Source organism: Python bivittatus, unplaced genomic scaffold (assembly GCF_059951505.1).
Source record: "Python bivittatus isolate LINGU-HERP-01145 unplaced genomic scaffold, Pbiv_v1 ctg000070_np1212, whole genome shotgun sequence".
In the NCBI taxonomy this organism is placed as follows: Eukaryota; Metazoa; Chordata; class Lepidosauria; order Squamata; family Pythonidae; genus Python; species Python bivittatus.
This window is the reverse complement of record NW_028277034.1, coordinates 20137525-20259420: the sequence shown is the minus strand read 5'-3', so window position 1 is coordinate 20259420 and position 121896 is coordinate 20137525. Positions and strand designations below refer to the sequence as shown.

Below are 121896 nucleotides of genomic sequence, written 5' to 3'. Positions count from 1 at the left end.
AGCAACAGTTTCCAATTCTTCTACAAACTTGCCAGTGATAACCCTAATTCTGTCCATCTATGTTTTCTCTTCTCTTTTCTCTTTTCTGCTTCCCTCAATGTTTTTTCTAGTCCATCATCCATGCATATCATACACCAAAATATGTGACTTCTGATCATCACCTTAAGGGAACAGTCATTTTTTATTTCTTCCACGAATGATTAACTGGATTTCCTTGCAGTCTTTGGTAATCCTATTATTCCTAGGAATTAGATAATCTCCAAACCCTTATTCAAAGGCATCTATCTTTTATCTTACTCTTTCTCAGTGTGCAGCTTTCCCAGCCTTACCTTATCACTAGATCATGATTGTTTTAACTTCTGTTGTCATAGAAATATCTTTCATGATCTCATCTAAATATGTCATTTTCTTCTTCCCTAAAATTAATCTCCTCTTTACTTCTCCAGCATGCTGTATTAAGTCCAAGAAAATAAAACAATCTACAGCTTTCAGTTCTTTGCTGTCAACTGTAAATTCACTAAGTATGTTGGCTGACACTACCTTTGTCTTTTTAATATTAAACATTATCCAGATAGTTCACTTTCCATTTTTTATTCTGCTAATTAGCATTTCTAAGGTAATAAAGTAGTGTTGTCAGTATATTTCAAACCTTTAGGTTTTAATTCCAGCTGTTACCTCTTCCCATTCTTTCATTCTTATATTTGCTGCACAAGTTAAATAAGTATGGGAATATGCATCCTGCTGTCACTTCCTACCAGGAGCTCACAGTCCCACTGCCATTGTTCAGGATCACCAGAGATACTGAGCCCTCCCACTACATCAAGATGATAATCTCTGGGAGAGACACACATCCACCTGGTTAGCTTCATTATGATTTATTGAATTAATTCAGTTTTCTTAGTCTGCACAATGCTTTGAACCATATGCATATCACATGGGCAAGAACACAGTCTAAAATATGTTGGTTCTTACACTGAAACTATACAAGCATCATGAATATATATTTCCTTCAACACTGGATCATGATGGCAATGTTTTCAAAATCAGATAACTGGACACATGGACAATGTTCATTAAATGGTTCCTTCTGAATTTTTGCAGATGAGAGTGTCAAGTTTGCTTCATTCCTTCAGAGACAAGTCTGGGATATGACCCTGAAAGAAAGTGGAAGTTTCATGAAAGTAGAAGTTTCATCAGAATTTGGAATTTGAGGAAGCCAGACAGAATGAGTATTGACACTTTTGATCTTTACTGTTGGAAAAGACTCCTGAGAAGACCACAGACAGCCAAGAAAACTAGTAAATGGATCATTGAAGAAATCAACCCAGAGTTCTCACTTGAGGCACAAATGACCATGTTCAGATCACCCTGCTTCAGACACATTATGCAAAAACCTAGCTCCCTAGAGAAGGCTGTAAGGCTGGGAAAGATGGAAAGAAAGAGAAGAGGACCATCAACAGTAGGGTGGATGGACTCAGTTACAGTGGTCATGGGTGCATTGTTGGAAGACTTGAAGGGCCAGATTAAGGCCAGATTGTCATGGAGAAAATCTACCTATGTGGTCACTACTGTCGACACTGGCTTGATGGCACATAATTAATAAAAGTTTTCAGGTGACTTACATGTGCATAACTATAGAGCTTTCTCACCATGACTCTAAAGTGATTGGTCACTGTCTGATTTCAGAAACTTCTTTCAACTTCCCAATTTCTTGGTAGCCTCTCACCAAGAATTAACCAGGTGCAGTCCTGTTTTAGCTCAGTAGATGAGTCAAGACAGTTTCGGCGCTGCTAAGTAGATTACAGTTATTTAAAAATATCCCACCCAGTCTGCTGCTGCTGCTACTACCGCCATCCACTGCAGATAAATAGTTCTCTATCTCGTGAAGCTGTTTATAAAATCTCACCCGCACCTTGTCTTCTGGGGAAAAAAAAAACATGCAGCCTTAACTTATTTCCCGTGAAACGCCGTCCTAGGTGAAGCTGAATAGTGCAGTACGTCCTAGGAAAGCCACTTTCTGCTTATTTCCTTGCGATTTGGAAGCATCTCTATAAGCATCTCTATCATTCACTGAGTCTATAACCATATCTCTTCGGGCTGTTCCAAGGGAATAGAAAAAGAGCGCATGTGATGGGGAAGACCCGGATGTTGTTACTTTGGTTACAGCTCCGCGGAAAGGAGGCTGTGCCACGCGTAGCGGTCTCCTAGAAGGGCCCCACTTGGGAGGGAGCGAGCAGGACGATAGAGTTGAGACTTGATGCTCAACTTCCGTCCACTCAGTTCCGATCGCTGCCAGAGTTGTGGACGTGAGAGGGTAAGGGCGGAGGCGACCGGCCTAAGAGGAGTTTTCTCAAGATTTCTTTTGCGCTCCCGGCGGAGTGGCAGGAAAGAAGTGGGTGAGCGACGGTGAGGGAGGGTGAAGGCGGGCCAGTTAGCAACAGTCTCTGGTCTTCGCCGGGGATGGGAGCTGGAAAGAAGCGGGGGTCGGGAGGAAGCCGAGGCGGAGGGCGGCTCGTGTTCCGCCGGAGCCGCCGCTAAGAAGTTTTTCCGTGTCTTCGTCGCTCGTGGAGACGGCCCAAGGCTTGCGGTCGAGGGATGATGTGGTTTCGGGAGGGGGGAGGTTATGCCATTCTTCCGGCAGGGCTCCGAACTGACTAGCTGTAAGGTTCCCGAAAGGTAACTGCTCATCACGGACGGCTTTTTTTTTCGCATGAAGACGCACTGAAGGAAAAAGGATTGGCTCATTTTACAAACAGTTGCTTCTCACTTTTTTTTTTTTTAAACCGGGAACTTCGCCAGGAGAAAGAGGCAATCCTGTTACACACCCGGATTCATAATCTACCTTGAAGCAGGTGGGGCAGTATTGATGGAGAAACAGCAGGAAGTACTCTGTTGACCAAAAGATCTGAGCTTGCTTGTGAAATGCCCTGAATGGTTTTCCGTCTCCTTCCTGTTTGCTTTGCCTTTCCGTTGCTTGGCGTGTAGGCATTTTGGTCAAACATTTGAGAGTGAAATTGATTGGTATTTTGCAATTATTTTCTGGTGAGAAATTCTTCATTTGTTCTTGCTTCTCAGACTGACTCCATTGCTGTTAAATGCATGGGTTATATTACTAAACTGCTGGGTTATATTTTTGGAACAGTAATATTTTGTTCCACAAGGTCATTTTCAGCTGAAGCCTATAACTAATTATTGGATGGAATTTGAAGTTTGAATAACTGTACAGTTGTCGTAACATTAAATGTGAAGCTTCACTAAGGTGGTATGTCTTTGACTGCATTCTTATTGAGTAAAGCTGATTACTGTTGGTGATGTGTGTGCTGTAGTCATCTAAGTTGTTATAGGGTAGTTGACAGTAGCTTTTGTTGTAAAGTGCAAAAAGTGGCAGTTGCTTAGGAACAGAATATGCTGTAATCTTGCACCCAGTCATATTTCTTTGATTTTGAACATCTATTGTGTTATAGTGTTAATATCAGCACCATGTGGAAAGTAGAAAGCACCTAAGTCATATTCTTGTATAGTTTAATTACAGTTTCACAATATGTCTGAATAGGGTTCTAGCTTTGAAATGTGCATTCTCCCTCTTTTCTGCAGCATAGTAATACCATGATTTAATGGACCTTTTGTGAGAGGGGGTCTCTGTTAGATCCAAATGTCAATTAAATCTGAATTCATATCACTTGAATTAATATGTTATCTGCATAATTACAGTATGGAAAGGCATTATTTGAAGTAAAATCTCAATTTAACACTAAATGGGGGTGAACTTCAAATGATAAATTTCTCTGTTCTGTCCAGAGCCTGTTAAACTAAGGTCAGTTAAAGTCAGGATTTAATGTACTTAAGTATTTTTAAAAGAAGTTTTGCATCAGTAACAGCTTGGAAATTAAATCTGACACTGTTTTTGAAATATATGTTATGTGCTGATTAGACTTACAACTAAGTTTGTTTGAATCTTAATAAAATTTAACTTCTGAATAGGAATGCATAAAACTGCAGCCTCATTTGTATAAGGGAAGATGTATATCACCTTCTCTAAAGAAAATTGTAATATGACTTATATCCTTATAAAGGTATAAGGAAAAACTGAAGCAAACTACTGTAAAGAGAAAGTAGGTAGATGTTATATATCTTTTTTGAAAAAATTACTAAGTCTTTGAGTGGGTGGGACTGTTGTATGCTTCATGTTACATATAAGATAAGTAAGAAGGAGATCCCATATTTTTGTAAGTCACTGGATATAAATCCAAGTAGACTACATATATAGAGAAAGCGGCTGGATTGTGTAGTGGTTAGAGCACCACCCTTAGGATGTGGGAGACCGTGGTTCAAATCCCAGCTGATACTTACCTTACCAGTAGGGATATGCAGCCAACACCTGAAGCTGGAATGTCACTGCTACCACCTCCATTACAGAGCACAGCAGCTGATATGAAGAATAAGATCGTGGATAAACTAGCTATAGTCAACCCTCGAGACCAATTACCAAGTCTCAGTGGAGAAGTATCATCAGATAATATGCTAGAAGATGCCAATAGACCCCTCACAACAATCCCTATTACTACCATAACTCATACCAAATGAACTGGTATACCCTACAGCCACTGTAATACTGAAGATGCTTGGCTACACAATCAAGAAGAACAGCAATACATACCCTGTCCTGGAAAATGAAGTTGGAGGCTAAGATCAAGGCAACTCAGAGATAAGTTAGTCAGCTGGTGGAACTACAGAAGAGTGTGGAGATTAAGGATAAGACTCGGCTACTGAAAAAAATACAAGGGCCTCACTCCATCTGAAGCCCTAGAGACTGCTAAACTAAGGCTCGCAGCACTGGCTACCAGGCAAAGGAGAAACACTAGTGAAGCAGAAGCCAAGAAGATAAATGCCCTATTCTCCAAAGAAACATCCAAGATGTATTCCCAACTACAGTGCAGCCACACAGTAACAGCAGAGCCACCGACAGCAGAAACTGAACAATACTGGAAGAACATATGGGAGAAAGAGAAGACACATAACAGCAGTGCAAAGTGCCTGCAGGATCTGAGAGCAGACCACAGCAATCTCCCAGAACAGGAACCAGTCACCATTACAGTAACAGACATCCAACAGCAGGTCAAGAACATGAAGAACTGGACAACACCTGGCCCAGACATGATCCACACCTACTGGCTAAAGAAACTAACAGCAGTGCATGAATACCTAGCAGCACAGGTGAACCAGCTGCTAGTTCCCAGCCCAGCCCAGACTGGCTAACACAAGGAAGGACAATGCTGATTATGAAAGAACAGCACCGTCCAACTACCGGCCAATAACGTGCCTCCCCACAACATAGAAAGTCCTATCAAGCATCATAGCTACCAAGGTACAGGACCATATGGGCCACTACATGAGCATAGCTCAGGTGGCTCAAAACACCAGTTACTCATAGATAGTTGCCCGAGACTCAAGGTCTAGACATACCAATCTGAGCACAGCCTGGATTGACTACAGGAAAGCCTATGGCTCAATGCCACACACATGGATCTGTGAGTGCCTGGTGCTATACAAAGTCAACAAGACACTAAGGACCTTACTCAAGAACTCAGTGGGAGCGTGGAAGACAACACTGGAAGTCAACTGAAGACAGTTCGCACAAGTGGCTATCAAGTGCGGCATATACCAAGATGATGCACTGTCCCAGCTGCTGTTCTGCATAGGTTTGAACCCCTTTGGTCATATAATCATAAAGACTAGATACGGATATGAATTCAAGAGTGGAACTACCATCAACCACCTCACATCAGGTGACATCAAGCTGTATGCTACCTCACATCAAGCCACCTGACATTAAGCTATATGCTAAGAGTGAATGAGACATCAACTTGCTGAACTGCCTGACACGGATCTACAGTGAGGACATTGGGATGTCATTCGGACTGGAGAAGCATGGCCGGATGGTAGTAAAGAGAGGGAAGATAGTTAGGACTGATGGGGTGGAACTATCATTGGGCCACATCGCAAACATACAGATCAGCTACAAGTACCTTGGTATCCCACAGACACATGGGAACTACAGTGACGGGGCAAGGAAGACAGCAACATCCAAGTACCACCAAAGGATAAGGCAGGTCCTGAAGAGCCAGTTCACTGGGAAGAACAAGATCCATGCCATCAACACATATGCCCTCCCAGTAATCAGATACGTTGCTGTTATAGTGAGCTGGCCGAAGGACATGGAGGCTGCCATTGTGAAGACCTGGGAGCTCCTCACAATGTATGGAGGTTTCCACCCAAAGATGAGCTGCTGAGAGAATGCCTGAGGCAACAGCAAACAAGGGAGGAAATTCAAGCAGAGAAAGTGCCATGGCAAGATAAGAACCTGCATGAGATGTACCATTGACCAATAACTAGGGTGGCTGTCACTGGGAAATCCTACCAGTGGCTGGAAAGGGCTGGACTAAAAGACAGCATTGAGGCACTGATCATAGCAGCACAAGAACAGGCACTAAGCATCAGGTCCATAGAAGCAGGGGTCCACCTGCTAGCAGGTACCCAAGGTGCAGACTCTGCAGAGAGGCTTCAGAGACAGTCCAACACATTGGGGCAGGGTATAAGATCCAGGCAGGAACAGCATACACTAAGAGGCACAACCAAGTACTGGCATTGGGTACAGGAACATCTGCACAGTGTATGGACTAGACTCCCCCAAGTCCAGATGGGAGATTCCACAGAAGGTCATGGAGAATAACAGGACTAAGATCCTGTGGGACTTCCAGATCCAGATGGACAGGCAGGTACTGTTCAGTCAACCAGATATCATGGTAGTAGACAAGGACCACAAGTCATAGATGTAGCAGTGCCAAGTGACAGCAACATCAGGAAGGAGGAGTATGTGAAGTTGGAGAAATACCAGGGCTGAAGGAGGAACTAGAGAGGATGTGGAAAGTAAAGACCAAAGTGGTCCCAGTGGTGGTAGGAGCAATTGAGGCTGTGACTCCTCAGCTGGGAGAGTGGCTGCAAGAGATCCCAGGAACAACATCACTGCTCTCTGTCCAGAAGAGTGCAGTGCTAGGAACAGCTAAGATAATGTGCAGAACCCTCAAACTCCCAGGCCTCTGGTAGAGGACCCAAGATTGAGGAAGACACGTACCACCCATAGAGGTGAGAGGGAATTTTTATTTTTTTTAGTCTAGTTGGATTTGTATCCAGTGATGCTCTAAGTATTGCAGTATGTCTTGTGGTAAGGAAACAGCATGAGAACATCCTATAGGAAGTAATGCTAGGTAAGTGCTTTATTTCAAAAAAGTGCCATCAACATTTCTGAATGAAATTGCGTAAAACTGTTATTTCATTAGGCTGATTGTACTTCTTTAATGCCTTAAACTGATATAATATGGCTGTAACATTCACACTGTATGTATGCTTTGAATGGAGACTTAAAATGACTTCTTGAGCTGTCATCTGCTGAACTGTCATCATGGCCCAACTGATACAGTATATACAGTAGATATATGTATCTACTGTAACTTCTTATTTAAAGAAGTTACAGTAATTATTATCTACAGAGACTGATTGCTACATCCTATCATAAGATGCAGTTTTATCACAATTTCAAAGAGGCATATACATTGCTTATCCTGGGTATTTACCTATATACACGCATTCACTATTTTTCATTCAATTAAAAAAATTACAGCAGTTTACTATTACATACAGTAACAGTCAATAAAAAAGAGAGTATGCTCAACAATTATTAGTGACGGCTGATTGTGAAGTGTTCCATGGGCATGTTCAGGCAAATAAATAAGGCTTTAACTGTCAGTACATACAACACTAATCTTAGCAAGAAAACAGTATGCAGTACCAGATGCGTCTCTGTAGTAGAACAATATAATGTTGGTTTTTAGTGTTTGTTATATGACTTATTGTTAATCATTTCTATGAATCTTCGCATGCATAGAATTATAAAAAACCCACAAATTTCCTAGGTTATAACATTAACACAGTTTTACTTAACATCCTATTTTAAGATGTACAGAAGTTATTTATACTTACTTACCCATTAATTTGACTATTGCCATGTTTCCTATTGTAATGTACATGCTGAGTTCATTCACACTATGCAGAGCCAGATTTTTTTTAAAAAACTGTTGGTAAGGGTATCAGTGGCCTTGTTTAAATGTAGTAAGTGACTGTATTGTTATGGTCCTTTACCAACCAAAGTAAAAAAAAATATGGCATCAACAGAGCATAGATGTCAGCCCTATCCACTAGACCAGACTAAGAAACAGACACTATGCAGATTTAAACTACTTTTATTAGAACAGCTATAGTAACAGAATCTTGCAAGTCTGAATGTGCTACCTTTCCTCCCTCTTTTATCTTCATGAGAATTTGGAGGAGGTAGGCTGTCCGAACCATTTTCACAGATTACAGTACTTTTTTGACCTGGGTTCAGATTTTGTGAACAACAAGATCTGATTGTTGTCTTGGTAGCAGATCTTCCTTTTGTCCTTCAAGGTCATCCATTTTATCCACTATAATAGACCAGAAATAAAATGTTAAGCAATTTTAAACTAAACTCAAAAATACAGCTAGCATTCTTTTAATGACCATTGATGAACTTATACAGCAATTGTATAGAACATGGTGACAGTCAGAAACCACATCTTATTGATAAAATGGAAGTAAACATATTGTGTTTACTTGCCTTCATCTGCTCTGTTTCATCCATAATCGCTGCAACGATCAATATAAGACAATAATAGAAAAACTGCAACCCACAGGCCTCATGTAGCTCACCAGTTCCCTTTTGCAGTCTCCCAAATGAGTAGGGCTGAAAAGTCTGTTTATAGCACCAATTTCACCTTTAAAAATCTATCCCCCCCCCCCCAGCTTAATTCTGGATCCTGATTCTACCCACTTTGGAATATGAACCTTGACATGCTACCAAAGGTTATAGTTCTTGTTCATTTTTGCTGGAAGCCATAAGAAAGTTAAATTATGGTCTAGCATTATGTGTGAATGAAGCCAGGTGTTTCCTGTTTATGAAGTTGGGGCGTTTGTTTAATATTGGGTTCTTAATTAACATTGGGAATATCATTTTAATATGCAATAACTCCTGTAGCAAAGGCCTTAGAAATATAAGTCTTATACAAATGTAATACATGTGGATGAGTGGTAAATTATCTTTAAAACATCCCCATAGAGTTTTCTGATAAAAAAAAATATATATCAAAGAGAAATGTTGTGTGCATGTTGTATTCTGCTCTCCCAAGAAGTAATTATGAAGGATACACACATGCAGTGTCTTGTAGAAATTAGGATATAAAACATCTCTCTTTTGAACCACTGGAAGGAGAGTGACTAGAGGATGCAATGTTTTTTGAAATTTCATCTTTTTTTAATGTGCTGCTAATATTAACTTCCTTTTTGGTGGGTAGGTTTATAAATAAGGTAGCAAAATATAATTCAGTTCACCACTTTTTATGTATAGCATTATATCTTGCTTACTTGATAACATGCCCTGTGATGGAAATACTCTGAAATATAAATAAATTCTATTTATTCTATAAATAATGCAAATAAATCCTAATTTACTTGTAGCGCTTACAGTATTACTCTTTTTCTGTACACCTTAAGAATCCAAAACAATTTGGCTTTCTGTTTCTTACCTCTGTGCTCTATAAGTGTTTTAAAGTCATGGTATTTATTTTAAATTTTTCTGTAAATGTGTGTTGAATGGTTCAACAAATGCAATCTTCCATATTCTCTGTTTCAGGTTGTAGGAAGTGATTAAGTAGAAATATCAGTTGCAGAGAAGTTTCAGCTAGGAAAGAGTGATGTTCCTCTGCTTAATTTTGTGACTATAGATCTTAGTTTTCACTTCATCCAAAGTAGTAAAAAGGATTGCTTAAGGTTTGTAGTTTCTTACTCTGAAAGGTGATTGTAAAGATACTAAATTGATATAGTTGCATCTATATTAGTATAAATGGCTATTTTAAAGATGGATATAAAGAGGTCAACATAAAACATTTTTATATGACCTCAAGTGCATGCACTATAATAAAAGTGTTGGCTAAAGTATTATAGGGTCTCTTAACTCAATTCCTGAATACTGTTCTTCAGCTGGCAATTTAATTTTTAAAATGTGATAGAAATATATTTTGAAATTAGAACAGAGCAGTTTGTGATCCTTAAAATATTTGTTCTAACTAATCCAGCCTAAAATAGAGCCTTACAGTGGTACTCGGGAATTGTATAAGATGGAATTCCATGAGAGGAGGAGGAACATACTATTTTTTTTTCTTTTCTGTTCTTTTGAAATTTCATTCTCTTCTAATAATCAGCAAGTTAATTAAAGCCTACATGTAGGCCTACATACAACTGAAAGAATTTAATTAAATTGCTAAATATCAGCATAAGTAAAGTTTGGGGATTTTCTGAAGCTTTTCTGTATTGTGTAGAGAAAAATGTAAACTTCTTAATGAGCATGTCTTGATCTAAATTCTCTCCCCAATTTATCTCAGTGGTAAGATACTGTAAATCAGTACGCCACAATCTGTCCTAAGTTGGAGTTAAAGTTTGGGAACTCACAGCCAGAGAGGCACATAAAAAATAGTTATTAAGTCCACCTAGGAGTCAAAAGCCAATCCACTCCATATCATAGGCAAAGTTCCAGGGGAAAAGATGAGAAATGGCAGACTCCCAGTCATTGAAGAGTTAATATATCAGTGTGATGCATCAGGAAACCAGGGTTTAATATTTAGATAGCTAATTACACAGGCTTATAAGCAATGGATCCTAGTCTCAGCAGTGAGTTTTATAAAGAACTTGAAATTATTCTGTATTATTTGATGCTGCTCATCAGTCCTACTCTGGGCACAAAGTCATTTAGACATGGGGCTACTTTTGACTAGATATTAATTTCCAGTTGCTCTCTCTTATAAGTCAGCTCTGTGTCAGCTCCCTTTCTGAAATTCACTCATTGCTAGCACCTCTCACATGGGTTGAGTGATTGCATAGGTGAGTCTAAATCAGAGTCTTCCAGATCTAGTGTGGAGTGATTCTGGCTTAGATCATGAGTTTGGACCTTGCTCAGCTGGCACAGGAGGATTGTCTGAGGAATCATTTTCAGGTGATACTATGATAGGAACTGTCAACAAGGTCAGGCCAGCTGAGGACCATTGGGAGTTGCAGTCAAACACACCTGGAGAATGCCCAGTTCAGGAAGACTGTAAGCTTTTATGACTCATTTTGGGCAATTTCTTTTTGCAACTGGCACTACTATGGTTGGACTCCCAAAATTGCCTTTTTGGGTTTCATTTATTGTTTAATATTATAATTTAAAGCTAAATGAACTGTAGCTGTTAGACTGGGAATAATATACTGTATGCTTTTGAGGGGCAGTATACATTGCTGTGTGCAGTACATAAAGTTGAATGTATAGCACACATTATTTTGGAAGGAATGCTTAAAAAGGATTTTTAGAATTAACAGCAATCATGGAAAAAATCATGAAATACTAGATTATCTGAAGCAGAACATTTCCAGCTCTTGGTATAATCTTGTATTTCTTATATGTCAAAATGACTAAACAAATACAAGTAGAACTTGCATTTTGGGGGCTTTTTTCCCAGTCAAATCAAACACAATGGGACTGCTATAAACAACTTTCTCTACTTCCTTCTCCCCCTCCCTTGATTGTTATGGATAGTGGTTTAAATGAAGTAGGGACAATATCTAAAAAGATTTCCTCTGTCCAGTTCACAAATATTCTCCTTCCTCTTCAGTCCCCTCAGGTATAACCCATCCAAGAGCTGTTAATTGGTGGAATGTATAATGCATTATTATTATTACTATTTTATTATTATTATTGTTAGATTTTTATCCCGCCTTTTTTATATATAACTCAAGGCAGCAAACATACTTAATACTCCTGCCTCCTATTTTCCCTACAACAACAGCCCTGTGAGGTGGGTTGGGCTGAGAGAGAGCAACTGAAAAAGTCACCCAGTGGCTTTCATGCCTAAGGAAGGCCTAGAACTCACAGTCTCCTGGTTTCTAGGCCAGCACCTTAACCACTACACCAAACTGACATATATTATATTATATTATATTATATTATATTATATTATATTATATTATATTATATTATATTATATTATATTATATTATATTATATATACTTATCCATTACATATACATATATATTATAAAAGAAGACATAAGCTCTTGAAGGACCTTCATTAAAATACATTTAGTTACTTTTTAAAAAATAATCCATGCTCAACTTGTTTCATTTTCAGGTATGTCAGAACACAGCAAGAGTTCCACAACGGTTGATGAACCTCACCAGGCTCCAGAAGAAATCCAGTCTGAGGTGATTGGGTGATACATGTAGTGATAGCTATTCAGAAATCAACCAATCCATTAACAGGCTCAGACTGGAAAAACACATTGAAATCAATCTCTATTTTTTATTATATGGATAGCAATCCAAAAACAGTTACAGGTAGTCCTCACTATCTGACCACAATTGGGACTGGAACTTCGATCACTAAACGATGTGCTTGTTAGGTGAAACATCATGTGACCACATCACTTAGCAACTGTAATCCCGGCAGTCCCAGTTGCTGTCGTTAAGTGAATGCTCCGGTTGTTAGGTAAGGCAACTTCCTGCCAGCTTCCCACAGTCAAGTCAGTGGGGAAGCTGGCAGGAAGTTGTAAGCCCCAGGTGCTGCCAAGTGGGGGAGAGAACGAGGGGATGTGTGGGTTGGGTGTGCAAGAGAGGTCCTCGCATACCCAACCTGCATCGCGCCCCCACGCACCTGATCCTTCCATGTGCCCACTCCCTCCCTCCCCTACCCACTCCCTCCCCCATTCTGTTTCTGAAAATTCTGCTTGGATTTTTAGCACAAAGATTTTTCAAGCAGCCCCGAAAGCCCCATATGAAGCAGTTACAGGCTGCCTGAAAAACCTTCATGCCAAAAATCCACAATGAGGGAGGGAACAGGTGGGGGAGGGAACGAGGGAGTGCATGGGAGGGTCGGGTTGGGTGCATAGGGGTCTGGAGCAGGTCGGGTGTGTGAGGGCCTCCCTCGCGCATCCGAACCACGCAGCCCATCTCTCCCTCCTCCATCCTCCATGGCTGAAAATTCTGCTTGGATTTTTGGCACGAACATTTTTCAGGGCTGCCTGAAAATGCCCTGTGCCAAAATCAGGCAGCCCTCAGGGACGAGAGGGAGTCCTCTCAGCATGCGGCAGCAGCTTGCGACCTTTCCTGCCAGCTACTTTCCCTGTAGGTGGCAGGGAAGATTGCAAATGGCGATCAAATGATCATGGGGTGCTTGGCAACCAGTCATAAGGGCCCAGATCGCCGTAACTTTGGGTCAGGTCATAAGTCCCTTTGTTCAGCGCCATTGTAACTTTGAACAGTTGCTAAGCAAATGGATAGCGAAGACTATCTGTAACCGAAAATATTCCTTGATGTTGCACTGTCTTGTTAAACAGGGCATGTTGTCAACACAACAGTAATGGGGTTTTTAGAACTATTCCAGGCAGTCTTTCTTATCCTATATTTGTGGGAGACAGTGTTGGTATTACCTGACAGGTTTGCAGAATGGGTGTATATTGATCCAGATTGTTTCAATGCTTAGCAATGAACTTATTTGTACTTGGTAAATTTGTCCGTTCTCCCATTTTGACAGGATTTGAATGCTAGTTACTTGGAAAAATGTATTATATATAATAGTGTATGGCTGGACTGCTTGCTTTGTTGGGTGAATTCTCATGAGGTGATTGTTTGGCTCTTCTCACTCCATATTTGAGGAATAGTTATTGTTCTTGTTTATGTAGAAGGGTCAGCTTCCCTTATTTTGAAGAATAGCTTATTTGGTCTCTGTGTAGCTTCTTGCAAAGTAGCCTACTAAGATGTACGGAAAAGATTAAATTCTGCTACAGTGTTAAAGAACAGTAAAACATCATTCAAATCAAGTGACAAAAATATTTCAAATTATACAACATTGTTACTGTACCAGTTGTGTTCATTGTGTATAAATGTAAGGATGGGGTCTGTTTGATTGTGGTATTATGGAAGTCTTTTGTAGTTGGTCCATCTAGGCTTAAATGTATAGCATTTAGAACGTTCTGAGATTCTCTTTTAAACATTATTTGAAAAACTTGTAAATAAAATCTTCAGGCTGAATCAGACTTTAGTATTATTTGGTGGTGTTACTGACCTTTGAATTTAAGAAAGCAAGAAATATACTTTTTAATAAACAAGGTCAATAAATGCTGAAAACCATGGCTAGTTAAATTGGGACTGGTTAATACAAACTGAAAATTTTTGTTGTTTCTGGTATTACATTTGTGATACTGTACATTGATGTACATTTTATTTAGTAAATACTTATTGAATTCAAGCGTTATAATACATTAGAGGACATGGAAATTATGTTATGTACTATAAACCTCTATGAAATCATTTTAATATAAAGCTGGATCCCCCCAGCCCCCAACTTGTGTTCTAGGAATATGCCTGTGCTGCAGTCATTATTCTTAGTGCCTGCTAGACTTGATTTCCTGCCTGATTTTTAAAACATATTTTAAATTAAAAATTAGAATTTGCTAGGAAGTAAATTATCAACTTCCAGCAAAATTTTAATTTCTGAAAAAATGCTTGGGGAGCTAAATTGATTCCATAAGATTTCCAGAGAAATAGAATGATGGGCAGCTACAATCCAGTGCTTTGATATGTTATAATTGTTGGGTTCCCTGTGACAGCCATGTGAGTGAATAAGCTGCATCAGACCCCCAGATGATTGGGATCCCTTGAATTAAAATACATCATCATCATAATTTTAATTGCACCTTAGAAAAATTAACATTTACAAACAGTGATAGAATAATATACAGTGTTCCATTGGACCCAATGCCAGTGGAAGGTAGCCCTGACTGAGATGGGAAGTAAGAGGAGATAGAAATACATACAGTGGTGCTTAAAAGTTTGTTAACCCTTTTGAATTTTCAATATTTCTGTGTAAATAAGTCCTAAAACGTGATCTGTTCTCCACACAAGTCCTAAAATTAGATAAAGAGAACCCAATTAAACAAATGAGTCAAAAATATTATACTTGCTCATTTATTTATTAAGGAAAATGTTCCAAAGCTACATATTTGTGGCTTAGGGATTCCACAGAGCCATCCTCACATGGGCATAAATGCTGCTGAAGTTTTTATATCATGGAGGGTAGTGCATCCAGCCTGGCCAAGGTGAAGGCCCCACAAAATTTCAGAATTAAAATTAAGGAGAGATAAGATGATGGCACATGCCTATTTTAGGAAGATGACTCCTGGCATTTTCAAACCCTAAAGGACAGAGGCTGGTTTCTGTTCAGATTGTATAATGTTTCACCTAACCAACTGTACAAGTAAGCCCACTAGTCTCCCAGCAGATGGCTTTCAGAGGCAGTCATGCTCCCATCAAGGCTAAAAGCCATTAATTCCCAAGACTTCAGTGAATTGGTCCAGCTCTTTTTTGAAGCCAGCCAAGCAAGTAACTAGCACCACATTCATGGTAGCAAATTCCAAAGTTTAATTATGTGTTTTGTAAAAAAAATAAAACACTTTTATCTGTCCTGATTCTTCCAGAATTCAATTTCATGGGGGGGTGCCTGGTTCCCAAAGTATTTTAGGAAGGGGAAAATAGCTTCCACTTTATCCATGCGGTACATAATTTTATACACCTCAATCATGTCCCCTTTCACTTGTCTCCTTTCTAGGATAAAAAGCCCCAAATGTCTCAATCTTTCCTCATAGGGAAGCTGCTCCAGCCCCTTCATCATCTTAGTCGCCCTTCTTTAGCTCCACTATATCCTTTTTGAAGTGTGGCGACCAGAACTGCACACAATATTCCAAATGCAGTTGCACCACTGATTTATATAAGGCCATTATGGTATAGTCATCTCTATTTTCAATACCATTTCTTATTATCCCTAGCATGCTGTTGGCCCTTTTTACAGCAGACACCCATCTCTTTCCTCATCAGTCACTGCTAGTTCTGATCCCATTAATTTGTATGAGTTTTTAGGGGTTTTTGACACCAATATACAACACTTTACACTTGTTCACACTGAATGACATCTTCCATGTCGATGCCCACTCCTAATGTGCAGCCCCTTTGGAGCTCTTTCTCGTCCCTTAAGCAGTAGTTATAGGAGAGGTATACAAGTAAATGAAAAAAGCTGAAGACACCAAGTTTGATAGATTTCTTTTAAATACAGACTAAATGAAAATACAGAATCTATATATCTTGTACTTCTAAACCAAGATAATTTATTTTATTTTATTTATTTATATTTCAAATTTGGACACCGCCCATCTCACAAGGAAGTACTTCAGGTTCTTCTCTACAAGAGGACAGAGAGATTGGAACTTAGAGATAGGTCTTCTCAGTGACTCTGCTGTCCATCAGGGGATCAAACTATTTATTTTTAGGAAGACCGTGAAGATTATTCTGTTTCACTAAACATTTGCAGTTTGAGTAAGAGGTAATTGGCTGCCTTACAGTGGCTGTGGTTTTATTTCTTAATTTCTGATTTAATGTTTGTATTTATTTTATTCAGTAAAGTCTTTAAGATTTTTGGGTTTGGAGTTTTATGTACTGTTTTAATTGTTTTATTGATTGTGAACTGTCTTGTGATTGGGGTGGATATAAATATTATAATAAATTAATTATAAAACATGTTTCCATTATTGTAGAAATAATATTCCACATGTCCCACAATATTATATCCATAGTAAAGTTTAATTGTTTCATATAAGATATAACTTTTTATATAAAAGTAACACCTTTGGGCACATGAGCCACATGTTTGAAAAAAATGCCTGACTTACCACATTCCTTCCAACATTATAGTGGTAATATGGAATAAATGGATAGGTGGAAAAAGCGACCAAAAGACTAACTTTAATGCACAGTCCTATAACATTTGAAAGCTTTTAATTGGTTGACAGTTCCAAATTCCTTCTCTGGGACACTGTAATAAACTCTGTGGTCCAACTTGCTGTTTAATTTTAGTGTGAGTACCATGATTGCTAAAGCCATGTAAACAGCCTAGAATGTCTACAATAGAAAGATGTATTACAAAATAATACTATGGGGAACTCTGAAGCCAAGGCAGATTGTAGTCTTCTAGTACTATCTATGGAAGATACACATACAGTACTGAGGCTCCAAGGCGAAATGTATCCTCTGCAAAGACTTGAGTGTGGCCCAGAAGGTTTTACCTAATTACAATATTTAAGGTGATAGAAGAGGGAAATTATTAAATACAGAGGGAATAAGCTCATAAACTATAATAGGTATGGTCCCACTAAGTTGTTTGAATACAGATTCTGATATGCCTCTCAGCCTGAAAAACTTTATCTTTGCTTTGGGTCTTATAATCCTATTAACCTGAATTGTTTCCATTGGAACACTACAACTATATATGTAATTAAAAATGCTGAGTGTTCAAGGGCTTCCACATGAGGGCACTCTGGGACCATTTAAATTGTTTTCAATTCAGTGTTCATATCAGTTTTAGCTAGTTTTAAACCATTATATATAATACAACATATAATATTGTTTGTGTTACATAAATTGTATAGCAATCTAGAACCAGCTTTCTTGGAGAATGGCCTAGACATTGAAAAATAAAGAAAGAAGTATGAATAATAGTAGTAATAATAATTGCAAATATGAACTGCAAAACTCTTATGTATTTTTAAAAATTAAATAAGTAGCTTAATTTCATTAATAAATTCAAGGGCATCTTCAATTATTATAAAGGGTATCAATTGAATATTTCTGACTTGGAGAGAGAGAGAGACATTAAACCCGCACAATCTTTGTCATTAGCCACTTGTCTAGAGCAAATAATTTCTCCTGGCCAAGTAGTTTTCCAGACTATTTCTGCAGATTATCCTGTGATACATTCTATTTATCACTAAAAAAACTTTTTTTCTTTTACAACAGATTGGACAAGCACATAGTTTTTTACTAAAGCATATTTCCCCTATAATATTAGTCTGGCATTGAACTATTTCAAAAGGTATTTGTGGAGAATTCTAGCAAAACAGGAGGAAAGTATTCTACACTTCCATAATATATTCCATAATAGTATATTTATTTATTGTTTTAATGTGTTGTGAGCCACCCAGAGTCCCCCATTGGGGGGAGATGGGTGGGGGACAAATTTAATTAATAAAATAAATAAATATTCAACAGCATTGTATTTATAACCAAGTGTTCATATCTTTTAATATATTTAAATGGAACATGTGTGTTTTTTAAAAGAAAAGGTCTAGAAAGTTGGAGCCCAGAGCTTCACTTGCATAAAAGGAATAGCTCCAGAATTCTACAGGTATTGCAAAAGAAATAAATAATGCTGAATAGAATAGGCTCAAAAGATAGTGACGGGTATCTAAAGATGTGATCAAAGCTGCTTACAATAAGGTATTTCATCCCATTCTTGGGGATCTCTGTTCTTATGTGGCACTTTTAAGAATTAGGTGCAGCTGCTATTAGCTTCAAGACCAAGGGGTTGGAAACTCCCACAAACTTCATTAGCATATATAACCAGATAGCAATCTCAAATCTATAGTAGCTGCATTAGGGATTATCATATTTCAGAGGGAAAAAATATAACAATTTGATCCTGTAGGTTTTAAAAATTCCAAGTTAAGGCATGGAATGTATGTAGAGGTCTCCATACAGGTAAAATGAGCTGGGAATTCTGGGAATTCTAAACCAAACATCTGGAAATCATCTGGATTGTGAAGTTGGATGGTACCACGGGCATCAGCTAGTTCAACCCTCTGTAATGTGCAGGAAAATCAATTACAGATAGTCCTTGTTTAGCAACCACAATTGGAACCAGCAACTTGGTCATTAAGCAAACAGTCACTAAGTGAAAAATCAAGTGACTGCGACAGTGCTTACGATTTTACTTGAGCTTTGCTTTGCTTTACAGAGCCAGAAGGATACAACCCAAACAGCCAAGTGAGCCCAAATGGCAAGGAGGGTTTCCTGAACTTGACTCATGAGGAAGCTGGGTAAAAGGGCAAATCTTATAGCCCTTTTTTCCCACTTCCTTGCCCTTTGGAATGCTCACCCCAGCGCTGGATAATTAGCAAAAAGGGAATTAGTGTACACATTTACATTCATTAGAGAGGAAGGGATTACAAGAGAGTAAGCAGACACACAGTGGGGAATACACATTGAAAGGAATGTGCTAGCACCAGCTGTTCACCTAGTGGGCTTGGGGCTGTGAGCCGCCAGCTGCTTAGGAGGCAAAAGAAAGCCTTTAGTGTGAAACTGATTAGGGTCTTGTCAATTTCAGATAGCAGGGAGGGTTCTAATCAACTAATTAAGGTCATAGAGCTGAGCTTGTTAACTTGCCTCAGCAACATATGTTAAGTAAAGGAAGAAATGATTTGCCAAGAAATGATTTGATTGATTATGTATAATCAAGTTGGCATCATCTCTTAGTGACCACATAGACAGGCTTTCTCCAGGAGATCTGTCCTTAACCTGGAACCCGAAGTCTTCCAATGATGCATTCATCATTGCTGTAATCGAGTTCATCAGCCTTGCTTCTAGTTATTTTCTTCATCCTTCAGAGTCCAGCTTTCGCCTTCATAGAATGGCACAGGGAAAACCATTGCCTGCACAATTCTAATTTTTGTAGATATAGACCCATAATGACATCTTAATTTTTTTCCGAGGCCTTCATTGCTATCCTACCAAGTGCTAAGCTGTGACATATTTCTTCAGTGCTGGTTCCTTAATGTTGATAGTCTTAAAAGAGAGAAGCAGTAAACAAATGCATTGAAAAGTCTGTTATGAAAGAATTTAAAAACCAGGATACACAAACACTAAGTACCTGTAACTATCCAAGAAACAAAAGAAGCAATTTTAAAAAATCAGACGTGCAAAAGCATCAGGTCCAGGTGGGCTGATAGCTCAGTATTATAAAGAATTTGAGGAGAAGCTCAATATTATAAAGAATTTGAGGAGGAACTATTGGAACCACTGACAAACACAAGAAATGAAATTAAAAAGACAAATGCAATACTACCAACATGGGAAGAGGCATGTAAAGCTTTGATTTACAAAACAGGGAATAACCCGGAGAAACCAGTCATACAAACCAATATCTTTGTTGAATGTAGATTATAAAATTTTTGGAACAATACTAACTGAATGCCTAAAGAAATATATCCCAGATATAATACGCAACAACCAAACAGGTTACAGGTAACCTCAGTTAACTACCATAATTGGTACTGGTAATTCCAGTTCCAGCTGCAGTCATTAAGCAGATCACATGCGGTTGTTAAGCATGGCATCACATAACCACGACTTGCAACTTCTTGCTGGCTTCCCCATTGACTTTGCTTTTCAGAAGCTGGCAGTGGAGGTCGCAAATGGCAATCACGGGACTGATACTATAACCATCCCAACTGCACGCTGGTTGCCAAGTGCCCGAATCGCAATCACATGAGAGCAGGGATGCTGTGATGGCCACAACTTCAAGAATCAGCATAAGACTCCCCGTTCAGCACCATCGTAACTTTGAATGGTCACTGAATGAATGGTTGCCAAGCAAGGACTACCTTTATATTCCAAAAGGAAACATCAAGGATAATAACAGGTTTATAATTAATATAACAGAACATATTAAACAAAAAAGACAGAAGCAGTATACCACTTACCTATTGTCATTAGTTTGCTTTTCTTTATATTTAATCTTGGTCCCATTTTTTTTTCACTGTGCTCCTTGATTTTCTGTCAGTCCCATTAGGTCATCTTCCTTACTCTGTACATTTTCATTACTTGCAGATTATTTGCATTTTCAACTATCAGAGTAGTGTCATCAGCATAGAGTAGATTATTGATGTTTTTTCCTCCAATTTTAAAACCTTGCTCATCTTCTAATCCAGTCTCCTCAATATATATTCAGCATATAGATTGGACAAATAAGAAGAAAATATGTAGCTGTTTACTGGTATAGGCTTTCACAGTAGGGATCAATCAAGCAGTTATGAGTTTCGGGCTGAATGGCTGTTGTCTAAATGGCCAAACTAGACCATGGCCATTCAGTCCAAAAGCTCATCGCTGCTTGAGTATGCAGTCTTGTCTCATTCTTTTGCCAACCTGGAATCAATCTATTTTGCCATGTTCTGTCCAGCCTGTAGCTTCCTGACCTATGTATAGGTTTTTTTGAGGACAGAGAGGTGTTCTGGGATTCTCATTTTCATAAGGATATTCCACAGCTTGGTCAACATAATTGAAAGCCTTTCTGTAATCAATGAAGGACATATTGACCTTTTTTTTTTTTTTTTGTATTCTTTGACTTTCTCAATTATCTAGTGTGCATCAGCAATATTGTCTCTTGTTCCTTAGCCTTTTCTAAAACCATCTTGAACATCCAATATCTATCTTTTCATCTATGGGTCTAATCTCCATTGGAGGATACTAAGTATTATTTTGCTAGCATGTGAAATTAAAGATATTGTATGATAGTTTGCACATTCTGTTAAGTTACTTTCTTTGGCATTGATTTGTAGACTGACCTCTTCTAATCAGTTGGCCGGACTCTCATTCTCCAGATTTGCTAGCATAGTTTGGTTAGAACCTTGACTGATTCTTCTGTTGGTTGCCGTATTTCTGTAGCCTTTAGTAATTATTGTTTGTGAGCTGCCCAGATGCTCTAAGATGGGGGGGGGGATACAAATCTAATAAATAAATAAATAATGACTGGAGTGTTCATCTAACTTCATCTTCTGGAACTATAGGTTCCCATAAGTAGAGAATATCTTCTAAGGCGGGGTTCCTAAACTTTTTACCATCACACCTCCCTTTAGTGTAACTGTAATGTATATATCTCCCCTAAAAATCCAAACACCAAAATGAATGCAAATGAACAATGAAAACAATACAACGAAATTTTGGGAAACATGGATTTATTATAATAATGTATTAAAAGGTTCTTCACACCTCCCCTGGACCGTGTCTGCACTTCTCCAAGAGAGGTACACTTCACAGTTTGGGAAACTCTCTTCTAAGGTATCTTGAATGTTAACATATCTACTGTATAGAATTTCAATACACTCCTTCCATCTTCATTTCATCTTACTTGAATCCATTACCTTCTGTCCATTGATGTCCTTTAGAATACCAATTTGAAATTGAAAACTCTTCCTGAGTTCAGCAGTCTTCTGGAAAGCTTTCCTGTTTCCATATTCAGTGTCTTTACAGATGTTGTTATACTATTTTTTCTCTTCTAACTGCTCTCTAAAATTCTTTGTTAAAATCCTTCCTGAGATTTTTATCTTTCTTGGTTTTGGTTTCTCTTCTCTTCTTGGCAATTATCACAATTTGTTCTGATATTCAATTTGCTTTCTTCTATTTCTTAGTCTTTTGCAATCTCTTTTCATATTCATCCTTAACAACTTTGATTTCATTCCGTAGTTCCTCTAGTTCCCTATCAGTGAATTTCAGGACTTCAGAGTGATTCCTGATGGGGTCCTTCAAAATGTTGTGTACTGTATACATTTAAGATCATATAGTAGAAACTAGTTGGTTTTTTTCTGCTTTAGCTTGACTTGGAACTTGCACATGATTAGTTGATGATGTATTCCACAATCAGCCCCTGGCCATGTCTTTGCTGATATAGCAGTTTTTCTACTTCCTTGTATCAATATTATTGTCAGTTTGATTTCTGTGTACTTCATCTGGTTATGTCAGTGTATGTAGGCGTCATTTTGGTTGCTTGAATAATACATTAGCAATGAAGAAATAATTGAATTGGCTTCATTTCTGTTTCCTAGGCCATACAATCCAGCTACATTTTCCTCCCTACTATTTCCAACTTTGGCATTCCAGTCTCCAATCACAAGGACCACTTCTTGATTGCATGGTCTGTTGATTTCAGATTGAACTTGACCACAAAACTTATCAACCTCCTCTTCTCTATCAGTTGTTGGAGCATATACTAAAGAGTTGTGTGCACAATCTAGTTCATATTATTGGTCATTGACTGCATTGTGGCCAAGTATTATCTTGCTATATTCTGCCTGACTATGAAAACAATGCTGTTTCATTTTTGTTGTTCATGTCCTGAGTAGTAAACTGTATGAACTTCTGCCTGAAGGTGACTAATTCCATTCTGATTCAATTCACTGCTTAAGATGTCACTGTATAATTGATACTTTTCAACTGTGTTGAGTGTTCTCATGTTCATGCTTCTACAGTAATGTTACTTCTTCCCACTATAATTCTGTCTTTGCAGTTTCAGATTTTCTTATCCTGCATGGCAGCTAAACATCCCAAAGGCTTTAGTCTAGCTGTGTCGGATTACTAATAAGCCATTGTTAACTCCTAAAGAATGACTCTTCCTCAGTAGCATGTTAAGTACCATCCAACAGAGAGGCCAGTCATCTGGCACTATATTGTCAGTTACTTTAACTCATCTATGTATGTAATTTCCTTGGTAAAATACAGGAATGGTTTACCACTGCTTTCTCCCATTCAGTATCAAATGATGATGATGATGTCTAGTACAGATGCCTGCTTGCTTTAGCTGCATACCTAGGATGACTTTCATGCCTTGGGTGATCCTGCTGGGATCACAAGAGTATATACTCTTGGTGTATACTCCCAGAATTCTTCACTCATACCAGTGAACATCATCACAAACACAGTGAGGCAACATTCATAGTAAACATTATTTGTTTAAAACTGAGAAGCTGTAGCCCTCCTGATGTTTCTAATACACATTTTTTAGCAGCACCAGTCAGAACAGCTAATGATGAGGGAGGCTGGTAGTTGGGTTCATTACAGGCATCCTAAGGTTCACATGAGATACAAGAGAACTGTAGTGATTGTCTTTTAGTCCTCTATAAGTTTCAAGGGAGAAATTGGGCAATACAGTTTCATGTGCCATTGAGACTGTCTATTTTGCATGATCAGATATGATTATTAGCATTAATACTTATACATGGAGTGATTCACTTACATTCTTTCAGCATCATTTATTCATAATTACTGTGCTAGAACTGTAATTTTATATTGTGATTAAATGACAGAAGTCATTCTATGTATGCTAGCAGTTACTTTACTGTATACTGTTGTGGTGGGGAAGCTGGACAATGGATGCATAGTTGTCTATTTAGATTCCAGATGCATAGTTGTCTATTTGGATTCCAGTAATATAGTAACAGAGAGCCAATGTGGTGTAGTGGTTAAGGCACCCAGCTAGAAAACGGAAGACTGGGAGATCTAGTCCCACCTTAGGCATGAAGCCAGCTAGGTGGCCCTGGGCTAGTCACTCTCTCTCAGCCCTAGGAAGAAGCAATGGGAAACCACTTCTGAAAAACCTTGCCAAAAAACCAGCAAGGACTAGTCCAGGCAGTAACCAGGAGTCAACACTGACTCAGAGGTACAAAAACAAAACAGTAATAGCGTATGTTTCATAAAACCATTACATAAGGGTTTGAAGATACCCCTAGGACATAGCAAGATTTCCTCCACATCTGCCCCACCTGCCAGGAAAAAGCTTATGTCCAAAAGCTGAATATTGATTATGTTTAGGGAAAGCTAATGCACTTTTTTCATATTGTAGGAGTGCTCAATGGCTCAGGAGTCCCCCAAAACTTCAGCAGCAGAGATTTCTGTGACAAGCAATGGAGAACTGGAAGATACGCATGAGCACAACTATAACAGGGTATGAATCTATAAATATCCCCTGAATTGCTTGGCAATAATCCAATTTTAGTAATGCTCAAGCAACTCAAGATATGGAGAACATGTATCATGTTAGCCCAGATTTTGCTGATGAGAGAAGCCTTATTCATTAAGAATGAATATTTTATTTCTAGAATTATAAATAAGCTTAACAGCAAGAATGAACTGAATTAAAACCGGACGATCTTTGATTATTTGATCATTCATATTCTGTTTTGAAAATGGAGGGCTTAAAAAGGAGCTTCACTGTAGCAGAGTGAGTGGAATTAAAAGTAAAACCGATGAAGATAAAATTGAAGTGAGGGAAATACTGTAAAGAGTATTTTAGAGATTTGCATTTGTAATATGTAAAAGAGTGGGACTGAAATGAATGTTATAAATGTTAAAGTTCAAGGAAGAAAATGATGAAAGGGAAGTAATGCTGTAAGAATGTTGAAAAATGATAATGTTGCAAGTTAGATGATATAACTGGAACAATATTAAAATATGGATATGGTATATTTATGGGCTGTGCAGCTTACTTAACATGCATATAAAGACTGTACCTGTACCTAATGATTGGAAAAATGTTGTTTCCTATGCAAAGGGAAACATAGCAAGAGTAAGTGCAAAACTACAAAAATATTACATGTTAAGTATACCTGAAAATACATTTAGCAAAAGCAAGTCTAAAATTTTCAATTCTGCATCCCTAGATGTGGCCCTCACTAGCTGGATTTTTACAGAGAGCATGGCCCAGGCTGAAAAGTTGTCATGAAGGGACAAAGAGATCATTTTATACAGTGATACCTCGGGATACGAACGCCTCTGCTTGCGAATTTTTCGGGTTACGACCAGCTCTGGCCCCAAAATTTTACCTCGGTTTGCGAACTCCGCCTCGGGGTACGAGCCATTTTCCGCCCGTGCCACGTGGTCCGCGGCCATTTTCTGCCCGTGCCACGTGGTCCGCGGCCATTTTTCCGCCCGTGCCACGTGGTCCGCGGCTGTTTTTCCGGCCCTGCCGCGTGGTCCGCGGCCGTTTTCGCGCCGCGCCGGGCTGTTTTCGCGCCGCGCCGGGCCGGGCCGTTTTCGCACCGCGCCGGGCCGTTTTCGCGCCGCGCCGGGCCGTTTTCACGCCGCGCCGCGCTGCACCCGGCCATTTTCGCGCCGCACCACGCCGCGCCCGGCCGCTTTCCATGTGGTCCGTGGACGCCAGAACGGATTAACGGTAATTACATTGAACCTTATGGGAAATTGCCTCGGGTTGCGACCAAATTCGGGCGGAGGGCGGAACGGATTAACCGGATTTACATTGAACCCTATGGGGAAATTTGCCTCGGGGTGCGACCAAATTCAGAGGGCGGAACGGATTAACCGGATTTACATTGAACCCTATGGGGAAATTTCCTTCGGGTTACGACCAACTCGGGATACGCCCAGAGTCACGGAACGGATTAAGTTCGTATCCCGAGGTACCACTGTACTTTACTGTCATGTACAAACCACTAATAATTAATGCTGTCTCGCAGACAGACAGTGATGCAGCAGATGTCCTGCTAGTAATTATTTGTGTTAAAGTGTAACATTCACGCAGTTACTGCGGGCCTCCCACGAGTGAGGGGAAAGAAGACACCAAACTGATTCTCCTTCGAGGGGGGTGAGAGCGCCCAGACCGGAGTCTGGAAACCTCTTTTATTGAGTACATCAGAGGGCTGGGTTAAGCATATATACGTCACACTACCTAATACAAGCCCATGACTATATATGGTAATACATGAAGCGCAAGGGATCATGTGCTTCGATTGAGCACGTGACAAGCTGCGGGGGCTTGCCTCCTGAAATTTGAGGCTTTTCCCCAGGTTGTTGCTGGTACTTTCCATGCTAGCTTCCTTGTTAGTGTACGACTGATTTTACTAGTCTGCACTAACAGAAATGCCTAGCATGTGATGGGGTGTTATAATGCAACATTAAAGAAGAGGTAGGAAGATAGATAGATAGATAGATAGATAGATAGATAGATAGATAGATAGATAGATAGATAGATAGATAGATAGATAGATAGAATTAAGAGAAAGTACAGCTTCAGCAATATATACTATGTTTGAATATTGTCAGCTCTGCACTTTGAAAAGTGGCCATTTAACTAGTTTAAAATGAAATAAATATAAGACTGGCAAGTGTTTCATGCCAACCAGAGCTTGAGAAAAAAATTGTGAAACTATATCTCTGTTCTAATTTTTGGAAGCAATCAAATGCATAGTGAAGGCAGACTTTTGGCATACTTTCATGTCTATTATGGTCATTAACATTGTGGCTTTGAAACTAAAGCTGACAGTCTTTCTGAATCTAAAGCTGACTGAATCTTGTAAGTGATTAAAGCTTAATCCCTGATTATTGTTCATTACTGTAAAACTTTGGCACTTTGTATGAATAAGAAAATGTTTTGTAATTGCCAGAACATGGGTGTGGAAGGGGTTGAGAGAGAATCTGGGATATGTGTTTGTAGAAATCCCCCAGACAGCACAGAGCATTAGCTTAAATTAAAGTAATACAAAGTTCCAGGAAAGTAAAAGGGTACATTGTTGTGCCCAAACGTTAGTTTTCTAAAAAAAAATCTAATACCAGCCACACCGGTATCAGTAGTGAATACCAATAGAAAAGAATATATGTAGCTCAGAGTTGAACTGTTGAGTCCTTGGTGTTCTCTGAATGTGGTTGTTTTCTTGCAGACATTTTGTTACCCGACTAGGTAGCATCTTCAGTGCACTGAAGATGTTACCTAGTTGGGTAACAAAACATCTGCAAGAAAACAACCAAGCTCAGAGAACACCAAGGATTCCACAGTGGTAAAGATATGTGGCGGAGACACCATAATTCAACCCTAAGTAAACTTTGTTAATGTTCATAAAGTTCATAATGTTAATGTTCATAATTCTATCTAAATAATTACAATTTCTTGACTATGCAACTACACCTGCATATACTATTTGTCCATAACTATTTAGGGTTTTAGAGAAATTCCAAAAGATATCTGCGCATGCCAGATACTGGCAATTTATTATATAGATCTTTGATCTGTAATGTTTCTGTCTGCAGCCTGCATGAAATGCTATAATATGGCAGGATTTCAGTTATTTATCCAAGCAAGTAGATTATCAAAGCCTGGTTTTGCAAACCTGCTTCAAACCAGTATGTCATATTCTGCTGACCTACCAATTGCAAATGATTTATCCGTCATTCAATTTTTTAAATAACTGTTTTAGCTTGATGACTGGATTAAGTATTGTTTCTATTACATTTTATATTAAGTAAACAAATGTAGACTTGCTTCAGTCTTTGCTCCTTCCTCTTATATATGGAGATTTCCTATTTTTGATCCTTGTTTGTCTCTTGCTAATCCTTTTCTCCAAATCTATAGCATGATCTTTGTCTGCTGGCGATTGTATCCATTCAATATTTCATTGAATGGATGAAATGGCAAATTATGGCTTGTGGCAAATAATGCATGCCTATAGGAAGTTAGAAACATGAAGTGGAAGAAACCTGAAACCATGAGGCTCCTAAGAGGTTAATAGCAATCTATGGCATGAATTTAAATCTTTCTATAATCACATTTATATCTACTATATAGATGCTTAATATTTATTTGTCAGTTTGCCAGAACAGGGTAAAGTGGGTGAAACTGAAAAGGCAACTTTCTGGCTTACTTTTGAATAGTGTCCAAATAGGAACTTCAGATTTAATTTGCTCAGTTAATTGTCATCAACTCTGGCTGTTAGCCCCCAACTCTTATGAGGTCAACCACGGGGAGTACTGATAGTGTGGAGACCATGAGCTTTAGACCAGCGCATTGAAACGTAGAGTAGAATTCAGTGTGGCATGAAAAAAGTCTGCTCACACAGTTGTTTTGCATTTCTCTCCTTATAGCACTTCCTTGCCAATGCTTCTCTGAACAGGGCAGATTTTATAGGCTTTATGAGAAATAGGGATGAGGGAAAGTTGCCCCCCACCAGTTTTGCTGATGGAGAAGTTTCATCAACAAAAATAGTGCCTAGATTCTGTATAAAGATGGCCAGTTTACTACTCAAATACTTATTTTCAGATTGTTAAAAACTGACTCTCAGTATATTTTAAATGGTCTAAGAAAACTTCTGTAAAAAATCAGATATCCGTATCAACATTCAACATAAGTTTGTATTCAGTTTTTGATCCAAAGACTTATTCTAAAAGCTTAACATGTTTATCTAAGTTGCCACAGTTGTTTGATTAAACCATTGGATAATAGAAGTTTGATCCACAAATATAAGGACATCTGTGATATAATGTCAGGCTTTACACAGCAGATCACAACTCTTCAGACAGTTAACCCTGTATCAGAAACTTGCTTCCTAGCAGAAGGCTTAGTGGTACGAGATAGCTAGATTAGTTTCTTTGTTGGAGATAAGAATGAAGACTTATATACACAGAAGATCTGCTTACTGTGCTACATAGCACTCAAAGCTTCAGTCTTGAAAAATGCATTCTACAGTTTGGAATCCATTGGCGCTTCAGGGTTTAAACTCTATAATTTTTCCTCCTGCTTTTCCAAGTGGATACTTGGCTGTTCTCTTCAAAGTCATGGGAGGTATCTAGGCTATGTAAACATAACAGGTCTCTCAGACTTGGAAACTGTTGTAATGGAGCATTGTGTTGTCATCAAAACAGAATGCTATGACAGCATAAAATAGATTCCAAACTGCAGAACACATTTTTCAAGATGACCTGGAAAGACTGCTGTTATGCCTAAATGTTCCCTTATTTGGGATTTTTACATGGATATTCCTTTCTATTCAAACATTTCTAAGGAGTTGAAGCGTTCTCTGCCAGCTGGACTTGGCTTGTCAGAAACCCAGATCACATCTCATGGATTTGACAGTACCAAAGAGGGGACTATTGAAGTTGGACCTTTTCAAGGTAACAGAATTCAATGTTTATTATTGGTAAAAATATGTATAGGATAGAATAGGAAGCATTCTGTAGCCTTCATTTTAAAACTATGATTTCAGCAGTAGAATGTACATGCTGGCAATCATTGGTGACAAACAGTGGTTGAGAATCCAATTGGTATGCACAAAATGGCTCCCTATGTGATGCAGTTACCATATGGAGGATATAATAGATTGCCTTTTGTCTAAAGTAGTCCTAAATTCAAATTCTCATTCACTTCAAGATTTGCTTCAGTTTCACCAATATTTTGTGCATTAAAAATACACTGATTAAATGAAGATGTATGTTCATGGTATATGTCCCATTTCCAGGTCCCTCATCATTTCCCATGCCACCTGTTATATCGCCTAGCAGTGCAGCAGCTAGCAGACTGGCTGGACAAGGGAGTGATTTAGTTATTCCCAAAGGTATTCAGAGGTCTAAGCAGTTAATGATTTTGCTGATACAGTACTAACTCCCACGTTTGCCTACACTTACTTGACTTGTGATTTATTGCTATGGCTAAGTGTAATGCTGCCTTTTTATGCTGCTTTGGCTTGGCAAATAATTACATTTTCCTTTCTGCATACTGTCTTCCTTCAGTATTAAGCATGCTCACATAAGCATTCATTAAAATGAACTGTGGGAAATGTTCATTAGGATGAAATTATGTGTTAAATTTTATTGTCATAATGTTACTAAATAGTGATTGTGTTGAGAAATCCATTGTAATGGAAATATAATTTTAAAATCTATGACCTACATGAGAATTTGTGCAAGTGTTTGTACCTTTATTTATTAAAAGTCATTTGCTTGGTTGCCCTATATTCATTTTGACATTTCAAGTATGATGAAATTCCTATAATGTACTCATGATCAGCATTGCAAAGGAATATCTGAAAATAATTTATTTAAATTTAAAGGTCTTATATTTTACAGTTTAAAAGTTATTAGAATGGTGAACATCTGTTAATTTATATGATTTAAATAGGGCTTAAATGTTAATTACAATTTATACTGCCTTCCAACACTTTATTTACTAACATATTAATCAATAACAGAATGTTTCTGAGCATTTTAAGAAGATCATACTAAAACCATTAAAAATGCATTATAAGATGAATTAAAATAGATTCTATAAGATAAAACTACTGGAAGAGTTACGACTTGTATACTTTAGAAATACTAAAATATTACAGTTTGAAAAGGCTAGGAAAATAAAAAGAATTTCCTGGGGGTGTGCAAACATGTTCTGGAGCCCAAATGTCAACACCAAGGAAATTCCGTATTGTAGGCGCAGGCTTAACTTTATTTCATAAGCATATTTGGAAAAGCATCTTCTAGGTTTTAAGTAAAAGTTGAAGGAAACATTTTTAAACTAATTTGATTCCAAGCAACATTTGGATTAAAGAAGAATACTAGCATTTTAAATTGGATCGGGAAATGGACTAGAAACCAATCCAAATGGCAAAGTAATGATGTATTATTATCACATTGGCAGGTGTCAAGTTAAAAGTAACCCAGGTGTGAGTACTATAGTTAGGTTATCTCTGTCCCTATATCATCCTAAACAAACAAAAGGGCCTACAGACAGCTACCAAGGTAACCTGTGCTTTCTGTGGCTGCTGGATCTAACATTGTCTCCAGATGTCCCTGAATTAGAATCTTCCATATGTTCTGGACTTGTATTTCTCAAAAGGCCCTAATCATTAGAGTAAATAGTCAATGCTGATGGGAATTATAGTCCAAAGCATCTAGAGGCCACCAATTTGGGAAATGCTGCTTTAGATGGAATTCATGCACCCCCAAAACAGGCTATATATCCATTACCTGAACAGATGAATCATCTATTGTCAATCTGGATCATTGGTGTTTTTGTGTCTATTATGCCTAAACACTTTTTCAGAGCACCCAGTGTCTTTCTAATGAGATTAAAAAAGGGAGGTGGCTAGGTTCCCTTCACATATTGATGACATTTCAGCCAGCAGTTTTATGTAGATGTTAAATAACACTGAGGATTAAAATACGCTATTTTGGAATCCACAACATACTGCCAAAAACAGAGCAATAATACCTTAGCAATGCATTGGACTCAGTCATTACATAAGAGTACAGTAGAGCCACTATGTTACTGTATTACAATACCCAAATTTCATTTCACTGTTTGAAGCTTTTTCTGTAAATTTGTAATGATACTGAATTCTAAAATGAAGAAACTTTCTCTACCTACAGTTTGCTATCATTATTTGAATTAAATATAATATTCCCAATTTTACTTGCACTTTTTCACTGACTTCTGTGAATAGCTGGATTACATTGCTATCTTTTGATTTTGAGGATGATGGAAAAAATTAAGGGGTATTAAGCTGTAAAAAAGTAGGAATCTGGTACAGTGGAACACTGTGTGGAAAACTCAGTTATTCTGATATATAGTTATCTTTTAATGTTTTCTAATAGAATAAATCATAGCATAGATTTTCTCTCTTGCATAACAATGTCTTTATAGCAGTCACTGGAGTCACTTTAGAACAGGGATAGGAAATCTCCAGTTTATTGCGATTTACCTTCTCAATTCACACCTGAAAGAGTTGAGCTTTAAAAAGAGGCCTTCCTTTTCTAAAGGCTTTTAAAGTGATAAATTGCTGTTTAGATAAATCTCAGGGGAGATTATACCTGAGGAAGGAGGTGTTAATCTGCAATCCCACCTAAAAATGATGCCTCATTGGCATCAGTGGAAGACTTGAGTGCATGTTGGGAAGGAGCAAGGTTGCTGTATCCACTTGTAGGTTGGCTTTTGCTTCTTTGCCAAAGGTGGGCACACCTGACATGTAACTTGGGATGAAAATGTTCCCCATCCATGTGTATGTCACATATGTCTTACTGAACATAAAAACACTGATAAGGAACAATTGTATCATCTGCAAAAATATGATCAGCAAAACTTGGAGACCTGAACTGAAGTCAAGTACTGGTTCCCAGCATGCATTCCAGAATGTTTTGATAAATGATTACTTCATATGTTGTTGGATTTATATATTATGCTCAACCATTGCTTGTTTTAAGCATGCTCTTTTGAAATGGTAACAGTAGTTGGATTCATACCATACAAAGGCATCAACCGTGATTTACAAATCACTGTGACTGAATTCACACAATACAATAAATCATATTCAAACTAGCCACATTATGTTTAATATATGGTATGAACCAAAGAAATAATTGTACAGTTAGGTATGCTTATTGTATTGAAAGGCATCTATAAAGTATGAACTTTCTTAATTCTTCTTGAAATTGTGAATTGATAAAGAAGAAGGATGGGATTGGAGGTGTCTATTTCATTGAGAGTGTGAAGCAGTAATCAAGTACAAGTTGCACTTCCTATTCTTTATCTTTCCTATGCTTTACTAATGAATGAAATCATTCTCCCTGCTGATATTTTTTATGGGAAAATGTTAAGTACACGAGGTTAGAAGGCACCCAGAATACTTACTGTCAACTTCAGAACTCTGAAATATGAATTGAGTGGGATTGCTGCTAATTTAATGAACATAGCTTTGGATTCATAGTTGCTGTTTACAGACCTGAAAGGGATTGGCCTGTCAGTTCTGGTGAAACATGGGCATATGATGAAAATAGAATAGATGATGTGCGTTTCTCCACATTTCTAGAAGAGCTATTTATATTTAATATTTAATTGTTCAGTGAAAAACTATCACATAATGCAAAATGTGAGAATCTTGCAGAGTATGTTGAAGTTGCTTAATTCTAAATTACCCATAGCTGCAATTTAAATGCAAGCAATCTTATTTTTCAGGCTTTACCACAATCAGATTATTGTGTTACTTTCTTTAATATGATGCTGAAAATAAAGTTGTAGACTTGTGCCTAAAGGCCATTTCAGCTGTCTCTTTAATACATTTACCTGAGCTCTAAATACACTTTGATACACTTACCTGTGGTTTCTACATAGGCAATCCAAGCGTGCAGCAGAAAAGTGGACCAGTTATTCTAGCAGAGGAAGTAAAGAATCCAGCTATGGAAAAACTGGAGCTTGTAAGAAGATGGAGCTTAAACACGTACAAGGTTTGTACTGGGTGTGTTGCAGTAGCCAAATGATTCAGGCAAGTTTCACATGCCAAGAAATTTGTCATTTTATCAGAACATGAAGGCTACAAGGCTGATATACCATTAAAAAAAATAATCTCCCTCTGTTACAGTAATTTATTGGGAAGAGACTTTTGGAGCAGTGGTATTTAATAAGGAACATACATTTGTTTTCTGGTTTATTTTTCTAAGATTATTTTTAAGCCTGTGTTAATTTCTTTGGATTCAAATGAGACATTGAGATATTTAAAACAAAAACAAAAACTGAGCCACCATAGATAAATGAGTTAAAGCAAGACATGAAGTCATTCAAAATATTCACCTGACAGTCCCTGAATTGCTGAAACTTGTATCATTGCTCATACTTTTAATATATTCACTATAACATAGCAAGTGCCATTGTTGCGTATGTGGTGGGGCAAAAAAGTATTTAGTCAGCCACCAATTGTGCAAGTTCTCCCACTTAAAAAGATGAGAGAGGCCTGTAATTTTCATCATAGGTATACCTCAACTATGAGAGACAAAATGAGAAAAAAAATCCAGAAAATCACACTGTCTGATTTTTAAAGAATTTATTTGCAAATCATGGTGGAAAATAAGTATTTGGTCACCTACAAACAAGCAAGATGTCTGGCTCTCACAGACCTGTAACTACTTCTTTAAGAGGCTCCTCTGTCCTCCACTCGTTACCTGTAGTAATGGCACCTGTTTGACCTTGTTATCAGTATAAAAGACACCTGTCCACAACCTCAAACAGTCACACTTCAAACTCTACTATGGCCAAGACCAAAAAGCTGTCAAAGGACACCAGAAACAAAATTGTAGACCTGCACCAGGCTGGGAAGACTGAATCTGCAATAGGCAAGCAGCTTGGTGTGAAGAAATCAACTGTGGGAGCAATAATTAGAAAATGGAAGACATACAAGACCACTGATAATCTCCCTTGATCTGGGGCTCCATGCAAGATCTCACCCTGTGGGGTCAAAATGATCACAAGAATGGTGAGCAAAAATCCCAGAACCACACGGGGGGACCTAGTGAATGACCTGCAGAGAGCTGGGACCAAAGTAACAAAGGCTACCATCAGTAACACACTATGCTGCCAGGGACTCAAATCCTGCAGTGCCAGATGTGTCCCCCTGCTTAAGCTAGTACGTGTCCAGGCCCGTCTGAAGTTTGCTAGAGAGCATTTGGATGATCCAGAAGAGGATTGGGAGAATGTCATATGGTCAGATGAAACCAAAGTAGAATGTTTTGGTCTAAACTCAACTTGTTGTGTTTGGAGGAGAGAGAATGCTGAGTTGCATCCAAAGAACACCATACCTACTGTGAAGCATGGGGGTGGAAACATCATGCTTTGGGGCTGTTTTTCTGCAAAGGGACCAGGATGACTGATCTGTGTAAAGGAAAGAATGAATGGGGCCATGTATCGTGAGATTTTGAGTGAACACCTCCTTCCATCAGCAAGGACATTGAAGATGAAACATGGCTGGGTCTTTCAGCATGACAATGATCCCAAACACACCGCCCGGGCAATGAAGGAGTGGCTTCATAAGAAGCATTTCAAGGTCCTGGAGTGGCTTAGCCAGTCTCCAGATCTCAACCCCATGGAAAACCTTTGGAGGGAGTTGAAAGTCCATGTTGCCCAGCGACAGCCCCAAAACATCACTGCTCTAGAGGAGATCTGCATGGAGGAATGGGCCAAAGTACCAGCAACAGTGTGTGAAAACCTTGTGAAGACTTACAGAAAACGTTTGACCTCTGTCATTGCCAACAAAGGATATATAACAAAGTATTGAGATGAATGTATTGTCGAAGGCTTTCACGGCCGGCATATGATGGCTGGTGTGGGTCTTCCGGGCTGTGTGGCAGTGGTCTTGAAGTTTTGTTTCCTAACGAAAACGAAAAAAACGAAAACGAAAAAAACTCTATATTATTTTTTCCTTCTTTCCTTTCCTTTTTTTTTCCTCACCAGATAGCTCTTTTTTATATATAACAGGTTAGGTTCCTTTTTAAAAGCATGTTGTCTTTTATTCAATAGTAATATAGTTCATGTACTTATACTGCTGTTTAATAAAATAACTGAGTTTATTAAACATGTTGTTATATTTTTAAAGAGCAGTACAATTCAATTTTTAAAAATCCATATGTACCTTCCTTCTACACATTAGCATATTGTGGAGGACTATCTGCATGATTTAGTATAATTTTGCTGCCCATTTTTAATAAGAAATGGGGTGGTAGAAAACCATAGTCACTCAGGTGAGGATATTTATTTGTAACCTGTCTGTCCACTGCTTGACATACTTTGCTTTAATAAGTAAACACAAAATTAAAGGATTTCTGCTTCTCAAAAAACAAATTGCAAACAGTCAGTACATTTGTTGTGCTTTACAACTTGGATTACAGGTAGTCCCCAGTTTAAGAATGAGTTCCATTCCCAAGGTCTGTCCTTAAGTCAAATTTGTATGTAAACCAGAACAGTATTATTGTATAATACTATATAAGTAGTATTGTGTAATGAACTGGAATCATTGTGTATTTAACTCAAATTTTGCTACAATAGCCTCTGTCCTTAACTATGGGTCATCTGTTACCTGGGCGTTCTTAGCTCAGGGACTGCTTGTATTGATCAATTAGTCAACTCAGTTATAGATTCTTTACTTAAATCCACCCAGAAGACAGACTTAACACTAAAGTCATATAAGTTCCATTTTAGAGGATAAGATAATGTTTTAATGAGTGTTTTCTGTCTTAAAAATCTCCGTAGCAGCAATAACCCAAAATTACCTTTTAGTCAGACAACTTTTAGTCAAACAAATAGGCATATTTGTTTTTTGTAGACTGAATCAATTTAAATTGTCCCAATATATCTAGAAGATACTTTGGATAAATTGGTGCAAGGGAAACATGTTTTGCATGTTCCATATCCTTAGTGGCATACTGTCCACTGGTTTAATAACTACTGTTGCTATATTCAACTACCACTGTAAAGGTTTGCCTTTTTGTATACAGTAGGCAGCCCTGTTGCAATAACAGCTGTAATGTCTCTGATCTTCTGCTCAAAATTCAGTTTAGATCAAAGCTGGAATTACTATGGTAATGCATTCAAGATATCCAAAGGGCCACCTACAGCCATACAAACTAACCCAACTTTTGAAATGTATTACTGTTTCTTAGTTTGTCAATTAGATCTTTATATATTGTGTACCATTAAACATCAGCAACGAATGACATAGAAGTGTTGTTTTTAGAAGGCATTTGTAATAAGTTCCAAATATAATTCTGCAGAGGATGAACCTTTCAAAAGTTTAATGCTAGGTGGTTCAAAAAGGATCTCTCTGAACAGTGGGAAGATCTCCCACTAAACTAAGCTGATTAGTTGTAATGCCCTCCTGCCCCCAAATTGGGAGCAGTTTGAAACCAAGATTCAACAGTTCTTCCCAATGCATGGTCAGTAATGGAGTGACTGAATGATGCTATACGTCCTAGAGAAATAGGTAACTCTTTTATCCAGTGCTTACGACTACATATTTTACTGTCAAATACAGTTGCCAGACAGATATATTGATGTTGAAACCAGACATAGCCTATCTGTTCCATATTGGAAATATCCATATTTATGGCCTGCAGCATAATATTTTAGTGACCAAAGAATTATATGCATTTTTTTAAAATAAACCACAGACAGGATTCTTCCTGTTTGTCTGTCCATCCATCCTATCTATATTTTCTTTTTGTTCAAGACCTTTCATACAGGAGCTTGGTCACACAAAAACTTGTACTTTATCTTCATGTCCTGTCCCTTAGCTATCACTGTCTTTAGGAAAGCGTATACTGTAGAATCACCATGTTAAAAAAAAACTTGGAAAATTAATTCAGTACCTCTTTCTTTCTATAGTATCTGATGTCTAGTTTCTTTACTCTAAGTGTTATCATGCAGATTATTTTCTCTCTCAAGTTTTCTCAGATAGATCATTATTCTATTAGTGAATACTTACAATTCCAACTTATTTGCATTTTTAAAATCAGTCGTGGATTTTTTTTCTTTTTTTACTGCAGCTGGACTTGGCAAATGAGAATAGCTTTCTGGGGGACTTGAATCTATGTGAAGCATATACCTGGAGCCTTAGTAGGGGAGGACTAATTAAAAAGGGTGATAGACTTCTTGCCTTTGCATAAAGTTATTAAGATGAGAGCAACATTCAAAAGCCTTGAAATGCTTGTTGCAGAGGAATGAAATGCAAGCACAGATCCTCCATCAGCATTAAAAGGAACACTGAATTTCCTTTTCAGTTCAGGCATGATTGCACTTTTTAATAAAGTTAATTCTTTCCCCAGCTCACTTTGTATAGAAAGCTGCCTCACTAATTTGTAACTCAAAAAGGCAAGGGAGAAGGAATGGCTTCACAGATTATATGCCCTGCACTGTATGGTTTTATAGCCCAATTTTTCATCTCATCTCATTAATAAATTAAAGCCTTTACTTTAGAAGGACTCTTTTCTACAATTCATATTGTAGAAAATATGAAATATTTAAAATACTCTAAACAGAATAAAAGAAGCCATAATAAAGCTTTGTGTTTTCATTACTAGAAGGTTTTATCAGTACCCTGTTCAGCTGATTTTCAACACGGCTCTTTTTTCTGATAGTAGATTAATTTACTGTTTAGAATAATTAGAATTCAGGAAGGTATATGGGAATTTTAAAAAGCAAATGTAATATTTTCAGAATAATTTTAGAATTCTGTGACATGAATGATATTAGTTTAAATGATGCATGTAAATTGTATGTATGAGAATCCCAAAAATTTAAACTTCTCTCTTAAATTTTACAGTGTACTCGTCAAATAATCTCAGAGAAGCTGGGCCGTGGATCACGAACTGTAGACCTTGAGTTAGAAGCTCAGATAGAAATATTGAGAGATAACAAGAAGAAGTATGAGAATGTCCTGAAACTGGCACAAACTCTGTCAACTCAACTCTTCCAGATGGTGCATACTCAAAGACAGCTTGGAGATGCTTTTGCAGATTTAAGTTTGAAATCATTAGAACTCCATGTAAGATTTCATTTGTGTTAACTATCTTTACCCTCTGCTGAAAATGTCTACATTTGTGTTTAACCCAACTTATAAAGCTGTTGGCTAATAATTGATAGCTTAATTGAAATAAATCCAATACTACATGCCTTCCATGTTGAGTACTAATGCTACCTAATACTGCTAATTTCAATTTTTGCACAAGTTATTATAGGGCTGAAGATGGTTATTTTAAGAAGTTGACTTCACCTTTTTGTAAAGGTAGTCTGTACTTCATGAATGTTATACCCAGGAAAAACAAAACAAGCCATTCATGCTGTATTGAAATCAAAGAGCATGTGCTATGCTGCCCCAAAAGTACTGAGAGAATGAAGGACATAGTTGCAATGAGAGAAACTTACTGCAGATCAGTAAGCTAACTGGATTGGTTGTTTTCATACTGAGGATTAAAATATCTTGATTACTGTTATAATTCCAGTACAGTTTAATAAAGAAAAATTAAGTGTTCAAAAATTATATGTTAACAGGAGGAATTTGGATACAACGCAGATACTCAGAAGCTTCTTGCTAAAAATGGTGAAACTCTGCTTGGTGCAATTAATTTTTTTATAGCTAGTGTGAATACTTTGGTAAATAAAACTATTGAAGATACCTTACTGACAGTGAAGCAGTATGAAAGTGCCAGGTAATGTTTTGTATATTACTGTCTATTTTAATTTAAGTAGTTATTTATTGAACATTGAATTTAGTTCATATTGCAACATAGCATTCGATCAGAGTTTAGACATACCCTAAAGTAGTCCTGTTAAAATCAATAAAAATTTAGTAACTCATGAACAATATAGGTACAGCTGATTTCAAAAGTTTTCATTTTATTTGTTTGCTGCTTCAATCACAAAGTGACTGTAGAGAGCTTACACAATAAGATCGAAACGTCAAGTAAAAGTACTAAAAATAATAAAACATTAAGGTAGTGACAGCTTTGCAACAGAGTATAGTCCTTGGTCATTACAAGGTTTCATACCTGTGATATAAACCTTAGTTTGTTTGTTTATTAGATTTATGTCCAAACTTTTGCAACAAAAGCTCAAAGCAAGATATATAGTACTCCCTTCTCCTCCTATTTTTCCTCACAACCACCCCTGTAGGGTAGGCTGGGCCGAGAGAGAGTGAGTGATCCAAAGTCACCCAGTGAACTGCCATGGGTGAGGGTGGACTAGAACTTGGGTCTTCCCACTTCTAGCCCAACACCTTAACCACTATTCCATACTAGCTCTCTAATTAAATGTTGTAGTTCTGTGATTATTTGTGCAGATCATATTAATTCTTTTATTCCCAGGGTTGAATATGATGCTTACCGTACAGATCTAGAAGAACTGAATCTTGGCCCTCGTGATGCTAACACTTTGCCGAAGATAGAGCAATCACAACAACTATTCCAAGTACATAAAGAGAAATATGACAAAATGCGCAATGATGTATCAGTCAAATTGAAATTTTTGGAGGAAAATAAGGTAAGGAACTGTTTTAAATTTCTGGAGAGGTCAATTAATTTTCACTGTTTAAATCTGAATAATATAACATGGGAAATATAACCCTAACCTTTGAGTTCACTGGGTCTGTTTCCGCTACAAATACATTCTATTTTCATATGGACCTGCTGCACATAAATATTACTAAGTAGTTGATTGATTGATTATCTTCCATCAAGTCATTTTCAATTCCTAGTGACCACATAGATGGGTTTTTCTCCATGACAGTCTGTCCCCAACCTTGTCTTTCAGGTCTTCCAACTCTGTACTCATTGCCACTGTAATTGAGTCCACCCACCTTACTGCTGGTCATTCTCTTCTACTCTTTCATTCCACCTTTCTCAGCTTTAGAGCCTTCTCTAGGAAGCTAGGTCTTCACATAATGTGTCTGAAGTAGGATAATTTGAGCCTGGTGTGGTTTGATTTGTTCAATGATTCATTTGTTTGTTTTCTTGGCTGTCCACAGTATTCTCAGGAGTCTTCCAAACACCAGCGTTCAAAAGCATCAATACTTAATTTTGTTCCATAGTTTTGAATAATTAAGTTTGATAGATTTGTGGATTTTTTTGCATTTAATTGTTAAATAAAGCAACCAATTCTTCTCGGTTACTGCTAGATGTGATTTTTTTTCCCAAATCAAGATCTAAAAACTCATGGGTCTATTGAAATAAGAGCCTGTTTTTCTTACCTTATGCTTCCCTCAGAGATTTTCTTCCTTCAAAGAACCAAAAAGACATGTATGTCCTGTTTTGCCTGCAAGTCTACAGGAAATGCTATTTGTGTGTTAAGCTTTGGTGATGCAGGAAAGGAAGTCTATCCAAATTCACACCTTTCCCAAATGTCTTGCTTTGACTTGTGATAAGGGCTCATTAGCAGCCTATGTGTGTATAACACACTAATACTGGAGCCTTGACCGATCTGTTGAAGGAATTTTATCAGTTTCTTTCCTCACAATCATAAAGGAGCTTTTGAACCGTATTGTGTTGGTCATCTCATTGAAACTCGCAACTAGGTTACTGTTAACTGGGTAAGGCTAAATGTAATATAGATTTATTTAGGGTTTTTTCCCTCCCTTTCTGGTACTTAACTTTTCCCGGTCCTGAATATTAAGCCTTATTTTATGTTAAGGGGGTCTCCCATCTTTGTGCTAAACCAGCTGGTTCATACTGCAGACTTAGAAAATGAGGCACTGGAATTCATAGGGTTATTTCCTTATCCAGATCTGTACTGAATTTCATTTCGTTATTATGTTATATTAATTATACCATGGGTAAATTGGTGGTAACTACTAACATAAATTAATGAAGGATGCCTCAGAATAGTCTACCTGACAGCCTAGTATACTCTTCCATGTCTAGGTTGATTCTTCTAGAAAATTATCCAATTTTGACTCATGATTTAAATGCTAAATTTGAGAATCTTGATTATTCATATTGGGCTATGTGTGTACCAAATTTCAGTTTCCCTGGTGGTTCGAGTTCCTTACACAAGTTTTTGAGAGTACTGTGGGAGAAATTATATAAATAACCAGTTTTTAGATGTTGACAGGCATTACAGGCAGGAATAAACTTAGACAAGCTCACAAGAAATCCAATTCAGCTAGGTAATAATTGGAAGCATAGCTGAAGAATTTCAGCACCTACTAAGAATAAGGCCTTTATGTAGTTCTTTATTCAAAACTTCTTGCATATTTTTCTCCTTTCTACCCTATTTGACAAACTACTTGGCCCTCTCTTTTGGGCAAGCTAGCATGTTTCTATCTGTTTCTGCAGCTGTCAGATTTGTTATCAAGCTGTTTTTCGCTGTCAGAAATGTAGATCATATGCACATACTACAATAATTGTTATATTCCTCAAAGGGAAGGAGTTGGTTAATGTGATCCAGTAAATAAATATGAATATTAATGCTTTATCTTTGAAAGTATCTATAAAATGTGACAATGCTGCCATGTAGTGTGTGTAAAAATGAATTGAGCTTCACCCTAAAATATTCCACCTGCTAGCTCACTTCCAGTTCCAGGGTGCATATATTTATATAATTGCAGTGCCTAACCAGCTCTCTTAGTCAGGAGGCATTGCCAGTCCTGTGATTGGAATACCGCTATGAGCTGCTATTGTTTCCTGTCCCTTGTTTGTTCCAGAAATGCCACTTGGATGACTCTTTTCAAAGGAATGCTGAATGACCACTGATAAAACTGAGTTGGGCCCTGAAAGTCTTTTTAATCAAGCAATTTAATTAGAAACCTCAAACTAACCATGTTTTGTGGTATATAATTTGAGTATAATGTGTGTGTATTTTTTTTAATATGTTGAATCCATCTTTAGTGATTGCTTGGAAAAGGACTCTACGGAAGTAATAGGACCTCCCTGATTCAGTTGAAAAGCAGGAGCAAAATCAGTAAAAACTTAGTTCTAATTCTTGGTCTAATTTGGAATGGAACCTAATACTTTCTGCAAGCAAAGTATTCATCTTGGTATCACTTTGTTACCTGTAACAGTTTCTGAACTATGACTAGAAAATTGGGCCTTTAAGGGGCAGAAGGTGTTTCAGAAAGCCCAGCAGATTTGCAAATGAAGTCATGTTAGCTTTAGCTGTAACTCCACATAACATTGTACATATTGCTGATTCCATGAACTTAAATATACCACAAGTGGCTGGATAGAATATTTTACCATATATTGGGGAAGCACCTAACTGTTACATGTATTAACATTCTAAGATGGTTAGGATTTGGAGAAGGGTGTTGATGCATTTGATATACCATTGTTCTGAGTAATTAGAAAACAGAATCCACTTCTCACGTTGAATAAATGAGTTGACTATGTAATTTCTTGTAGAATTAAATGATAAAGGTTGATGGATACAGTAAGAATCTTGCCTATGAACAAGTTGAAAATAAAAGCCTTTAGTGGAAGAAAACATTTTGCCATTGGGAAGCAAGATCATAAAACATGAAGTTATACTATGGAAATTCAGATTTGAATTTTGGAGAAAAAGGGATTGCACATAAAAAAGAAAAACCAACGTAAGAAAAAAAGAATTAAGCAAAAATCTTTCCACTGAATGGTACCTTGTAATAATCAAAGAAGATTTTCTTTTGTAATAGTATTCAAGCTTATGGTTTTCTCATACATAGGTACGAATGCATACATGCGCACGCACATATACACACAGCCTTTTGTTTGAATTACGAGGTAGTATAATCTAAGGGAACAATGTAAGAGGGACCTGTGAGTACGTCCATTAAGCTGAAATAGCTAAATAGAATAGGAAACTTTCATTGGCAGATTGGATGCCATGAAAATGATTTCAGGTATAATTTGAAGCAAAAGGAAAAAACATTGGAACAAGTTGAATTGATTCAATTTTGTGCTGTGCTATTATTTTATGTCCTGTTTGTCTAGATTGTTAATAGTAACGTTCATCTTTCATCACCGATTAGCTAATATTGTGGAGGCACCAGTTTTTTAACTGCCTGGAATGTAACTTTATCAAATTCCTGTGAGCTTTTTACATGTGCTTCTTTTTTCCATGATGTTTTGTAGGTATGTAGAAGTATTGCCAGAACTATTATGGGATGTGTCTTAATTGCATAATGCATTATAACTGCATGCATATGTCTAATTCATAAAACTGGATTTTAAAATCCTGTTCAGTCAGTAAAACATAGTGGTGTCTAGGTTTGCTGTCTGATTATTGTAATTGCAAATTACTTTAAGTATGGCCATCCCACGTATTTCACACACAAATCTGCTTTCCCAGTCTGTAGTTATAAGCATCCAACAGACAAGGAATAGCAAAAATTGTAGAAGTAGTAGTTATGGATTATAAACACTTTCTTATTTATTTGATTTATGACCACCTCACTCCAGAAGCTCTTTTCCACATTTAGTCTTCTTGTGATATGTTGCAACATTTCTGTAATACTTCTGACTTACACAGTTGAAGGTACGCTGACTAAAATCTTGTAATCTAAGCTATTGCAAAGATTTAGGATGTGTAACTATATTGTAACATTTTAATTTGAGGTTGGCTAGAGAGGATAGAACAGTTTACAGCTTGTCCATCAGAATAGTCGTGGAATGTCCTGAAAAAGCATATTTGTTTCAAACTCAGCTCAAAGGCAATAACTGTTTTTAAGATTTCAAACAAAGACTAAAAATAGTCAATAAGTCCAGGGCTGTGTTGAGAGTGGGTTTTAAAAAGGTTCAACTAAACAGTTGAAAGAATATTTTCTAAGAGGCTTGATCTTGGATTTGAAAACAGATTTGAAATAATAAAAATGTTACTCATCATTTTTTGATCTGTGGGGAAGTTGGCAATGTCTGGATTGAGCTAGCTTGGCTGACGTGAAGATTTCCCTTGTGTTATGCTAGCAGGGTGGAGGCTTGCAGTCAGGCATTTTCAGGTACCTGCATTTCTCTGGGAAATTCTTCTCAGTATGATTTATTAGAGGTTGCACATACTCTTCCTTAGCTCAGTCAACTACAAAAATATAACAATAACAATTACGCCTCTTGTTCTTCATGGTTACATAAGCTTCCTTTTTTTTTCCAATAAAAGAAGTGGAGTTTTTTGACCCAAGATGTTAGATAATGATAATGTGAAAAATTCCAAGTGCACATGAATGGAGGATTGGCATGTACAGTGGGGCAAAAAAGTATTTAGTCAGCCACCAATTGTGCAAGTTCTCCCACTTAAAAAGATGAGAGAGGCCTGTAATTTTCATCATAGGTATACCTCAACTATGAGAGACAAAATGGGGGGGAAAATCCAGAAAATCACATTGTCTGATTTTTAAAGAATTTATTTGCAAATCATGGTGGAAAATAAGTATTTGGTCACCTACAAACAAGCAAGATGTCTGGCTCTCACAGACCTGTAACTACTTCTTTAAGAGGCTCCTCTGTCCTCCACTCGTTACCTGTAGTAATGGCACCTGTTTGACCTTGTTATCAGTATAAAAGACACCCGTCCACAACCTCAAACAGTCACACTCCAAACTCTACTATGGCCAAGACCAAAGAGCTGTTGAAGAACACCAGAAACAAAATTGTAGACCTGCACCAGGCTGGGAAGACTGAATCTGCAATAGGCAAGCAGCTTGGTATGAAGAAATCAACTGTGGGAGCAATAATTAGAAAATGGAAGACATACAAGACCACTGATAATCTCCCTCGATCTGGGGCTCCACGCAAGATCTCACCCCGTGGGGTCAAAATGATCACAAGAACGGTGAGCAAAAATCCCAGAACCACATGGGGGACCTAGTGAATGACCTGCAGAGAGCTGGGACCAAAGTAACCAAGGCTACCATCAGTAACACACTATGCCTCCAGGGACTCAAATTCTGCAGTGCCAGATGTGTCCCCCTGCTTAAGCCAGTACATGTCTGGGCCCGTCTGAAGTTTGTTAGAGAGCATTTGGATGATCCAGAAGAGGATTGGGAGAATGTCAGATGAAACCAAAGTAGAATGTTTTGGTCTAAACTCAACTTGTTGTGTTTGGAGGAGAGAGAATGCTGAGTTGCATCCAAAGAACACCATACCTACTGTGAAGCATGGGGGTGGAAACATCATGCTTTGGGGCTGTTTTTCTGCAAAGGGACCAGGATGACTGATCCATGTAAAGGAAAGAATGAATGGGGCCATGTATCGTGAGATTTTGAGTGAACACCTCCTTCCATCAGCAAGGGCACTGAAGATGAAATGAGGCTGGGTCTTTCAGCATGACAATGATCCCAAACGCACCACCCGAGCAACGAAGGAGTGGCTTCATAAGAAGCATTTCAAGGTCCTGGAGTGGCCTAGCCAGTCTCCAGATCTCAACCCCATGGAAAACCTTTGGAGGGAGTTGAAAGTCCGTGTTGCCCAGCGACAGCCCCAAAACATCACTGCTCTAGAGGAGATCTGCATGGAGGAATGGGCCAAAATACCAGCAACAGTGTGTGAAAACCTTGTGAAGACTTACAGAAAACGTTTGACCTCTGTCATTGCCAACAAAGGATATATAACAAAGTATTGAGATGAACTTTTGATATTGACCAAATACTTATTTTCCACCATGATTTGCAAATAAATTCTTTAAAAATCAGACAATGTGATTTTCTGGATTTTTTCCCCATTTTGTCTCTCATAGTTGAGGTATACCTATGATGAAAATTACAGGCCTCTCTCATCTTTTTAAGTGGGAGAACTTGCACAATTGGTGGCTGACTAAATACTTTTTTGCCCCACTGTATTACCTCTGTATCAGTATCTATCTCTAAAGAGGACAGATCTAATACCACACATGTAAGAGGGCCGTATCATTTATTATTCTTTGTTATTTTTTTCTTAAAAGACAGTTACAAAATGAGATCGTCAGATAGTATGGCATAAAATTAAAATATAGTTAGTGTTAAATTTTTTATATAATGTGTGGTTGGAAGTTATAGTATGGCATTGGTTAAAGCTGAATGTAGGTTCATAATTTGATGACTTGATTATGGATAAGAAGGCTGACCTGGCATGTATTACTGAAACCTGGCTGGGGCCAGGGGTAGGGGTCCTCTTTCTGAGATGTGCCCAGCTGAGTTTTGGGTGTGGCATCAGCCAAGACTCCAGGGTAAGGGGATAGGGTGGCAGTGGTCATCCAAGATACTTGGGAGGCATCCAGGGGCACTGCCCCACAGATGCAAATACAGAGTTCCCCAGGCTTATGGTCTTGGGGGAATTCAATTTGCCTTTTCTGCAGGTGGGGTCTGAGGTGGCTTGAGAGTTCATAGCCACCATGACAGCCATGGGCCTGTCCCAGGTCATCCAGGGCCTGATATATAGTAGTCATACGCCTGACCTGGTTTTTTGTCAGAGCAGTGGCAAGGTGTTCTGAATTTGGGGGAGATTTTGGTTTCTCCCCGGTCATAGTCAGATCACTCCCTAGTGAGCTTCCAGTTCCTGGTGTCATCTCCCACCACGAGGAGGCTGGACCTATTAGATCAGTCCACCCCAGGTGACTAATGGACCCGGCTGGGATCTAGAGGGAGCTTGGGGTTGTTCTGGAAGTTCTGCTGCACAGTACAATTGAAGCTCTGGTGGCCACCTGGAATGAGAAGACAGCTGAGGCTTTGGATCAAATTGTGCCTGAGTGGCGTCTCCACACCCATGGATCCCAGAACACTTCTCTATTGCCTCAAAAGGGAATTAGCAAGATGATTAAGGAATATGCACCCAACCGATATAAAGATAATTAGAGTAGTAAACATATTCATTTTGCAAAGATTTTTGTAACCTGTCTTCCTTTTTCCCTTTCAGTAAATCTGGTTAATAAGACACCAGAGAATCTAGCTTTTTTGTTGTTAGGAGCTACAACATCTGTTAGGTAAAAAGCTAAGCCTTTCAAAAAGAAAAAGCTCACATTATGGCTTAACACAATATAGGAACTCAGCCAGTAACTAGCCAAGAGTTAACTAGTAAGCTTCATGACCAAGTGGGGATTTGAGTCCAGGTTTCTTTAGTATTACTCAGATATTCAAATTACAATATCATACTGGCTCTCAGCTATTATAGACACTCAGGATCTCCTTTCTTCCCACTATACATATTTTTCTCTTTATTATCTTCTTTATTTTCTGTTAGCTGAATTAAAACTTGTTCAGATTTTAATAATGACCAGTGTTGAAGTAATTGGTACAAGTTCATTATTTACAAATAATCCTTACATATCTCTATCCAACTGATAAGCTTAAGCCAATATGTTCTTTAATTGATTGCTGGTTGCTCACAATTAAATTCAACAATAAAATACAATAATATCCTTATCAGAAAACAAAATAGACAAACAGATGCAACTGATAAAAACAGACACCTGATCAGTGTATCTGTTGGATAAAATAATCATCTACCTAAACAGTCTTTATGACATGTTGATGAGCAACCCTATCTCTTGGAGCAAAGAGCAAACAAAACAATGGGCTTATTTATGCGTGGTGGTAAAATGTAACACGGATTATTACAAATGAGCAAGATTGCACCTATGGTTTCTTCTGCAAGCCAGTGTCCCTATCTGTGAACAGCCATGTCTGATATTTGTTTAGAGTAACATGTAAAGGTCTCAGACAGGCTCTGGAGAGGGGAATGTCAAAAAAGTCTTGACGACAGCAATGCACTCAAAGCCCTGTCCCTTTTTAATGTGTGTTGCGTTGCACATTAAAAGGGGGCAGGCTTTAATTGTGCAATCACAGCTACCATCTTGAGTTTTTTAGAATGAAACTATAGTTGCTTTAGGGCTTCTCTGTCCTGTTCTTGTCAGAACAAGCTAGAATTCTTGTTTCGCGTAGCCCTCCAAATAAAGCTATGATCTATGTCATTCATAGTTCATTTGGTGCATCCACTCACAGGAAGAGCCTGTGGGCAGGTTCTGCTCCTCTGTCACTAAGCCAAATTATGTTTAGCAGGTCATGTGAGTACAGTCAGTCAGGTGCAACTACACAGGTAGGGTTCTATTTATCATACAGAGCCTCTTCATTTAATTTGGTTGATGATATTAATGGTAGTTGAAGTTTGCTTCTGTTGGTGATTTTTGTTTAAATCTAATCTTTTCACTTTAGAGAATGTTTGTCAAAAAGTATTCATTATCCCTTGAGTGTCAACTTTCAATATTCCATTACATATATTTTCATCTTCAACTTGATCTTTCTTGACAGGTGAAAGTACTGCACAATCAACTTGTTCTGTTCCACAATGCCGTTGCAGCCTATTTTGCAGGGAATCAAAAACAGCTTGAACAGACCCTTAAACTATTCCATATCAAATTGAAAACACCTGGAGTAGATGCTCCTTCCTGGCTTGAAGATCAGTAATTGAACCAGGCACAGGGATCCATTGTTCAGCCCAGGATCATCTATATCCGGGGAGAATCAAGAAGCTTTTCTATAAGAAGGACTGTTTGTAGTGATACTTGCACAAGCAGCTTTAATCCCTCCCCCCACCACCACCAATAATGAATACTATAGTAATTTGGCAGGGTGGATGGATGTAACCAAATTAATTTGTCATTTCAGAATCAAAATGTTTTGTATTTAAGGGTGGATGGTTTTCTGTAGTAGGGAAATATAGATTTGCACTGACAAAAATATTTGTGATCTTTGGTAACTAGTAGGTGAGAAATTTTCCAAAGGAGATGCTCATGATTTGTATCAATATCTGATATTTTATATAAATGTATTAAACCTCTACAGATTCTTTTTCATGTAACTGTGTTCAAAAAGTATTTTTTTAAAAAATTAAGGCCTTCAAACAGCTTCATCCACAAAATCAGTGACTCACTGACAATGTGGAATTGCAACAAATATCATTTTTTTTACACTTGGATCTTTCCATTGTATCCCTAAAAAACACTAGATGTGGAGTTTCCATTTTGACCTGAATACATTTTTTATCATTATAAAGGAGCCACCTTAAGGAAGGAGTCTTAGTTGTACTACTTCAATGTTTAACTTTGTATGAAATCATACCTTACTTGTCTTAAATTCAAAAGTGCCTTTTGAAATACTCTTTCTACTCTTCTACACAAAGTATAATATCTTTAAAACCCTTTCTGGATTTATGACTTTTTAGAGAGACTAAGGCCAGTCTAGGTTGTATGCTTCTGTTTGACTCACAGACCATGTCAGACTGTGACAGAGTCTGTTTTTTAATCAGTAGCTGTTAAAAGTACAAGTTTGTTACCTTATCATAGCAGTTCATAATTAACTGTTTTGGAGCATCATTGTTTGCACACTTTCTACTGCTTTTTCTGTTTATATAAATGAAGTACTTAAAGTAACTTATCTCAGCTTAAATGAATTGTATAATTATGTATTATATGTTGAAACAGATTCAGTTGCTTCTTTAAATGGTTTTGTTTCAGTCTTAAAGTAAAATGTTTATCAAGTATACCTTAAATCATTCCTCATTGCATTCTTGTCCATATGTTTTTGTTGCTGGGTACTCTCTTGAAGTAAAGTTGGTTGCTGTTCCTCAGAGTGTATTTCATTATTAGCACTTATTCATACTAACAGAATAAGCCCAATAACATCTACAAGTAATGTCCATCTAGGGGTCTTGCCTAAAATAAATGAAAATGGTGTTGCAGTCTTTTCCATTTATTTCACTGGAGTTTGCATTTAAAATCTGTTTGTTTCTTGTAACTAGCAATTAAATGCTTTTATTTTCATTAACCCTAAGGAATAAGGTGTCTTGTGCTCTTTCTGTGGTTTTAGTAACTATAATAAAAGAAGGAAACCTCCCATCACTTATTCTCCAAGTATAAGGCAGACTTGAACATTTCTCTCAATGCACTGAATTCCACCACTATTTTGGTGCAAGCTTCCTGTTTCTATCAGAAGTACGCTAATCGACCATACACTTTAGCTAAGGGAAACTTTTTGTGCCTATGTCAAAGACTGAGAGTAGATCAGACCCAGCTTGAATAAAATATGTGGTCATTCAAAGATGGTTAAGACCTTTGATTTTTTTTAAAAAGAAACTTGAAAGCTTGTAACTTCATTATAGTGGCTACGTGTCTTAGAAAGCTAGAGTCATGAAGGTTTATAAGGCTACTTTTAATTTTGTTAGAAACATTTGCTTCTATATAGAAAATAAATACTGCAATCTCACTTTTGAAAAACTGATCATTGTGACCTGAAGAGTTGCACAACAAAATGGCCTAACTTAGTAAAGTAAAATCATAAATATCCTCATAATTAATTAACTGTTATAATGATCATCATTGTGGAAGAAGGCAAACCATTTCTATATTTTCATCAAGACAGTTATCGACATTTCTAAGTAGCCATCGGGAGTCAAGCTAGTTCTAAGGAGGCTATATTTATTTTTATGAAATTCTGTGCTTAGTTTTATATCTTCATCTAGATTCAGTTGTACTGAATTTAATGCAATTTTTTAAATCCTGAAAAACTTTAGATTTGTAAAAACATCATCACCCTGAATTGCCAAGGAAACAGTTGGAGGTAGGTTTTCAAGTCATCTCATATGCTCTATACCTTGTTACATTTGCATATTATAATGATATTTCAAATGTAGATATTTTTATAGTCATGAATCTTTGATTTATATTCAAAGCAATTTAGGTCCTGGCTATAGATTACAAATAATAGTGCAGGATTCTTTGTTCATTACAAATTTTCATATATTTTGTGTTGTGCTTATGATTAGCGTTCCATAGCAATGAGCACAGGTACTTTAACTGAGTCTGTTTTACTAAAAATATTCCTTACTCCTTTGACTTTATCTTTGTAAGGTAGCTTGAAATTATTGTGTTTTTAATATTAGGGGGTTTTTTAATAGTAAAACCACTTACAGTGAATACTTTGTAAATGCTTTCGGTTCTAATGTCACAGAAATAAAATGTTTGAGCCAAAACAATTATTTAGCAACTCCAAGCATTAAAGTATATGCTTAATGTGAAATCCTATTGTTTATGTGAAACATAATAGATATGTAGGAATTAAGCATATTTCACATGATCTTTTGGAGTAAGTTGTTAACTTATTGCTGCTATTATGTAAATAAGCAGATGGTGAACTTCCGAAAGTACACCTTCAGAAACAATGAACAACTTAAAGACTGGCTGAACTAAGTTCCGTATTATAGCCAAAATGATGTAAAACCTTCAATTGCCCATACAACATCCATGGCAGTGACATGTTTTGTTACTACTGATGTTAATGAGAGTTTGTTATTAGTCCAAAGAAAATAAGCCTTCGTGTATATTGGGGGGCAGGGGGAAGGGTTAGAACTTGGATGTTGTTTGGATGCTAAGATGTTCCAAATGGACAGAAAGAGAATGATTCTAGCTAAACATGTATCTTCCACATTCTGAAATATAATAAAACCTCAAACAGCTATAAAAGTTAAAAGTTTACTCTGGATTTCTTTCTTGGTTTTTCTGAATATTTATACTGATAGTAAATACTTCTGTTTGCTTCTGACAAAAGATTTGCAGTAGGTAAAAAGAAACTGATTTCTTAATGACCAACTCAGATATTTTTTTATAATGTCTGTTTCATGTGTCTCTAGCTATACAGTATTTGGTTTCATTCAGATTCCTATAGATGGACTACTTGCTGCTCTGTGTTCTATGAATTTTAGAATTTAGTTGTGTTGCATGCACATTCTACAGCAACGGTAAGTATATTTTTAACCTTTTATTTGATATTAGTGATAGATATTTCAACACCTAAGTTTCTGAAATACAGTGAGATTTATTTAATTTTGGGTTTTACTCATATTGTACTCATTCACATATCAATAACAATTTTTCTTTATAAAAGAATTATAAAATGTCACTGAGGACAAATTATTTCATCCTTCATACATTTGGAATAGTAAAAATGTATGGCCTCATTATAATGATGATAGAATTCCAGTGATGCATCTTGCATGTTCTGGATTCTGCAGTCCCACATAGCTTGCCCATGGCCATCATTGTCTTGTTTGGAGATTATTTTACAGCAATAACTTCTGCCTGCCTTTTACCAGAGAAACAAATGTAATTGCTGTTTTAATTAGCTGGGTGGAAGTCACCGTGACATCAAAACCTTAAACCCAGGATAAACAACAGAGTGCCTGGGAGCCTCAGTCTGAGCCAGACTGCCTCCCTTGGGGCTTCTCGCCCCACTTGACTTTTTACAGATTCTTTTGATTAAAAATAATAAGCTGGAATGTTGCAAAACAAAATACTAGCCTCTAGCATCCTATGTATGTCCAGAAATTCCTTTGAGCCATGAAGCAGTATAGGTAGCTTATAAGGACAGTTTAATGATGTCACAGATAAAATTCTAAAATAAAGGAAAAATGGGAAGTGAATCAGCACAGTAACATGGAGACAGAATTGGGGGGTATGTTGAGTAGGTAAAGGAAAAAGTCTGAAAATGGTATAGAAGAATAAATGGTTGCAAACATGATTTGACACAGGCCCCACTGGTATGGTAAGGAGTATCCCTGGAGATGAGTTTGTCTTCTGGTAAATTGGTGTTGAATAATTTGCTAAACTCACTTGAATGGCCTTTTTAAGAATAGACAAGACTCCCATAGTACCCAACTTGTGAATGCACTCATTGCAAATTCTTAAAATTTCAGATATGATGCTAGTCAAGATGGTTATCTGCCGCTGCCTTAAACCAGTGGGCATCATTTGTGAGCCACATAGGCACATCGGGAGGAAACAACCAGTGGTGACCAATGGCTGCTTAGTCCAGCTGAATGTGATTTCTAAGGATTCCATTTACACACCAGGGGTAACCAGTATCAATTGGTCAAATAAATATGTTTATTTGGAGCACAAAAACAGGAAATGGTTGGGTCATTAGATAACCAAAAAATGGGACACTTCATAGTGAGGATATGGAGATTACAGAGAATCTGAATTCATTGCATATGTAATCTGTCTTTACAAAAGATACCACAGATACATAAGCCTGAATGGAACAATTCAATCAAATTGAAATAACAAGAATATACATTTTAGGACATCTTGAGAGACTATACATAACAACCTGATCCTGAAAAGTTTTTAAAGCACCCAAATGTGAATTTGTTGACCTATCAAAAATATGTAACTTGGCATTCAATTCAGGCTCAGTGCCAAAGAATTGGAAGGCATCCAATGTGACACATTTTTTTTAAAGGGATCTAGCTGGAGACGACTGTGTTAATAATGTAATAGTTGGATTTTCAAATACCTTTGTCAGAGTACCTTATTAAAGACTTGGTTATCTTAGTGGCCATAGGAATTAAAACATCTGTCATTTTATGGACTGCAGATAGTTAAAAAAACAGAAAGCAAAGAATAAGAATAAATAGACAATTTTTTCAGGACAAGGAGTAAGAAGTGAGTCTCCCTTAAGGATCTGTGGTTGGACTACTGGACTTCAAATTGTTTATCAATGATCTTGACTTAGTGATAAGCAATGAACTGGCCAAGTTTGCAGATGAAATTAAGCAATTCAGGTTGGTAAACAAACAGGATTTGAAGAACTCCAGAAGGATCTATTTAGATTGAATGTCAACCAATGACCGACATAATTCACTCTAAATGCAAAGTATACAATTGAATCAAAATCATTACCTTCATATTAACACTGATGGGGTCTGAATGTCACTAACCAAGAAAAATATAGTGGTGTCATAATGGATAGTACAAGTATGTTAGCTTGGTTTTTGACAGCTTTGAATTAGATTGAATAAATTAATAGAGGACAGGTCTATCAAGGGCTATTGATCTTTAAGATTCACTGTTACTTAAAGGTTGGGACAGTGTGCCTCCAAGTACCAGTTGCAGAAGCCAAGGGTGGGAGGAGGGCATGGCTCTGCCTCTTCTTGCAAGTACCTGAGAGGCATTTGGTTGGCCTCAGGGGGAAACTAAATGCTAGACTATGATGGGTCTTAGTCTGGATCCAGCAGGGCTGCTGTTATATGCAGAAGTATATCTTTCTATCTAGGGAAAGAAATTAAAAATGGATATCTATATCCTCTTGTTCACAAAAGAGTTATGCTAATTTCCCAGTAATAGTTCTGAGTTTAAGTCATAGCTTTACGTTTATATTGGCAGTACAGTAATTTTGAAACATCACAGTCCCTTTAAATAAAATAGTTGTTTCAGTGCTCTGACTGGAATACACATGTAGACTTTTAGATCAGGAGCAAAAAAATATTCCATGGCTCACCTGGAATAGCCTCCTGCTGAGAAACAGCACAAGGAGTCCCTCCATACCTAACAAAATGTTGATCTTTCTCATTTGGTTTTCAACTGCTGCTATGAAGTGGGTTTCAGCTTTCCCTGTAGCCTTCTCTGACCCCTCCGATACTCTGAGGTTTGTCAACAACTGTTAAGCTTTTGTGACTTGTAGCTTAGCCATTGAGTCGTCTTATCATTCTCGCAACATTATTAATCATTGACACTTACCAAATTCAAACACTGCATTAACTCAAAATAATAAACATTTATTCTCAGAATTAAATCTTTGTTTTAATATGTTCTTTTTATTAAGGAAAGAAGGAAAAAAATTCTCAATTCCAGCTCTATTCCTGGTGACTACTTGGACACATCAGTACAGTTTTCTTGAGTTTAGAAGTGGTTTGCCTGTCTTCTTCCAGTAAATTTTTCAACTTCACACTTTAACCCAAAGCCCCAAAGGACTCTGGGGCAAAGGGTTTCCACAGGGGCAGTCAAAAAGTCAAGATGGCAGGTGCAACTACATGATCAAAGCCTCATCCCTTTTTAAAGAGGGTCGTTGCATGTACGTGAAAGGGGGCAGGGCTTTGATCCTGTCCTCCATCTTGAGTTTTTTGATCATGCTGTGGATACCCATGCCTGACTTCCATCCATGTGCTAACCAGGTCTGACCCTATTTAACTTTTGAGCCCAAACAAGATTGAGATACTGCTATGGGCTAACAATTAATTAGGATTATTATAAATAACAAGACCAGATACATTCAATCATACAATAATTGAAAAATAGCATATCGTAAGAAAAATCCTATAAGTTACTTCATTATAATATATACATTTATCTATGGCCTAACATTTTCCAATTCATAATCTGCATATTTAAATAAGTTAGCTGATACCACAGTTCGTGTGTGTGTGTGTGTGTGTGTGTGTGTGTGTAGTTAACCCAGCCAGTGAGTATAATGAGGCTTATACCAACAGAACCAGGTATTAGAAAGCAGCTTTATTGTACTTTTTTTTCAATTGGAATAGAAATTACTGTAAAAACATGATATATGGCTTCCGCCATATTTCTATGATACAATGCTGCTTCAGGCTTCACTTAACTATTGCAGTGGTCCTGGGAACCTCTGAATTCTTACAAAGTTCCATGTACAAAATAATTTCCCCAGGTCAGTGTTACTATGCCATTTGCAACAAGTGCAGATACCAGCTCTTTTCTTGCCAGTGGATTGTATGTGCTCCACTGTTGATCATGCATGAGTTGCTTTGTGTGAGATGGGTGGCTATATAAATGTGACAAATAAATAAATAAATAAATAAATAAATAAGCTAAAAGCTTCATAGATTCAATACTTATCTATTACTTTGTATGTGGAACAGATTGGAAGGGATGTAAAAGAATGGTGCATGAGCTGGTTTGAATCACAGGGTTGACTAGAGCAGTTAGAATTAAACTAAGAGGGAAATGGTAACTATACCTGAACTCTCAGCAGACGGCCCAAACTAGGTGAGAGTAGCCATCTTTGACTCTTGGTGAGATAGGGGATTTGTCTATCCCAGCGTGTGAAGTCTAGCCCTGGCAGATTGAGTGGAGGAGGCTGATCAATGGTCCAATGGTCAAGAAAGCAGGCCCAGCAGGCGTTGTGGAGCGCTAAGAGCACGACAAGACACTTAGACATCCTGGTAATCCGCTGCAGCAGGAGAGATCTCCAGCCATAACAGTTCTCTGTGCCACTGGATTAAGGTCTCTCATGCTGAGAGAGTGGGACTGCCCCTGCACAACAGCTGTTCCACTTAAAACTTCGTCATGCACAGGTTTCTGTTGTGCAATTCATCTTCATCTACAACTCATCTGCAAATCATCTCAGTCCAAACCTAATTTATTGAGTCCTGCAGCAGTGAGGGAGTGGCAAAGCAACAGGTGGAGATGACCACTGGCAGTTGACACAAACCTGCACATGGTTGGCCCTTGGACCAGTGGTCATTCATCTCAGTACCTGGGGCAGCAGAGATGTCCAGCAGCATCCAGGGCAACTGGACAGCCCTTCTAGGATAGCATTGTGCATCCTCACATGTGGGAAGGGGTTAGAAAAGTTACCCTAAACATTACCTGCCCCACAACATCTAGCTAACCACAGCTGGCAAATCATCCCCTTAGCAGTCAAGCATCAAAAAAAACCAAAAAAAAACTCATTTTCAGAGCCTGGAACGTCAGCACCTTGCTGGATAGGGACAAGGTGTCAAGGCCTGAAAGACAAACAGTACTCATAGCAGCCATTATAGCATTGACACTGCTGCACTCAGTGAGACTAGGCTGGCAGACGAGGGTTCATTGCAGCGAGTGGATATACATTTTTTTGGAAAGGGAAACCACAGACTGACAACAAGACTCATGGGGTAAGTTTTGCAATCAAAACTGCTTTGCTGAAAAACATCTCTACTCTACCCACTGTAATAAATGAACACATTATGAAGTTCCACTGTCCTCTCAGCAAGTCCCAGTATATCACCATTGTCAGCGCTTATACACCAACTCTCATGAGTCCAAGCAAAGACAAGGTTTCTATGGGGACTTGGACCAGATTATTTGAACAACTCCTGCCAGTGACAAACTCGTCATTCTAGGCGACTTTGGTGCTAGGGTGGGAAAAGACAGCAACAACTGAGTCCTTGTGAGACATGGGGTGGAAAAACTAAATAGCAATGGCCTATTGCTATTGCCTTCTGAGCAAATGTGCCAAACACAACCTGTGCATCACTAACATGATGTTCAGACTTGCAAACAAGTACAAAACAACCTGGATGCATCCCAGGTCCAAACACTGGCACCTACTTGACTATGTCATAGTACATCAGTGCGACCTTAAAGTTGTCTCCATCACTGGAGCCATGTGAGGTACTAAGTGCTGGACAGATCCCAGCCTCAACCTGCGCATAGCCCCTTTACATCATAAGCAACCAAGGACTGTCAGAAAGTCATTCAACATCAGCAGACTGCAAGATTCAGGCCAAGTCCAATATTTCCAAGATGTACTTAATGAAAAACTTTCCAGCAATTTACCGCTTGTAGGAACCTGTTCTGAAAAGCTGATGTAGTTTAAAGATGTCATCATGCAGACTGCAACAACTGTACTCAGACTGAAAACCCAGGTGCATCAAGACTGGTTTGATGAAAACCATGAGACCATTTCGGCAGCCCTCCAAACCAAGAACAAGGCCTATGCAGACTGGTAGAATGATCCATCATCTGTTTCAAAGAAAGATAAGTTTAAGCACCTGCAGTCCAAAGTACAGATGAACTGCGAGAAATGCAGGATAAGTAGTGGCAAAGAAAGGCTGAGCAGGTGGAACGCTATGCAGACATGCATGCCACCAGAGAGTTCTTCAGTGCCATAAAGTCAGTTTATGGCCCTTCTAAATCAGGATGTTCCCCCTGCTGTCATCTGATGGGTTGAGCCTGATCAAAGACCAGGAAGGACTGAAAAACCACTGCGCTGAACACTTTTCCAACCTACTCAATAGGCTGTCCACAGTTGATCATGATGTCTTACAACAGATTCCTCAGCTGCCAGTCTTGGATGCCTCCCTCTACTGATGAGATCAAGAAAGCAATCTTGTAGATGAACTCAAAGCAACAGGACAGGATTACATTCCTGCTGAGGTCTACAAAGCACTAGACCCAAACACCTTACAGGCATTCCAAGGCATCTTGGAAGATATTTGGTCCACAGAGGAGATGCCTGACGACTTCCGCAATGCCTTCATTGTGGCTCTCTACAAAAATAAGGGAAGCAAATCAGACTGTGGAAACTACAGGGCTATCTCACTGCTGTCCATTGTAGGCAAGGTCTTTGCCTGCATTCTCCTGAACAGACTTGTCACTGTCTGGGAAAGGAACCTCCCAGAGGCGCAATGTGTCTTTCAGCCAGAATGGAGTACAGCGGACATGATATTTGCTGTGAGGCAAGTCCAGGAGAAGTGCATCAAGCAGAACAAGCCTCTTTACTCTGTCTTCATTGACCTGACAAAGGCATTTGACACTGTAAACAGGGAGGCTCTCTGGATCATCCTGAGACATTATGGATGCCTGAGAAAATTTGTGAAGTTGATTCAGCTACTCCAACAGAATGACAGGACGGTAGTACATCAGCTGCATTTGCCATTTCCTATGGGGTAAAACAGGGTTGTGCACTAGCCCCAGTTTTGTTCAATCTGTTCTTTGCATGTTGTCATGTGCTGTCCAGGGTCTGAAGGAGGAAGTGTATATCAGGTACCGATTGGACAGCTCTCTCTTTGACCTTCATCACTTGAACACACAGATGAAACACCTCCATACAGTCATCCAAGAAACCCTCTCTGCTGATGACTATGTGTTCCTGGTGCACAAAGACAGTGATCTACAGATGATGCAGAACAAATTCTCAGGCACTGCTATTCTCTTTGGCCTATCAGCCTGAACAAGACTGAAGTACTTTACCAGCCGGTGCCAAGTACCAACTCTGTAGAACCAAAAATCACTTTTAACAACACACAGCTAACAAGTGTAAACAGCTTCAATACTTGGGAAGCATCATCTCGAGTGAAGGCTCTTTGGACAAAGAAATTCACTCCAGGATCAGCAAGGTCAGCCACGTACTAGGGTGGCTGCATACTGGAGTGCTCAATCAATACAACATCCATATCTCCACAATGCTGAAAGTCTACAGAGCTGTGGTTATCCCTTCTCTCCTATATGGATGTGAGTCCTGGACTCTGTACCAAAGGCACATCAAACAACAGGAGAAATTTCATATGCGCGCTTTCCACTGCATCCTCAGCATTCGTTGGCAAGACTCTGTCTCTGGAGGTTTGGATCATGCGGAGTCCACCAGCATTGAGTCCCTGATTATCAGAGCCCAGATGTGGGTGGGACACGTCACCAGAATGGATGACCACCATATGCCTCGCCAGTTGCTCTATAGTGTACTGGAGTCTGGGAAGAGACCTCGAGGACGACCATGCAAGCGCTACAAAGACACTGTGAAAGAAACCCTATGCCACTATGACATCCAGCCAAGGGAACTAGAAGCTGCAGCTGCTGACAGAACCTGCTGGTGAGCCCTGTGCTATGAAGCTTCCACCGGCTTTGAAGACAGGTGCTACCAAAAACTGATAGAAAATCGTGAGCAGCATCACAGAATAACATCCATGGTTATTGTAACAATGGACTTCCAGTACCCCCATTTTGCTGGACTCTGTGCTTCCAGACTGGGACTTCAGAGCCTGGAGGACTACCATATACCTGAACTTCGCAATAAAGTCCAGTTTGGCTTATCTCAAAAAGCTATACAAGAACAAACTTAATTAGGACCTGGATGAGAGACTATCAAGAAATCTCAAGGCTGTAAGCTAGACTGGGAATTTGAAAAAAAAAGTATCCTGAAGACAATGGCTAGCCACCTTTGTATCGTTGCCAAGAAAATAGCATAGACATGTCTGTGAAGTCACTTGAAGTCAAGCTTAATTCAAAGGAGACTTTGCCTTAACAAAATGCAAAAATTAACTGCTATTAACTGTGATATTTTTTTCTACATCCTATATAAAATATACTTTTTCTTTCTGACCGGGAAAAAAATATATCTATATTGGAAACAGTAGTGTTTGCCGATTGCTAATTGCTAGGAAATATTTTATATTTTTGATTTTTACATTTTACAGAAGAAAAATCCAATTTCATAGAATCATAGGGCTGGAATGGACCTTAGACTTCATCTAGTTCAGCCTCCTGCTCAGTGCAAAATCTACTAGGGCAGGGTTCCTCAACCTTGGCAACTTTACGCTGGGGAATTTTGGGAGTTGAAGTCCACCCGTCTTAAAGTTGCCAAGGTTGAGGAACCCTGTACTAGGGCATCCCTGACGGATAACCAGCCAGCCTCTGAAGACCCCTTGTGAAAGAGAACTCACCACTTCACATGGCAGCCTGTTCCACTAGTTGACAGCTCACGCCATCAGAAGTTCTTGAAGTCTAGCCTAAACCTACTTCCTTATAGTTTTAGCTCATTGCTTTTGGCCTTGACCTCTGGAATAACAGAGGATAAATCCACTCCTGCTTCTATGCATCAGCCTTTCAGATATTTGAAAATTGCTACCTTATACATTTGATAGATAAATAAATAAATATCTCCATCATCTCTTCTGTAGGCTAAAGATACCCTGATTCCTTAACCATTCTTCACAGGACTTGATTTCCAGGCCTCACCATTCTGGTAATCCTCCTCTGAATTTGTTCACTGTCTTTTCTTTTGAACCACATTAAACAGTATTGACAAAGGGGGGACTAACCAGGACAAAGTAGAGAGGAACAATTACTTCCTGTAATCTCGACTATGTGCTCCTGCTAACGGACTACAAGATAGCATTTGTCATCTTAGCAGCTACCTCATACTGCTGTTCCTTTTCACATGGATTTCTGCCATCCCATTGTATTTTTCATTTTTCCTATCCAGACATTGAACTTTACATTTCTCCCTGTTAAATTCCATCCTATTAATTTCAGCCCACTACTCAAGTTATCTAGGTCTTTTTGAAGCTTCTCTTCCCCCTTTAAAATATTAGCCAGATATCCCTACCTTGTGTCACCTGCATACTTGATAAATATCCCCTCAACTTTCTCATCAAAGTCACTAATAAAAATGTTGAACCATACAGGGACCAAGGCAGAGCCCTGTTGCACTCTACTCAATACTCCTTCCAAGCTGAAGTGAAACCATTAAACACACTGTTTGGTTTCAGTCATTAAGAATTGTGAGTCCATCCAACAGTAGTTCATCTAGGCCAAATTTTACCATTTTATTAAGAAGAATGTCCTGATTTTTATTTTATTTATAGGCTTTGCTGAGGACTATGTATACTATGTCTCCATCCTTCCCTGATCTACTAAACTAGTAACTTTATCGAAGAATATAGATTAATTAGCATGATTTATTTGCAAGAAACCCATGCTGATTTCCGTTAATTGTAGCATGCATATCAAAGTACTCACAAACATGTTGCTTAATAATCTTTTCAAGAATTTTGCTCAATACAGATATCAATCTGATAGTTCTGTTGCTTCTTGGGTGGTCCTCCTTCAATTCTTGAAGCTAGAGATATTTGTTCTTTATTCTTCTGGAACACTGCCAGTCCTACAGGAGATCCCAAAGATTTCTGAGAGTGATTCTACTAACAGTTCAATATTTTAGGATGTAATATGTGGCTCTGGAGACTTGAATTTGCTTAAATTAGCCAAGTTCTTTCTTACCCTCTCCTTTTCTTTCCTAAGTTATAGTTCTCTCTTCTTCCTAATGGTTGAATGTGTCAGTGAGAAAAGACACAAAATAGCAGTTAAGAAGTTCTACCCTCTCACTACCTTTGCCTTTTAACGGATGTATACTTTATTTGCCTAAGAGTTACAGAAAGAAAACTGTTTTACAGTTTTTCATATTTCTTACAAGCCTCAGTTCATTCCAAGTTTTAGTCTTTCTGACACAATTTCTACATTTTTTGGAACGTACCTTGCATTCTTTGGTTATGTGATGCTTGTTCCATTACACACACACACATATATATACACACACACATATACATGCGCACACACCTTTTTTTCTTCACCATTTTAGAGAGAAAATATATATCCATGATGACCTTTTTAGATTTCTGCATAAATATCCATGATGGCCTTTTTAGATTTCTCCCATTTTCTTTGCATAAATTGTTAACTGTCCTTTTAGTATCATGTTTTCTAGGACTTCCCATCCTTCATAGACATTTTTCTCCTTCAGGATTTCAAGCCACTGTATCCATCCTACCATCCCTGGGAGTTCAACAAAATATTCTGAGATTCAGTGCTCTGATCTAATTCTTTTCAGTTCCCCCTCTTCTCACATCAAGCCTTTATTACAGCCATAAGGCAAGCAGTCAGATATAGATGAAACAGATAAAAATGAAAAAAATGAGAGGCTAAAAAGAAAATTAATTAATACAACTTTTCAGATGCAAAGACAGGCACATGGCGCATATAGAAACAGAGTTTGGCAATCCAGAAAGATATATCTGAACAACAGAAAGGAGAGGTGGCAAACAGAAAACATGTTCTCTGCCAGGGAATTTCTTCAGGATAGGATGGATAAAAGTCATCCAAGATTCCTTGCAGGGAAAACAAAGAAAGAACATATGGCTCAAAGACACAACTGAGCCATTTCCACAGGATGTATACTGTACATTGATGTAGGGGTATATTTTTATTACAACCCAACAGAGTGACAGAAGGCATTGCAATCAGTCTGGCTAAAATGCAGGTCCAGCAACAATTCAGGACTCTGATAGAGAAGTAGGAAGCTGGCACATACCCTTCTCAAAAGGCCCCACATGCTATGAGGCTGGGAACTGGACTTAGAAAGATTTGAAGTCAGTGTCCCAAACACATTGCTTGAGGATCCTTGTGGTATTCTCATAGCCTAAAGGGCAAAAGCTCTACAACTAGAGTCTTAGGGAGTAAAGTTTGCCAATAACTTTTGTCCCCTCGATATCATGACGTCAAGAAAATAGAATCCCTTGTTCTTTCTTCTACTCTCTGACAAATGATGTTGCTTGAGAGGGCAAGAATTTGTTAGTCCTCTGATTCTTGGTAGAGTTAGATCACCAGCAAATGTCAGGATTTTATATTTGGATTTTATTTAAAACATACATTGCCCTTAAAGAAAGATTCCAGGGTGAATCACAATAATCCAAGAGCTAAAAATGTACCATTAGTTGCTTTCCAGAAGCTAGATTTGTACAAACAAAACTAGTTTAAGATAGCATGTTGTGCAAACCAAGAAAATTGGTTTAATTCATCAAACTATGATTGTTAAACATGGTTAATTATGCTATGCAACCTGGGTATGGTAATGCATTGTGTACATACTTGCATTATGTCATGGGTTGGGTGCATCTTTTTAATTGAAATACTGAGCAATGGTGAGGATGCTTGGAGTTGTAATTCAAACAAATCTTCCTGGGGATCATCTTTGGGAAGGTTGATAACAGTCAGTCAATTTTATCCAGCCACCCTGGATTCTGAAACTTCATTGAATTTCAAGATTTTTCAAAAATGGCAGATGTGAGACTAAAATTATTCAACAGAAAAATCCCCTCTGGTTGTATTCAAATGTTATATTCAATCATAGGTTGCTTAATAAATCACAGCTGGCTGGCTTTGTACAGTCACAATGGTTGGGTTCATACAACACAAAAACCAAAAACACATTATAACTTAGCCTTAACAGCAGCCATTGTTTCAATGGTACTAAACCTGTCTCCAAAGAATCGTTTACAGTACTATTTTCCTTAACCAGACCTCCATTCTAACTGCCTTAATTGGCCATGGGCAGTAAAGATTAAGTGACAGCTTATAAGGGTACTTATTAAACACACAAATAGCCTTGTTTGCTAGTAAGCTCCATCTGAAGGAAGAAAGGATGTTTCACTGTTAATAAAGGTAATATTTACAAGCTTCCATATCAGAATAATAATACCCCTGGTTCTCACACACTACAAGCTTTCAGAATTCCATTCCCAAAATTCTCCTTCCAAGCAGATATTAAGTAAGGCCAAGTCTCACATGAAGCCAATGAAATAAAAAAAAGAAAGAAAGGAGATCAAGTTGCAACAAAGCACCAATTCTTAGTGGAAAGAATGGCTGGAAATGGCAAGGAGACAAACATCAGCCAGGAACAGAACTTGTGAATCAGTCTGCTTTAGGTCAACCATCTACAGTGTATTTGGAAAGTATTCAGACCCCCTTCACTTTTTTCAATTTTGTTATGTTGCAGCCTGATACTACAATCATGCAAATTCATTTTTTTTCTCATTAATCTACACTCAGTACCCCATAATAACAAAGTGAAAACAGAATTTTAGAAATGTCTGTAAATTTATTAAAAAGAAAAAACTGAAATATCACATGTACTTAAGTATTCAGACCCTTCACTCAGTACTTTGTTGAAGCACCTTTGGCAGCAATTACAGCCTCAAGTCTTTTTCAGTATGACAAGACAAGCTTTGCACACCTGGATTGGGGGATTTTCTGCCATTCTTCTTTGCAAATCCTCTCAAGCTCAATCAGGTTGGATGGAGACCGTCAGTGGACGGCCATTTTCAGATCTCTCCAGAGATGTTCAATAGGGTTCAAGTCAGGGCTCTGGCTGGGCCGCTCTAGGACATTCAGAGTTGTCCCTAAGCCATTCCTATGTTGTCTTGGCTGTGTGCTTAGGATCGTTGTCATGTTGGAAGGTGAACCTTCGGCCCAGTCTGAGGTCCTGAGTGCTGTGGAACAGGTTTTCATTGAGGATATCTCTGTCTTTTGCTCCATTCAGCTTCCCCTCAACCCTGACCAGTCTCCCAGTCCCTGCTGCTGAAAAACACCCCCACAGCATGATGCTGCCACCACCATGCTTCACTGTTGGGATGGTATCGGGCAGTTGATGAGTGATGAGTGTCCTGCAGACATAATGTTTAGAACTGAGGCCAGACAGTTCAATTTTGGTTTCATCAGACCAGAGAATCTTGTTCCTCACAGTCTGAGCATTCTTCAGGTGCTTTTTGCAAACTCCAAGTGGGTTTTGCACTGAGGAGAGGCTTCTGTCTAGCCACTCTGCCATAAAGCCCAGTTAGGTAGAGGGCTGCAGTGACGGTTGTCCTTCTAGAATTTTGTCTCATCTTCACAGGATCCCTGGAGCTCAGTCAGAGTGACCATCGGGTTCTTGGTCACCTCTCTTACTATGGCTCTTCTTTCCTGATTGCTCAGTTTGGCCGGGCAACCAGCTCTTGGAAGAGTCCTGGTTGTGCCAAACTTCTTCCATTTGAGAAATATGGAGGCCACTGTGCTCTTGGGAACCTTCAGTGCAGCAGAAATTTTTTTGTAGCCTTCCCCAGATTTGTGCCTTGCAATAATCCTGTCTCTGAGCTCTGCAGGCGGTTCCTTTGACCTCATGGCTTTTGCTCTGATACAGTATGCATTGTCAGCTGTGAGGCCTTCTATAGAGCAGTGTGTGCCTTTCCAAACCATGTCCAATCAATTTAATTTACCACAGGTGGACTCCAATCAAGATGTAGAAACAGCTCAGCAACAATCAAGGGAAATGGGAGGCACCTGAGCTAAATTTCAAGTATTGTTGCAAAGGGTCTGAATACTTAAGTACATGCGATAGTTCAGTTTTTCCTTTTTAATAAATTTACAGACATTTTTAAAATTCTGTTTTCACCGTGCCATTATGGGGTTCTGAGTGTAGATTAATGAGAAAAAAAGTGAATTTGAACGATTATAGTGTCAGGCTGCAACATAACAAAATTGAAAAAAGTGAAGGGGTCTGAATACTTTCTGAATGCACTGTATGTACACTCATAGACTGGTTATAATAGAAAATTCTTCCCCTATATGGGGTTGGCCTCTGACTCTCAAGATTATCTAATTATTCCTTCTTACAAGAATAGCCCGTATGTTTCAAAGGCATTTCTTTTATGGATCTATAAGGACGGTTGAGTAAAAAGTGTGGAATGTCAGGAATGTATCTTAATTAGAATTTAAATTGTTGCTCAACTGCCTTACAAGTAGGTATCAAAAGACATAATTAATCTTCACATTATGCAATTTTTAACCCATTCTGTTTGTTTACTTTTGGGAAAGCAAGCATTCCTCCCCTTCACATCCAAATGCTTACCATTTGAATTTTTTGCCTCTCTTGTTTTTTCTAGTCACTTTTTTAACAGGGCAAATGCCAACTTCCCCCAACTTGGCGCTCTTCCTAGATGTTGGACAACTCCCATAATATCACAACAACTAGCTAGGAAGTTGGAAGTCGAAAGCCAACCCTGCTGGAGGGTAGAATAAACCCCCTCTTTTCTGATAAAAGTATTCCTTGTCCTTGGTTTCAAGAATTATATTTTTGAAGTACTGACATACCCATTAAGGAAAATTCAGCAGCAGCAATAGCTTCAATTCTGTCTTACATGCACAAGCTAGCAGAATGGATTCTGACACTACAAATATGTAAACTGGATGGGGGATTTCTTTCATTCACACCCAAACTGAGTCTGACTAGGTGCAAAACTGTTTATTATATTTGGTCCCTCAGCACCACAAGCTTCAATCCAGTATTGCCAGGTGAGCTTTACTGCCCTCTATGTGATATAGTCCATGTTTGCATAATTCTTAGTGGGTTATGTAATCATAGCCATTGTGACCTGGTAACCATTGTCTGTGGCTGGCTTAGCATTATGAACACAACCACAGAATGTTGAGCTAGATAAGATAGAATATTTCTGACATCCCAGATTGTGTTGTCTTGATTCAAATAACTCCCCAACAAAGTACTATATGGATGGAGAGTTTGATCTGCTCTTACAGTGGTTTCGTATATTGCATTACGTTGCCCTAAACCAGCGTATCTCAACCCTGGCAACTTTAAGCTGTATGGACTTCAACTCCCAGAATGCTAGAGCCAGCATGCTGGCTGGGGAATTCTGGGAGCTGAAGTCCATACAGCTTAAAGTTGCCAAGGTTGAGAAACACTGCACTAAACCATAATGTAATACATTTAGATTTGTCTTAGTGTAATATGTGATCCCATCCATTATGAATAGTTGAGCAAGCCATTATTTTAACTGACCAGCAACTGGATTCACATATCACACTGAGGCAGTCTTTTCACCCTTAATAGCCATTATTTATTGAATTAACCTGGTTCTGTATAGCTTACTGAATCACAGACCATTTAGGTTTAGTATTAAGCCAGCCTGTGGCAAAATCAAACCGCACTATACCTTGGCATACTATGAAAATCCGGCTTATTATCTATGTTTGCATTACGCCATGACCCACTAACCAGACAGCTGTGTTTCAGTCTAGCATGTTGTGCAAATCCAGAATCTTTTAATATTAACTTCAGGGGGTCACAGGAGACTTGTTTTCCCACAGAGACTTGATCTTTGTGCGCTATGTATTTTGTATCCCCCACCCCTTAGAAATGGTTTAGCTGGATGTCCCCAAAAGGGGTTTGAGGGCATCAGATTGCCTTAGAGTCTTTGAGGTTCCAAGCCTACTGTTTGCCCCAGGTCCTCTGAGGACTTTAAAGATCTAAGGACAAGCTGTTCAAGGAGTCCCTTCTGTTCTTCTCACTTTATCCAACGGCATTTGCATCTTATTCTCCACTGATTTTTTTTTTCTTCACTGAAATCAGTGGCCCAGGAACTGGGGGTGGGGATGAAAATCCAAGATATTCAAGAAACTCCTAGGCATTTAAGTCTTACTGCCTTGAATGGGGAAAAAAATCGATTCATCTGTTCACTTAAAATATCGAACTACAATTGGGACGGGGGACCCCTCCATGTCCGCCAGAATCCAGTTTGCTCTTTTTCTTTCGCATATCACAGGACCAACAGGTAAGAGGAGGGAGGGAGGGAGGAACGGAGGGTGTGCATAACGCGAAGAAATGAACCTTCCTCGCTTGGCTCTGGGGCTTTGTGCTACAATTGCCCAAGGGCGGGTGCGCGGGCAGGCGGGCAGGTGCAGTACAATTCTCTGCACGTCTACTCGACGGGCAGCTCTCTGGGGTTGAATGGGATTACTCCCAAAGCGTCAGCTGCGGCGGTGGCTGCTAGGAAAAGGTGCTGCCCGCGAGCCGTGTGTGCTTCTGAGCCTCTGAGTTTCGCGATTCGTGGCCCCAAGAGCGGAGTCGAACCGAGGGGCCGGGAGGAACCTGTAAAAGACACCCACAAAGCGCGAAGGAGCGCGATGATTTCTTTGCCTTTCCGCCTTAATTGGTACTTGGAAAGCAGGCTGCTGGTGCTACCTGAAACAGCCCCGCCTAACGCTGCGCTTGCGCAGCGTCTCCTCCTCGTCCGGCTTAATCCTGGCAGCAAAAGAGGCGGCGGCGGCGGCCGGAGGCTTGGGGAGTCAGCCTGATCGGCGTCCGGACGCTGCGGGTTCGCTGGTGGAGCCCCGGGGTGGCAGGCAGGCAGGTAGGTCGGCCAAGGTTTGCTCCTGGTTTTCTAGACTCGGAATCAGCCTTTTCCAGCTCAGAGTGTTGGAGGTGCAACTCCCGTTGTCTCTGGACTACAGTTCCCACCAAGCACAGATGGAGCGGCTGTTGTCAGGGAGTCGTCCTCCAGTACGTCGGAGGTCTGAGTCACATGGGCTGATATGCGGAGATCAACGAAGGCTTTAGACGTCCCTTTCCTTCCTAGTGCCCTGTAACTGCGAGCCCACGGGGTCCTCCGGGCCGCGTCTCCTTTCCGTTTGCTTGGGGCGAAGGAGGCTGCTCAGAAGGGTCCACGAGCTGGGTTTCTCGGCATCTGGACGTCCCTCTTTCTCCTCTCGCTTTGCCTGACGTCCCTTCCAGTAAAAGAAACGTCGCGCCCCAGCTTGGTGCCCTTCCTACGTGTTGGACTGCAATTCCCATCATCCGAGCCAGCGGCTGCGTTCATTGGGAATTAGAGAGGTGATGGTGGCCATAGTGTCGGGAGCACCGTGTTGGGGAAAGCTGAACTATCTTGGAGGTGGAGGGGATCGAAGTGGGATTCGGAAGGAAGAAAGCGGTTGTGTGTTTCTTTCGAATGAAAAGGGGTAGGATAACTGGCTTCTGTTAGACTTCTTTTCCCACGATCAAATTGAGATTCCCGCCAGTCCGGTATCTTTTAGTTCCAGCACAGTTGCCTCTGTAATTATATTGAGCCGGGAGTGGTTTGCTGAAAATCGCCTTTTCGTCCACCTCTCCTTCAAATGCGGGCTGCTTTCTCCCTCCCTCCCTCCCTCTCTCCATAGAACATTTTCAGTCAGGCGTTCACGCCGTAAGCTCGTGTGGCGGCACGTTGGAGGCTAGTCCACTTCTCTCATGCTCGTTTTCTTCTTCGGTGTATCGGCCTCAGATAGACTTGAATTCCTGCAGGAGTTCTAGACCTCGAGTTTTGCCGAAGCGGCAGTTTATGGCTCCCGTGGGTCCCCCACGAACTTGGGCTGTGCTGCCTGGGAGTGATGGAAGGTGGAGTCTGGTGCTTTGCTGGGTTCTTCTCCTTTCCCCTCTGAGTAGAGAGGGGGTAAAAGGGGAGGAAGGAAGAAGCTCCTTCATTCTCTCCTTTCCTCCTCACGCACTCTTAGGAGGAACGGGAGGAAGCGCGGAGACCTGGACTGCTGGCTGAAGCTGAAAGCCGGGCCTAGTCATTCTCTTTCTTGCTCCTGGGAACTAACAGCGGGGGTGGCGGGAGGTAAGAAAGGGTGCGCGCGAAAGAGCTTGAGGTGGGAGCCGCTGGTACTCCTGGGGAGTCGGCCGCCGCCGCCCCTGCGGCCGCGTGCGTTTCCCCGGGACCGCGAGTGGGAACGGGGAATGCCATCTCTGATTACAAAGACTGGAGGCCACCTTGGAGCGGAAGGAGCAATAGCCTTCCCGCCGTCGCCACCACGGCCACCACTCCCGGGAGGTGTCGCAAGTTGCCCGAAGGAGCGCTGAGGACTTTCAGTGGAGACGGCGAGAGGAAGGCCAGGGCCCCTGTGGCAGCAGCCAGCAAGCGAGGCGCGGCCATGGAAACAATGGGCTTTCTTGGTCCGGTGGCGGCTCGCGGGAGGGAAGCGTTGCCGGGGGGACCGGGGAGGGAGAGACGGGGACCCTTGCACTTCGCTCGCTGTTCCCACCTTAGGAAGAAGCAGGCAGGGCAGGTGGGAGGCAGGAAGGGGGGGGGCTGCGTTTGCTTGGAACAGGAGTGGTTGGAAAATGTCTCTTGCCGGGGGTACCGTCTCCTGTGGCGGGGAGAGACCGCGTATCACCACCTCCATCTCTGGGGCGGTTGCTGCCGCTGCAATCGCCAGGCGGGTAGCTTTGGCGACAGCATCTGCCTCTCCCAGCGGGGAAAGGACGATCTTTGCTGCAGCCCACAGCACCTCGCCCTTACTGTATCTAAGGGACGGCTGCCTCTGGTCTCGCTTCAACTCTGCCTGCTAGCGAGCTTGTTATTTTTAATTAGTCTCCTCCCCCGTTTTTAGATTTTGTCCAGAAACAAAGCAAGCAGCATAATAGCATAATAATAAATAATTGGATGAAAATGCCAAATCCAGTCTGAACATCTGGCTGACTGCATGACCAACGATAATAGCAGCAGCTAGCGCCTAGGAGAGTAATAGAAGTACTAATAGAAGGGCATTTCACCTTTTTGTCACCACTGATCTGAGATGTGTGTAATGTACAGGAAATTTCTTCCCACAGAATCACACAGACCTTCAATATAAGGCACCTACTTAGTCTCTTAAGTTTCTAATTTTGGATATTATTCTTGTTAATCAAAAGGAAACTGAGACAAACTTAGGTTAAGTTCTTTTTTAAATGATCAGCTTGCTGTAACATGGGGACAGCCCCCTCTTGGGTGGTCTCCTAAGGACAAGGCAGTTTTATTATTCCAAATTTACATGTGCCTACTCCCACACTTTTGAAAGCTTAGAATGCAGACCTCTTAAGCTTGGAAAATGCAGACTGAAAACAAATGGTTGTTTTCCTAATAAGTAAAGAGTTTAAGGCTTTTAGAATACCTTAAAACTGCATATAAGCTGTTAGTAGGGCATTAGGTTTAATTGTTAAGACGTATTGTGTATGCTTGGTTTGATTTATAAAAAGAGTGTTCAGTGAGAACTTTTTCATGTTCTCATGAAATGTTATAAAGGTTATTCCAGATACTAACATTTCTCCTGCCTGAATGCCTTAGCACTGCTGTCCCCATCAGGCACTAATGGTCCATAATTTAAATCCATCCATAAAGGAAGATGAATGACTTGGCTTCTGTCCAGTGCTGACCATTCATTGGTTGGGACAAGAGAGTGCAGCTCTATAAAATTTATAGTTGTAAGATATGTGCCCTTATGGCTATGAAGTTGTAGTACAAAAAACAATAGAGGGTGCTTGTTCTACTCTCCCTGCATTACTTTATTTTCAGTTGTTATGTTAGGTGGAGCAAAAATACTATTTGGCAGGAAACCCAGTATTGTGATCTAAGTCCTGGAGAAGTCGGAAGTCATGGATTGGGCCCAGGGAGGAATATTGTGATTGCAAAGGAGAAGCAGTTAACTGCCATATTGTGTGTTCTGCATTAAAGGGGAAGCCATTTCTGTAGAAATAATTTAGGACTGTTACCTAATAAATACATAAGGACTGTGTTCTTTGTGTCCCAAATACAATAAACTCATGTCCGCTCTTTGAGGGGAAAAACAAAACAGTGCTTCAGATGCCTTCCACACTCCAGAATTTGCTGCTGTAGTATTTGTGGTTAGTTGCTCAATCCCCCCTTTTTGTGGGGGAATTACTGTGTGTATATTAAAACACTGACATGCTGACACCTGAGGATTGTGGTGAAAGCTTATAGCATATGAAAGCTAGCAGCATCACTGTTCTGATATGGAAGCTTGTCTTACAATGTGAATGCCAGTTGATTACATTTTTTAATTCATTGTGATGATATCTCTGTATATTTCATACTTCAGCTTATTTTATTATCTTGGATGTGAGTGCGGATTGCTTAGAAATTTACTGTTTTTAGGTGTGACTGGATTTTTATGGTGTTAATTGTAAGTTATTTCCATTTTTACAAATTTTAAATAGTTAAACTATACCAACTATCGTTTATATTTAGAAATATGTCAGTTTGTCTGTGGTTCCCTGGTGGTGTTATTGTTGGAGAAAACAGGTGCATTTGCAGTTCAGCAACTCCTTGCAGTGGTGTTTGCTTCAGAAACTTCTGATTTTCTTTCTTCATCTTTCTGTTGGATTCACATTTTCTCAGAGGAAGCTGTGGGATTAGAAGTGGCTTGCTCTGTTTGTACTTCTGGTATACATTTAAAGAGGGGTCTTCTGTACCTCTCAGTTTCTCTCTAGAACAGTATCCTGACACATCAGCCTTTTTATGCAAAGCAGTTCTCAGTGTCAGTTTGTGCACAACACAGGTGTGTAGCTGATTTATACCATGGGGCTGTGAGAGTATGCCTTAGGCATACACATTTACTCATTCACACCCTTTCTTGTGAATCAGGGTCCATCGCCAGCTCAGTGCCACACCCTGTCCCCCGTGTAACTTGAACACCAGGGTTGTGTGGGAACCGGCCCTAAGACCTCTTCAGATTAAAACTCCAGTTTCCTTCAGACTAGTTGTTCAGGATGCAATCCCACATCCAGCAAAGTGTGTGGCAATAGCCTCCAGTTTTATTCTTGCACTAGGTTATAAGCTGGAAACATCTGCTGAAACAAATTGAGCAATAGCTTTTTAGACACTCATGTGATATGTCTTGTCTTTCTTAATAAGCAGGGACTGTGTGTGAATATGCCTGAAGGTGAGCTCTTGGTCAGAAGACAGCATCCAAATAAACTCATTTAATTTCTTCCCCAGTTGTTGGGTTTCCATCCAATGCCAAGGTGAAGTGTACACCCTTGCTTAAAGCAGAGGCAATAAGAAGGGAGTAGATAGCTGGAGCGGGGGGTGGGGGGCTACAATGAACAACACAAATCTTTTTCCCAGATAAAGAAACTTGCCCAAAATAAAATTGACCTGAATTGAACTACATTCCAAATAAAATACTGGAATCCTACTGATCTGATGGTATTGAAACTATTTGATTTCTTAGTTTTACTGCTAAATTGGTATCTTATTCTTTAAAATGGATAACTAAAGCCTCAAATTTCTATGTGAGAGGCAGTGGTATTCATCTCCCAAATTTTTATCTAAGTGTATCATTTAAAAAAAAAGTGTAATTTTGCTTGAAATTTGTACCATGTGAAATACGAAGCTGGGATCTAAAGCTGGGAACTTTAAACAAAGTTCAGTAATATTGGTATTTAGTGCCAATGTTTGGGTATTACATTCCATTGGTTGGAATTCTATAAGTGGCATGCTAATAATCAGTCTATTTAATTCTGACTAATTATCAATAGTAGCCTTGAAAGTGCATGTCAAATTAAGCTATACTTTCTAATTTACTCCTCTTTTGATGGCCATGCAACTTCTGGGAAAGAGGAGAAAACCACTCCTGGAAAATTGTCATTTATTTGAGCAGGCATCTGGTTAATCATTTTGGAAACCGAATGCTGGCTTAAATAGGCTTTGGGTCTGATGCACTATGGTTCTTAATTCAGCATAAAGGGTAATGTGGCACACTGCTGAATTCCTGTAAGTCATGGAGCCTCTGTGATTTACTACCAGTTTTGGAACATGTTTCTTGGTGCAGAAGGTGAAAGCCAGATACGTACGTTTGCACCTGGGATCTTTCTGAAATATTTTGATTCTGCAGTTAATATACTTCTACAAAGAAAAAATGGTGATGGTGACAAAGTATTCTCCTGTCAATTGTGCTTCTTTCCAATAACAGTTAAGATCCCATGGTGTGGTTTTCCTCCTTTGCATCATACCTTTTCTTATCTCTTAGATGGGGAGGTGTGTTATTCTAGGTGGTGTCTTTGGCTCTGTCTACCTTCTTTTATTCTGTGCTTAATTTTTCCCAGCTTCTCTAATGTAATTTCTGTATGCAGCTTTCCCAAACTGGGGACCTCCCGTTGTGCTGGACTATGGCTCCTATTACCTCAAGCAGCATGGCTGTTGCTGGCTCAGTTATGAGATTGATAGGCCTGCACATCCTGAGAGCATCAACTTGGGACAAGGTTGCTATAGGCACCGAGTGCTATTGACTTCAGCAGAATCTATTCACCATTCTATTAATTGCTCCTCATTTCATTTAAAACAGGACAACTTGCATGTATAAAATGAAGTTACTAATGTTCATTTCTCTTGCTTCACCACTTCTTGAAGTGATGCTGCTAAAAAGACTGTTTCATATCTCTTCTTTTCCTTATATATCTACTCACTGTCCACATCAGGGTAATGCAAGAATGTATTAATCACTTCCTTTTGGGTCACTCATTACCTGCTTTCTTAACTGATGGGTAGAAGAGAGACCAGCTTGTAGCATTCATGTTTACCTTGGATGTAAGTGGCAATTTGGGATTACTGAGCTTTTGTGAATGTTATGCATGTGTATGATGCATTTAGAATTGTCACTTCCTAAGAAACATCTTCAGTGTTTAAAAACTGGTTGGTCCAGTGCACAAGAACTTCACATATTCAGTGTTTCATTTTGTAAGAAAATACATTCCAAATTAGATGTATTATTCTGAGCGCACATTTATTGTTTCCTGAATAAGCAATCTAGTGTCAAACATACTTCTTGTTTTCAAAAAAGGCTTGTGATTAATTCAGAAGCCAGCTGGATCATTAAAACCCAGTTAAATTATGTAAATATTACATTGTAAATTATATTCTGGAATTGGCTTTTCTTTTGCTGTTAATTTATTTTATTTTTATTTATTTATTTTCAAATTTGTATGCCGCCCATCTCCCCCAATGGGTGACTCTGGGCGGCTCAGATTGCCAAGATATTTCATTGATTGATACAAATCTGGAAGTTCACCTACATGTTTGTTTTTTTTTGCAGAGGAAAGTAGTTCTATGGCAACTACAGAAATGTTTTGAGATTTCAGTATGGATTGTAGGCATAGAAAATAACTAGAAGAGGGAAGGTGGGCAATATCAACTTGATATTTTATTGGCTTCTTAATTCTTTATAGTACTGAAAACCATTTTGTTTATTATAAGAGTAAATACTGATTTTTAAATTGCTTAATAACATCAGTCCATAATAAATGTCAGTCTGCCACACTTTGGATAATAGCTTCTTTTGTCTGCAAGGTATTTAACTTTAAACATTTCCATTTTTAATAACCATATTTGAAAGCCTAACAGTCTTTTGCGCTCCTTTAACAAAGGGCTATATTGTTCTGATAATGCAGTTTAGCAGTAGTGTTATTTTCTCTGTCAGAATCTGTCACTGACTTTATCTCCCTTTCTGTGTTGCATGGTTTAGTCAAGTCTCTGCAGTTTTTTGTTCAGCACAATATGAATTTAATTGTAAGCTTTACACCTTCTTAGTCATTATAACATATTCCATATTTCATTATGTCTTGGAATTCAATGTTGGCTTTAATACCATAGGATAAGGTTTTTACCTGTATTTTGTTACTTCCATGTCATCTTCCACTTGATTCTTAACTTAGAACAAGTCTCTTTTTTTAAAGAAATATTTTCCTCCACCCTATGTTATGAGCTGCCTAGAGTTGTGTTTTAAGATGGGCAGCCATACAAATCTTTTAAATGAATGAATGAATGAATGAATGAATGTTGGATTTCAAGCTCCATAATCGTTCAGGCAGCATAGATTTGAAGAAAGCTACTATATCATGCCTACTTTTACATAAAGTTTTCCTTCAGTACACAAAATAAATAGTGAAACTTGGAGAGGGGAGGGACTATAGAAAGAAAAAAACTGCTGTGATAATCTCAGTATTGATAGAAAAAGGGATATGTATCAAAGAGTGTATAATGCAGCATTGTAGGTTAATGTAATAACAACATTCAAGTAGTAGAAGTAATTTGACTGATAATTTTATCTGTAGTTAATGTGAATTGTTTTGTTCTTACCTCAGTACCTGCCGGTAATGAAGTTAGAGGCCAATAAAGAACCAATGATTGAATAAAAGGGTTAATGAGAGAGAACACTATTGTTTTTCTTCAATTAGGACAAAATGTGTCTCTCTTAGCTGTGATTAATGCTTAAATTATAAAATGTGTTTCTCTAAATCTTTAACAGAAGTGTATCTTGAAGCCTTGGCGACTACAGTGTTGTGGTGTGCATGTGAATTATGGTGTCCATAATTCTGTAGGTGTCACAACATATGCTTTGGTGTAGCAAGAAAAAACTCAGCTGTATCAAATGTATAAATCCTTACTTCACTCACATCTCAGAGAAATCATAAAATTTATTAGACTTTATGGAGTGGAGTACTGAAACTGATCGAAGTTCCTAGATGCCTCGTTCAAAGGTTGGGTGAAATCCCTGTCTTATAATTTGATCCTTTGCCATGAGTCTTCAATCCTAAACTCTCAATTTCTTTGTCTTTTTTTTTTTTTTGCCAGATAATCTGTTGTGTGTTTTTAAGTGTGGCTGGTCAGTGTATTCCAAACATACCCAAAACCTTTACTTTTCTTCCATAATCAGGGCTGACACTGCATACGCATATTTAAAAAACAGCAAATTCTGGGATACCATTGTTTACATTATTTTAGATGGGAGGGAAGGCTGATTAAACGGCAAAATGTTCTTAACAACTGCATTATTTATTAATTGTTTATTTATGTAGCATTTTACTTTCCTTTGTATATATCTTTTCCTAAATCATTTTCTGTGCACTATTTTAAAAGTTTGTAATCTTTGTGTTTTATTATCTTGTTTACAAACAACCCTGTGATTAAGATCTGCCTGTTATAAGATCTTTTTCCATTAATAATTTAAACCCAGCTAGGTTTTGCTGCAAGCACTTTTAAAAGAAACATTTGTTCAGTTAGAGTGAATTTGTGCTTTTTAGCCTAGATTTTGAAAACTGAATTTCAACAAATGATACCTAAAATAGTTGCTGCCTATGTTGTATTTACTTACTGGATAATAATAAAAGTGCAATTACACAGTGGTTGTTATAGCTTTTAAAACACCTATTATCCCAGTATGAGATAATCTGGACATACTGGTTTGCCTATGTAAATACTTAGCTTTGCACATCTGTGTACTTATGCATCTTCTCCTTTGCATTTAATTGTTTGTTTATTGTTTTTACAATACCAACCCAAGTATTCCAACCTAAGATATTTAGCTGTACTGCAGCAGAAAAAGAATGATATTCCAATATATTTGGATAAACAAATTTAATTTACATTTTCAAATCCTGACATATAAATGGGTAAATTAATCGGGATGCTCTGAGACTTGCTGTAAAACTAAATTTTGAGAGTTTGAGGCATTTATCAGTAATTTAAAAATTGCTTCAACTGTGATACTTGATTTTCACGTTCCACAAAAGTTGATAATTCAGTAAAAGTTCCTATTAATTTCAGTGACTACAGTCTGGTATTGCAAATATACACAGAAGAAATGTTTAAGATAATTTTTCTATTCCACACAAGTATCAGTCTGAAAAGATACATAATGACTGAATGTACACATCACAATAAACCATGATCTGGTTCATTTGGTTTGGTTTTATGTGATACATGAATCAAATTGGTTGTGGTTTATATTAAAATTAATAAAGGCATTTTATTAATCATGGTTTGTTAAATATGTGGTCTAGATTAAAATCAGTGTATTGGGTTTGCACAGCATGCCTATTAATACTACTAATAATAAGCATGCTATGTGGACCCAATACAGTAAATTGATTTTAATCTAGATTGCTCAAATTTAATTTTTCTATTCTGATACAAGATATAAACATTTCCTATCAAAGAACAGGTAGTGAATTAACTTGGCAAACATAGGGAATATATTGATGGTATACATGGAAAATTGCTCAAGAGCAAACACAGTTCAAATAAGGTTGGCACAAAAGTCAAAGTATACCAGAATTATAAAAAAAATATGGCTTGCTGTGAATGCACTGTTTGGTTCCATGCAGATAGAAGTAAGACTTATGTGTTGTACCTTTTCAAACATAAAAGTTTTTTTTTTTAAGACTTAAGTCTCAGTCTTGTTAAGAGAACAAGGAACAAATAGAATTCCTGTTTCACACATAACACTGAGCCAACAATGGTTGAAACCATGAAGGGTTGCTTACCCATTCAAGTGACAGAATGTTGGTTCACAATAAGCCAAAATTATTTATAAATTTAGATTAACGTGATGTACCAATGTAGTTTTTGTCACTAAGCTCCTATAGCAAACTTGAGAAGCATCTGAGTGAATTTCAATTGTGTACGCTCCCCAGAGCCACGTGAATGTGAGATGGGCGGCTATATAAATTCGATGAATTGAACTGAATTGAATTGAATTGAATGGTGATCGATTATGTGCCATCAAGTCATTTTCAACTCCTAGTGCCCACACAGATTTTCTCCATAACAATCGATTGGATTGGATTGGATTGAAGGGTAGGGATTAAAAATAGTACAAGGTAAAAGTAAAGCATGTGTTGCTACTGTACTACTAACACCTACTGCTTTAATGATAATAACAGTGTTAATCTGCAGTAGTCAGATCAGGATACCAAACCAAAATCATGATGCAGCCAAAATAAGATTGTAAGTATTGGTGTAATTGATTTGTGCAGAAACCTAGGGTAGTGCAAATGTTTTACATTGGCTCAATTTAATTCTTTTCCACACTGCAGCCTTCATTCACTTACCTCCCATGTGTAAACGAAGCTGGCTTAAGAAATCCTTTTCTGGATTTCAACCCCCTTCCTCCAGTTTGGTCACAGTGATAGCCTGATGTTCTGCCTGGACCATGGTTAACCCTGCCTCTTTTTCTTTCCTTCCCATGCTAGCAAAGTATATGCCAATTGCTCTCCCTTCTGCAGGCATATATTTGGAGACCTGGTGAAAAAAAAAACATTAACAGTTTTGCTGTTCTCCCTGCCCCCTTGGTCTTGAAGGGGAAACATTGCAGAATTCTTGCTGATTTCAAACAGTAACTAAAATACATTTTTCATCTTTCTTCTGCTGAAGCTGTTAAAAACAAACAAAAATAGCCAAAATTTCACTGTTCCACTACTGAATCTGGAACAAAATATGAAAAAAAAAATAAAGACCCATCCTTTCATGGCAGGCAGCCAAGCAGCCCAGGACAAAAAGGTCATTGAAGGCAGAGAGTGGGGACTAAGGGAGTTGCCTGCCAGAGCACACACCAGCCACCTGGAGTGGAGGAGTTGTGTAAGATGGAATGCAGTACAGCAAGAGACTGGCCTGCTTGCACTAGCAGAGAAGAAAACCACTGCTTTTAATGCAGAGCAAGACTGCTCAGCTGGAGATGCATTCTGGGATGCTTTGGGATGGGCTAAGGATGACATCATCCATTCCTGCCCTAATAAAATGGCAAGTGGCCTGTCCTCATACTGGAGCAAGCAGGAAGTGTGGATCACCCTTAAGGTTATTCTTAGGTTGCCATTAAATTAGGGTTAGAGCCAAGTTCAGTTTTAAATATAAATATATGGGGTTAGGTTTAGGGTTAGGATATATAGAGTCAAAATATATAATGTATATGCTAAAAATATTGTAAGCCTACTCAACATGGAGTATGGTTAATATACAGTATGTCCTTGTAAAACCTGTGCTTGCACTGTCTGTCTGTCTGTCTAGTATTTGAAACTTAAAGTGAATAGCTTAAATGTCTTGGCACTTTAACTTTTTGCACAATAAACCCATATAATTATTTAATGCTATTTCATTTAAGGTACCAATGTCCCATGTACATCAAGTTATGGATGAGCTTTGGGCATGATTATAAACAATGGCTTCTGACTTGTTTACAAAGCTCACTTAGGTTGTCTGTTGCACTGCAAGAGGTATAAGGTGGAGTTAGTAATTGGCATGTCTTGGTGGTTTAATTTGAATACAGCCTACAAATTGGTGCTTCAGCCATACCTTTTCTCATATCTACAAAAAAAAAAAAAAATTGACCTAGTCTTCTTGTTTTTCTGTTATATGTCATTACAGATTTCAGCAGTGAACACGGGTCTCTTGAATTTCACTGACTGATGGTAGACCAACAGTTTGATGAGCAAGTCATACGTTGGTCAGCTGTTAAATATTATATGCACCTCCACGGAAGTAAGTCTGTCTCTCCACGGAGAGAGATTGTAAAATGCATGTTATGAATTGTGTCTCCTTGGTCAATGATAAAGAAAATGGAGCAATTTCAGCTGAAGCTGGATTAATGATTGGAGATACCAACGAACCAGAAGAGCAACCACCCCCACCGCCCCCTCCACCATGTCTGTCCATAGAAGCTGGATTTCCTTCATCAGCAGGAGTGCCACCCCCACCACCCCCTCCTCCTCCCATAATAAGCAGATCGTCAGTATCACAATTGCTAAATGGACATGGTCACCTGAGCAAGAAGAAACGAATACGTAGTTTCTTTTGGAAAACGATCCCCGAAGAACAAGTCCGTGGTAAAAACAATATCTGGACTATTGGTGCTAAGCAGAACTACCAAATTGACACAAAGACAATTGAGGAATTCTTTGGCCAGCAAGAAGAAGCTGCACCTCTAGAATCCAGAAGCAGATCTTTAAGAAGGTCATTTAAAGATTCCAAACAAGAGGTAAGCATGAACACGGAAATAAGCAGTTCTTGACTTTTTATTAAAGGCAGTCAATTTGCTAGATGTTAGTGGGTAATGCCTGCCCTCCATGCCTTCTAGATGTGCAGGGCTGCCATTCTCATCCTTCAGCTAGCCACTATTCCTGCTAGCTAGCAATGATCGGGGTTGTTGTACAACATAGCTGGAGGGCACACATTTGTGCAAGCCTAGTTTAATTACTTGTGCTCATTTACTTTGCTCCCTCTTTTGTACTGTAATCTCTCTCTGATGGAGAAGAAAATCACCTAAATGTAATATATGCCAAGAAACAGCAATAATCACACATAGTATTAAAGTTTAGGCAGTGAAGTAAAATTATTTGATTTGTGTAACTTAATATTGTCTTAAATGTGCTCTTGAAAACATACAGAATGAAGAAGACTTTGTAGAACATATAGAAAAATGTTGACTTCTCCAACATTTTTTAATTGAGTTGAATCTTCTATGTAAGAATATGTCACCCTTTTTTCAAATTATCAGATATGATTGCCTTCATATATGATTAATACAAAGTGCACTGTCATCGCAAATTTTAGAGTGGTAATCAATTTGCACATCCTTACCGTAACCAGGTATTTGAAAAAAGCATGCCTTGCGTTTACTAGAATTACACTCCCTATAATTTTTTTAGGACTATATTTAAAGGATTTTGCTGAACAAAATATTTACAAATTTGAAGGTTTCTTTCATTTAAAAAGGCAAGCTTCTAGTCCTCATTCATGCAGAGAGACTGCTTTATGGGTGCTTAATGTCTCAAATTGGGATTGCCAGACCTTGTGCTAGTCTGCTATCAGAGTTTCAGTATTGGCTTACCCAAAGTTTTTTTTACCTCTGCAAGGTAAAGAAAGAGTCTTGTCCTTGAGCTGACTGCTGCTGCATCTCAGAAATGCAGAGTGATGTGATCAAGTCAAAATGTGGACTTCTCTAGCGGTAGGCTTGGACTGAGATGCCAGAAAGCAAACTCTTCCTCCAACAACATTTCCAAGCTGATGTGTGGGGTGGGGGGGAGGGCGGGGGGGCAGGGCCTGAGATGCTTCTGGATCGTTTCTCTTTTCTAGTTTCCTTTATTAAAAGACTGTCCAGCAGAGCTTTCTGTAGCCTGAATTCCAGCATGGCCCATATACAAGCTAACCACACAATTCCATCTCTCCTTTCTAGCTCTGACTTGGAAATAGTAGGTATAGATTCATTGTTGCTCCATCCTTGTGCCAGCAAGTGTAGAATTAAAATAAATCCCAAACACTAGGATGTGCAAGACAAGTATAATGTTAAAATATAAAGCTTGCTAGTTCTTTCTTGTCATTTTCATGGGAGCTGTAAAAGATTTTAGAACATCTAATATGTTTACGCTGTGCCTTTTTAAGCTTTCACTTCTTTTTCAACACAATAATAATGCTTACATTTACCCTCTGACTTACAGAACATTGCGAATGTTTTCCTAGGATTTGCGTCTTCAGGAGAATATTATCATGTGGTTTGGGAAAAGTATCCAAGATAGTGTGCAAGTTCAATTAAAAAAAAAAATGGTATGGGTTCTTAGAAAAGACAAGTTTAAGCATTTATCAATAAATGAGAAGAAAGCTTCTAACTCTAGAAGTAATTTTTAAAAAAGTATTGGGAAGTAGTGATTGATATTATATAGCAATTATTTACTATTAGATGGCAAAGGAATTGATACGGTTTAAACTCATACTTTGATTAAGACTGAAAGAGAGGAGAAAAGAACTAATGTATAAGTATACTGACATGTGTAACTGTAGATATGTGTACATTGGCATTGTTCAAACTTTTGACCACTATTGAGAGGCCGATATCTAAGAGCTTTTCATTGAGTTTAGCAAATACCATCAAAGCACTTTATTCTGAATTAGGTGTATAAACGTCACATGGTGTTATTTTAGTTGACTGTGTTGGCTAGGAATTATAGGAGTTGACATTCAATGTATTTGGAAAGCGTCAGATAGGAAAACTGTATTATTCCATAGAATGTGGCCTGATATGTTATACTGATATTTCAATTATAATGTAAGAACTAAGCTATAAAAATTATTCTGTCTAAATAAAATCCATGCCAGTGAAAAATCTGCTGTTAAGAATTGGTAGATATATGGCAGAAGATGATCCATAGCAGAGATTCTAGTTCATGCCCGGCACTATGTCTCTGGATGGAATTATTGTGGTTTGTAAGCCATGCTTTATGCTTAGTGTGTTGTACTAACTCAGCCAGTTATAGGTTATTCAAAAAACATAGTTAAACTATGGCTTACTATGATCGGTGAACTAGCCTGTTTCTGAAATATTTAACCACGTGTAGGCTAAAAGAGAAGACAGATATGTATTTCAGTAGGGCTTTCTAAAGTATTCATATTATACGTCAGCACTGTTGAAGTCTGAGAAAAGAACGCTGGTTGGCTGTGGCTAGTCACAATCCTTCTTCCTTCTTCCCATTCCCTAGAAAACTTTTCATTAAGAGATCACATTAGAAGCTCTAGTGATACTTTCAAATTCCTAGCTAAGAGTATTCACATATGAAAAATCTAGAACTTTACAAAGGAGGAAACAACCTCCCAATAGGAAGAAATAAATAAAAATATTACTTCTGATTTATATAAGCTTTATTAAGAATAAGGTTTTTTAAAATGTGCCTTTATCCAATGTTTATCCATTGCCCTATATTTAATGATTAGTGAAGATATTGTCTAAATGAAGGTTCCAAAGAGTTTAATCAGTTGAATACAATATGAGTTGGGTTTGTGCAGAGGAATAAAACTTACCCTAATGAAGGTGCAGTCAGAGTAGCTATGAACTCTTACAGTATTCTATTAAAAGTGCAGAGCATCACAAAGTATCTTCACCAGAGCTTGCCTCATTCAGAAAGGAAGCTTAACCCTCTGTAAAGCTTCAGGGTGGCAGGCACAGTTGCTGTGAGAAGGCAGGAAATCATACCCGAACTTGGATCTAGTTCAGTGTATGGCTGAAAAAGATTACACTCAGATTTTGCTACCTGGAGGAATACATGCTTATATTCTGGAACTAAAAGTGTGAGTTATTATGATAAAATGTATGAAGTGGGAATCTGTTTACAGAGCTATATATTTGATTCCAAACTTTTTTTCAGAATTCATATTCTGCATTTAGAGAAGAATGCTGTTGTGACTGTTTAGCTGTTTTGACTTCTCTTCTAATGTGTGGAATAGAATTGTCCTTCCCTTCCCTGTCTGACTTTCTGAAGAATCTATTTATTTATTTATTTATTTAAAAAGATATGGCTGCTCATTTTATGAAACACAGTTCTGGGTGGCTCACAACAATAATGAAAACCAAAGAAACAGTAAAATCAAAAAGCTGGCATCTTAACCAATCCATCAAACAGTGTACTTCCCAGACTCCAACCACACCCTATCCCAACAGCTGAGGTAAAAGCCAGCCCTTTATGGATTTCCAGAAGGCTGAAAGGGTGGGGACCCACCATATTCCAGGGGGAAGGGTATTCCGCAGGGTAGGGGCTCCTACAGAAAAGACACACTTCCTAGGTCCCACTAGATGTCAGTGTTTAAGGGAAGGGAACCTATATGACCTGGTATGGAGTGAGCAGGAAGAGGCGGTCCTGCAAATAACATGGCCCCACCTTGAATTACACATGGAAAGGAACTGGAAATGCACAGCAAAAGCAGTGTGATATGGGCAAACTGAGGGAAGCCCAAACTCTGCTTGCCACTGCATTCTGGACCGATTATAACTTCCAGATGGTCTTCAAGGGTAGTCCCATGTAGAGCACTTTGCAATACTGCAACCAGGAAGTGACCAAGGCTTGAGTGACCATGAGCAAGGCCTTCTGGTCCATGAATGGGCCCAATTGGTGCATAAGATGTATCTGAGCAAAGCCGCTCCCCCTCCCCCCAGCCATGTCTGCCACCTGATCCTCCAGCAGGAGCCACAAGTGCAGGAGGGTCACCATATTGTGTACCAGCTCTGCCTGGGTAAGCCAAAACCCAAAGTCACTGTGTCTTGCTTGGGTTGAGTCAGAGCTGGTTCCTCCACATCCAGACCTTTACATCCTCCAGACACTGGGTAGGCACCAAAACAGCATTCCTGCTCAGCCATGGGTGGCGAAGTATAACTGGATATCATCAGCATATTGATGATACTGCACTCCTTGCTGTTGAATGACCTCACCCAGCAGTTTCATGTACATGTTAAACAGGAGTGGTGAAAGACCTGTGACCTAAGGCATTCCGCATTGCAGGGTCCTAGGACTAGACCTCTCTCCCACCCACCAACACCAACTGGAACCAGCTGCAGAGGAAAGAGGACAACCACTGCAAAACAGTGTCTCCCAGGCCCTGAAACTAATCCAGAAAGATGCTATGGTCAATGGTATCAAAAGCTGCCAGAGATCCAGGAAGCCCAGAATGGTTGCACCACTTCCGTCTCAAGCCTTCCAGAGGTTCTCCAAAAGAGCAACCAATGCTGTCTCCATACTTCAACCCAGACTGAACCCAGACTGAAAAGGGTCAAATTAATCCCCTTCATCCAGGGCTCTCTGTAGCTGAGAGCCAACCACTCTCTCAACAACTTTTCCTTGGAGACTGGACGAAAGTAATCCAACACTGTTGGGTTGAAGGATGGTCTCTCAAGAAGTGGCACCCTATTGCCTTCTTCAAAGCATGTGGTACCATATCCTCCCTCAAAGAAGAATTAACCACTGCTTGGACCCAACCACATAACAACTCCCAGGAGGTCTTGACCAACTGGGGGGCAGAGGTCCAGGATGCAGATGACCAAGCTCACAGCCGGAAGGATCCTATCTACTTCCTTAGGATTAACTAGCTCAAACTTCTCTCAGATAACTGAAGATGGTTATCGGAATGTAAGGTGATTGCAAGACACTGAGGAAATATGGCACTTGGTAAATCAAAAGAGATCAGTAGAGGCAGTCCCAATTAAAAAAAAAATTGGAAGAGTGTAGCATTCAGAAGTGAGATAGAGATAGATCCTTGAGTTTGGCTTCAAAAATACATGAAAAGTGTAGTGGAAAACATAACTTGAGTTTTCAGGCAGTGCATTTTCTCTGCCAGAAATCAGAAAAGGGTTGGATGGATTAGTCTGCAGATTAAGTAAAGTTAAATTCTACTTTATAGTTTCAAAGAAATGACTTTACTATTTTCTTTGTTTGATATCATTTTATTTTGGTTCATTGTGTATGGCTTTTATTTAGAAGATACGAGATGTTTTAAAAACTGTTTCTGGACTTAAAATCATAGTTGTCAAGAATGCTAAACAGGATTTCAGAGTGATAAAATGTGACATCTATGTGTAAAAAGACAGATTATAATTGCTATGTATTTTATAAAGTAACTTTACAGGTTTTAACTTTTGTCCTTGCTTGTCTCATTCTTTTCTATGCTCCTTTAGGTTGGGTGCTTAGTGATTCCCAAGTTTTGCCGTATAATACTGGCAGTGCTTTAAAGGGAATATTTGATGGTAGACTGCTTGTGGATAAACAAAATAGTTACAATCCCCATTAGTGCAAGTCTGGTAAATATAATGGCTGTAGAACAAATGGATCCCTTTCCCCTCCCCATGTAAGCCTGTTGCAACTTTTTTCTGATCAGACTATAGATGTTTATTTGCTAAAGAGAAGATGTGCTTTAAACTGGTACACACCTAAGTGTGTGTGTGAGAATGAGAAACGAGAGATATTATGTGGTTGTTTTCTGCTAACTTTAATGTTGGCACTGAGTAGTGATTATTTCTACTTTTTAAATATAGGGATCTGGTATTTTAATGGAATACGATTACCATTTTAATGGAAAAGTTCTAAGTGCTGGTGAAAGGAACCCTTTACACACACTGCATCCTTATGTCATTCTTAATCTCAGAATACTAATTAGCCCATGGCCAGGTACTAAGAGAGTCCATCTAAAACATATAGAGTCTGACATATTAATTTCTGTTTTGAAATTCTTATTTTCTAAAGCAGCCTGCCTTGAGTTGTTACCTCAGGCACAGACTCATAAGGTTAAGCAGGTAGATAAAAATGAGGCAATTGCCCTATTTTCTATTTACAACTTATATGGAATTGCATGTATAGGGACACAGAAATATGCTACATATCTATATTTACTGTGTGTGTAAACACACACACAGATTTGACACTATATTTCAATAAGTGGGAAATAATTAGATCAAATAACCGTTCAAGTACAAAGTGGCAGACATCATTTCATAAAACAAGCATTTTGTGTATAGAAATAATTGTATAGAAAGCAATTAAAATGTCCTAAAATTGCTTTTTATCAGGGTTGTCAACATGGTGCCCACTGCAGCCATTGCCCTGATGGATACTTTCCTTGGTTTTTGTCAGGCTTTGTGTATTTTTATTTATTTAGGTTCTTTTAATTTTTTTTAAAGGAAAGCTAGCAAGCTGCAGACAAAGGGCCAGCCCCAAACATAATGCAATTCCGAGAATATGTATGGGTTCCAGAGGCATTCTTAGAGAGTAAAAATGTTGGGGATAGCAGCCCAGCGCTCTTAGAACTGTGCCATCTCTCCAGAAAAAAGGCCACATTAAGTGGCAATAGTGGAGAACATACTGGAAGACTAGAGCAGGGGGTGGAAAAGTGTGTTTCCATTGTGACAGGCATTTTATGAGGGAGCCCCCCAAATTCCAAATATGCCTGCAAGTCCAAAAGAGTTTGGAACTCCTGGTCTAGTATGTGGACTAGTATCTTGCTTCACAAGTTCCTAATATAAGGATAGAAAGTGGAAATCTTCATTCGCCAACTAAGACATGAAAGGAGGCCCTGTGAAAATATCAACAGCAGAGTTGTTTAATTGCAGAAAAGCTTGAATCCTGAGAAATAGAGCATAAGCTATTCGTGGAAAGGCATGATGCCATTGTGTGTCTCAACATTTGATTATGAATTTAAATATGGCAAAAATTTAAACCATTTAGGAAGAACGAAGTGGTTGGTGAGCAATCAAAACACAACTTTCGCTCGTGGTGATGGAAGAAGTAAAGCTTTTTTTCCCCTGAGTGTGGGCCAAATAGATATTGTGGGCCAAATAGATACCTCTAGGCAAGAGTTGGGGAATGAACTGAGGGGGCAAACATGTCTGGAGGGTGCATTCCTGTGATGGGAGGAGACACATCTCAGAGTAGGCAGGGAGACCCCACTATGAATGCACATGTTCCAGTGTGCTTTCCTACCCAAAGATGTATACATCACATTCTCACAAACTCTCACATAAATATTGCAGCTAGGTTATTGCAGTGCAAGGAGGGATTTTCAAGAATGGATTAATAGCTGATGGGAGAGCTAGCTTCCTCATCCCCTAGCAGCAGCTGTCCTAAGAAATGTCCCCATATACATTCTAGGATGGGGCTTTTAGGGAAACTATATTAAAGCCTTGAAGAATTCTTCTCTCTGCTCAGCCTTTTGAATGCAGATAAGGCTTACTTTCATCTTAGGAGTGAACTTTTTATCTGGAAGCAAAGGGTCAGGGCCTGGGCAAAGGGGAGGGGAGGGAGCCTTGGAAAGAAGGGAAGGAGCCTGCCAAAATTGCTGGGAGGTAAAGCTTTTGTGCTGTATTCACAAATGAAGGTTCTCTGTCTCATTTGCCTGCAGTAGGAAAATTATAAACAAAAGAAGCAGGTTAGGCACACAGTAGAATTAGTGTTGGATAAGGAATGGTCTGAGACCAATCAAATCCTGAGTCAGTACTGAGCTAAAGGCTGCTGCTGGGAGGCAAGGGAACCTGAAAGAAGGAAGGTGACTTATGCCTAGTCTCTAGGGTAGCTCTTGGTTTTATTTCAGAAGCAAACCAAACCAGACACCAAAAGATTTGTTGCTTTTGAGGTTTTGTTCAGAATGGAGCAAGAAAGAGGAATCAATATATTAATCTTAGAAATATAAGAAAACTTTGGAGGTTTTTGGCTACTTAATACTAAAAGGCTTAAAGTCTTCAGATATACCCTACCTTCTCATGACTCCATAGGCATGTCCATGCAGTTTTCTTGGCAACCATACAGAAGTGGTTTGCCTTTTGGGATGTGGTTTGACTTCCAGACTACCCTATTATCCTGCTACTTCCTAGTAGTCTTCCATTCAAATTAACCAGTGATGACCCTGTTTAGCTTTTTGAAATCAGCCAGGGATAGCTAAATGCTGCCATCTAACTGGACACTAAAAATAAAGATGCTCTTGGGCTAGACTCAACTCCTGGTGACTAGATGGACATATCTGTGCTCGGTGTGTGTCTGTTTTAAGTAATGGCATAGAAGTGGTTTGGTAGTCATCTTCTGGAATGTTTTTCAACTTCCAGCTACTGCCCTGGAGTTCTCTGAAGGTCTCGTCAAGTGTTAACTAGGTCCAACTCTGTTTAGCTCTAAGCACAGGTCAAGCCTGTTCTGTCACCTGCTGAGATGCTAAAGAATTAAGCAAATATGACACCAATAGACACCATGAGTAATGCCCAGATGATATACAAATCAGCATCAGGATTCAGATACATTCCTGCCAAAACACTGGGTTGGCCAATGTATAAGTATCCTTGTGGGTTAGTTGGTTGGGTAGCAACTTGATAATTCTCTGGAAAAAAACTGATTTTAAATAATATGTGGGAGAAGCATAAGTTTCTTTCGTTTAACTACCAGACAAACTTTATAAGATTTGATTGCATTTTGTAGAATTAAATGGATTCTTGACCCAGTGTATCCAGGTCATGCTGGTGAAAAATACAAGGCACAGTTAGCATAGCACAGAGAACCAGCATGTCAGTTTGAGTGCTTCTGTAAAGTCTTAGGGAATATGTGCTAGAACTGTCTTCAGTACAGTTATTTTTCTTATAGTTTCAGTTCTTTTTATCTTTCATAACATGTGAAGTCGTATTTAGTCTGAGATTGTGTGTATTAGATAAAATGAACTATTAATTAGTGTAACTGTAAAAAGTCCTGTTTTGTCAGGGTGTAAACAAAATATATTGTTAATGATTAGAAGAAAAAAGAGGACTTGCCTGACACTGAAAAATGTTCCTTCTAAATGCCTGGTGATCCTTCCTCAGAAAGGTCTTCCATAGCCACATACCACTATTGAAGTGTTATCACTCCATCCACTCATGCATCTGTTTATTCTTGACGGAGATATGTTAATCATCATTATGAAGATGTAATGGGGTTTAAAGAGACCCTTTAAAGTGTATTATTGTACTGTTAAGACAGGTCTGTTTAAAGTTCATTGGGTGGAGGAAGAGGAAGAAAAAGGAAGAAATGAATTAGGCATTTTCTTGGTTAAAAGTAATATTGTATTTTATGTACAATACTTATAGAACACACAATAACTTTCCAGAATGTTTTATAATAAGTTAAGTCTACCAGGCAGTGTAAGTAATTTGTGGCACTTGGACTACATGTCGCTTTCAGCCTAATATCAACTAGCTTTCAGTCATAATTATTTAGATTTCTGGGCTGAGGTGTATCTTTTTTTTCCCTTATCTTGCTACTTAGGAGAAAGAAAAGGGGTCAGAAACAGAACAAGAGATTGATTGGTTGATTGATTATGTGCCATGAAGTCATAATCAACTCTTAGCAACTACATAGATAGATTTTCTCCATGACAGTCTGTCCCTAACCTGGTCTTTCAGGTTTTCTAATGGTGCACCCATCACCACTGTTACAGAGTCCATCCACCTTGTTGCTGTCTTCATCTTCTCTTTCCTTCCACCTTTCCCTGGATTAGAAGCATTAGAGCCTTCTCCAGAGACAGAAGGGGGGGGGGGGAAGCAAGTCAAAAAGAGGAGGGAAAAAGTATATCAGAGAATGGTAGCCCCACCGTTACATCTGGCATTTACTGTAGCCAATCCTTTCTTCAGCCACACTCACTACATAGCTCCCAACAGATTTCTCTGGAGGAATTGCAGTTCTAGGCAGGAGAAGGATTTTTAATTAAAAATAACACAATGTAGGGGCTAGGTGAGCCTGGCTGGTGTGGGCTCATAATGATATCACAACAAAATGACTCCTAGCATCCACCTATTTTTCCTCACTATACAGCTAGGGCAGACTGTGAAATACTGGCACAGTATTATTGTACCTGCTTGTACCAGTTGGCAGCCTAACCTGTTTTCACCAACAGAAGTTTCAGAATTGTTCTTATTATAGCGATATGACAGTGGCAATTTTGTCCATATTTCTATCTCAGCAGAACTATATTAGTTGTGTATAATAATGATTTTTTTCCAAAATCTTTGTGGATATTAACTCATTATTTTGGGAAGTATATTTACCTTTTCTTAAGATAATTAGAATTATCCTTGTCTTTGCTATGCAGTATAATTTTACTCTACCAGAAGAATGACTTAAAATAACCCAGCGTGATTACTTTGTTCTGTTTGGATAATATCTTTTGCTGCCTTTTGCAGATTAATATTTTGGATGCCAAAAGAAGTATGAATATTGGGATTTTTCTCAAGCAGTTTAAAAAGTAAGTTATTCTCCTATTATTGCAATTGTTAGACATGGTGATAACATGATGTCAAGAAAAGAGATATATTCAGCCATAAGTAGCATAGTTACAAACTTAATTTAGCTTGAAAACATATTCAAGGTATTTGACAATTAGGCTTGTTAACAATCTTACTTTATACTTGGCTTAGCCTTAAATTTCAATTTTAAACACTAATTTTAAAATTTTAGGTAATATATAAAATTACAGTGTTAGATGCAATTTTAGTTAAAGATAAGTTGCTGCCTTTTAAATTATATCTTATTTTTCTTAAAGCTTGCTTTCTATAATATGAAAATGTCATGAAAGTAAGTATAATGCCTTGATATTAATGTCTTTTTAAGAAACAGAGTTGTGTTTATTTCAGAGGAATTTGCTCAGAGGTAGCTGTATCCTTATTTGTGTACTGCTATTGAAAATTGCTTTGGAACAGCACATATTTTAAAAGAGATTCAGCCTTCCCCAGCCTGGTGCATCCAGTTGTGCTGGGTTTCTTCTGATAATTCCTAGCCAGCATTAGCCATACTGGCTGAGAGTTATAAAAATTGAAGCCCTAGGTAACTGGAAGGGAGGATGTTGATAAAAGCTGTTCTAAGCTACAGAAAGTGTGTATTCCTAAACTAAAATGTATTTTTATTTTATTGTTTCATTAAGATCACTTGACTGTATAATTGAAGATCTTCACATTGGAAAAACTGACCTCTATAGTTCTGAGACCCTGCGTGAACTTCTTAAGTTATTGCCAGAAACTGAGGAGGTAAGAATAGGATTGTCTGGCAATTTTTATATGTTAATGTTGCTCTTGAAAACCACTTGGAAACTTCAACTGGTCCAGAATGCAGCAGCATAGGGAGTGATGGTGTGCCCATGTGAGACCTCTGCTTCACAAGCTGCACTGATTGCCAGTCTGCTTCCAGGTGCAATTCAAGGTGCTGGTCACTACCTATAAAGCCCTAGGCTAGGTTATTTTTGGGACTGCCTATCTCCCATGGTTTCTGCCCAGCTGGTACATGCTAGCAGAGTTGGTATGCTCCAGATTCCTATGACTAAACAGTCAGGAACCAGGAAACGTGCCTTCACTGTCACAGCACCTGCCCTCTGGATTGAGGTTTCCCCTGAGATCCATGTGACTCCCACCCTGTTGGTATTCCATAAGACTTTGAAGACCTGGTTGTTCTCCCAGGCCTTGGGGTGAAACAGATGGGGCCCCTTGTTGGATGCATTTTTGTTTTTATTGTTTAGTATATTGTGAGTTGCCTAGAGTTGGTTTGGAGTTGGGCAGCACCTAAATGGCATGAAGTAAATAAATAAGTACATCCACAGTTCTATTTCTGGGAAAGGAAGAAAAACTCAGACAAATTTATAGCATAGAAATAAAAAGAAAATGTACCAGTCATGATATGTTAGTCTTGTGTAACTAGTTTCATGCTTAGGTTCAAGATTTGCTGATTAATGTCACAAATCTTGATAACAGTGTCAAAATTTGAACAAATATTATTTATGAGACTTTTATTGCTAGGTATAAATATTTGCTCTTATGGAGCTCTTAGGAATGAATACTTCTTTCCTTCTTATTGTGTTCTTCATTTGATTTGACCATTTTTGAAAACATATTAAGTATTTAATCCTGCTTAGGAGATTGGCTATGTGAGTGACAAAATCAAATGCAGGTGAGAGACTGTATCTGAGAAAAACAAGGAATCGGTTAGGCCCATTTTAGGCCAAGAAAGCCTGCTTAAAGTATGGAAGGAGTTTCAGTTATAGAAATGGAACGGCTGTTCTGAGCATAAGAAAAAACATGAGAATAAAATATCATAGACCTGTCAAGAAATGATCTTTAAAAAAAAGATGTAACAAAGTTATAAATAATGTACATAACTATAGTAAGGGACAGCCAACAGTCCTCAAGGTCATGAACAGTAGCTCCAAAACAGATATGAATGGAATCTTTGAGATGCAGAGAAACGATAAAGCAGTATAACAGCCTTTCTTGTAAATGGGGTAAGAAGGAAGGGGTAGAACTGGAAATATTGCTAAGGAAGCATGCTTTGAGGAATGAAGAGAAGTAAGTTTCGCCATGGTGGTTTCATTAGAATTCTCTGTGTGTGTGTGCTTAATTTTTATGAAGAAAGGAAAGTTGAGACTTCCATATTTAATTTGAGATGCAATAGGAAGAAACACTCAGAAAGAAATATCAGCCAAAGTATTGTAAAAATAAAAACAAAAGATACATCTGAAGGGAGTATAAAATACTAAGGTAGATGGACGACTATACATTAGAATGGATAGAAATTATGTAACATTTTGGACTTTTCTTCTGTGCTTTTAGACTGGTATTTTAAAAGTTAAACTCTAATAAGTGTGGAGGGTACTGGATTGGGTAAAAGGTAGTTTGAGAAGTCGGATTGCTAAATCTGTTTTACCATCAAATGAAACTAATATGGGAAGGGGAAAAAGAAAGCCAGTGTGCAAAGAGCAAGGAAGAGAGAAAAGTTCAATTTAGCAAGACTGCAAGTAAATATGTATGATGTCATTAATGTTTTCCTTTTAACTCAACATTAACATGCTTCAACTTGAACATATTATTGCAGAAACATTAGAAATATTAAAGTATTCACACAGATACGTCCCTTCAACAACACTTTGCTTTGACACAAACTAGGTTTTTTTAGTGAAAAATTGAGCAAAGTAGAAACTGGCATGTTAATAATCAAGCTAAGGCTGCTATTAAGACTCCATATAGGATAAGGTAATTTTTAAATGTCTCAGACTCCAAAGGGGAAAACAAACCCCTGTGTTAACAATTAACTGTATGGTTGTTGTACTCAGTTCATACTTCTCTGCAAGTTATAGCCTGCGATACAAGGTGCATATAAAGCAGTTTGATTATATTGTTTTAGATTAAAATTTGTAGTTTTTAAATACGATAAGATTACAGAAAACAGCTGGCACAGGGCTTGAGTTTTTTATATAGCACCTTGCTCCTTGCCATAAATCTACAATAGCAGCTTCAAATTTTGCCAAAGTGTATTCATAAGATACAGTAGATGATTCTAGGAAAAGGACAGTCTCATCTTTGATTTGACCCAGTATTCCGCAGGCAATTGGAATGCCTTGAAAGTATAGTATATAGTAAAATATTAAAAAATTTTCCCTCTCCCCGTTTCAGGCTCAGGGTGGTGGCAAGGTCTTGGCTACCCTTTAAAGCACAGAAAGGTGGAGATAAGGGCAGGAAAGGTTGTTAAAAAGTGGCCAGGCAGTTCCCATGGTGATTACATTTGTGTACTCTTATTTATGCAGAATACTTAATTAACAGATTCGTTTATTTAGAGTAAGTCAATGTATTGCATAGTTTACAGCTTAAAACCTTGAAATATTTGCTATGTTTAAGTAGAAAGTTTGATTCTCTTGTCTCAAGTATCTGTTCTGCACAGCATCTGCTCAAGTAACAAAGCCTCTTTCATTAGTGACCTGTGAGGTTGGGAGTTGGGCACTTAATGACTCTTCATCTCCCAGTGGTTTTAAAAAGTGCTGAAATTGGCATGCAAGAAGGCTGGAAATGTTTAGAATCAAATACAATGGCTTTGTTCACACACCGCGCTAAGTGATGTCATGCACTGCTTCAATGAGGTTGTTAAATAAGCTAGAATCAGGCTTGCAGATGAGGAAAGTAGTTCTGGCTTGTTTGGCCAATTCCTTGTTTGTCCCCCACCCTTTTTTATAGCTGTCTTATATCTCTGTGGATTGATTAGAAGTTTGTTTGGGTGCAAAATCAAACTAGAATGAGCCAGGAAATCACAAATAAGTTATACACCCCACTTCACACATTGTACTAAGTCACATTTGCAATAAATATGCCTCTTACCTATGGTTATGATGTTTGAAGCTGGCTATTGGATTTACTCAACAAACCATGATGAAAATAAACCTTGGTTTACCTGATATGTGAATTCAACCATATCAGTTGAGTATGCTGAACTCCCACAATTCTTCAGTCAGTAATGAAGAATATTAAATTGTAGTATAATACAGGGTATTCGTGAAGCAAAGAAGTTAGAGTATATTGTGCTGAATGGCAGAACATAGACATTCTTTGAGTGTGACATAATCCTGTATTATTTAAGTAAGGCCCTTAATACAGGTTGTGGATTGTTTCATGATTCCCCCCTCCCTTTAGACTACTGTCTATCTTCCTGGCTGGTCTATCTAATGTTTCAGCATACTTCCTGTGCTAAACAACATATAACAATAAAAGCTAGGAAAGAGTAGCACTACACCTTTCCGATTTCAGAAAGTAAAGAGACAAAAATGCCTGTTTGAAACTCATCAAATTCTACCTTGCATGTCTTTTCATATCTTTAACGATGAGCACGATATATTCCAAAGACCTAACTTACTTATTACATGTGTAATATGATTGCTACTGTGGCTGGTTCTAATGCCATATCACTTATATGACAGTAGATGCTACATCAATATCAATAGCTTAAAATGAAGTGCAAAATAGTTTTGTGATCTAGGCAACATCTTTGAAAAGCTTCAGTGTTTTGCTGAAGTTTTATAAACCAAATATGGATGTGGCTTGAAACATAAAACATAAAAAGGAAAGGAAGCACTGATGCAAGATTGTTGCAGCTTTAAAAATATTTAATAAATAATATTTAAAAATATTAGGTACATGCCTTTTTGGAGCAATAATTTTAAGTATCAACAATTAAGTATGGGTTCTGTATAGTATTATTATTAATTATTATTAATTATTTAAATTTATTGGCCGCCTATCTCCAGTGGACTCTCAACTGTGCACAAAACTGCAAGAGACATAAAAACAGCTGAAAATATTAAATCAATAGACAGCCTGAACTAACACGCTCTAGTAACAAAATCCACAAAACAAAACAAGGGCCATTAAACAAATAACAAAAGGTAACTAATGCCTCTGAACCTGTGCAAAATGCTTTTGCCTGACTGCAGCATGGTCACACTGGGGTAACCCTCTCTTTTCCTTGTAACATATCCAGGTTCTAACAGCTTCAGAAATCATTATTAGGAGTACAGAACATGTATGGTGAATCTGGCTGGTGTAACAGAATCTGAAGAAGAATGAAAGTTGATAGTATTTTGTTTTATACCTGCACATCACTCCTGTTCTGGAGCCACGTACAGTGGTGAAAAAAGTTTGTGAACCTTTTGGAAGTATCCATAATCCCTCAGCATTGTGACTACAATATGACCAGAGCTTTATCTAAGCCCAATTAACAGATAAAGAGATTCTAATTAAACAAATAATACTCAGACAGTATACTGTGTCATGTCTTCATTGAACACATTGATACATTTACTGTCTTTGTTGAAAGAAGTATGTGAAGCCCTAGAATAATTAGTTCTCTTAAGGCAGTAAAGTTGAATTCACTGTTCTAATCAATGAGATGTCAGTCAAGTGTGATTGATCAATCCAAGGCCTCCATCAATCCACTCTCAGGCAAATATTATATAGATGGGCAAAGGAATGGTCATCCAATCAAAATCACCCCGAGAGCAATACTCCAAATAATCCCAGGGTCATAGGTTGTGCAGGATACTTTTACGTTATGTGGTGTCAGTGCCCAGAAGTCCACCACAAGGAAAACACTGAAGAGGAGTGATGTGCATGGGAGGTACCACTATTCTCCAGAAAGCATGTTGCTACACATTTTAAGTTTGCCAGAGGCCATGCTAGATGTGCCAGCAGGCTATTGGAACAATGTTCTGTGGACAGATAAGATGAAAGTGAAACTTTTTGGCACTAATGAGAAATGTTATATTTAGAGAAAATTAAGCACTGCATTCCAACTAAAAAACCTCATCCCAACTGTGAGGCATTGCAATGGGAGTGTTTTGGGTTGCTTTGGAACCTAAACAGCTCGCGATCATTGAGGGAACAATGGCGATGGCAAATTCTACAAGGGAACATCTAGATCAATGAGACAAAGCTTAAATGAATGTGGGTTGTGCAGTGCAACAGCAGTCCTGAACACCCAAGTAAAACTACAACAGAGTGAATGAAACAGAATAAATCTCTCCTTTTGAAATGGCTGAGTTGAACTCTGATCTTAACCCAAAAGAAATGCAGGTATTGTGGCATGACCTGAAGTGAATCATTCATCCAAGACAGTCTAAAAATATCAATGAGTTAAAGCAGTTCTGTAAAGAGGAATGGACCAAAATACCTCTAATTGGTGACAGTGATGATAGAAAGGTTCACAAACTTTCTCTCATCACTGTTGCCTGTTAGCATTGTGATTTTATTTCACAAAAAGGATAACCTTGTCTTTAGCAAGAGCATTGTTTTTACAGTGCCATATATGTGGAGAATCTGTATATTCAGATGAGTCCTATAAATACTTACACATATTATGTTTTCATTCATTTACATAGTATGTGGGAGTGATTTTGTTATTGTTTCTGTGGCTTAGTAATTGTTAATTGCTACAGATTTTTTTTTTATGTGCTGTAAATTTAGATATGTCTTTTAATCTAGAACAGTCTTCTTCAATGTAATGCTCTTCAAATGTTTGAATTACAAATCTCATTATTTGTAATATGTTTCAAGCAAATACCATGTTGTATGAGGGATTTCCCCTTAAATGGCTAGCAATACCTATTCAGAAAAAGCCACCTGCAAAGTGTAGAATTTTATTTGTTTTAAAAATAGTTTCCTTTTCATGTTAACCCACCCTTAGACTCTAAAATATGTCAGGGGAAATAAATAATGAAAGAAACATCTTCTCATTTGAATAGAAGCCAAGAATTGCCCTCCTAAAGGAGAAATGTAGAGAGAGAAATGAGACACAACTTGTTTCTTAATTATTTATGTGCTAATGAGTTAGTGAGCTGTTGTGCTATTTTGTAGCACTGGATGCTACTAACTGCCAGGTGTATGTACATTATAATGAACTTGTGAGAAGATGAAGATTGATTTTAAAGCCTTCTCTGTGTCTAATACTTACCAGGCAGAATGTTTCAGTGATTATAAGAAGTCAAATTAACTTGTCAGTTAATCAGGCTGTGTTTTTCCTAGTATACTTGCTTATTGACATGTTTTAAACCTTCACACAGTAATATTTTCATGGATGTGGAGACATAAGGCTGGGGAAGTTAATTTACTTAGCACAGATAATATTGGGGCATAGGGAATGCTGTCATGATTTGCAAAAATGTTAAAATGTCCTGGGCTGGAACTAGATGTTATAGCAAATTGTAGGAAGCAACAATAAACACTCTCTTTTTTATGCCCCTGGAAACTTATTGACATAAAATGTAGTTATGGTATCATTTCTTTTCCCTTTAAGTAATAGACAAGAAATTTAGGGGACTTTAGACAATAGTATCACATAACATATTTTCTAATCCTAGATATTATTGAACAGTTTGGGCATGGCATGGCGCCTTCTTTATCTTTTTTTCCCTCTCTTCTAGGTAAAGAAATTAAAGGATTTCAGTGGAGATCTATCAAAACTGTGTCAAGCGGATTTATTTATGTATTTGCTAATTCAGGTGCCAAAGTAAGGAAGTGTTAAATCCTTTTTATTCATAATAAATTCACTATTTCTTGTATCACAGTTCTAAAGCTTATTTTGTTTGTTTTCAGCTATTCCCTGCGCATTGAAGCAATGGTGTTAAAAAAAGAATTTTCTCCATCATGTACTTCACTGCAGAAAAACATGACAATTATAAAAATGGCTACAAAGGGTAATTAAACATGCTGCAGCTTGCATTAGGATCTTGTTTTTCTTAGCAGGTTAATCAACTAACTAGAGAGATGAGATGTGGAATTTCAGGTACCTATTAGCTATTTAAAGAAGGAAGCTAGCTCTGACACATTCCATAAGGGTGTGTGTCACCATGTACATGTTATCAATCTTGTGTGTGTATAACAATTACTGATGTATCTCAGATTGATAGAATCATTTTTCTTTTTTTATTTTCCTGTATTCTGATTTTGTTTTTCTTAACATCATACAACTTTCAATCTTTTTCTATACTTTGCATAACAGCGTCTTTTCCAATAATCGTTTTTAGTCCTGGGAACAGCACAAAGGTGCATTCATTTTTCCTTTATACATTATTCGTTTACATAGTAGTAATGCTATTGTGACCCAGTAATGGTGCTTAATTTATTGGATGAAAATCATTGCATTGTGCAGATGCATAGTCCTTGGTTTTAGACTAATGCTAAACTACAGTATGTTTAGTCATAGTTTATTGAGTAATTTAAAAGAAGCTGGATTCACAAATAGCTAAACTATAGTTTGCAAACCACAATGGTTGCCAAATCTTGTGCCAAATAAATCACAGAATGGATTAGGAAAATTTATGAAACCACCCACAGATTCTTAAGATTTAATCATCCTGTATCTCTCTTCTTCAGCTGCTGGTTGGCAGAAATACTACTCTGGCTTAAATCTGCTGTGCTGCTTAGACATTTATTGGCCTGAGGAATGAGAATGCTGTCTGTCCATTAGCCGTGCAGCGACTTCTAAATGGATAGAGGTTCCTCAGGCTTACTCTAGTTCAGGGTTTCTCCACCTCATCAACTTTAAGATGTGTGGACTTCAACTCCCAGAATTCCCCTTCCTAAAGTTGATGAGGTGGAGAAACCCTGAACTAGTTAATCAGCCTCTGACAGTTTCTACTATATTGGTCCTCCAACTGCAAAATATGTAATTTTATTCAGAGCAGACCTTTCCCACTAGCTGTTAGCCCTCTTGACATCTGAATTAAAAGGACTGTTGTGCATTCTTTCTTCCTTCTGCATATCTCTTCATACATGAAATTCATTGTAGCCAAGGTTGATGAACATTGTTTTAGGGGAATAAATGTTTAATGTAGGGAAATAAATTAATCTTCTAGGTGTTCATGCATTTGTTTAAAAGAAGTAATTGCACAAATTATGAGATTCAGTCTGGAATTTCTAATTGTGGCATATATATTCCAAAGCTAAGGGCTAGCATATATTGATAGCATTATGCAAAGCTTTGATGTTAGGTGAGCAAATTATGTTTCCATTTTTCCAACCTTCTTTTTAGCCTAATTTTGAGATTGCTTTTGAGAAGTAGACAACTAGTTTGAATTTTTTGAAGTGGAAAGGCCTTATGTTTTCTTCTGTTTATGAATAGAAAACAATAGTGTTGTTTGAAGACTGATTTCTAAAAGACTTGAAGACTTATTTGTAAAAGATACAAGAAGCCTTGTCTTGTAAGAGACTGTAACTCCTAATATTTTCTAGTTATTAGATTCTCTTTCCAGGACTGGTTCCAAAACATTCACCATGCCACTGATGGCTAGCTTGGAATCATACAGGTGGTTCCAAAGAAAAGTGTGCAAAATTATTAATGATTTAAATTTATTATTTATTTAAATGTATTGGCCACCCAACTCCAGTGGCCCCGGCACCATACAAAACTAAAAAAGCATTAAAACAGCAAGAAACATTCAATCTCAATGACAGCCCAGACTAAAATCCTCTCCTAACAAAACCCACAAACAAAACAGGGGCCATTAACCAATGACAAACATCAGTCCCAGGCCTGGGACCACAGCCAGGTTTTCAAGGCTTTCTGGAACCCCAGGAGAGAGAGCCATCCTTATCTCTTGGGGCAGGGGTGTTGCTATTCCAGAGGGTGGGAGCTGCAACAGAGAGGGCATGCTTCCTAGGTCCCACAAGATGGCAGCATTTAATGGAGGGGATTTGGAGCATACCCACTCTGCTGGAATGCGCTGGGCAGGCAGAAATGATTGGAGATAAGCAGTGTCTCAGATATCCAGGTTCTGTGCCATACACGACTTTATAAGTAAAAACCAGCACCTTGAATTGCTCTCGGAAGCCAACTGGCAGCCAATGCAACTCGTGTAGCAGTGGTGACACATGGGCACATTAAAAGGCACCTGTTACTGCTTCCGCCATTGCATTTTGAACCAGCTGGTCTTCCAAGAACAGCCCCATGTAGAGTACATTGCAATAATCCAAGTATGAAGTGATCAGGGCATGAGTGACTGTCTGAAGGGCCTCCTGATCAAGGAAAGGGTGCAACTGGTGCATAATATGTACCTGTGCAAAGGCCCTCCTGGCTACAGCTGCCACCTGCTCTTCATGCAATAGCTATGAGTCCAGAAGGGCCCCCAAGTTGCACACCAGTCTTGACTGGGGAAGTGCAACCCCATCCAAGACCAAGGATGGTGACATCCCCAACCTAAGGGGTCCAAAGAGCCACAGCCTCTCAGTCTTGTTAGGATTGAGCCAAAGTCTATTCCATCCCATCCAGACCTGAACAACCTCCAGACACTGGGTCAAGACATTGATAGCTTCACTTGTGATACTTGGGGTTGAGATGTAGAGCTGTGTATCATCAGCATACTGATGATACCACACTCCAAACTGGTGGATGATGTCACCCAGTGGTTTCATGTAGATGTTGAACAGGAGAGAGGAGAGAGTCCTGAGCCATCCCACACATGAGGGGCCACAAATGTGAGCTATTCCTCTCTCCCTCATCAACACCGACTAGAACCAACTGCTGAGAAAACAGGTGAACCACTGGAGCACAATACCTCCCACTTCTAACCTCCACAGCCAGTCCAGAAGGATACTGTGGTTGACAGTATCAAATGAAGTATCAAAATGAGGCTGAGTTTTCCATTTCCTTTCCTCAGAATTCTTCTAAGCCCTTCCCCAAACTCTTATATTTAGAAGACCCTACTAAATGGCATATGCTATAGAAAGAACAGGGCAGTTTTGTTTTCCTTGTCCCCTGTGCAGAGGGGACATCTCATAGTGTAAGGCCTTCAGTTCTCAGAAGAGACTTTAAAGAAAAGTTGTCAGCAGGAGGATGCAGCAAGGGAGGCAGCTTCTGCTATTCCCTCTGATAAGATTTTCCTTAGCTCCAGCTAATACTTTTGCTCAAAAAGTAGATTTATATTGCCCTCCCTAAATTAGCCCTAAACTTTTACATTTAGTGTAGCTTTATCTAAGAAAAATAAAGTAAGATAAATTCAGTGTGCAAGATAATGAAGTATATTTTTGGCCTCCTAAACAAACACCCATTGGATAGTAATTCTTTCATCTTTTTCCAGAGCTGATGTGCTGTGAAGAGTTGCATTCCATATTGCACTTGGTCCTTCAGGCTGGGAATATTATGAATGCAGTAAGTGGACAAGCCTCATTGCAGATGGCGAGTAGGGCAAAGAATTTCAAGCATTGTGGATTGACTTCCCATATCTCTTCTGCCTCCCCCTCCACCCTTCTCCATAGGGAGGCTGTGCTGGGAATGCAGTTGGCTTCAAGCTATCCTCATTACTCAAGTTGGCAGATACAAAAGCAAACAAGCCTGGGATGAATCTGCTTCATTTTGTTGCTTTGGTATGTAAATAACAATTTCTAAAATTACAGACTACACAAACCTAAGCAGAAGGAATAGGTGATGGATAGGATATTATGGGACAGATAGATGCTGCAGAATTGAGGAGCAAAGGTCTTGTTTTCCCTGTCTTTATTCACATTTGCTTAGTTTGCTATGCTCCTGGGAATCTAAGATTTAGCATTCATTTCAGTGACTTTATGAAAATCCCCCTACAAATTGGTTGAACAGCTAGTCTGAAGTTTCCAGAGGGAGGGGATAAAAGAGATTAAGCAGGAAACGTTCTATTAGTTTTCAGAAAAGACATTAGCATACTGCCTTTATCTAATGGTCTCCCCTAGTGCAATTTGATTGTATTCAGTGGTAGACTAATACTCAGTCTTTCTAAAAATGTCCAAAATTAAGATTGAACCTTATCAGCTTTTTAAATGAGTTTTTGAAAAAACAAACCCAGTAGGTTTAAAGCAGAAACCTCTTAATTGCTCTGGCAAAAAAGCAGAGCAATCTAAATTGATTGCTGTTGGTTTCAGCATAACAATGGAATGTTACTCTGGTTTTTGTTTGTTGCAGGAAGCCCAAAAGAAAGATAAAGTTCTTCTAACCTTTTCAGAAAAATTGCTGCATGTTCAGGAAGCAGCAAGGTAAGTAAGTAAGAAAACTGTAAACACTGGGTTATTCTTTTCATGAAGCATTTAAATGGGTGTGCAAAGTTTGGGCATGACAATTGAGATCTTAAGAAATATTTACCATAGACTCTGTTTTCATTTTCACAGCAAAAAGAATGATATCTGAAGCATTTCTGTTTAGAGGTTGAACTCATCAATTTTTAAGGGGGATTTTCATGGCAATTAACTTAGAAGTTATTAGGTTATACATATTTAATGAAATAAATTGATTAAAGTTAGGCTCAGTGTTATAATCATTTTATTTAACAACTTGCCATCAGTGTATCTTTCCACTTAATCAGAATCATAACACTCATATTACATTAAATCAAATACAGCAAGCTGTGTTGTGAACATCATGATGCAACAACGTTGGCTGATGATTTGCTTAATAAGACTCTGTTCACTAATGTTTCCTATAGCAAATGGCATGTTTTAAGTTGCCCACATTTCAACGGGGAAGAGCTCTTTTTCAAAGTAGATTCAAATTATGGTTTCTCTGCAGGATATCTCTAGAAAGTATTGAAACTGAACTTCACTCCCTGTCATCAAAGACAAAATCTCTAAAGGATAGTATTCGCCGGGACTCAGAACTCTTTCGGCAGATGGAAGGATTCCTTCAGGTTTGTCACAGATTTCTGACATTTCTGTTCTTTATACACATATATATTGAGCAGCCTAATTTAAAGTCAATTGATGTGCTTAACAGATAATAAACCCCTTGTTTCTCTTAAAAACCTTTTCACTGATGATCTTGCTAAAGTTCTGTAGGCATTTTAAGGGTTGGTTTTCACAGTCAAAGTGGCTTAATCTGTTATCCTGTAAGGGTATGCTTTCTTAATTTGTGTAAAGAGGTTTTGCCAAGTGCCTATTATTTAAGCAGTGCTAATTGGCTGATCAGTGGTGTTTCCTGTCCACCCACTTTCCTCTGCTTGCAGGGGAAAAAATATTGCTTTAAAAAGGCTTCTTAACAAATATTGCCACTCCAGTATGCAAGCTTATGTCTGTGCTTTCTTCAGTAGCTTTGAGCTGATGTAGTCTGAAGTTCAGTGGAAACACTTAATTGCACTGCTTAAGACAATTGAACCTATCAATTTGCCTTTATACTGGTGATCAGAGCATTCTTTCCTAGAATCTCAGATTTTGTTTGTAAAAAATAGCAGACTTCGTTCTTCCAGTTATAGAGAATCTTAAACATCCTGGTTTTTAAAAGTCTTTTAAGAGTTTCATTAATTATTTCTATAGAAAGAACAGAATAGTTAAACAACAGGAATCAGAGTCCTATTAGTTTGTAAATTAGTAATTAGAGTAATACTACCCTACTGTGATGGTAGTATCTCAGATAAGCTGTTGCATTTTCTAATACTTTAATCAGTCTGGTGTCCAACTGGATTTTATAAACTCAGATATTTTCACAATTGGCATCATACTCTTCAGATTAGTCTTACAGAATGAGGCTTTCTGAGATAAAGAAGTTTAATTTATTTCCTGGAGAGTGAAGCTTTGATTTTAGATTGCAACTTTTTATGCATAGCTGAAGATGCTTTCTTTTTGCTGTTTTATGGATTATATCTGCTAAAACTGATTTGCTTTTACTTTGAATAGATTTGACTCTTATGTGTCTTTTCGGTCCTTCATATAATTGCATTTTTTGCTTACAATGTTCAGATATATGAGATAATACCCACTCAATGCCTTTTTCTTAATTAAGATCTCATGTATCTAGTGATAATATAGTTATGGAGATCATAGCAAGAACTGCAAGTTGCTTTTAGATCAAGACATTGGAGAATCAGCTATATGTGGATTCAGAAAACAGATTAAAGACACAACAGGAACTGCTTAATGAAGATAGAAATTTATTATGGTAAATGTATCTTCAGATAACTGGAAAAATAAAAAGCAATCTCAAAAAAGGAGGACTTTAAGAAAGATGAAATAATTTAAAATGATCATTTTTAATTTAAAAAATCATAATCTATTGGGAATGCTTATAAGTTGTTATTGAAATAAGATGTTGGGACAGAACAAGGTAAATACTGTATGATAAAATGGATGCAAAATTTGAGAGACGTAATCACAGTGGATCAATGGGAAGAGTTAAGGGAAGAGATCAATAAAATATACTCCAAGTTTCAAATTAAGGGAAAATTGGTACAAAAGGTGCTGCAATCCATAATAGAAGTTTAACCAAATTCATGCAGGAATGGCTCCCTTATGTACAACACATTACACAGCAAGGCAGATTTAGACAGTTGGAATATGGTTTATAGGACCTAAACAGAAAGTAACAATAATCATTAATGTAAAGCATAAATATTTAAACTCTGGTTAGCAGTTGGGGACAAATGGAAGGGACAGGGAATATGTTACTAGAAAGTTTTCTTACTATGCTTTTTAAAATTCTATATTTAATACTTATTCTTTTGTTCCATCTTATTCTTTTTATAAGCTTCTTTTGTATTCTACTATTTTAATAATTCAAAACAAAATAAATAAAATTGGAAAACCAGAAAGCTTATCTAGAGAACTTAATCCTGATTTGCTAGATTCAATTGCAGCATTTAAAGTTAGCACAGATCAAGGCCTGAAAGACCAGATGGGTCATTTCTTAACCACAGTTTAAAATATAGGCTGTGTAATTGTAGTTAATTGAAACACACCCATAGTTAGATGTTCTGTTTGTGTAGGTCCAGTAAGAGCCCTATATTCACAAGTCTTAGGCTGTGTTTAGATTATGTTAGTTACACATTTAGTTGTATTTAAATAAATATTCTGAAAGTATTCTATTTCTAAACATAAGAAAGCAAAATTTTAAAAGGTTGACAATTAATAATTATCATATAGAGTGGATAAATTGGAAATTATTTAGTGCGAACTTTAGCTGGGTTTCATCAGATTAATAGTTTGATGATAAAACAATACTTTTATTGTTTAGCCTTTGAGAATTAGGTGTTATGGTTTACATTAACGGCAGCTGCCGATATGCTCCTGTACTTTTTTGGTAATAGTTAGTACTCCAGATGATTTTGTACTGCCTGTTCAATATTGGGAAATGTTTGAGCTTTCTTAATGTCCTTGTTGACCTTCTACTACTAACATATATTTGTTACATTGATTTTAATTAGACTGATTCCAGGTTTGGGTCTGTCTTGATTTTACAAATGCATTTTATGTAATCTTTCCTAAAAACGGTGAGTGAATAACATGTTTTAAAAATCTACTTCTCTCATCATCATGACTCATAAACAAGCTACCTAACAAAAAAGGTGGAGCTGAATTTTTCATGCCCCTTCTTTAGGTTATCTCCATAACTGCTTTACTGAGTGAAACTGCTTTTTTTCCTTTTTGGATGACGGATGAATCTAAGATAATCTACCCTTCTGAAGACAGCATTTATATATCTCCATTCCTTGTAAACCCTCGGGCTTCCCAGTTGTGTTCTTTCTTTGTAAGCGAAGCTGTCAAGAAAACAAAGCTTAATACATGTCTGGCACTGATATCTTCTCTTTTTTAAAGAATGCTCTTTTAGTAACTGAATGAAAGTGCTGAAGGCATCTCCTTTGTTTCTGTTGCATGTTTAAAAAAACAAAAACAAAGAGGAATTGGAAAAATAACCCTGATCAAATATCTGTTACTGGTTATTTGTTAAGTTGGATTTCATTTTGAAACTAAGTGTTCCTAAGGGTTATATTAATAATAAGAACAGATGCTCAAGCTCTTGATACATATAGAAGGATGTTACCTATTTATAAGCTACAGCGATAACTTCAGATGAGATTTAAAAGTTGAGTATCTTCTGTATCATTGTAGATACAATGAAATAGTTGACAGGAAAATAGTGAGCATTCCTTTCAGATAAATTCAACAGAATATCAACATCTTCAAACAATAATTAAAATTATTTATATGGCAAGACATATTTATTGCTTATTTCACAAATGTTTAGGGTTTTTATCCTCCTTTTTTCTATCACTTCACTGGAATAAAGGGGAGGGGGAGGTCGCCCTTTAGAGATCTGCCTTTTGTCAGGAGAGGTATGATACATTTGATTCATTTCTGAATGTTGAATGCTGGTGGCATAAAGACATCATTGCCTGTGAACTGTCCACTCATTCCACTATTGTTTTGTATGAACTTGTATCACAGGTTTTTGTCATACTTAAAAAAAAAAAAAAAAAAAAACACCCTGCAAAACCTGTTTGACTGGAAGGATAAAGTTGTATGTAGACCAAGGTGAGCACAGTAACTGTTGTGCCAGTGCTATAGTCCTATAGTCTCTAGCTGCAGATGACACTAATTCTGGATTTCACTGAGGCTGAAATCAGCACATGCATGCACAGCATGTAGGAAATAATCATTCATCAATCTCTATGTATTTTGTTTTTATTTAAAGTTTGCTGTTAAAGAACTAAAAGAACTTGACCATTGGAAACGAGATCTGATGAAAGAAGCACATGCTCTTATAGACTTTTTGTGTGAAGACAAAGAAACTATGAAACTGGAGGAATGCTTTCAGATCTTTCGAGATTTTTGCCTAAGATTCAACAAAGCTGTTAAGGTAACAATAACTCAAAAACTCAAAAATACCTTTTGGGCCTTAGATAATAAAGCTATTTTATTATTGGGTGATCTTAGGTGATCCTTTGAGTCAAATAATGCATGACACCCTCCAGAACCTTTGGGGCTACCAGAGTGCCATGATTTCTGTTAACTCATCCCCGTTTGCCTGCTCCCTCCTGTTTTTCCAGTGTTGCACTTTCTACTCTTGCCAAATTCTTGAAAGGGCTATTTCTGCAAAGCTCAACATCATAAGGTTCTCAGAGTACACAATGCATATACATGTACATACAAGTATGTGTGGCTGTGGGTATGTATGGTTGCTGACAAAGCCCCTCAGATGGAACAATGTGTATTTTATAAAGCACTTTTACTCTTTGTTTGATTCATTTATTTATTTATATTGCCACCCAATCATGAAAACCAACACATAACAATTAAAAAAAATAAAACATATTGCACATGAGACAACTTCATCCATCCAAAGCAGTCAAAAATAGCCAAGACAATCACAAAAACTCCCAACCTAGTTCCTGGAAGAAAAGCCAGGGCTTCATGGCCTTCCAAAAGGCACGTAAGATTGAGGCCATATGGATCTCTTGGGTGAAGCTGTGCCTTAGGGTAGGTGCAGCAACAGAGAAGGCATGTCTCCTGGGTCTTGCCAGATGACCCTTAAATGATGGGACCTAAAGCATGTCAACCCTGTCAAATCTTATCAGACAAGCAGAAATAATTGGAGACAGGTTTTGTAGGTCACAATCAGTACCTTGAATTGTACCTTGGAAGTAAACTGATAACCAGCAGTTCATGGAATAGCAATGTTACATAGGCACACTGAGGTGCACACATAACTGCTAGTGCTGCTGCATTCTAGACTAGTGTAGCATCTGAGTAGCCTTTGAGGACAGCCCCATGTAGAGTGCATTGCAGTAATCCAGACAACAGGTGACTGAGATACAAGGACTTGAATAAGACCTTGTGGTCCAGGAATAGATACAATTGGCACACAAAATAAATTTGTGCAAAGGTCTTCTCAGCCACAGCTATTGCCTGTTTTTTAAGCAGGAGCCATTCTTTAAGGAGAACCCCAGATTGCACACTGGATTTGTCTGGGGTAGTATAATCCCTTCCAGGATCAAATTTGGAAATTCCCTACATCCAGGTGGTCCCAAAATCACCCAGTTTTGCTAGGGTTGAACTTGAGCCTGTCTCCCCCCCTCTAGATTCCCACGGCCTTCAGTCACTGAGACATAACTTCAGTGACATTGCTTGAATAGTCAAGCACTGATATGTATTACTGGGTATTGTTAGTGTATTGTTGATACCTAACCACCTGCCAATACCTGGGCAAGCATTGGAATATTCTAGAAATTTATAGAAATTTCTTTGGTAGGAGCCCTGCAAAATGTTTATCGTGGCTGGGCATAGTTCCTGATGAACCTCATTCACTTATTTTTGACCTCCAAAGCAGTAGCACATTCACCTTTGAACACCTTTGTTCTATCAAGCTTTTTAAAATTATTATTTTATTTTATTTACTTTGTGTTATTGTTATTCATGATCTCAACTCTCATGGAAGCAGGAAGAATGGTTGTGTCTTTCATTGATGTGGACATTCAGCCTTTGGCCTTAAGAGTCCTGTTTCACAAATGTCAGCACTGCAGGAGCAATTTATTTATTTATAAAATGTATAGGCTTCCCAACTCCCAGTGACTCTGAGCAGCTTACAATTAAATGTTCCTCTTCAGATGGACACATTGATGGCGCTGCTCCCTCACTTTATCTTCATGTGAACTAGGGAGGGGCTTGTCTGAGATATTTTCTCAAGTTGTTGTTATTATTTGGCTGAGGCTTAAGTCCCACTTATCTGAACTTTTCCTTAGTCAGGCTTTCCTCCTGTCCTTCAAGGTCATTCCATGTGTCCTCTACAGCCACACTGCATAGATTATATCAGACAGGTCTACAGCACACTGATACAGAATTTCTGGTACAGAAACAATCAAGATAGCACAAAACATGCCCCTCTTCTGTACCTTATGTTACAGATCTGCTGTGGCACAGCACTAATTCCATTTTCAATACTTCCCACCCACCTGCTGGACCAGATCCATTTTATATATTTCTGACCTTTCCCGTGCTGACTAGAGTCTGGGCAAAAATCAAGTCAAAGTGCATTCTTGTCACACCTTAGTGATTCTGACAAGCGTGCTCCATGTTACCTTTTAGGAGTACCTCCACCTTCCAAACTGCCCTTGCCTACTTTCAGCTGTCATGGTCAAGTGTCCCACTAGACTTCCATTTCCTCTTCTTTTCAGTTTAGAGAATTTGCTTCTGCAATCCCTCAGAGTTGAAGTTGAACAAGTTATACTACCATCTTGTAATTTTTCCACTAGGGCTTCATATTCCTTCTGTCCAAAGTCAGCCTCTGCTTTTTAGTTAAACCAAGACATCATATTGTCTACCCTTTATTAATCATCTCCTCTGGAAACATAATTTCATTTATTGGAGGTCTGTTATGCTTTTACTGGATCATATGGAAATGTTCTTCTGCCACCTTTTATTTTTGGCTTTCCAATACCTGTCCAAAAACTGTGAGCTTTCGGCTCAGCATTTTTCCAAGTGTTAATCATAACCATCAACCTTTGATATCAATTATCAAAACAACCAAAGCTGCTTCTTAACAGCAATGTCATTATCAGCAGCATTTTTCTAGGGTATTCCCTTTATGTTACACAGATACATGGGCTTAGCCCTCCATCTTCATCCAGCATTATAAGCTGCATCTTTGATCCCAAAGGATAACAGTCTCTTGAAGGTCCACCTTCTCTTCAGTTACATTATGATAATCAGACTCCCTTTCAAGTAAAACGCTTGCTAATCACCTATGCCTATGCATCACAGACACCATGATGAAGAACTGCAGTTCTTTGAGTAGTTATTTGTCCATTCACACAGTTCATCTTCCTACCTTGCTTGGTCTCAAAAGATCTCTCAGATCTGCTGTTTTAGCCTTAGAATCTGAAGGGGTTCAGTGGGAGTTGTGTGGTATGTGTGGGGTAGACTTCCTATCAGATGTTTTTACAACCCCTAGAAGGTTCTGGATGGAGTCTGTGCAAATATGTTATCATGTGTGTGGATGCCCAGATGACCACTCACAGAACTGCAGATTCAGGGAAATAACCAATTCTTTCAAATATGCTTTGCGTGAAGTGTAGAGTAGTGGAAGAGCATTGTTTCACTTGCAAGTGATGGTTTTTGTTGCAATGCTTTTATGGCACAGAAAACCCAATTTTTTAAAAAGGCGAGAACATATATCACATTACTGGAGTTTATAACCTTTAGATAACAACAACCTCTGCCTATTTAAATGCTTTATAAAAGAAAGCAATATGGGAATGATGCTAAATATATTGAAGTATGGATTATTTCCTACCGTGAACTTAAAATGTATTCACATTCATAGGAAATATATTCAAATCTGGACATGAATTTTACTGCTTGCTTTGATTGGTTTGCTTAAGTTCTCCTAATATATTGAATGACACCTTTAGAATTCTGGAGAATATTACTGCTGAGCTGAATGTTTAAAGACAGTTCGATTATAATAGAATAAAACTTGAAGAGCATATAATAACTCATTTGCCAGTTAGGCCTAAGTACCTGCAATGTGACAGCCACAAAATATTTCTTATTCCATTTCATATTCTGACAGAAAATTATTATAATGTTACTTTGTTTTAAAAAATCAAGGTTAAAGATTGGGAACAGGTGAGGAGGATTAATATAAAGACACATTTAATATAAATAAGTAATTAATTATATCATTATTAATATGATGTGTTTTCTGAACAGGAAAACAAAGAAAGAGAGGCTCAAGAACTTCAACAGCTACAGCGACTTAAGGAGCTAGAGGATAAACGCCGGTCGTGGGTTCCTGGAGATATCAGTGCTTTTGGCAGGAGCAGTAGCGAAAATGATGTTGGAACACTGACAAAGCGAGGACTTGAAGAATTTTTACCCTTTTTGCAACAAAGACCCCAAAGTCCTTCATATAGAAACACCAGCACAAGACGTTCTCGACATTCCCTGGGTGTGTCTGCAGACAGAGAACTCTTGACTTTCCTGGGTACCTCAAAAGGAGAAGATCTAAATAAGTTTAACAGTCTCCCCCGTGAACACACTTGTCCAACAAGATCGAATGTAGCATGGTCAGAAAGTAAGGAGCCTGTGGATGCCAGTTTCACTCATTTGCGCTTAGACCAAGGTTCTAAAATTACCAAGGACTACAGTTACCAGTTTTTCCCATCTCAGGCTCAACATGTAGAAGATACTTCCCATGCTAACCTCTATAGCAACCAAGAGAGGTCCAGTGATGACAAGTACAGGTTCAGTGTGCCTTGTATGGAATCCACTGGTGCAGTTCTTTGGAACCTATCTATGGAAGAACAGGAACATGTTCCAGGATTGCATAAGTTTGACCTTCATGAAGCAAATGATGTAGAGGATCCATCTGCAGTTCATTTTGTGGCTGGCATGCAAAGCTTAGATACTCAGGATGATCAAGCCTTATACTCTCCTGGCATAACTGGAGATCCAGCTAATAGAGTAAAGACTGATTATAAAACTGAACATCCTGCCAAAATGATGAGTCATGTTAATGAAGCTCCGGAGCCTGATAGTGATAGCCCCACATCTTCAGATGGTAGTATTTCAGGAACTAAAACACAAGGACCAATTTTCTTTGAATCAGATTTTGAATGTTCATTGACACTAGATCTTTCAGAAGAAAACAGTCCAAAGCTAGGTGGCAATAAAATAGACAACAAAAATGGTGCTAAGTCCCCTTATATGAATGATCTGCAAACTGGTGATAATGCCATATTTTCTAATGATAAATCTGACTCTAGCAATAAGCCTAGTTTTCCAAAGGAGAAACCAGTAAGGAGCAAAGATGCATTAGGACCAAAGAGAAATTCTTTGAAGGATAAAACTTCAGGTACCACAAAATCCAGCACTGCCCCTCCAAATCATCCCAGACCTGTCAGAACTCTGAATTCATCAGAGAATGCAAGCATGAGAAAAGTTGTACCCATTTCTAGGTCCACTAAACCAGCATCTCCTAGTTGCCCCAAAAAGCCAGAGGCTAAGCCTGTACCTCGAGACATGGCTGTAGCTGAAACACGTCTGTCACGGCGTAATTCCGTCCGGGGTCTCATAGACGCAGCACCAAAACCTCAGTATCGGCAGAGTATATCAGTAGAAGAGCCAAAATTCCAGCGTGGAACTTCAAATTCAAGCAGTGGCCATTTTGAGAAGGAGCAGCTTCAGCACAAAGGCTCTTTCAAAAAGCCAAGCTGCAAACCAGTCAGATATGTTCCCAAGTCAAAAAATGATGAAACAAAAATGTGCCGTTCCTTGACCAAATCTCAGTGCCCTGTAGATACTAACAAAAGCACATCTGCCATAGTTCCCAAGGCACCAGCTCCTGTTCCAAGTTTTGCGAGAAATACAGTGGCCTCTTCTTCAAAATGTGCAAAGGTAGATTTGCCTCCCCCTTCCAGAGGTCCAGCTCTCACAAGGTCTTTGTCTCAAAGGCTTCCTCGGATGAAAGTAACAGCAGCCTCTGATGATTCTCATCCAAAGGAAAATAGTGGAAGCACACTGAAAAGAGCCAATAGTGCTCGATTTATCAAAAGAAACACTGATAACAGCGAGCTTCTAAGTGTTAAAGCAGAGCCTGTGTTGAGGGAACAAATAATGGAAAAATCAGGATCCCTTAAATGCAAAGAGGGGAGTCAAACTACAATTGGGAAACTATTGAATCACTTCTGAAACATAAAAGCTTTTGTATCATTTGGCAATATAGACTGTGAAAACCAGCTCTTTCAGTGCTATTTTTGTTATGAAAGATCCTAAACAGTAATGCTGTATTTTGATATTCAATAGAAGCTAAGGTACCTTGTGCAAATCCTGATGGATGTCTGAACTGAATGTATTTCAAAACTACTGTACTGTGATGGAATAGCTGTAACTAAGATCCCTTGCCTTGGGGAGATAGTACCTCTTCAGGAATTCTGCATGCTAAAACTGCTTTCCCCAACTTAGTGTTCTGCCAGACAAGTCCTCATCTCCAGTTAGCTGGCTTGAGGTGAGATGAACTAGAGTTAATTACATGTAAAAAATGTGAAGTTGGGGAAGATTGTGCTAAGAAATTCTTTCATACAATGAAAGGAAAGGAAATCAAAAGTAGGAATTATGGCCAGTTGTTGTATTATCACTGCTTTTCTAAGAATGCAGTCCTGAACTCTTTTTTGAAAAAAGTATGAACAATACACATAGATCATTTTAATCACTTGGGTCTAAGAATAATTGTGTCAATTGCAGAGTCCATTGCTGGCAATTGGACACATGGAATTTCTGGCCTACAAAATGATAAAAATAGAACACTGTTGGCTTTGGAAGAGGTGTTGATTGTAACCTCATCTAAAGAATATACAGCATGTCTTCTGTTGTATGTGTGTCTTTTGGAAGGAGGGAAAACTCTGCTGGGCAGAATTTTTATTCTCCATGAGTGTAACAGAGCTATCTTGCATGTACAAATAGAATAGTAAAAGGAATGATTGGTGTTGGAATTAGTTGGGTTAGCTGGAAGCTATGGCTCTCAGAAACCACAAATAGTAGTTAGAAGAATGTTTACTGTTGATTTGGCTTGTGTCAGTCACGTGTAAACTTGCCAGCTTTGGGTATCCATAAGTGCCATATTTATGATACCTATCACAAATGCTGCAGCTTGAAGCCTGCAAGGGATGTGACCTTTTGCAGACCACTTTTCCTATCAATTCCGGTTTCCACTGATTTTTAACTACTGTCACTTACTTGAAACGCTGCTCCAGTTAGGAAAAGCCTTCAGTTTCCCTGATGCCACTTTCTTTTTCAAAACAATAAGTAGGCATGAAATGTGCAAATTTTCTTTAAGTATGACAAAAGGCTCTTTTGCCTCCAATGTGGATTTTAACACTCCTTTTTAAACTTCACTTGTAGGGCTGTGTGTGTGTGTGTGCGTTGGCGTTAGAGAAATAGTTCACTGCATGAGATATAACAGGTCAGGCTAAGATACAGAAAATGAGGAAAAACCTGTTGCCATGTATTTCACGTTCTCCTTGGCCCCTTTCCAAATAAATATCGGTTGGTAGGGTCTGTGGGGAAAGTGGCTATCAGCCTTTTCGTTTAAATAGCTGCCATTTTATTCATTGATGAAATGTTTTTAAAAAGCAAAAATAATGTAATATTAATATTTGGGCAAATAATGTTGGTTATCATGCCAGGTCTTTAGCATTCCCACTCTTCCTTTTTCTACTATATGTACATCAGTCCTATCAAATTTGCCCAGACTGACAACAGACGCTGAACGATTGAACTGAATAATTTTACAATTTCAGCTCATGACATTGTGTTTTTCCGTGATTGATTTTTTTTTTCTCCCCAGCTTGTTTGCCAAAATGCCATCAAGTGTATGGTTGAGCCGCTGCGTCAGTGGGATGGTTGGCCTAACTCCCTGATGTCAAACGCTCTTTGAATGGCATCGTTGCTTTCGGTTTTAGCAGGTTCTTGAGTTCTCCTTCCTCCATGATAAAATGCAGTAATCTGTCCCTTTGGCTCTACTTCTGTCATTTTATACTCATCTGCAAAAGCAGGTGGTGGATTTTTATTACCTTTTGATGGTAGTAATCTTGAAAAGAGAAAATAATTTAAATGTTACATGTTTGGAAACTGTAAGTAAATTTCTATATAAAAGTATATGTAAAAATGAACTGGATGTATTTAATGGACCATTTATACATTTCTGAATTTATCTTGCTAGTTTAATAAAGTTCCCATTTATGGGATTTCTGTTATATGTTTCCATTCTTCCATTGTAATATTACTTAGCATTTTGGTTGGCATCCCAGCTAAGAACCATGGTGAAGAGATCAATCATAGAATACCTTGAAAAAATTAAATAACAGTGAAGTGGTGAATTGACCAATTCACATTCAGCATTTAAGCTATTCTGAATTTAAATAAGAGATGTCCAAGACAGAGTGCAAATGCCTGTCCTCTGAACATAAGGAATAGCCATTGTGGACTACCCAATTTTCCTGTTTCTTGCAAACCACACAACTGCTTTTCCGGAAGAGCTGCAGGCAGGATATAAAGGCAACTATCCATAACTGAAACCTAGAAAGAAAATAAAAACCTACTTAAATTTAGGGTGCAAATACTATTCTAGATACCATATTCCTTTCTAAGGCATCTTGAATAAATAGTCTGGATGAGGTATTTTCCCTTCTAGCTTTTGGCTTAGGTTGCCTTATGAATATTTAAAGATTGACAAGTCTGAATCTGCTGTTTCATTTATTTGTATTTGCTTAGAATATTTTACCTATTGCTACATAATTTCAAGAAGTTTATCTGGGAATTATGCACTTGTTTAGACAGGATTGGAAGCAGTATATGACACTAATTCAGTTACTCTTTTATAAAGACAAATAATACAAAGTACAAGTTAAAAACACAATTCTCTTATACAGAGGCACGAAGAAAAAAATTACCACTAAGTAACAGCAGCAGAAACCAGTAGATCCAGCCAAAAAACATTACAACTGGAAAAACCAACAGCTGATAAATACACTGAAACAGCCAAAAGCTCTTTTAAAGAACCCAGCCATGTGCTACAAATCTGCCTTCCCACTGTACATCCTGGTTTGCTTTGTTAAGCCAAAATCTTTTTGACATAGAGTGTTGCATGAAGCCAACCAATTGTGGTTCATTTAATAAATAATTTTAAGAAACCATGGTTTAACATAGTATGTCACCCTAACAAATTAAATTGTTTTTTAATTAAAAGTATTCCAGAAGTTTAACAGGGTTTTTAAGTTACAAATTTTATAATAGTGATATTTGTTAACATTGTTTGGTGCTTTTATGCTAAGCTCTCTTAAGCCAACTTACATTAAGTAGTAACAAACAATCTTTCAACAAAGAATAAGGTGAAACGTCTCCATGTGCTATCAAAGGCCAACTACATCCTTGAATGATATAACAATGGAAGATCCTGAATCTGGGATACACGTGCAAAATTCAGGATTTCCCATCCAATTAAAATAATATTTTCTGACCACTTAGTGCTGTTTTTATTCTATCTTTGATATTTACAGATAAGATTATATAGGGAACTATAAAGTCTGTGATAATTTCAGGTGTTTCCCTTATTAATAGTTGTTTTGCTTTGGAGGCATGTCAGTGTTGTCATTGTTGCCTGCTGCTTAATAGAAGAAGACATCAAGTCTGGCTTTAGCTCTCTAAAGCTTTCAGATGTTAATATATTTTTTGAGCTCTGTTCATGTATTCCACCCCGGGAAGTCTGCCTCAGAACTTCCTCCTTGAAATGCTTAATTAGCATCTCCCATATGATGACCGAATATCATGATGGACCATGCATTTTTGAAAATGCTGCTCTTGGGGACAAAAAAAGCAATTACCAGTTATTACTAATTGCCTAACTTTTTTCTTGTTCTTAGATGCCATTTTATAATTCTATATAAATACACATAGATATGTACGTACATGTACACATACATATTTATAAGAAATGAATGTAGGCTGAAAGTGCAACAAAATTAGATTGGTTTGATTTTTTAAACTAGTATTCTTAGCTATTTTTTTACTCTATGTGAGAAAATGTAAAAGACACTGGGGAAACAGATTCTAGCAAAGAAAAAGGAAAAATCTTTCCTCTGATCTGTTAACTTCCTTCCCTTTGTTACTCCTTTCATGGACTTGGCTTATTGATTTTAATTCAAAGATAAGATAACCATTAGCATAATGACTTCATATTGGGAGAGGCCTTGCAGATGCAGAACCATCTCCTTGTTCAAATGCAGTTGCATCAGCTTCTCAGCTAAGACTTACTCCGTGGTAAAGAGTGTGGGAAAATTCCATCTTAATGCTGATGCACTCTTAGAAGAAACACAACTGTGTATTCATCCTTGGAGGTTTCCAATATTGGTCTGCTTACCTGTTCTAAGGTTATTTTCAAGTAATCTGAGCTAAGTGAAACAGGTATAAACTATGTCAACTTTAAAGGCACTTTTAGATCCAAGCTAGCTCAAACTGTGCATCAGTAAACAGTCGGGGAAAATAAAACCCAAATTCAAAACTTGGTGACAATGGCAGGCTGAACCAATTACAGTTACTGAAATAAAAAGATATAATTTTGGCCAGAATATAATCCATTCTCTTCTGGTGATAATGTTTTTAGAACAGAAGGTGACACTGACAATCACCTCTGGTCTTCAAGATCAGCTTCAGTAAAGAAACTGGGAGATGATGCTTAAGCGGAAAACCAACCGCACACTGACCTCCTGTGTAGCCTGTGTTTGCATGACACGCTGGGTCTTTTCCCACAATACTTTTAATTGGATGGGGAAGAGAGTTTAATATATTGTGGGAAGATCAAAAAGGGTCTTCTAAGAAGTAAAATTTAGTCTGACTGGCTTAGGGGGGTTGGAGTGGTGGACACTGTCTTATGGTGTATTTTTTCCCTTCCTCTGGGGCTGGTTCCAGTCAGTGTCAGTGGTGGGGAAGTCCTGCCCTAGACTCCTGCATTACAGAATGTCTCAGGGCTTAATTCTTTCCGCACTCCTATTTAACATCTATAGGAAGCCACTGGGTGAGGTCATTCATCACAAGAGTTAAGTACCATCAGCATGCTGATGATATGGAGCTATACATTTATGCCTCAGGCTGCCCAAGTCATGCAGTCAATGTTTCTTTTCCAGTGTCTGGAGGCTTGGGGTCTGGATGGGGAAGAGCCAGCTTCAATTCAATCCTAGTGAGAATTAGTGGCTTTGGGTTTTAGAAACCTCAGGTCTGGAGATTTTCCATCTCTGACTCTGCATGGTGTTGCACTCCCTCAGACATGGTTGATATGCAATCTAGGTGTCTTTCTGGATTTACAACTCCTTTTCCAGGATTAGGTGATAGCTGTGGCCAGCAGGGCCTTTGCAGAAATCATCTTGTAAGCCACTTACACCCATTTCTGGAAATCCTGAAGCCTTAATCCTAGTTGGATTACTACAATGGCTCTACAGGGGGCTGCCCTTGAAGAGATTCAGAAGCTGCAGCTTGTCTAGAATGCAGAGGCAGAGGCAGTTTTGATCACTACATCAGCTACACTGGGTCCTAATAGATTTCTGGGTGCAATTTAAGGTGCTGATGGTCACCTATAAAGCCCTACGTGGTACAGGGTCAGGTTATTTGCAGAACCATCTGTTCCAGTTGTGTCCACCCATCCCACCAAATCCAACAGGTTCCTTCCATGAAACAATGCCATCTAGTAAGCCCCAAGAAGCATGGCATTGCTGTTGTGGCTCCTGCCCTATGGAATGGCATCCCCGTTGAAAATTGAAGAGCCCTGACCCTGTTAGCCTTCTGGAAAGCCTTGAAGACTTCAGGCATTGGGGCTAGGCTGTTATGTATGGGGATCCTTGGCTATACTGTAATGTTTTTATGATATCCTGTGTTTTTCTGGTTTTTGTATCATGGCCTGCCTAGGGTTACAAGGTTGAGATGGGCAGATTTATAAAATTCTATAAGCAAACAAACTCCCTCACACAATCCACAAAAAAAGACCTTGACAGAAAGAACAGGCCGAAAAAGCAAGTCATACAACTCATTGTCACATTTCACAGCAAAGAACATTCTCAGAGACAGGCTGTAGCAGCCACAGTTCACAGGATCTAATGATATTTAAAACATTTTGGGCACACAATCCTGCTACAAAAAAAAGCTCATGGAGTTCCAGGGAAAATGAATGAGTACTCTATTCTCAAAAATGGTGAGTATTGCCATATGTGCTGCCAGAACCACTGGTAAAGAGATTTCACTGGGTTAATGGCCAACCAGGTTAAGTGGATTATGGGAAAGAATCCAGTGAACTAACCACATCCCAAAGGATTTTAATTCACCCATCTAAATGAAGTCATTTAGTGAGATTTCTCACTAAGGCTAATTTAGCACATTGAATATTTCTCAAAAATGTCTTCACAAGTAAGTGAAGATAATTAAGGATGATGCCATTCAAGCCTCATGGAGCAAGATGTTTCACGACTGGTCTACCTCCAAAAAGTTTCTCCTCCTTCAACCAGAAAAAGGTGTTCCCCCATTAGATACTAATAAATGGGCTGGGTGATATTCACTGTTATTTTCCTACATATCCACACCCATGCTAACAAAGCTGGCAAATGTTCTCATCCAAATTTCCTCTTCCTGGTAAAGAGACAGGAGTAACTACAAATCTACATTGTATGAAAAATACAGATGTCTGCTTAGTGAAGAACAGAAAGAAAATATCAACAGGGTTTTTTTTTTAGCAGACTTGGGATAATTGACTGATTTGTGAATTAGTGAAAAAATAAAATAACTTTACAATTTACATGGGATCACCTATGAGCAAATGATTGATTTAGGTAGCCTAAATGTACTGTTTCTCTTCTTCTTCTCTCTTGTTGCTCCTTATTCCTGGTGATGCTATTACGTGATTATGCTATCTCTTACTTCAAATCATGTCTCAGGTAATCTATCCTTACACAACTAATTAGGCCATACTCCTTACAGGAAGTAAAGCTAAATCCATATAAGTGAAATAAATGCATATTCTTCCTTTGCCTTTCCTCTCAGATGTTAAACCTGATGATGATGATAAGCATGCTGGCTGCGGAATTCTGGGAGTTGAAGCCCACACATGTGCAAGTTGCCAAGGTTGAGAGACAGTGGTTTAAACTGTAGTGTGAGAAAATGACTCCGCTGACCCAGCAACTAACTGGTTTTTCATGGCAATTGCCACCATCTGTCCCACTGTAGGCTTGAATATGGACTTTTAAAATAAGAAGTTGTTACAGATTCTATTTAAATATCATTTTTCCGTTCTCATATTCAGAAATCCTATAGCTATATTTTTAGGTTATTTACTTGTACTGTGTGTGTTTTTCCCCTCTGATATTTTCATTTACTTTTCTCCTATTCCAACCCTTCCTTTAATTTTGTCCAGAGTAATTTCCTCCCACTCCCATTCCATATATTGTCTTTTCTCCACCCTATCCTATCCTAACAAGCTATGCTATAATTTATTCTTTTTTTGGTTCATATTGGAATGTTGCTTCTCCTCCCCAACATAGTTGGTTGTTCTTCATTTTTTTAAAAATTAATACACCCAGATCTTCACATTTCAAATCTGTGAAACTAATTTTCACTTTCTAACACTAGGGCAGGGTTCCTCAACCTTGGCGACTTGAAGATGTGTGGACTGCTGGCTGAGGAATTCTGGGAGTTGAAGTCCACACATCTTCAAGTCGCC

The 121896-nt window shown here is 38.4% G+C and overlaps 2 protein-coding genes across 13 annotated transcripts; both read left to right on the top strand.

Annotated features, from left to right (window-relative positions):
• The first annotated feature begins 2181 nt into the window (after positions 1–2181).
• Positions 2182–52273, top strand: ARFIP1 (ARF interacting protein 1). 12 transcript variants are annotated; one of them, XM_025164770.2, is made up of 10 exons: positions 2217–2314; positions 12291–12364; positions 24654–24755; positions 29599–29707; positions 30052–30147; positions 33690–33802; positions 38662–38883; positions 39390–39547; positions 40202–40376; positions 49078–52273. In XM_025164770.2, the coding sequence occupies exons 2-10, from the start codon at positions 12293–12295 to the stop codon at positions 49231–49233; spliced, it is 1203 nt and encodes a 400-aa protein (XP_025020538.1). In that variant the 5' UTR covers positions 2217–2314; positions 12291–12292; the 3' UTR covers positions 49234–52273. The 12 variants fall into 12 exon arrangements, with proteins under 12 accessions (XP_007425276.1, XP_025020538.1, XP_007425275.3 ...); XM_007425213.4 differs by having other exon boundaries at positions 2250–2396; XM_088132746.1 differs by having other exon boundaries at positions 2298–2406.
• A 28462-nt stretch (positions 52274–80735) lies between these two features.
• Positions 80736–116340, top strand: FHDC1 (FH2 domain containing 1). The gene is made up of 11 exons (XM_007425210.4): positions 80736–81335; positions 91797–91858; positions 92534–92636; positions 99338–99423; positions 99510–99610; positions 102992–103062; positions 103170–103277; positions 103846–103916; positions 104446–104563; positions 108337–108501; positions 112353–116340. Exons 1-11 carry the CDS (start codon positions 80874–80876, stop codon positions 114330–114332), a joined length of 3327 nt encoding a protein of 1108 aa, XP_007425272.1. The 5' UTR covers positions 80736–80873; the 3' UTR covers positions 114333–116340.
• The last annotated feature ends 5556 nt before the right edge of the window (positions 116341–121896 follow it).

Bases quoted from the DNA above. Each gene is read 5' to 3' on its own strand.
- ARFIP1 (XM_007425213.4), top strand. From the start codon at position 2,258: ATGCTCAACTTCCGTCCACTCAGTTCCGATCGCTGCCAGAGTTGTGGA. The intron at 12,365-24,653 runs GTGATTGGGTGA...TTCATATTGTAG, and splicing joins CAGAAGAAATCCAGTCTGAG to GAGTGCTCAATGGCTCAGGA. The intron at 24,756-29,598 runs GTATGAATCTAT...AACATTTCTAAG, and splicing joins ATGAGCACAACTATAACAGG to GAGTTGAAGCGTTCTCTGCC.
- FHDC1 (XM_007425210.4), top strand. From the start codon at position 80,874: ATGCATGTTATGAATTGTGTCTCCTTGGTCAATGATAAAGAAAATGGA. The intron at 91,859-92,533 runs GTAAGTTATTCT...TGTTTCATTAAG, and splicing joins TTTCTCAAGCAGTTTAAAAA to ATCACTTGACTGTATAATTG. The intron at 108,502-112,352 runs GTAACAATAACT...TTTTCTGAACAG, and splicing joins GATTCAACAAAGCTGTTAAG to GAAAACAAAGAAAGAGAGGC.